Source organism: Pseudochaenichthys georgianus, chromosome 16 (assembly GCF_902827115.2).
Source record: "Pseudochaenichthys georgianus chromosome 16, fPseGeo1.2, whole genome shotgun sequence".
NCBI lineage: Eukaryota > Metazoa > Chordata > Actinopteri > Perciformes > Channichthyidae > Pseudochaenichthys > Pseudochaenichthys georgianus.
Genome location: NC_047518.2, coordinates 31407576 through 31551754, shown reverse-complemented (window position 1 = coordinate 31551754; position 144179 = coordinate 31407576). Strand labels below are relative to the sequence as shown.

Genomic DNA, 144179 nt, shown 5'->3' with positions numbered 1-144179 from the left:
CTGGAACAATTCTTCCCCAGTTGTCTTTCCTGGCAGTGTTTTGCAAAATAAAATATGCTCGTTTATGTCCGACGCATCTTTGTAACGCACGAAGGACAGGAGCTGCGCTTATCCACTCACATCTGTCATTTCATCCAGCTGCAAAGCGAACTGACTGGCTAGTTTTATTTTGTTCACCACTTGTCCAATTATATTAACAGACATATCATTGATCCGACGGGATACGGTGTTATTCGACAGGGGAACTTTCTTGAGTGCTTTGGCTGCTTTTTTGTCTATCATAATTTCGGCCAACGCCGTTGCTGAAGGGAGAATGAGTTCCTCAACAATAGAGTGAGGTTTTTTTTATTTAGCCACAAGCAGGGACGGCGTAAGATGCCTCGAGTGCTTTCATTGACACATTCATGGCTTTCATCATTACTGTCTGGCTCGACTTAAATTCCGACAGCTTTCGTCTGTATAATTCTTCACTTTTATCGACACTTCCCGAGTGTTTGGTTCTCTGGTGTCTCTGTAAATGTGTTGGCTTCATTGCACTTCATTAGCCAGGACTTCACCGCAAAAGAAGCACTGAGGCTGCGGTGGGTCCGCAGAAATGAATCCAAATAATATATATGTTTCACTGTACTGCCTTGGTTTCAGTTTGGCCTCTTTCTTATGTTTCTCTGCGGGATCCTCTGAACCCTGGCCTGAATCCAGAGCAAGCGGACGTTTCAGCCATTTATCCATAGCGCAGACCTACCAGTATATTTCTGGCTGCAGGTAAGCAGCTGTTTTCATTGTGGGATTTTGGCGCGGTTGTGCCACAGACTATTGTCTCCCTAGGGAAACTAATCGCGCACTATCATTTTTGACGGGATTATTTTTTTTTTACTTGTCACCTTGGAATTCCACTTACCCCCTGCAGTTCCCTCGCGTAAACACTGGTCTAATGTACAATGCCTTGTCTTTCGCTGCTGCAGCGTAAACATTTCCCCAATTGGTATCAATAAAGTACTTCTTATTTTATCTTAATCCTCAAATATTAGCACATTTTACTTTAAAAAAAAAAAAATACATTGATGTAACTACATACACATATCGATATGTTGTATACATATTGCAAATCAAAACCTTTATTGACCACTAATTACCAAAAATTGCATTTCTATCCTGTTATTAATGCGTTCAAATCGTGATTCAAATGGCCCGCCACCAACTTCCGGGAACTTTCTGAGTCTCTCTGAACCACGTGACGATCAAGCATTTTGGACTTCCGCTGTCGCAACACTTCTCTCTACATGGCGCTGGACCAGCCAATCAGAATTGACTTCTCGAGTTCTCCGATTGGTTGGTTTTGTGGCACATTCGTAACGCTGTGCTACGCGCACAGGGTGGAGAGGTCGAGCGAGCAAGGGAGAGAGAGCACGTGCAGCGGTCTGCTTGGGCACGGAGCAGGAGTTTTATGAGAGAAAATATATTTATCTGTGCTCAAACATGATCAAGTGCATGCTCAATAGCATTTTCTATGCTCAACATGTTTCATTGCGTGCTCAGGATAGAGGCACAAATATAACGCCATACATACTCTGCCTTTGATTGACTAGTGTGGCGACAAGAACTGACTATACTCTTTCTGTCATGGCTTCCTGAGTCATCGTAGATACAAATATTTTACAATGTTGCAAAACAGGAAGACATTGACAAATCATTGTGACTGAAGCTCATTTTTGTTCCAGGCACTGTCAGATCAGACAATTGTAAGGATTATATCAACTTGTTGTTTGATTGACAGGACCAACGTCAGACAATATTCACTTCTGAAGAAGTATCCAACCTTTCATGATATGACCTCAAATCTAGGCCCATTTTTCAAGTATCAAATGTTTCTTGCTTGTTTGTTTTGCATCCTGCGAAAGTTAAACCAGTTAAATGTGCCTCCAGTTTATTATTATGCTAAGTAATAATCACATAGATTTGATTACCTACTCACCGTCACATTCACACACTCATTGCTTTCCTCTTTGCATCACTTCACCAGTAGCCTACTTACAGTCACTGCAGCTGCTTTCAATGCAATTATTCATTTCTGTTGGTCCACTCAGCGAACGTCCTCTGCATGTAAAGCTGCTCTGGAGGTTTGATGTATAGCGACGTGAGTCCCCAGGCCGCCTGGCCAGCAGCCGGACACTCGATGCCCAGAGTCAACACGCCCCAAGGACAAACCAGCAAGACACATAAAGCCGGGAGCATTAATTATTCAGAGTGGGGACGGTTGTCTGAGACAGATAAATGTGCTTTAACAATTCTACTCTTGCTTTTCACAGCAATTTATGCTGGAGAGAAGGAAAATAGGAGCTCAGTTGTCCATTATCATGCACTTTATCCCCTCAAACCGACAAACCCCCTCCAAAACAATGCAATTTAGTAAATTGAATTGCAACAAATGAAAAGAGGAGCGAGGCCCTTGAAAAGCCGTGTTTGGCGGAAACCTTGATGATTAGAATTGCAATGACAGAAAGGTAACTCAATAATGTCCACGACAGCGAAAAGTATTTTGGAGGACTAAAAAACAGCAACAAAAGGAAAAATATATTTTAAAATTACTTTTATTGTATTTCAAAACTTGTATAAAGAAATATGTGTGCAGCCGATATTGGACGTATTGTTGTTACTGAAGGTTCATCTTCAAACGATGTCTGTCTTACTGTGTACCTTACATATATAAAACTATAACTCATATTATTCAATAAAATAAGTCAATGTAAGAAAATGTTAATCTCTGTGTATATGTTTTTTCATTTAAATGCATTTATATATTGTCTTTTACCAGGCGTTTTGTTGCAATAGGTCTAACTGTGAAGCACATGTCACTGTTTAAATAGAGTTTAATTATGCTTTTACTCAGTCATTTGATCCAACAAACAATGTTCTGTGCAGTGAAAACGTTTTTTTTATGATCAATTCCTACTGTAAACATAACTTTGGAGTAAGATGTAAAAGTTGCGTGCAATCCAAAGAGTAAAGTATGTTTTGACAATCAGTTTAATTCAGGGTAAATATACGATTGATCTGTTCAATGGACAGACTGCTGCACAACACGTTAGCTTGGACTGGAGCTAGAAGCAGCTAGCTTTCAAGTTCATTAAGGTCTCCAAAAAGGTTCATGCTCTGGCCCTGGTGAGGAAACTAAAAACAAAGCAGTTATGTTTCGCCTCCATAAAACATTTTGGGAATACAAGGTTCCCCCTCTGACAGCAGCGATGTGTTTCTTATGCAAGTGTGACGAAGATGCTTTGGTTCCGGTTTGTGTGTGTGAGATCCTTGTGGCTGGTGACTGTGCTCACGTGAACAGCGAGATTGAGGCTGTGTCATGTGCCCGTGAGTAATAAATGCCCACACCGGGTTATATTTGGGACGTTTTGCATTCTCCTTGCTTGGTCGGGCCGCTCAACGGTCAGCTTCACAGCAAGTGTGCAACTGAATATGTATGTGAGCATGTACGTGTGTGTGTGTGTGTGTGTGTGTGTGTGTGTGTGTGTGTGTGTGTGTGTGTGTGTGTGTGTGTGTGTGTGTGTGTGTGTGTGTGTGTGTGTGTGTGTGCGCGTGTGTGTGTGTGTGTGTGTGTGTGTGTGTGTGTGTGTGTGTGTGTGTGTGTGTGTGTGTGTGTGTGTGTGTGTGTGTGTGTGTGTGTGTGTGTGTGTGTGTGTGTGTGTGTGTGTGTGTGTTCACAATCATTGCTGCATCTGCGAGCCACTTCCACTCCTGCGTTGGCGGGAAGATCTCTGCGTTGCTGCACGCTCTGTCACAAAAAGCTCCACGCCTCTACTACTTATCTTCCTCTGGGGATTACAAAGCATTGCAAATACATGCCGCCCGGCACAACAACAGTCACATTATTGTAGCCTGAGTGGCGATAAGGCGCCTTGTGCACCGCAGGGTAGTCTGTAGCCTTTCTGCAGCTATCTGAAAGTGGAGCACATATAGAGAAAAGGAGAATCTTTGCTCTTGACTTTGAAATCTCTGTGATCCGACTGTTACCACTCCTCTCTGAACAAACTCAGCTAAAGCTCCTTTTTGGCAGAATATCACTAGACCTCCTCGTCTTTCAGGAAGAGAACAAACAGGTTTCTCGGCCAGCTGCTCCTCTCATCATCTAGTACAATTCACTCACATCTCCCCTAGTTAATTTTAGCACCACCACCTCGTCACTTTCTCCCAAATCACAGAAGACCCCCACTGTCCATAACAACTACGCCTCCAGCCAGGAGGATGGAGGATATTACAGCACATTTCCTGTGTCATCCAGAAGAAGACAAACCTACGCTCTGATCCTGAGCAGCAGGGAATACATTCACAAAGGATTTTACACAAGGTTGAATCAATGGGCGTGTGCTTAGGTGATGATTAGCATTATTGCACAGCCGAGGGCACTTTATTCTCTCAGTGGGAGGCTTTCCTTTAAGGGGCATCTGAGGTTTTTGCCAAATCTTAGATCTCCTTTTTTGGTCCTGAGTACTTTGAGTCATAAAAGGACTTTATTCGATGGTTTCTACTTCCAAAAAAAGCCCAATAAAAATCCACGTACAACGGGTGACGTGCACTGCTTTCAAAGGATCTTCAACAGCTCTCAGCTTAACAGCTTTTTCCTGCTGTGTTACCTTATTTATCCGCTGCTGTTGCTGTGGAGAGAGGCAAATAACAGCCAGCTGCTCCAGAGGTGGAGCTGGGCCAGCTGAGAATGTGTGCAATTGTATGAATGTGAAGCAGGCCGTCCCTGGAAAACAAACATGCATGCTCAGCAAAAGCCCTGGCTGGGGTAATTGAGGTTTATAAAAATGTACGTCTTCATGAAGAAAACCTTGTTCTGAGCTGAAGGTTTTTACCAATTATATCAGATTTTCTGCCCTTGTATTATGTGCACTCTGAAAAATATGGTCCCAAATGTCGGGAAAGATGCCCCAGAACAGTTATCATTGCATCCAATTTAACTCAATGCCAACGGTAGATGTGATTTTCTTTTTTTAGTTTTGTTTGTTTCTGAACCAATGAACCTGTAAAAAAAAAAAGGGCTGAATGCGTACACAGAGAAAAAGTAGAAAACCTCATTTTATTTGTCATCGCTTTTAACACAAGGGGGAAGTCCGCAATTCCATTGCTTTCCTTTAGTGGGCAAAGTGGGAAAAACACAGCTGGAGTTTGGTGAGAACAGCAGCAGTCAGGGCTTGAGTTGCTCCCCTCAGCACTTCAAGTTTTAAAAAAACGTATTGGAATTGTGCACAACTGTGAAAGAAATATCCCCTTCTTTGATTGAAATAGGTTTTTTCAACACATCCTCACTCCCAGGTCGGCCTATGTTGACGTTATGTCAAGTCCCCTGTGTCGGCTTTTTCCAACGCAAGGGGGGGGGCCTTAGCGTCCATTTTCAACGCAAGGGGGGGGGCCCTTAGCGTCCATTTTCAGCTTTCCGGGATGTCCATATGCTTCTATGGACGCTCATGGAAGCACGCCATTCGTTTGTGTTGACTGCCCTTAAAGGCAATGTGAGCGTCCATTCTCATTGGATAACGGAGAATTGTACACCCGGAAGTAAGTATTCCCCTTACTGTCGGTTGATTTTACAGTGATATCTGCACTACTCATCGACTAAAAAAACACCAGATTATCCTTGTTAATTACACAACATTTATTGGTTTAAATTCTGTGCAATGCTTTTGTATTTTTCCACTTCGATTCGGAGAAACAAATGTTTTTTCGGAGTAAAGGATGGCAGAAGACACTACACTACCCAGAATCCCCAGCTATCATTTGGACTACACCATGTGCTCTGTTTGACAAACCCCGTGATAGTCCTCAAGCTCTGTGATTGGAGAGTGTGCAGAGCGTCGAACAGCACTTGAAATGAGATGGAACCACGGCAGACTGTCCAAAACTGGATTTCAACGGGTCCACCGCGTCCCCCCCTCCCCCACCCCGTCCCCAGAACTACACTTGCTGGCTATTCTGTTTCGCAACATGTTCTCTATCTATGGCACGTCTCTACTGGGAGTTGTAGTTTTAAAAGACGTTTTCTTATTTCCCATAATAAGAAGTTGCCAGTATTAAACTGTGTACATCCCTGGAGGTTTAGGGGATAGGAAACACTCACATTTAAAACATATAATTAATAAATGGGTGAAAATTGCTTGTGCCCATAATGGGCATCATTAATATATACCCACACGACAGCTAAGGTCAGAAGAGCTTTATTTAACAGCTGGTCTTATTTTTGTGACCACTGTTGTTAATTGATAACATTACATTACATTAATTGATAAGCCTGAAACATGCACTTGTCAAGGTTCAGAGGCACATTTTGCAAATATGGCAGTAGCCATCGATCAGCTTAAGATAAGATATACTTTATTGATCCCAAGTTGGAACATTTGCGTTACATCAGCATGTGTAACAGTTAAATATGCAGTGGTGTTTATTTGTAAATCATTTAGTATAATCACATAAATTCTGTGTTTTATATTCAACAATTCTGTGTTCTTTATTTATTGATTGTTTAATACCTGACAAGGCCGGAGATGAAATATCTACATACATCTTATAAGAGTATAATACATTATGTATAATATCAGTTAAAATAAGTGCTTCAACATAGTTAACATTGCTGGAGGTATGCACAAATATTGATAGATGTCTTGTAATGCACTATTGAGGTACCTGCGACCCAAGTTTTTCATTCAATGCAGAACTACACCATAGTTGTGTAGGCCTATATGATATGTCAATAAACCTTAGAAAATCTTGAAAGGGATGTGCAAAATAGTCATTATATACAGTCTTTAATTAACTATTAGTAGAGAATAACGAGTAATGAATATACTATAGGGATCCTATTAATATCTAATAATAAAAATAATGAAATTAAATAACATGCTTTAACCACTAGGTGTCCCTTTATATCAGCTGTGCACCTTTATGGTGTAAATACAGCCTATCTACCAATTGGATCAAATATAAAAGTCAGCCGAATTAGTGTTGATACTGCAAGGAGACGTATTGTGTGAAAAGAAATGTAAGATATTGTTTAATGGCTGATATATTTATGATCCACTTCACGTTTTCAGTTCCTCATGTTTGTCTTCTCATCAGGGCTCTATAAATACAGAACTACGGCAGATATGTAATATGTAATGCAGCCGAACCGTGTATTACAATGCCGTTATGTGATGACTTTCAAAGAGAAAAGCAAGCACACTCGGAATAAAGTATTTTTTAATTTTTTTTTAATGTTTTCGGTCTGTTTCCGGTATTTGTTAATGACGATGTGCTCTGAGATGTGAGACTGGAATTGCACAGGGGGAAATAACGTAGGCTATCTTTAGATGCGGATTTTGTTAAACTAATATGTTTGCGCTGTGGACCAACACTATACATTGACGGGGAAGGGGGTAGCAATAAAGATAACATCATTAAACAGTTACACAACATAACAGAAATAATATCGATAGCAGCGTCCCTAGCAACCACCTTGGTAACAATGAAAACGTAATCTTCGTAATAACTAGCAAACTAAAGATAATGTACACCCACTGCACACATAATCTGAAATAACAACTCATATTTCTCGCATCAAATGACATCAAAACGCATTTTAATGGCCAAACTAACTTTAAAATAGGCCTTTTCCACCGAGAATAAAACGAAGTTCGGCCATGTTTTTTTTTTCTGCAGGGAGAAATTTGAAGATCACGTGATGTCAAACAGAGCACATGGTGTAGTCCAAACGATAGCTGGGGATTCTGGGTAGTGTAGTGTCTTCTGCCATCCTTTACTCCGAAAAAACATTTGTTTCTCCGAATCGAAGGGGAAAAATACAAAAGCATTGCACACAATTTAAACCAATCAATGTTGTGTAATTAACAAGGATAATCTGGTGTTTTTTAGTCGATGAGTAGTGCAGATATCACTGTAAAATCAATCGACAGTAAGGGGAATACTTACTTCCGGGTGTACAATTCTCCGTTATCCAATGAGAATGGACGCTCACATTGCCTTTAAGGGCAGTCGACACAAACGAATGCTGTGCTTCCATGAGCGTCCATAGAAGCATATGGACATCCCGGAAAGCTGAAAATGGACGCTAAGGGCCCCCCCCTTGCGTTGAAAATGGACGCTAAGGTCCCCCCCCTTGCGTTGGAAAAAGCCGACAAAGGGGACTTGACATAACGTCAACATAGGCCGACCTGGGAGTGAGGATGTGTTGGTGTTTTCCATGCTTCATTATTTCCACACAAGTACAGATCTGCTGATACTTTGTTTTCTTGTGACACCGGCCTGACAGAAATGTCTTGAGTTTATGGTCAGAGGCTCACGTCTCCACCGTTCATTACTCCTGTTCTGGCTGCCTTACACTGGCTCCCTATACAAATCACTCACCTTTCAAACTGTATTCTTGTTTATTAATAACAACTTTTTGTTACCGTCATATAGTATTTTATACCTGTTTACTTTATTCTCTATTATTCAACTATAATGATCATATAAAGATGTGCCTTTACCTCACTGGTTGTAGAAAAAGCTTCTTATATTTGTTAGCATAGCTAGCTAACCAGATGCTAATAACAACAAAGTTATTGACTGTATGATCAGTATGACAGATGAACAGATCGCCACTGGGCTTTCAACTAAAGACACAGCCACGCAAAAACTGCGGCATGTGTACGGCTCCTTATCGGTACTGCAATTTTTAGAAGTGCAGGAGTGGAGCGGCGTTCTGGTGCTCTCCGTCAGAACTGCACCCCTGTCAGACGAGACATATACCACGTGATGACACGTTAAGGCTTGTGTTGTGTTCAAGGACCCTGACCTTGGCCAGGAAAAACAGGCACTCGCTTGTTTAATTTTGTTGCGGTCTAGATTTCTTTAATTTTTTTCTTTTTTGCGTGTGTTTATAAATTACCTCGAGGGCCGTACCAAATTGTCTCGCGGGCCGTATACGGCCCGGGGGCTGCAGGTTCCCCACCCCTGTACTAGGGCATTGCGTTCCAAGAATGCAGGGTTGTTGGTTGTTCCTAGAGTCTCTAAAAGTACAATGGGAGCCAGAGCCTTTTCTTATCAAGCTCCACATTTGTGGAATCAGCTTCCAGTTTGTGTTTGGGCGGCAGACACCCATCCATTTTTAAGAGTGCGCTTAAGACCTTCCTTTTTGATAAAGCTTATAGTTAGGGCTGATTAGATTCAGCCCCTAGTTTTGCTGATATGCTTAGTTTGTCAGGGGACATCTTACTTCTTCCTTCTCTCTGTCTATACCTGTGTACTCTCATGTTCCGATTAACCCAGCTTCCCCACATTTCTTTCTTTTTGGTGTCTATATACGCCGGGATCCGGAGTCATGGATGATCCTGTTGCTGCGGTCCTGTGTCCTGGATCGCGAGCCCTGGATCTTGAGTCGTGGCTGTGGTCCTGGATCATAAGTCCTGGATGGATATCCTTGTGGATTCATCTTCCTATTATACACCAGAGGTGTGGACTCGAGTCACATGACTTGGACTCGAATCAGACTCGAGTCACCAATTTGATGACTTGGGACTCGACTTGACAAAATCACAAAACACTTGCGACTCGACTTGGACTTGAACACCAATGACTCGGGACTTGACTTGGACTTGAGCCTTCTGACTTGAGGTGACTTGAATAATTTAATTCAGAGGTCTCTAACACGCCGATCGCGAGATGCCGCTAGAAGAGCAGACTCCCGTTGGGGAGAGCAGAATCTTCAGCCGCTCCTACTCTTGCTGAGAATCCTTGCAGGCAGGGGCGGGACTTTATTTAGCTGGGCCACCATGCGGCCAATCATATGCGAGGACACACTAGGATCATACCATTATGTGAAAGAAGGGTGGGGGCACAGCAGGTGTAGTGGTACAGGCCAGCTGCACAGAGCGACGGGGAGACGGATTTAAATGCAAGTGCGTCGGAAAAAGTCAAGAAATGAGCAAAAACCGAAAAAATAAGCAGCATCTGGCTGCATTTCAATGATATTGGAGAAAGCAAAGCTGAGTGTAGGATTTGTAAAATGAAAATAACCTTTTTTGGTTACCTTTATTTTGGTAACCACTCAGGATTTACTGTCAGAGAATTTCAGATCTTGTACTTGAGTACAAAAATACCAGAGTGTAGGAATACTCGGTTACAATAAAAAGTCCTGCATTCAAAATGTTACAAGTAAAAGTATTAGCATCAAAATATAGTTAAAGTACCACCTGCAGAGGGATCTAGATGCCGGTGTTCTCTTCCCTATAGAGACGCCTGGCTGCACATTATCCCTTGCATAGAGATAGATTGTTGGTCCCTTATAACATGTTGTACACAGTGGAAATAAACATTCTGGTCACCTCAACATCAGGGATTTTATACATTAAACTCCTTCTGAATCAAACCGCCACGGTAGCCTTACCTTATTGTTCCCTCTTAAAATAGAAAAAAACACGTTACTTTACCAGCAGAGAGAAAATTGATTATTAAATTATTAATGTGACTAATAAAGAGCAGTTTGATTATTAAGTATTATTCTGTTGATCAATGTCATTACATTTGGTAAAAAACACATAATGACTTGTTTATGACTCGTTTTGTCAAAGTTTAGGACTTGGACTTGACTTGAACTTGCCCAACCTGACTTGAGACTTGACTTGGACTTGAGCGCAAAGACTTGAGACTTGACTCGGACTTGAGCGCAAAGACTTGAGACTTGACTTGGACTTGCAAAACAATGACTTGGTCCCACCTCTGTTATACACACATGCATTTCCAAACATTTGGACTATGTTGCAAATGTATTATCTTTTCAATTTACACACGGCATCTATTGCACGTCTGTCCGTCCTGGGAGAGGGATCCCTCCTCCTCTGTTGCTCTCCCTGAGGTTTCTCCCATTTTTCCCTTTAAACTGTGGGTTTTCTCCGGAAGTTTTTCCTTGTACGATGTGAGGGTCTAAGGACAGAGGGTGTCGTATTGTCATACTGATATTCTGTACAAACTGTGAAGTCCACTGAGACAAATGTAACATTTGTGATATTGGGCTATATAAATAAACATTGATTGATTGATTGATTGACCATTCCCGGAAATGCATCCACGGAGGAGCCGTGGAGGAACCATCAGTGTATCCTCGATGCTCGATGCTCAGTCCTCGGTCCTCGATGTGCTTTTAGAGAAATGAGATGTCCTTCAACATGGCGCGCTGAAATGCATTTATATATATTCATTTGCATCAGTAAACCAGTTAGGAAAATATGTTTCCTATAACCGTTTTAATACATTTTCCCTCTACAAAATATACCATGAGTTATTAATTAACATTATTCATATCGAAGTAACAATCAGCTGAATATCTTTCGGTTTTAATTACTTTAATGCTTTGCCTCTGCTTACCGGACGTTTTAAAAGTACCGATATGTCTGACTCTCCTGAACGCAGCCTCGGAGTAACGGTCGGCTCGTCTTCAGCTGGAAACACAGTTTTCATTTAAAACCTGAAAAAGTTAGTTTTTATCTTTAAATAAAAACTCAGGTGAATCCAAAACATGTCCGGAAACTCCTGGGATGTGTCTGTGGACATGCAGGAGGCTTCAACTGCCCGCTCAGGTGAGTGTACAGGTGTATTATCAATGAAAACTCCATCACACACACTAGGGTGACCAGATCCCAACAAACCAAATGTGGGACAAGGAGTATGGTTGTGTGGGACAATGTGGGACACCCTCTCAACAGCACCCCCCAACCCCCGGAAAAAAAAAACGTAACAAATATATAACAACAGAGCAGAAAGTGAAGTCAAAATGCAGTTTTTTAATAAAGAAAAGTAAACTAAGGCTAACCAAGGCAGCAGGCATTATTCACTTCAAGTGTTTAGAAACGCATCTTCTTAATTCAACTAGTGTATTACCTGTACAAGTAGGCACAACATAAATTAATAGATAAAATAAAACCAACACTGGCCAGGAGGGAACAGAAACATAATAATACATACAATAAAATAGCTTTCAGTTTTGTCCATCACAGCAACAGAAGGTGGGCCCCCCCACAGAGTGTGTGGGCTATTTTGTCACCTAGAACCACTGGTGTCTTTGACTCTGTCAAACAACTCTCCACAGAGGCAGGGGCAAGCACATCTGTTATTATGGACGCTGCTTTTGTACGACCACATGACATTTTCTTTACTATCTCAGAGTCTGGAAAAATGGTCGGCGCTAGCTTGTTACCAGTCATTTGACCGGTATGAATGGGAGTGTTGCACTGTATGGTAAACACTGGTTATTTCTGCTGCTGTTACCTTGTCTGAGTGGCCATCATTTTTTGGTTTGAGCAGGAATGTCTCCATAGAGTGGGATGTCTCTTTTTGAGCTACACGTTTCTTGTGAGAATCGCATTCTCTGTGTCTTTTGACGACGTATTCACTGCCATGTGAAATTTAAAAATTGCTCTTGCAAAGATTGCAAAACTCTCTGAGAGTCGCCCTGCACTGGCTTCACCCACGGGTAAGTGTCTTCCCAGTCTTTGTTGTATGTGCATCTTCTTTTCTTCTTAGCTGTAGTTTCAGTTTCCTCCATTTTCCATAACCTGCTGCGTCGCCTGCGTTCGTTGTTGTTGTTTGGCGGGGTGGGGGGGGGTGTGTGTGAGTGAGTTACTCTCATTGGTTAACACTTGACCAGCACCCGCCGTGTGTTACAGTTTGATTGACAGCAAACACAGCCCCCTGATGATAGCCTTCCCTGCTTTCTCAACAGCCATTGGATGAATCTGATTTTAAAGAAAAGCGTTTTAGCCAATCAAAATGAAATATGCGGGACATCGTCTCAATTTGCGGGACGCACCAAAAGTCGTGAAAATGCTGTGCAGTCCCGCGCAAAGCGGGACATCTGGTCACCCTAACACACACACACACACACACACACACACACACACACACACACACACACACACACACACACACACACACACACACACACACACACAAACACCAACACGTTCTCACTCCCATCCCGTCATATATTGAGGGCCCCTCCCCGTCGCTATATTACGTACAGGGTACCCCTTGCCCGTCAGGCTTCTACGGGCAGGGCGTCCCATAGACCTTCATTGCGGACAGCGGACCCCTTGACCATCAGGCTTCTACGGGCAGGGCATCCCATAGACCTTCATAATGCCTATTTTAAGGTTCATTTGGCCATTAAAATGCGTTTTGATGTCATTTTATGCGAGTAATGAGTTTTTATTTCTGATTATTTGTGCAGTACATGTACATGATGTTTAGTTTGCTAGTTATGACGAAGATTACTTCATGAATGTGTACACATTCATGGTTGCTAAGGTGGTTGCTATGGACGCTGCAACAGCTCCCAGACCACGTGATCAACAACAATGGCCGACCTTCGTGTTATTCTCGGTGGGAAATGCCTATTTTAAGGTTCATTTGGCCATTAAAATGCGTTTTGATGTCATTTTATGCGAGTAATGAGTTTTTATTTCTGATTATTTGTGCAGTACATGTACATGATGTTTAGTTTGCTAGTTATGACGAAGATTACTTCATGAATGTGTACACATTCATGGTTGCTAAGGTGGTTGCTATGGACGCTGCAACAGCTCCCAGACCACGTGATCAACAACAATGGCCGACCTTCGTGTTATTCTCGGTGGGAAATGCCTATTTTAAGGTTCATTTGGCCATTAAAATGCATTTTGATGTCATTTTATGCGAGTAATGAGTTTTTATTTCTGATTATTTGTGCAGTACATGTACATGATGTTTAGTTTGCTAGTTATGACGAAGATTACTTCATGAATGTGTACACATTCATGGTTGCTAAGGTGGTTGAATGAATGCTAACGTTTTTTTGGTGGAAATGTGTTTTTTCACAGCAAAGTCACCCTCTGTACTTGAACTTATTGGGAGAATCTAAAGGCAAGAACATCCCAAATATTAATTTAGGTCTTTATTGTCGACCTTTAGTGTTGCCGTCTGTGAGGAAAATACATGGGGCTCAGAGCCTCGTATTTTTAAAATCTTTTTTTCCTTCTAATTTGTTATTCTTTTCAAAATAACACACTGTTATTTACTCATCAATAACACACAATTATCCTTGCTTTTATTTATTGGTTTAATTCCATAATCTCGGGCTTTTTTGGCGTTCGTCAGGAACTGAATTTCAAAATAAAAATAACCGGAAACAGACGTAGGCCTATAAGGGACATTTCGAGCATCATTGCGATCGTCAAAATGTTTTAGTTTAGGATGGCCGAAGACACTACACTACCCATAATCCCCAGCTATCGTTTAGGACTACAGTCCCCATGATTACTCTTCAAGGTCCAGTGATGTACCTGAACGCGTTCAATGAACGATCGTTCATGAACGCGTTCATATTTTGGGCGAACGTGAACTGAACGTACTGTATTTCCGCTAGATGAACGTAATTGAGAACGCGTTCATTCTCAGCGCTGTATAACGGCGTTCAAACGTGCGTTCATTCTCAGCACTGTATTATAACGGCGTTCAAAAGTGTGCCAGATTTCATATGCCTTTCAGCCGAAAACCCAGTTAAAACACACCGTAAACAGGCTTCAAAATAATGCGGAAAACCACCCAATCTGGCAACAGCAAGCTGCCTGTGACGCGTACGCGCCTGTCACCCCTGGCTGTCGCACTAAAATATAAATATACTAAATATATCAGACTCCTCACAACAAACAATGTGGAACCGCGGAACCGGCGAGCATTGAATGAATGAATGAATGAATTAATATGGACGAAGCCGAGAGCAGCTGCAGCAGCACTCGCTCAGAGTGAGACTCTACGGCAGGGGTGGGGAACCTCCGGCCTCCGGCCGTATACGGCCCGCGAGACAATTTGGTACGGCCCTCGAGGTAATTTATAAACACACGCAAAAAATAAAAAAATGAAAGAAATCTAGACCGCAAAAAAATTAAACAAGCGAGTACCTGTTTTTCCTGGCCAAGGTCAGGGTCCTTGAACACAACACGAGCCTAACGTGTCATCACGTGGTATATGTCTCGACTGACAGGGGTGCAGTTCTGACGGAGAGCACCAGAACGCCACTCCAGCACTTCAGAAATTGCAGTACCGATAAGTCCGTACACATGCCACAGTTTCTGCGTGTCTGTGTCTTTAGTTGTAAGCCCAGTGGCGATCTGCTCATCTGTCATACTATAATAACTGTGTTGTTGTCATTAGCATCTGGTTAGCTAGCTATGCTAACGAATATAAGAAGCTTTGTCTACAACCAGTGAGGTAAAGGCACATCTTTATATGATCATTATAGTTATAAAAAAAATAAGAGAATAAAGTAAACAGGTATAAAATACTATAAGACAGTTATTAATAAAGAAGAATACAGTTTGAAAGGGTAGTGATTTGTCAAATATCCATAAATTAAAAGAAAATCTGCTTACAGTTGTGTTTGGGTGTTGAGAGATGTGTCCATAGATCTCCTAATGTTGCTCTCAAAGTGCAACACATCTTGCCAGGGGAGCATGCCCCCCGGACCCCCCTAGAGGAGGTTAGGTCCCCCCCACTTAAACCATGTTCACATGGATAGGAAACTAAATACATTTGCACACATCTTGTGTCCATAAATTATCTTTCTGTTTAGGTGGTCACGCCACACCCTGCACGTGCATGCATACGCGAGTCATGGTGAGATATCTGGATTAGGAGGTTGCTTTTTCTTTGCACAGAATGAAATGAATGAGCTGTGATTTTAGTTTTTTTAAGCAGAGGTCAATAACTTGTACGGCCCTCTGAGGATATTGTAAAAATTGAAATGGCCCATTAACATCGTACAGGAGACAAATAATAGCTTGCAGCAACGTATTGAAAAAGAACTATGAACTATAAATTAGTTCATTTTTGAAACCATGAACTTTAGTTCAAAATGTTGAATTATGAACTATGAACTGAACTAGTTCATTTTAAAATATGTGAACTGTGAACTGAACTAGTTCATGTAGAAAGTGAACTTTCCCAACACTGTCAAGGTCTGGGATTGGATGTTGGAGTGGCAGTGCGCCAAGGTTACGCAGAGCGTCAAACAGCTGTTTGAAATGGAACGAAACCACGCCAGACTATGCAAAACTAGAATCGAACGCCCCCCCAGAACTACACACTACACTATTATGTTTCGCAAAATGTTCTATGGGACGTCTCTACTGAACGTTTTCGTTTTTCCCATCAATTAGAAGTTGCCAGTATTAAACACATTGGTGTTATCAAATGTAAAACATATAATTTATAAATGGGTGAAAATCGCTGTACATAATGCGCAGCATCAATATATAGCATTAATATATACCCACATGACAGCTCATTGATACTTTGTAATTCTACTCCACTATAATTCAGAGGTTAACCTGGTATTTTTACTCCACTACACTTATTTGAGTTACTTTGCAGATTCTGATTAATGATGTGAAATATAAACAACCCTTAAATCAGACTTTAGTTACACCTGAGTAAAATTCAGGTAAGGTGATTGTCAAGTGCCAACAATCAGGAGAGATATTTGATAGTTGGTGCTTGAGAAGACTAAACATGTATCTGCAATTGACATTAATGGAAACGAGTAATAACGTATATGAATTACTCGTTATTCTCTACTAATAGTTAATTAAAGACTATATATTATGGCTATTTTGCACATCCCTTTCAAGATTTCAAGATTTTAAAGGTTTATTGACATATCATATACACAACTACGGTGTAGTTATGCAATGAATGAAAAACTTGGGTCACAGGTTCCTCAACAGTGCATTACAAGACTATATTCTGCACATTTCTTATTCTATCTACATACATAAGAGTATAATCCATATGTATAATATTAGTTAAAATAAGTGCTTCAACATAGTTAACATTGCAGGAAAGCAATATATTAGACGTTAAGTACTTTGTCAGGCTTAATATTTATCTGTAGATAGATACCCCCAAAGTTTTTTCTTATTTAAAAGAAGACCTTAATCTGTTATTTAATGTTTAAATAAATGTTAATTCGTTTTTCTGTGTTGTACCTCCTCCTATTAATATCTTTGTACATCCTGCACTAAACTGTTTTATTGTAGAGATCACTTATAGTATCTTCTTGATTTTTTATATTCTATATTTCTATCACAGACCTTCTACTTTCCCCCTATGAAAGTATGTACTCTTCATATTTATATTCAAATAATATTTGATGAAAAAAATATTAAGAGTACATTATTGTTTTTATGTGTTATATTATAACACATAAAAACAATAATTCAATAACATGCTTTAACCATTAGGCGGTGCACACAAGGTACACACAGCCATAATAACTTTGTATTATTAGTGTAGGACACGTTTTATTCATGCTTTCACATAATTTTACAGCATATTGCTATACTATTTCAGACTCAGTATTTACATTCTTACATTCAAAGAAAATCAGTAATATCTTTAAAAACTACAGTCCTTTTATATCAGCTGTGCACCATTATGGTGTAAATATAACATATCTGTGAATTAGATCAAATGTAAAAGTCAGCCGAATTAGTGTTGATACTGCAAGGAGACGTATTGTGTGAAGAGAAATTGAAGATGTTGTTTAATTGTTGAATATATTTATGATCCACGTCAAGTATTCAGTTTCGGCGGCATTTTCTCAGTTTTTCCAAAGGTCTTCTCATCAGGGCTCTCTAAATAAAGAACTACGGCAGATCTGTAATATACAATGCAGCCGAACCGTGTATTAAAATGCCGTTATGTGATGACTTTCAAAGAGAAAAGCAAGAACACTCGGAATTAAGTATTATTTTATTCTTTTAAAATGTTTTCCGGATTTCATATCATATAAATACCAAATCCCAGCATGCATTGCGGCTAAAACATCCAATAAGCGAGCTTAAAACCATAGCTGAGGATCTTGGGTAATCGCTCGAAATGCCTACGTCTGTTTCCGGTTATTTTTATTTTGAAATTCAGTTCCTGACGGACGCCAAAAAAGCCAGAGATTATGGAATTAAACCAATAAATAAAAGCAAGGATAATTGAGTGTTATTGGTGAGTAAATAACAGTGTGTTATTTTGAAAAGAATAACAAATTAGATTGAAAAAAAGATTTAAAAAATACAGATTTCAGTATTCTGAGGCTCTGAGCCCCATTTATTTTCCTCACAGACGGCAACAAAAGTCCGAAATTATACGATTTCAAATAAAAGCAATAACTGTGGCTTGATATTGAGTAAGAACATGTTTTTATGAACCACACAGCTTCCGGTCTTCCTCGACCCGACCGGAGAAAAAGACGTGCTGCAGGCAGTAGAAATACATTGCTTTTAAAATCGTGCTGTGCAACACGAAAAAAAGGGGCAAATCGTGTTGGTGAACACGAATCAATAGATTAAAAATCGTGTTGGTGAACACGAAATGCCGTGAGACTGGGTTGCGTCAGCAGCAGCTGATCTCTCTCTCCCGTCAGATTAGACTTCACTCACGTTTATGTCCATATCGATCAGATCCAGCTAGTTCTAGCAGGGACTACCTGCTTATTATAAGACACCTAAACAATAAGTGTCGCTATGCAACCGGGTGAGGCCACAAAGTATCGCGCAGCATTATGCATTTGTTTACATGCCCACCGGAACCCCGAGGCATTACCAACAGATCAACGCACAATCAACCCATACAGGACATCTCTCTCTCCACATTAAGTGTTACATTAGAATTGACTATGCTTGTCTGTCACATACTCTTCTTGTCTGTCACATAAGTGGCGTAACTTAAGCGTTATTGTGATAAAGGGAAATTATTTTGACCGGACATTTTGACCGAAGAGATTTAGATTTGCTGGCTAACGGGAACTCTGACGTGTGCTTCGCGGATGCGCTCGGCTCCTCTCGACTGCTGCTCGGGTCTGCTCGGTCAGCTTCCGGATGAGGAGGCATTCGTTCGACCAACTTACTGTAGATAACATTACAAACATTTTTAACAGGGGCCATAATAGTGTAAATAATGTTTGTTTTGGCAGTTATAACTGAATGTAATGTTTTCTACTTTTTTACATCTGGGAAGGCATTTGCCTTCATCAGATGGAAAGTGTCTTGACCAACAACTTAAGTATTTCTTATAGCTATGCAGGGCATGCAAGCGAGCAAACACAAACAAGAACAAACAAACAAGTGAAATGAAGAATAAAATTGAAATTGTATTGTGGTGGTTCATCTTATAATTCAGTCTAGAGAATGCACCAGACAGCATCTAAGACCTGCAAAAATCTAAATGTTCTATGGGGAGGCCCCCCAAACCCTGCGTGCGTCATTTCGTCCGCGCGCATTTTTCAGGGCAATCTCTATTGGGCTCAGGGCCATCTGTAAATTAGCTTAGATGGCCCACAAAAATAATAATTTAATTATTATTAAACTGTGAATAATGTATTATTACCTCAGGAGGGGGAAGCAGGGGACCATCCAAGCTGTGTACAGTAAGGATGGGACGTTGTTGACCTCAACTGATGGAGTGTTGGGGCGTTGGAAGGAACACTTTGAGGAACTCCTGAACCCGACAACTCCGACCTCTATGTTAGAGGCAGAGCTGGAGTATGACGGGGGATCAACACCAATCTCCCGGGGGGAGGTCACTGAGGTCGTCAAACAACTCCACAGTGGCAAAGCCCCGGGGGTGGATGAGATCCGCCCGGAAATGCTGAAGGCTCTGGGTGTTGAGGGACTGTCATGGTTGACCCGTCTCATCAACGTTGCGTGGAAGTCGGAAACAGTACTGAAGGAGTGGCAGACCGGGGTGGTGGTTCCCCTTTTTAAAAAGGGGGATCAGAGGGTGTGTGCCAATTACAGAGGCATCACACTACTCAGCCTCCCCGGGAAAGTTTACTCCAAGGTACTCGAAAGGAGGGTCAGGCCGATTGTCGAACCTCAGATTGAGGAGGAACAATGCGGATTCCGTCCTGGTCGTGGAACGACGGATCAGCTTTTTACTCTCGCAAGGATCCTGGAGGGGGCCTGGGAGTACGCTTATCCGGTCTACATGTGTTTTGTAGACTTGGAGAAGGCGTATGACCGGGTTCCCAGGGAGTTACTGTGGGAGGTGCTGCGGGAGTATGGGGTGAGGGGGTCTCTACTCAGGGCCATCCAATCTCTGTACTCCCAAAGCGAGAGCTGTGTCCGGGTCCTCGGCAGTAAGTCGGACCCATTTCCGGTGAGGGTTGGCCTCCGCCAGGGCTGCGCTTTGTCACCAATCCTGTTTGTAATATACATGGATCGGATTTCGAGGCGTAGTCGTGGGGGAGGGGGTCTGCATTTCGGTGGACTAAGGATTGCACCACTGCTTTTTGCAGATGATGTGGTTCTAATGGCTTCATCGGTCTGCGACCTTCAGCACTCACTGGATCGGTTCGCAACCGAGCGTGAAGCGGCTGGGATGAGGATCAGCACCTCCACATCTGAGGCCATGGTTCTCAGCAGGAAACCGATGGACTGTCCACTCCAAGTAGGGAATGAGTCCTTACCCCAAGTGAAGGAGTTCAAGTATCTCGGGGTCTTGTTCTCGAGTGAGGGAACAATGGAGCGTGAGATGGGCCGGAGAATCGGAGCAGCGGGAGCGGTACTGCAGTCGCTTTACCGCACCGTTGTGACGAAAAGGGAGCTGAGCCAGAAGGCAAAGCTCTCTGTCTACCGGGCCATGTTCGTTCCTACCCTCACCTATGGTCATGAAGGATGGATCATGACCGAAAGAACGAGATCGTGGATACAAGCGGCCGAGATGGGTTTCCTCCGCCGGGTGGATGGTGTCTCCCTTAGAGATAAGGTGAGAAGTTCGGTCATCAGGGAGGGACTCTGAGTTGAGCCGCTCCTCCTTCGCGTCGAAAGAAGCCAGTTGAGGTGGTTCGGGCACCTAGTTAGGATGCCACCTGGGCGCCTCCCTAGGGAGGTGTTCCAGGCACGTCCAGCTGGGAAGAGACCAAGGGGTAGACCTAGGACCAGGTGGAGGGATTATATCTCTTCGCTGGCCCGGGAGCGCCTTGGGATCCCCCAGTCAGAGCTGGTTGATGTCGCCAGGGAAAAGAAAGTTTGGGGCTCTCTGCTGGAACTGCTACCCCCGCGACCCGACCACGGATAAGCGGGAGAAGATGGATGGATGGATGGATGGAATAATGTATTCACTCGAATAAATACAAAATATAATAAAATAAACATTAAGGTGCAGCATTTCGATGAACTGAAATCATCTGTATTTGAACTTTACTGCACTAGTACCTCAGCAGCCAGTTTGACATTATGACTTGCTTGTCATTGTATTTTCATGTTTTATTTAAGAAAAATTAACTTGTCCACATTGCTTGCCGAAAGGGCAGATCTGCTGGCACTAACAATGTCTCCTGCTGTGGAGAACACCCTCTCGCTAGGGACAGAGGTAGCAGATACAGCCAGGTAGCACTTTGCTAACATGGCAACATAAGGATATTTGGCGTTTGTAATAGCTTTGGCTCGGTCTGAACTTTTTGCGAGTGGTGGAGGCTTAAATGCTAGTGGGAGTTGAGTTGTGACAGTCTGAAATAATGAATCCTTAAAAGAGCTGATCAAAGATCTGTTCATATGGATGGAAGTTAACTTAAACTGGAATGTCTGACATTCAAGATAACATGATAAAAATCTCCTTTTGTGTGTGTGTGTTTGAAACATTATGCGACTACTGTCACTTGCAGGGCAACATCAGCACTGCACACCATCCTCACTACTGTGTCCTGATTAGTTTTTTCCGCCCAGAAAAGTCAACATCATTAAAAATAGATGTGGCTGAAATAGAGTAAACAGCTTCTCCTCTGTTATAAATTATGTTTGCATGGATTTCCTACCACAAATAATGATGAGTTTGTTAATGACAACTCAGAACAGAATCTAAGCAAAGCCTGCTCCAGGAAACAAATTACAGTTTCAGTGAGAAATAAGAAGTTTTCAGGCGCAATTGAGACAGTGGAGGGAATAAACAGATTGTGATGAGAATTTATCAATATGATGAGAAAATGAATACAAATAGAGTCCAGATGCAGTAGAAGGGTTTGTTTTACTGAGCAGCTCCAACATCTAAATATCTGTAAGTGACTGGATCCAATCAGACGGCTGCTTCTAATGCTGACTGTGATGGGGATGAAAGACATAGAACAAGGATTATTACACTTGTCACATGTCTTTGTTGATTGTAAACATCTTACTTTAGCTGCATAAGAATTAACATTAGCAATGAAATTATACTCTGAAAGTCACATCAGTGTTGACGTGAACAGCTTTGAATTTCTTAAGATTGTCAGACAGAAGGCACAGAGAGAGATATCATTACTAAAGATGTCTAAAACTTAGTTAAACAATTGGAAAACCTTTCTTAAAGCCAGTTTTTAATGTAACAAGAGCTGAGTGTGCAACATGTTTCCAACAGCTAAAAAAACTCATTAGTTGAATCCACCGCTCTGACAGAAATACACATTCTTGACATTAAACTTAAAACCCCAAATTGTATGCAGATACTACTTCTATAACTTTATAAGAATACAAACTGAGTAGCACTCATATAACCCGATTGTATCACAAAAATGTATCCAAACTTTTTCTCAAAACAAGCAATGACTGTTTTTTTGCTTGAAGATACAGCAGATTATGAAAGAAAATGTTCATGTTATTTAGACCTTTGCCTCCAATTAAATCATGTTTTGATGATGGAATCATTATTTCCTTTGATAGATTTTAGATCGCAGGAATTAAACCTTTTACTTTTTCAAACACATTTATTCAGTGGCCCGCTGTTTCATTACACAGATAATCCGAATAATTAATATGCAGCAACACCAAGACCTGTTTTTCAGTCTTTTTTCATTCATTGACTGATACCAATTATGTATGAGTTCAAAAGGGGATTATGATTATGTTGTCGGACTTCAAAGGCTGACGTCAATCTGTTCTCAAGGGATTAATGTGCGAACCCGACAGCTTTCATGATGAATAAACAAACATATTCCACATTTTCTCCTGCCAAACATCTTGCTTAGCCAAACAGCTCCTATCAGGCCCGTAACAAGTCAATGCAGGCCCTGAGCACACTGAAAGAAACGAAACATTGACTTTAATTAAATGTATTATGTCATCAAATTTCACATTACTGTATAAGGTTAGTTGAAATATATAATATTAAGTTGAACCCTAATATTCTTATTTAAACTTAATATAATTGCTTTCAACTAACCTAATACAGTAATGGGAAATATGTTGACATAATACATTTAATTAAAGACAACGTTTCCGTTTTTCCAGTGCATCAGGTGAACATAAACACACAATATTTGAATTACATTTCCAGAGTTCGGCTATAACAATTAAGAATAGTTTCCGGCACATATACTACATCTCTTAATCTGCCATACCATCCTTAACATGTTTAGTTCACCTCAATTTATTAGAACCAAAAGTCTCATTATTTGGTAAAACGTGCCAACAATGTGTTATCGTTAATATTTTGCAGTACCCCTCAGATCCGAGGTTATATATAGTACCCAGAATATGTTCTCATCCAACATTTGTTAGAGCACCTTGCTCCCACTGTCTTCAAATGCAGAACACCACTTCCTGTCTAAAGGCTCCTTAGTGCCCAATAAACGTTTTGTTTTTCAAAACATTTGACTGTGCCCATAAAATCTCCAAGCTTTACTATTGTAAAACTCATTCAGCATGGTATCCATCAAATCAGTCAGTTGTTATAATTTCATGGATTTCATAATATCTTCATCATGTCTACCAAACATTTTGGGATTTGCTAGAGAGAAAAGTAAAACATGTGGGTCCTTTCGCACCGCACAAATAGAGCTGAATAATCACAACATGAATTGAATTGTCTGATTGTTGGGTTTAGTAGATGTCGTCACCAATCTTATGTTAGAAATGTGTAAGATGTGTGTGTTTCTGACGCTATTTGACCATCCGATAAAATGAATATAATTACCTAAAGTCTTATAGGACGGATAGGCTTTCATTCTTTGGGTGCTCCTGTCTGCTGTCTTAATTTAAAAGAAAACCTTTTTTGGGACCAAAGTAGGGTAGGTAGCTTAGTACTATATAGAATTAATATTATTTTAAACGTAAACTATCCGTTCAAGCTTTCCTTTTGTCTTGATAGGCCTCTCTCACCTACTACAACATCACCATTTGTTTATGAGTCTCTACTACTGTCCATAGGTCAGAAGCTAAACACACAGAAAGACAAACAAACAGTAACCTGAACATTAACTATAGAATATCTCACCTGTTAACAGTAAATTCCTCTTACACTGTTTCCTATCCGTGCAGTACTCCCCCAGGATGAGTTTCCCCCCTTCCGGCCACATTTATCTTCCTTTATGTCCTGTATGTAGTGTGCTGCTTTGGACAGCACAACGATGAACATCACACAGGGAATGCAAACAAACCATTAATCTCCCCCTGCTGAGAGGAAAAACAACCCACGCTGCATGCGAGCATTTCCTAAATACTTTATCCTGCTTATTGAGACTATGTTCTTAAATCTGCAAGGATGATGCAAACTGCAAGGCTACAGTGTATTTTTTTTTTTTTTAAAGAACTGCAAACCAAACAGTTTATTAATATTTTATTTGAGGACGTCTAGAATCATCGTCTGGATATTAACAGAGTCCCTGTGTGTTTGTGAGTATGAATAAATAACTAGAAATATCAGCAGCACTTCCACTCTCCTGCGCTCAATAACAGCCAAAGTTGCAGCTTTTAATATTGGCTTTTAAAATCATCTAGGCTGCCAAAGAGTAAAGAGGGGGGAATAAATAAAGGATAAAGAGAAATAATACAGTATGTAAAAAAACTGGGGGAAAAAACAATCAGATGTCAAAAAGAAATGTAATATGGCACAATGTGTTTTACTTACCAGATCTCACATTGAGTCAATCAGGCTCGTGAATACAGCGACCTTCTGGAAACTGACCAACACACACATGATGAGCAATCAGATGAGATTGTTTTGGTAATTGGAGAGAAGTTTTGTGTTGTTCCATCGTACAACATGGTTGATTGTGTTTGAATAGATGCTGATTGAAGCCTCGTTCAGCCAAACTGGGCCCAACATGTGTCCCTTAAGAAATATCAAAATTGGTTTCCCAGAAATAAAGAGTTACACACTTCTAGACATGACACACTCAAAAGCTCTTAAGGCACTCATTTTAGCCCGACTGCTGGGCTGAAATTACTCTTTTGTAGAGAGGGAATACATTCAAGGGCGAATTTCATGATGGAAAATGAACAAGCAAAGCACCATGCTGTGTCAGAAATAACACAGTAGATCTCACAGTCTAAACTAAGTTATTTGAGGGGCTTTTCATACAAGTAAAGTCATCGTGTGGACTTTATTTTAATTCTATTCAGCTCATTCATCCCACATACTTTTTATAAACTTCCTGAAACATTTCTGTTTTATATAATATCCCATTCTAACTCTCTTCATATTAATTCCAAAAATTCAGGGTGGACATTTCTAATAGAGAAAAAATACTTTTTGGTTTTCGACAGCAACAAAGTATATAACATGCGCACAAATGCATGTTCATACAGATTTCTATGTATGGATATGTAAATATAAGGACACCTGTTTAATGTAAAGTGTTAATTGACTTTACAATATTAAGTGTTTTGTGTGTATTGAACCAAGCTCACAAGTGATGCGTTTCAGACTCCTGTCGTTTTGTTAACGTTATGATAGTGAGTGAGTGGCTGTAAAGGGCACAACAGCGTAGCAGTGCACACACAAAGGAAGTGACAAAGGATAGCAAAACTAGCAAAGATTGATGTCAACAAACCATAATTTAAAGACATTTAAATTGCAAGGGAAAAAAAAGGAAGGACATTCATTCCATTTGTCTTCAGGACAGATATTCAGAATGTGTTGTGATGAGTTACATTAAATGTTTAGTAGGAAGCAGGGGTTTGTTGGTTTGTCGTAGTACATTATTACTAGAAGTTGTGTTGACGATGCCACCATGACGTGAGAGAAGTGAATCCATAATAGATATCAAATGCACAAAATTATGTCACAATGATCCTTTATACGTAATCTGCTACATTTGTTTACAATCAATCACAGACTTTACACTGAATATTAAATGGAATAAAAAACACTAATGCAGATGTTTGGTAAAGTAAGTGTCAGGATTATTTTGTCATGTCACGTTTCTATGTCGAGGTGTGGGTGTTTTTCCGTTCTCCTTGTCATGTTTTCCTCTCTGTATATTGTCTTGTACTTTTTTCCCTGTGTTTTCATGTCTGTCGTTAGTTTCCCTGGTGTGTCTAATTTCCTGATTGTTTTCACCTATCACTCCTTAGAGGCTTCTCAATACTCAAATTTCCCCTCCTCGACTCCCCTCCTCGACTCCCCTCCTCGATACTTAGACCCGCCCACAGGAGATGCGAGCGGAGGACCGAGGAGGGGAACCGAGGAGAGAGGAGGGGAAGCAGCAGACGTTTAAAGAAATGAGAACTCCTCTCCTCTGAGCGGTCATATTAAAGCGACGTCCGTTCATTATTACGTGACAACAGCTGCATCAGCTGTCCAGTGTTTTGTCATATGTTATAATCTCTGCTGGATCAGCTGAACATTGTTCCCCCACATATTTACTTTGAGTTCATTGAGAGTGCGGTATAATGAGGCAATACCAGGCTACAGATGCACACACAGACACACATATATTTATATAAATATAAGCAATTTAAAGTATGAGAGCACTCTCATAATAACGTAACACAATCAGAGACTGGATATACCCCCCCCCCCCCCCCCCCCTCTCTCTGGTCGCTGAAATGGGGAATTGAAATTACGGGCCAAAAGTTGTATTTGCAAGTATTAAAAGTAAGGACATCAAACCAACTGAGACCCGTCTGTCCGCCGCATCTGCGCACTGTACAACACACACCTACACACTGTACAACACGCACCTACACACTGTACCACACGCACCTACACACTGTACCACACGCACCGACACTATAGGCCTACCACACACATGCTTGGAACAATCTTCAGCAAGAATTGAAACTGAGCAATCTCATTCCTCTGCATGTTTTAAAGCTAGGCTAAATGAAATGCTTGCTGATACAATGGGCACTTGTAAATGTCTATAACTATGTATCCTGTAAATATAATGTATAATGTCCTTATTGTTTCATGTTTCATGTGGGACCTATATGCTGCAGGTCTCCCTTGAAAAAGAGATCTATGATCTCAATGGGACCAATCTGGTTAAATAAAGGTTTGAAATGAAATGAAAACACCTACAGCTCCTAAAGCATAATCAGGCAACAGCCGTTGTGTATTTTATTGTGAAGCACTAAATGTTCTTAGAAAAATATGGACTCTTTGTAGATATCTACTAAACTAAAGCAAATAAAGAGAGTAGGCCTGTTATACTGAGTGATATATATTTTACACACTGCTCTGCTTTCTGCACGGGCCTCACAGCTGTTCTCTCTGTAAACATCGCGTTGCGATGAGAGCAGTTTCTAAAATAATATCCAGGGGATGCATGCAGAGCTGTCATTGGCTGAGATAAGTCCGGCCGTGCGTCACGCCGCCACCGTTCCCGGAAATGCATCCGCGGAGGACCCGTGGAGGAACCATCAGTGTATCCTCGGTTATAGCTCCTCCAGAGAGCCTCCTCGACGCTCGATCCTCGGTCCTCGGTGTGCATTTAGAGAAATGAGACGTCCTTCAAAATGGCACGCTGAAATTCATTTCCGGGTCACTACCGGAGGACCGAGGAGTCGAGGAGTTGAGGAGGGGAAATTTGAGTATTGAGAAGCCTCTCTAGTGTGTCTCCTGTGCTCATCAGTGTCAGCCCCGCCCCTGATTGTTCCCACCTGTGTCTAGTACCCTGTGTTTAAATTCCCTTGTCTCCCAGTGTTCAGTGTCAGTTTGTATTGTCTCTTGCCATGGTCAGGTCTATGCTCTTTTATGCTCAAGAATAGTTTTGTTCCTCACTACGTGAGCGATTTCCCTTTTGTTCTCATTTTTGTCATCTCATCCTGAGATTAGTTAGTGACCTTTTTTTTTGTTCATCGTGTTTTGTTTTGGAAAAATAAAGTATCTTTCCAATACTTTACCTCTGTCTCCCTATCTGCAATTGGGTCCAACATCCTAAGTGCCTGAGATCGTAACAGTAAGAGGAGACTTCTTTCCCTCTTGCTGTTGATAGAGCTGCATGAATGTGACCTGGAGGATTCCTAAGGAGCTGACTGGACATACCTATGAGTTGAGTCACATTTTGGGACTGACTGTTAAGAGAACAGGTTTCAGAGAAGCAGAGTGTGTCAAGGAAGCAGTGAAATGACAGCTGAAAGCAGTAAAGAGCAGTTTGACAGTGACAGTAATGGTTGAATCAGATGAGTTAGAGTAGGGGGAATACCAAAAGCCAACCTGGGATGAGAGCACAGGAAATGTGCATAACTATTTTAAGAGCATGCATATGAAAAGTATTTTTTGGATGAACTTGTGCTGAGCACTAAACTACTTGTTTGAAGTCCTTTTAGACAATTATGAGACTAAATTCTAGTTACGTGAGACGGCAGATGTTTTTGCTGGACGGGGACATGGAGGACAGAGTTGCTGGTTTCAATCCAACACACAGCTGCTCCAGCAGAGATACTGGCCACCAGTGTTGGGGAACTCCAAGCTATGGTTATGCATTTTCGCAAATGAAATAAAAATCTGGTTGCTGATGAAAAATGTTATACTCATAAACCTTTTCCCTGGATGCATAAAGGTGAAGAAACACAGAAAAACGCATCATTTACTTTGCTTGCAGAGTTACAGCAAAAAGAAGAATGTGTCTAAGTTTCAATAATGGCAACACAAAGCCCTTAATTCCAATAAAGAAGCTTTTTTTTGTTATCATTTTGCACTGCAGCAAAGTCTTTAGCTGTGACTCAGAGCCAGTTGGAAAGTATCCAGCTCGACTTGAAAAGTGAGATTCACATGATCAACCCTGAAATAGAACAAGACATCCATAAAGTGCACTGCTGCACCCTCGGATGAGGTTAGAAAAGCCTCAAGTCTCCAGGTTTGACGATTTGATTTTAAAGTGACCAATCCACATTTATGTCCATTCTGGGACCAGAAATGTCAGAGCTGGGGATGAAAAGTGGAGTTGCTTGTGAAAGTCAGAATAGACTTTACGTTTGGCCATTACCTGAGAAGTGTAACCTGTCTTCTCTCCCAGCCAAAATCCACTTTCATACCCATGTGTAACCGAGTTTAAGGACTCACCGCTATCAAAGAAAAGCTATAAATGTCTCTCGAGACCAAATGCCTTTTCTTTGACATTTCAGGAGGGAGATTACACCTGGTAAAACAATTGAAAGCCTTAAAGGATCATTGAGCATCAAACGATTCTGGGCCGAGAGTTCATTTTTCCATGCTTTAGGCAGTTCAGGGTCTATGAGAGAATCCTTTAAACTGCCCGTCGGTCCCATGATGCATTGTGTCCTACTTTGAATAGAGAGATGATAAGTGTGAGTGACCTTGGCATGCTGGGGTTTGTCTCGTCACAGAGAGGCAGACCCAGGAATACACAAGCACAAACACACACACCATCTCCTATGTCTGTAATACCTTCTTCACTCCGATTATGTGGCATTAAGATGAAAGCAGGACCATCATTACCCACAGAAGTAAACTTGTCAAAGGAAACATGAGAAAAGAATGTCTGCTGATTAGCACAGGTCTCACAGCCCCATCTTGTGTTCAAAGACAGGAAGTGACGCACACGCTTCGCACACACACACACACACACACACACACACACACACACACACACACAGTCCGAGAACCTGAGCACAGCAACAACACAGATTTGTTTTTTACGAGGCATTAATGTAGACTCACTCACATAAACAAAAACACACACTTGCTCACATGCACACAGATACACAGTCAGGAGCAGATGCCTCTGATTAAGTATTATGCAATTTGGCTTTTGGGTTAAAATGTGTCATCATTCATAGCTTTGCACAATATTGAACTGAAAGCTAGGAGGTGTAACTAATTAGCATGCCTTATTGTTACTCCGACTCACAATTGCGCCTGTCATTCAACAAACACTTATAGCTTTTGGATGAATGGCATTGGTTGGAGAGCCACTAGTTCAGTCTAATACAATAACAATTATTGAATGGATTTTAAATAAAGTACAGGCATTGATGTTCAACAGAGGACAAATCCTACTATGGACTCTCTTATATAATAAGGATACAAAATATGCAGTTGCAGTCCTCAGCTCCATCCAACACTGAACACAGTGACATCACTTGAGGCAATTTATAGACTGCAAAGCTTCCTCTGGAGCCACAAAAGGCCTTACACTTCTTTTTTTCACACATGCAGTTTTACTCTTCAAGTGGAAAAAGACTCTGATGTATAAAATTGATGGATTTTGTCCTGAAGGATTATCATTGTGATCATTTGAGCATGCTGAGGTTAGCATTTACCACCCAGCAGATCCTATCCTCAGTTTGTGTATGTGCCACTAAACAATAAACAGTTAGGCTTACAGATCACTGCCTGAAAATCTGATTGCATGCTGCCGTGCGGGACAAAAGATGAGCTTATGGTGAATCAGCAGGACAGCAGAAGAGATGAATTGTGCTCTTGGCATGAAGCGCATTATAGCCAGCTGACATGGAACATATTTACTGCTTTATGAATAGTGAGTATGTTTTGAATGTGTACAGAGCTATATTTAGTGTCTGCACTGATTTTACTCTGCCTGCCTGTATAAAACAAGTTGAGCTCAGAGGAGATTTGGGAATTGCTGTATTTATTTGTTCCCCTCCCAGGGGAACTTAAGACTGGGTGGTCCTAAGTTGTTTTAAACTTTCTTTGTATGTACAACCGTGGAACAGTAAAAGCCTGATTTGAGCCTGTTTTTAAGTTGTACGCCTAAGTGAGTAATCCTGGCACCAATAATATTTCCTCTTATCTTGAATTACATGCTTGTTTCTTCTTATTCTTGGCTTGATCTCAGCCCAAAAGTCAATTGCACATGAATTGATCATTCATGCACGTTATTACAGATGGATTTAATTATCTTTGCTTCTCCCTTCCACCCCCTCTGTCTCATTGCCTGCAACATCTGTGTCAAATCTAAGGAATACAATGTCACCCCTCTCTAGCATACTTAACGCTTATCCATCCAATCTGCAGACAGGATCATAACAAGGATCTGCCACGGGACTCACAGCCCTATTGCTTCTGAATTGGAGCAGGGGTGACCGGGGAGGGGGCTTTGCGAACATGGAGGACCAGGTTTTGGATTGTTCTAGGGGTTAAACTTTATCCACAGGATTTCCATCACAAAAGCCTCCTCAGCAGCGAGCAGACGTGACCTTGGGGCCTGCCAGGGACAAACTGAGGAAGTGAATTCACTGAAGCGTCCCCCATTCACGTGTAGGCCTTAAAGGTCGCTGTCTATCACACCGAGTACCGACCCTCGCCCCACCTCCCCCTCCTCTCACACTGGCCAGAGTCCCTTTATTATGCTGATCTAATGACTGTGGAGGGTAATCCAAAAGACCTTCATTAGAATGAGGGTGGCGTGTTACACACTCAGCCAGATCTGAACTGACACTGGGTGCTATACCTGCCAGCTTGGGTGAGATTCAAAGGCAGCAGTGGTAGCATAACCGTTTCTTCTTTTTATAATTTATCAATTGATTTATTTTAAAGCCACATTTGTAAATTCCCTCTTCCATGAATCACCTCCAGATGTACAAAGAGCAGTTAATACAATGCCAACACAGACAGAGAGCAGCAGTGAAACAGGAAATACGCACCAATCAGAGATAACATGTTGCTACTTTGCAGAAGATTACTCATTCTGATAAGTATGTAAATAGTTGTGTGATAATGGAGAGAAGATATCTCAGTTCTGGGTTTGAATAAATATGTGATTAAGAATAAGATAGCACATGAATATGTCAAAAAGATTGTATTTATCGATGCTCTGCTAACTGACTGAGAGTGTGACAGAAGTAATTTTCACGAATGAAAAAGAGAGTTTGATAGAGACGTTTAAATGCGTTCACGGGACTGGCCAGTCATTGCTTGAAGTGTCTAGGTTATTGGATTGTAGATATTGGAATAATATTACACATTGTCTGAAGGGTGTAGGGAAGGGGGGTTTCCAGACGCTGTTTGATCATCTAACAAGCACTTTGTTTGAAGTACACTGATCCCCTTCACGCAATGATTGAACAATGCAACAGTGATAGAGACTGTTTCCGCACTACAAAGACATGCAGAGGACACAGGGTTATTTAAGAGAGCGGTGCAGCCTGTAGTAAGCTCTGGTGACAATTTGGACTATGGGTATAAACACAGATTACATCTTGCACAATTTAGATTGAATTACATTTTGGTCAATCAGTCCACCCCTTTGGTATGGACTGAAACACATGATTACATAAATAATACGCCAACTGTTGGATGGATTGCAATTAAATTGTTTGCAGTCTTTCATGTTCCCATCAGGATAAACCATATATTTTTGGTGCTCCTCTAACATTTTCTCTAGCACTGCTAACATATTAACTTTCTCTGTAACATCTACTGGATGGATTGGCACAGAATGGTTTAGAGGCTTTCTTGTTCCCTAGATGATGCACCCTAATAACTTTGGTGATCCCTTGACCTTTCCCGATGTGCCAACATGAGGTTGATATTTTTGCTTTTTATTAAAACCACAACAAGTGGATGGATTGCCTTAGCATTTTGTTCAGGCATATATGTTCCCCAGAGGATGAACTGTAAGAACTTGATATTTCATGGAAAGCCAGGTCAAAATATTCTGTCTATACAATACTTTGGTTCAGATTTGTAATATTTTTGAGCATTAAAATAAAGCCCGTCAGAGCTGGTAGCATGGCTGTAGTCTCCTCAACTTGTCTAATTAAAAGTGAAAGCATTGCACTTCATAACTTCTGTTTGCATTTATTTCAAACTCATGTTGTGCTGAAAATGATTTCTAAAACTCTAAGCATTAATTCTAGTCTAGAGCCCAATGTTTCCCCAGAATACCAAATCAGTAAGTCTGAATTACAGGGAAATATGCGTATAATAATGCAGTAGACATTTAAAAGATTCAATGTAATGCAATGCTGCAGGCCTAAAAATAACAGTGTAACACAGCATCATTAAAGGGTAAGAAAACATAAATACAGAGTGTGCATAATATTAAATGTGATGTTTTCTTACAGGAGATCATTGGTTGCAACCCAGTCTCATAAAAAAACGTGTAATAACTACGTTGGTCCACAACGTAGGACGTAGTATTTCTACAAAAACGCCTCTGAAATTGTAAGATCCCTACGTTTTTTTTCACCATTCATTCCAATGGCTGGCGTCTATGTTTAAAGTTAGTTTGGCCATTAAAATGCATTTTGATGTCATTTGATGCGAGAAATATGAGTTGTTATTTCAGATTATGTGTGCAGTGGATGCACATGATCTTTAGTTTGCTAGTTATTACGAAGATTACTTCAGGAAATTGTGTCGATACAACGTATGCGTAATACTACCCATTATGGGCACAAGCAATTTTCACCCATTTATTAATTATATGTTTTACATTTGAGTGTTTCCTATCCCCTAAACCTCCAGGGATGTACACCATTTAATACTGGCCACTTCTTATTATGGGAAATACGAAAACGTATTTTAAAACTACAACTCCCAGTAGAGACGTGCCATAGAACATGTTGCGAAACACAATAGCCAGCATGTGTAGTTCTGGGGACGGGGTGGGGGAGGGGGGGACGGGGTGGACCCGTTCAAATCCAGTTTTGGACAGTCTGCCGTGGTTCCATCCCATTTCAAGTGCTGTTCGAGAATCGGCACACTCTCCAATCACAGAGCTTGAGGACTATCACGGGGTTTGTCAAGCGAAGCGGAGAGAATACTTACTTCCGGGTGTAATATTCTGTAAAGCAAATGAGCTGCTCCGACCCTCGGTCCTGACGGACTCCAACTTGTGTTTATTAATCAAACAAATAAATAAACACAAGGATAATTAATTGATGTGTTATTGTTGAGTAAATGGAGAATTGCACAGGGGAAAATAACGTATCTATGCCACAATTTTAGATGCGGATTTTGTTAAACTAATACGTTTGCGCTGTGGACCAACACTATACGTTGACGGGGAAGGGGGTAGCAATAAAGATAACACCATTAAACAGTTACACAACATAACAGAAATAATATTGATAGCAGCATACCTAGCAACCACCTTGGTGACAATGAAAACGTTGTATAGACACAATTTCCAATTTCCAAGTAATCTTCGTAATAACTAGCAAACTAAAGATCATGTACATCCACTGCACACATAATCTGAAATAACAACTCATATTTCTCGCATCAAATGACATCAAAACGCATTTTAATGGCCAAACTAACTTTAAAATAGGCATTTTACACCGAGAATAAAACGAAGTTCGGCCATGTTTTTTTTTTTTGCAGGGAGAAATTTGAAGATCACGTGACATAGACGCCAGCCATTGGAAATGAATGGTGAAAAAAAACGTAGGGATCTTACAATTTCAGAGGCGTTTTTGTAGAAATACTACGTCCTACGTTGTGGACCAATACGGAGACCCCTAGGGGACATGGAGAAGAAAAGAAAAAAAATTGAACAAAAAAAAAAAAAATGTTTTGCGACATATCGCAAAACCTTTGCGAGATCTCACAATACTTTTGCGAGATCTCGCAAACCCCCTTTGCGAGATCTCGCAATACTTTTCATTTAGTACTTCCTGGTCAGTTCGGCTGCTACGGCAACACAGTAACCACAACAATGGAGTGGTTCATCGATTTTACTTTGAGCTTGGCCTTAAATATAAAGATATAACATCAGTGCTTGGCAATAGGCACGGGTTTCACACATAGACTGTATATATAAAAGGGTTTCACATAAGTGAAGACACCTCAAGAAAACACTTGAGGGGACATGCACGTTCCTCTGAGCTGAGTTATTGACAGATTCGAATTTCGCGGATCAATAACTCATGAACATAACGTTGTAAAAATACAAACAACATGACTTTACAATCATAGCAAGGTAGACAACGAGCTACAGAGTCGTTTTTATCAGAACAGTCTCGCAAAGGTTATCTCGCAAAGGTTTTGCGATATCTCGCAAAACATTTGATTTTTTTTTTTTTCTTCTCCATGTCCCCTAGGGGGCTCCGTAGACCAACGTAGTTATTACACGTTTTTTTATGAGACTGGGTTGGATCATTTTATATAAATGTTCATTCTATTTGTACAAACATTCATGGGAAAATAATTTGTTCAGGCATTTCTCAGCCTTTGACAAATGTCTTTGTAATGTTCAATTAGCAAAATGTAGGAATAAAATATGCTATCGCTACGCTGGATTATCAGTGAAGTGAATAACTGGCTCCAGACCCCAAAGGCCCCAAATTCATTGTGTGCCACTTAATTTTGATAAATTGCCAATTTGTTTGGAAATATGTTCCACTAAATTGTTGTTTCAAGTCAAATAGGTCTGAAAGCAGATTCTGCATTACTGCCTTTTTACCTATTCCGAAATATTCATGTTTTATATTCCTAGTAGTATTTGTGTTTAACCAAATTACCACATTGGGGGGAGGGGGCACAGCCAATGTTTCCCTCTGGGTTTCCCTTGTGAACCATGGGTCAAACTAAATGAGTCAAACCCGTGATCCAGGGAGAGGTCAGAGTTGAGCATAATGAAATGCAGATATTTTTTTTTCTTACCATTTCTAAAGAAAAACATGTAATCTCTCCACATGGTGTTCTTCATGGTACCTTGCCACCTCCACAATCAACACTCGTTTGAATGTAACTGTGCTTGATTAAGAGCTCTGTAATGACACACAGCCGAGCGTCAAGAAGTGTTTTGGACCTGGTGAGCATCTACTCCAACTCCTTCAAACGTGTAAAGGACACTCAAGACTCTTCAAGAAACCATTTATTACTTTTCAAACTCTTTTGAACCACTTTCATTTTCTCTGCTGGCACCTGAAATGTTTCATGTCTAAAAATCAGCTTGACTTTTATGGACATATAAAAGCGCTTTTTTATTAATATGGGGTTGTGCATGGGCGTTTCTGCAATCAGTTTTTTGGCTACTTTTCTCTATTTTACTTAACTATTTTGCTCAAATTCACATTCAAATTCTCATTCACTTAATATCATGTTGAATTTGACCTCAAATGTAATATTCAACCTTCTGTTAAATGCATAAATGATACCTTGTTTAGTCATTATGAATACAAACATACCCTTTACAGCCTCTAAGTTCACCCTTGTAAAAACAAGACACTCTGTCAGACCTTGTGGCAAATGTTCAGTTATAATAAACGTCTTCTGCCCAATAAAACTATGTAAACAAAATGGCACGCTTTTATCACACTCTGAGCCTGTGTGTGTTTTATTGATCCTCGAACACACAAGGAGGTGAGACTGTGAACCATATAAGATTATGGTTATTTATATGTAAAGGAGGGGGAGGGGTAATAATTTAAGGAGAGGGAAAGGGTTCTTTTAAATCAGGTGGAGAGCAAAACTGGGTAATCAAGGAACCAACTACTAAGTTTAAAACACTATAATTTATTCAGTAGAACATAACATTTTTACTAAGAAAACTATAATCAGAGCTGTCTAAAATATAATCTCAGTAAAGAGATAGTCTAAAACTATGTTAAAATACAATTAAACGTAGTTAAAACAATACAAAGAATTCAAATGTTAAAAGGGTTAAAAGTCTTTTCTCAAAACCAGTCTTTCCAGGGCTGTAAAGGTGCTCCGTCGACCCTCTCTCGGACTGCCGTGTCTTTTAATCCCTTTGTTGCGTGTGCCTCTGCTCCTGGTGCGTTCTGCTTCTGCTGTCTCCTTCAGTCTCGGCCCCAGTTTCCGTCTCTGCTCCTGGTGCTCTCTGCTCCTGGTGCGCTCTGCTCCTGGTGCGCTCTGCTCCTGGTGCGCTCTGCTCCTGCTGTTCCCTTCAGCCTCTCTCAGTTTCCGTCTCCCCTCCTGGTGCGCTCTCCTTCCCTTTATAGGCGTGTAAATTGGCTCCAGGTGTGGTCACTCATTGTCAATCAACATGGCAAGGCCAATCCAAACATTTCAAAATAAAAGCATGCAGCAGGAAGTTAAAACCAGTTAAAAAGGCAAACACATTTCAGAGTAAAATCACACAATAAAAAGGTATAAAACACACTACACTTAAAGCCATGCAATAATGAATAATTAAAATACATTGCCATGTGACATCCTCCCACTCTTTAATGTTGCCAGTCCCTGCAACCATTAGTCTCTGTAACGCACCGGTGGTTGACCAAGATTAGTCCGTGTGGAGCGTCGTGGGTCATTTGCTTGTTCTACTTCTGGAGGGAGTACAGCTACTGCAGCAGGTAGGAACCCATAGAACATCGGTTCTGGCAGTCTCTGAGACTCTGTGGCAGGTTCTTTGACAGGAGAGTGAACATCTGCTGGGGGAGCTGTACACACTTTTAGAGCATTTCTATGCAAGGTTTGTTCACGGCCCCCAGTCTCTGGCTGAACCCTATACACCACCCCAGTGTTTCCCACCTGTTCCAAAATCACATAAGGTTTAGAATCCCACCATGTACACAATTTACCTCTTCCCTTTCTGTTCCTGTCACGCACCCACACTCTCTCCCCAGGTAACAGTGGTAAGGCTCGAGCTCTCTTGTCATACTGTTGTTTGTGTTGGGAGGCTGCATTACCCATCTTTTGTTTAGCCCAGCTATATGCTAGTGAGAGCCTCTGTTGATGGTCCTTCACCCACCCATTAAGGTCATGCCGAGGCTGTTGATAGGCCACCCCTAATCCTACAGGTAGTCTCAGGTGTCTGCCAAACATCAGGAAAGATGGGGCATAACTGGTTGCACTATGTGTTGTGTTATTATATGCATGCACCAACTCAGGCAAGTACTCATGCCAGCGGCTTTGCTTCTCAGTCTCAAGGGTGCGAAGCATGTTCAGCAAGGTCTGGTTAAACCGCTCTGCACTACCATTCCCTGCAGGGTGATAAGCTGTGGTGCGACTTTTGGCAATACCATAGGTCTCGCACAGCTGTTTCATTAGTGCCGACTCGAAATTTGGTCCACGATCTGAATGAAATCTGGCTGGACAACCAAATGGCTGAATTACATGCGTCCACAAAGCTTTAACAGTTGTGTGTGCGGTCTGGTCATGTGTGGGTATGGCCCAAGAGAACTTAGTGAAAAGGTCAGTTGCAACAAGGATGTTTTGGTATGCGTCTGTGGGTCGACTAAGGGTCAAAAAATCTAAACCTATGACCTCTAGGGGGTAGGATACAGCAATAGGTTTTAGTGGGGCCTTTGGTTCTACCCTTACCTTTTGCAGACTGCAGGTGACACAACCCTGATGGAACCGACGTACTTCCCCCTCCATGTTGGGCCAGTAGAAGTGCTGACGCATCCTGGCGAGGGTCCTGTCCACACCAGCATGGGCAGCAGCTTCGTGAAATTTCTCCCAGACTTCCTGGTACCTGGACACACAATCTGGTAGTATACTTCATGGGTGTGCTGGTCAATCACCTTACGACACAGTTTATTTTCCTTTACTTGCAATTTCTTCCATTGTTGCAATATTTTCTGTGTTTTGCAGGACAAGGCTTGGCGTTCAGGTCCTTTGGGTGCCAGCCGGTTTTCCACATACCTCCTAACTGTCTGGATGTCGGGGTCATTACTTTGTGCCTCCTCCCAGTCACTGCTGGCGAACTCATCCTGTCCTCCAGGTGTTAACTCAATGGCTGCTGTGGTTGCAGCTGGTCCTATAACACCCTCTTCGTCTGGAGCCCTAGAAGACAAGGAGGCAACTGGGCATCTTGATAATGCGTCTGCATTAGCGTTGCTCTTACCCGAGCGAAACTTTATCTCGTAGTTGAAAGAGGCAAGTTGTGAAACCCAGCGCTGTTCTACGGCACCCAGACGAGCCGTCTGTAGATGAGCAACAGGGTTATTGTCAGTAAAAACAGTGATTTGCGCCCCAGTTAGGTAGTCCTTGAATTTCTCTGTCACTGCCCACTTCAGGGCCAACAGTTCAAGCTTGAATGAGCTGTAGTTGGCATCGTTCCGTTCAGTAGGGTGTAGGCTGCGGCTGGCATAGGCTATCACTCGCTCTTGCCCCTCTTGCACTTGGGACAGAACTGCTCCTAAGCCTTGGTTGCTGGCATCTGTGTAGACTATAAATGGCAAGGAATAGTCTGCATATGCCAAAAGAGGTGCTTGCGTCAGTGCAGTCTTTAATGCATCAAATGCTGTTTGACACTCAGAGGACCACTGTACTTTACGTGTCTGTGATTTCTTATCAGCTGGGATGCCTGTCAGTAGAGTGTTCAAGGGGCGGGCAATTTTAGCAAAACCAGCAATAAAGCGTCTGTAATAACCAGCAAGTCCTAAAAAGGCTCTTACTTGCCTTACGGTGGAGGGTGCTGGCCAGTCGAGTACAGCTGTTACTTTGTCAGGGACAGGTCTTACCCCATCCTTGTCCACCAAATGGCCCAAAAACGTCACCTCGTGTTGGAGGAGCTTACATTTGTCCAGCCGTAGTTTCAATCCATACTGCCACAGCCTTTGGAAAGCCTCATCCAAATGCTGCAGGTGAGAGGAGAAATCAGGTGAGTAAATGATAATGTCATCCAAGTACACTAAAAGGGACTGTGCCAATGGACCATTTAAACACTGTTGCATCAACCGTTGGAATGTTGCAGGCGCATTACAAAGTCCAAAGGGCATTCGCTCAAACTCAAACAGGCCAAGTGGGGTGGAAAAAGCAGTTTTCTCCCGGTCTTGGGGGTCCATCTCAACCTGCCAGTAGCCGCTGGCCAGGTCAAGAGTTGTGAACCACTCCGCTCGGGTCAGGTTAGTGAGAGTCTCTTCAATCCTGGGCAGAGGGAAGGCATCTTTATGGGTTACAGCATTCAATTTTCTGTAATCAACACAAAATCTCCAACTACCATCTTTTTTCTTTACCAACACTATAGGTGCTGCCCAGGGACTACAGCTCTCCTTAATCACTCCTTTTTCTAGCATTCCGGCAAGTAGAGTCTTCATTTCCTTGTACATCATAGGAGGAAGGGGTCGGTACCTCTCTCTGACAGGTGCTGCACTGCCAGTATGGATACGGTGCTGTACCAGGTCCGTCCGCCCAAAATCCTCCCCATGTGTGGCGAAAACTCTCTCCCATTTGCGCAGCAGGGTGCTTAGCTCTTCCTGTTGCGGTTCGGACAGATCAGGTCTGTTGGCTAAGTCTCTCACCTCCTTTGGTAATGCCTGTTTTCCATCTGTAGTTGCGGCATCCACCAAGGTCACTTCCACGACAGTCGTCATCAAGGGACAGGTTCAGGTCACGGGGTCCATGGACATCAGCCTCGTCTACATGGTACAGCTTTCCAAGCTTCTGGTACCGACCTATAGACAAGCTGTAGGGGTGTAAACACGTACAGGGACTCGGCAGCTCTCAATTTAAAAACTACAGGGGTCTTCCCAAGCTTAGCCTGGTTGAAATGCTTCTCAAACAAACTCTGTTGCATTAATGTTACTTGAGACCCCGTATCTAGTAGTCCTTGTAGCTTTACCTCTTCAATGGATACAACAATTGTTGGACATTGCCCAATAAATGTGTCAGTGGCACTTGATTCTTCTGGTGGATTAGCAAGCCCTGCCCCTCGGACCTCAGCAGCAGGGAATGCTAGTTTAAAACTGACTGGGGGGCAGCTGGCATCCTACAAAACCTTGCAATGTGCCCGGACTGTTTGCATTGACGGCAGATAGGCCTACCTTGCTCATCCCAGTTGTTAGATTGTGATGTTGGTTGTCGTCGCTCTCGCCAAGGCTGAGTTGGTGGTGGGGGTACAGCAGTGACTGGTTGAAGAAGTGGTTTGATTTCCTTCATCAGCTCCTGTGCGAGTCCTTGCATCTGGGATTTCACATCATCCATGATCTCTCTCTCTTCAGTGTCTCTTTCCAGCCTTCAGCCTGCGGTTGGTTAGGGGGGACTTGTGAGCCACTAACCAAATGGCATGTTCCCTCTGGTTGAGATCTGCCATATTCAGCCTCGAGCAGTAGCGCTTCCTGGCGTATTGCAGCAAAGCCCTCATCAGGGTTTCGCCGGGCGTATACCTTCAGGGCCTGGGCTAGAGGGCCTTCACACAGCCCGAGCAAGAGCTGGTCCCGCAGGGCGTCATCGGAGGGGGCGTCACGTGGGTTATGCCGCCGCAGCCTGCAACATAGTTCTCTCAACCTTAGAATAAAGGATGGCACTGTCTCATTTGGTTTCTGTGAAGAGCTAAAGAATTGTGACCTCAACACTGGGGTAGGGGTTCTATCGCCATAAAGGGAATCTAAATAACAAAATATCTGGCGGACCTCATTCTTCTCATTGTCCTCAAGGACACTCACCTGGCGTTTAGCTTCCCCAGCAAGCGCTCCCAACACAATACCAACTTTATTAGCTTCAGCTAATTCTTGTGAGCCCAACAAACCTTGCATTTGTGCCTTCCAATCTTGGTATTTTAAGTCATCACCTGACCCATTGAATTTAGGGAGCCAAGGGGCACCGGGATACACAGGCATCATCATGGTTAAAAACTCAAATGTGCTTAAAAGCTATGCTAAAAATGGTGCTAAAACTATGATACAAGCTAGGCTCCTGATTACCACAGCTGCTCTCAAACCCAATCCTGCCGACAACACCACTTTATGTAAAGGAGGGGGGAGGGGTAATAATTTAAGGAGAGGGAAAGGGTTCTTTTAAATCAGGTGGAGAGCAAAACTGGGTAATCAAGGAGCCAACTACTAAGTTTAAAACACTATAATTTATTCAGTAGAACATAACATTTTTACTAAGAAAACTATAATCAGCGCTGTCTAAAATATAATCTCAGTAAAGAGATAGTCTAAAACTATGTTAAAATACAATTAAACGTAGTTAAAACAATACAAAGAATTCAAATGTTAAAAGGGTTAAAAGTCTTTTCTCAAAACCAGTCTTTCCAGGGCTGTAAAGGTGCTCCGTCGACCCTCTCTCGGACTGCCGTGTCTTTTAATCCCTTTGTTGCGTGTGCCTCTGCTCCTGGTGCGTTCTGCTTCTGCTGTCTCCTTCAGTCTCGGCCCCAGTTTCCGTCTCTGCTCCTGGTGCGCTCTGCTCCTGGTGCGCTCTGCTCCTGTTCCATTCAGCCTCTGCTGTTCCCTTCAGCCTCTCTCAGTTTCCGTCTCCCCTCCTGGTGCGCTCTCCTTCCCTTTATAGGCGTGTAAATTGGCTCCAGGTGTGGTCACTCATTGTCAATCAACATGGCAAGGCCAATCCAAACATTTCAAAATAAAAGCATGCAGCAGGAAGTTAAAACCAGTTAAAAAGGCAAACACATTTCAGAGTAAAATCACACAATAAAAAGGTATAAAACACACTACACTTAAAGCCATGCAATAATGAATAATTAAAATACATTGCCATGTGACATATACATGTTTCCTTATTTGAGGAATACTGCCTTAGATATTCACAACTGTAATGAACTGACATTTCACACAGGAGGGGTAAGTTTTACATTGAGTGCTGTTTTGGAACCATTTATTGAACAATTTATGCCTCGTAGTTTACGACTGAGCTTCCCCTCAGGCGTTCCTACAGATCTCAGAGGATTGACTCTTGAGCAGGCAGAAGAAAAGAACAGAGCTTCCAGTAAGCCATTACCTCTGACTGCAGGGTTATTAATCCAGACAATAAAGGCTTTAGCTCTCAGCAATCCATGTTTTACATTTACAGTGGGCTTTTAGAGAGAGTCACAAATGGCATGAAAATGCTTTGTAGTGGGACAATTTGAGTCGGGTAACTTTATATCTTGTTAACCAGTAATGGTGGAAGTATTCTGAATCCATATTTAGGTAACAAGAACAAGATAAGAATAAACAAATACACTGAATGAAAGTATTATTTAGTTAACGTACTGAAGGTAGTCCTTATTCAGAAATAATGTCTCCATTTACAGTGTTATACTATCGTATCATATTAGTTTAATCATTGTATATATTGAATTACTATTATTGAACAATTGTACATTGTATTCTATAAACCCTAATATTTTGTATGTAAATACTACAAATATATAGAGTAACTAACTTAAGCTTTAAAATAACTCGTGGAGTGAATAGTACACATATTGAAAAGCACACCCTCTGAATTGGATTGAGGTAGGAGTTTGAAATGGAAATATACAGAAGTACCTCAAAATGTGAAAAGTTTCTTTAACGCTCCAATTCATATCGTAATCATCTCGTAGTCTCCCTAAGAATTGTTATCAATTTAGATTGTTTTTATTTCACTTTGATTTTCCGTCATCATTTCTCATGAACTTTGTCAAAAATGGCACAAAATATAATACACATTTTCTGAACTCTTCTCTGTGTCAGCACAGATCAGGCCCTTATAAGGAAGATATACTCAGAGGAGGAAGTCATATGGTTGCACTTATCTTGTTTTAGCTGTTTTGTATTAAATCTCTGAGGGCCAGTAAAAGGCTATGCTTTTAGACCCTCCACTGAGGACTTCTCATGTGAAACAATAACAGTTATATGTAAATCAGGCCAGCAGGAATTTAAAAGTTTAAACAAATGAGTTGTATGAGATCAAATGAAACGAGAACGATTCCCTGGTCATTTCAAGAGCTAGCATCAAAGATGAATACAACACAAGTAAACACCATACGAGTTCAAGCTCAGGGTGCTATATTAAATAAATAGATGAAGATAGTAGATGTGCATAACATGAAACTAACTAATATTACTTATTGCAATCATTTTACACGTGTACGCTATGCAGCATTGTGTTTCTAAACATCTCTGCTGTTTAGATTTTTCATTTTATTTGTGAGTGTGCTTCAACCTGCATTGTAACCCATTCACAGAGTCAGATAAGATCATCATTTACATGCTGTCCTGAATATTCAGGGTCATATGCCTGAACTTATGTTATGATGGGACAAGTGTTTTAGTGCTCTGTGGGTGCTTAGAGTTTGCACAGTTTTAAAGCGAGTGAAAATAAATTAAATAAGCCATGAAAGTGCTGCGCCAGCTCTGTGCTGTTTGAACTAAGATAATTGTTGAACAGTTGCTGGAAGTACTTAATTCATGCATTGACTTTTCCAATAAAGTAAAATAACTATTTTTAGGTGTGTGCACGTTAATCTTACTAGCTTCTCAAAATATATTTAATTTGAGTGCTGCAGGCATTTTGGGATAGCGTGGATTGGAGTGCAGTAAAAATATCACAAAACTCTGTAAATGTCAGCCAATACTGGTTTTCCAACTATATAATTAAAATGTGTACATAATGTTTAATTGAAGACTTTCAGTTCCTCTTTTTAAGGAAATACACTCTCCTTTGCAAGTTGAGGGAGGTTTGAAAATACGAAGATCTCAACCATTCTGTGTTGTGCCAGCCTAGCTAAGAATTAACACGAAAAAACTATTTTCATAATACCATGGTAAAAAGGAGTTGTTACAAAAAAGTCTCAACTTAAAGCTGACTAACACCTTTGTTTTTTTTAGAGCCTACATTACCTGCCGCCAACAGCATATGTCTCTCTTCAAAACCTAAACTGAACGTTGCTGAATTACTCCATTGAACGTGACTAAGTGGACTGTGGACTTTGGATCATATTGTCAGACTCAAACGACAGCTGTGAAGCCTTACTGGTCAGACATTGTCTACTCCAGCTGACACGTCTTCACCTAAATTGGCACTTTGAATGGCACAATGTTTTTGTTTGTTTGCATGCATCCTCAAAGCTTATAATTTGCACCTCATGTACAGCCTGAAAGCACATTAAGGGCTCTGTGTAGAAATTGCGGCCTACTTCCAAAACCCTACAGACTTCATTTATTTCACCTGTGTAATTGTCAATGCACAGTTAGCCTTGTGCACTCCTAACTCTGAAATGTTATAACAATGTTGTTGAGTCATCCAATGAACATCCACAATTAATCTTTCCCATCTCCATCCGATTTGAAGTGAATGCAGCAGATGTCCTGTACTCTAAGCTGGAGTATTTAATTGCTTGCTCCCTGTTTATAAGCTAAATAGACAGTTTTAAGTTACCCTGAAACTATCATTAGGTTAGGAATGTGTGGTTATATGAATCAGAATTTATTTTGCCAATTCCTGTTTATAAATTTGAACTCTTACACTGATCATGGTTCTCATGACACAACACTCTGCTTTGTGGGTAATTCCCTTAAGACTAAATGGAAAGTGTGTATTAGAAGCTCAAAAAGTTAAGCAAAGCACTCAAAAATGTGCCCCATTCACAGTGCAGTAGCCCTGGGCAATCGTAGTCTGTGAGTGTTTAACAGCGGTAATTGGAAGTTGGCCCAAGGCTGCAGATTTCACCCAAGCTGTCAATACCTCATTGGGATTGGCTGTCTCACATTTCAAGAATTAGACTCTGGGTTTGCATATTGGAGGCCATTGGATGTATGTTGTGTGCTTTATAAGCGTGTCCATGATGAAGGAAATTCAAGGGGGCAACATTTACGGCACAAGCGGGGCATAAAGTAGATCTACTCAAGTACTGTACTTTATTTTGAGGGACTTGTACTTTTCTTGAATGTTTAATTTTTGTTGCTACTTTGTACTTCTACTTTACTACAATTGAGAGGTAAATCGTGTACTTTTACTCCACTAAACTTTGCCGATTTGTATTAATGATGTGAAATATAATCAAAACTGAAATAAGACTTCAGTTACACCCGGAGTAAAATTCTTAAACTACCCTGCTGTATACAAAGTAATTCAAACTGGCTGCACCTATAGGCCTACCAGCTTTGATTACACTAAATGCATCTATGACTATAATCAAAACCATATGATATTATTCTGAAATAGGCCCTATCTGCACAATGAGTGATTCTACTTTTGGTACTTTAAGTATATTGTGATGCCAATACTTTTTTTACTTTTACTTCAGTCTTCAGTTTTGATTGCAGGACTTTTACTTGCAAGAGAGTATTCAAACACCCTGTTACTTCTTTTACGTAAGTACAAGATTTGAGTACTTTTCCCACCTCTGCACGTGGGTCCCATAGTTTCTGTCTACAGCCGTGAACAGAGGAGAAGTAAATCAATCTTAAATAACAAACTCAATGTCAGTTTACATGTAACAGTACTTACCAACATCTTTGTCTGTATTTGTAAGTAATGAATCAGTCTTAACACCATGGTGTCGCGAGGGCTACTTCTCTCAATGCAGTGCACGTGCACGAGCATTGCGCGCAAACCGGGAGCGCGCATGGAGGCGGTCCGGGGCTGCCTCAGTTTTTCAGTAATCGCTTTTCTGCTGCTGCTACCTCCAGTTAAATAGCTAGGACACCGGAGCGAGCAGACGGCCGTGTGAGGATATACTTTTTCGGTACCTTGGGATTACCACGCGGAATTGCAGCATCGACGGCCAGCCGCCAGGTAATATCGACACACACATTAAGCCGCCTCTAGTAACGTTAGATACGCTAAAAGTAAGTAAATGTCCCGTGAAAAGTGTCGTTTTTTCAGTGAAGAAGAAGGAGGAGGTGTTGGTGGAAAAGAGGGGGGGGGAGGTGGTGGATGCGTGGGACGAGTCTCCCTTTGTGCAGAGGCAGGGTCACTGCTCTCCAACGCACAATGTGGACACTCCAGAAACGGCGAAGATCCGCACATTTGGCCCTCCCGCGGACCGTCCTCCATCAGCCCCGCCGTCGGCTGTTTCGGACGAGTCTGGCAGAAACGCCTTCTTCTATGCGTCTTTTCATTGACTTTAAAACACCGTGGCCTGTTAAGCTGTTTTTAAAGAAAAATACCCCCTCAGCGCTAATGTAACGCACCCTACTTTCCGCCTCCTCCCCCCGGCCTTGTAATGTCAGCCAGCTCCCAATAATGTTTATGATCGCTTTGTAGGACGGCTCGGTTTCACACCCCCGGTCGACCCCTATTGTGTTTTTCCACCCCAGAAATGTTGATTTACCCGGTTTGACCGAACTATTTAAGTGTCTGGCGATAACACACACACATTTTAACTTGGATATTTGTGTGGAGTATCATGTCTCCGCATCGACCCCGGCTATTGCACCGGGTACATGTTAGCGTTGATGTCCCTATCATTACCGTGAACGCCCCCCGGGGAAGGCTAGCTGTCCTCTACTTCATTGCCTCGTTTTGATTCACTTAATATCACATGGCTTATATCTGTCTGTTGTTATATTACATTTCGACTATCGATACGTATCTATTTTAGCCGCTTCTTTGTCGCTTGTAAAGGAGTGATGAAGTAATCCGGGCAATTTTCCTCTTCACGGATGGTCTCTTCATTTTTCTCTTCTGATCTGTCAGCGATGAAATGTGGTGACTTAATCATATTAAGAGCCATTTTATCCATCTATTTGGTCATAAAACTGACCCAAAACCACAACAATTTCCACAATTAGTTTAAAAGGAAATGGGGGGCAATCATGACACAAAGGTTTGTTTTATAAATCTAGACCACTCACATAAAGCCTTCCAAACAATTAGCCTGTAATATATAATCCCCAATAGATCATTAGGTGAAAGTCTTATTATATTCTTTTTTTTACAAGGGATCCATACAGCTGTAATTCACCGCCCTGTAAGCTTTGACAAATGTCTTTTCATAAGCTCACGCTATCCCTGCTTGGCTCATCCAGCTGTACATTGATTAAATTAAACCCATCCTACTATAGCTTCCCCTCAAATCTGCACTGTTTGCTGAGAAACTGACAAACAATTTGCCCGTATCTCCTTTATAGTGGACATTTGCTTTGCCATTCTCACAGGTTGTGGTTTGACATTACTTTCCAGGGCCCACGATGTCCAGCGAAGTACAGAGACCGGACGACAGCCCCAGCACCAGCGGGGGAAGCTCAGATATTGAACAAAGGGAATCGGTACCACCTGAACAGGAGCGACAGCAAGAACTGCCCAAAAAGAAGGAGACCAAGATCTCAAGCAAAACCGCTGCTAAACTTTCAACTAGTGCCAAGCGGTAAGAAAAAAAACTGGCTCTGGAGAGCAGCATTTACACAGGGGTTGTTTGTTAAACTAAAGGCCTCTCCCCCTTGTACCCTGAGGGTGTGAAGTTATATAAAAATACTATAGTCCCACAGGCATTGTCATTTCAAACATCCATGCTATTCAGTGTGACACTAAACCCACAGAAAGGAGGTAACTCACACAGCTCGGCACTGGAGTGTCATCCGAAAGAGATATTCCAGTCTGTTTGAATGGGTTTTGCTTCATGCTCTGCAGCACTCTGCTCTTTCCTACACTGCCAACACCACCACCAACACTTTCCTTCACCAGTCTTAGCACTAATGCCCAAAAAAAAACAAGGCAAATGATTATGTAACCAGTTGAGCAAAGTGTTGGCTGAGGCCACTGAGTCTTTTTATTACAGCGACCAATGTTGAGAACATCTCCCTTTTGTAAATCTATGCTTCACTTAAAAGTATATTCTGTGAGGGCCTTCAGCCCGACAAGGGGCTTCATGATAGAGAGGCTTCTCTGTTGTTTGAAGTACCGTGCTTATATTAATGTGAGCTTAGCAGCGTTTGCACTGGGCTGCTCTTCACAGTCTGAATAATAATTTTGCACGGTTATCTGAAATTTCAAAGCAGTCGTGTTCATCCCCATGTTTGATGTTTCTTTTAATGTTGTGTATGCATCACATACTTATGACTTCAATGAGACAGACAACAACAAATAAAAACTCGATCTTATTTATGCTGGAATGATTGCTTTTCCTAATTGATGCTCTTCATATGGACAGCCTATTTAGTAGTTTACAACCAGCATTAATGATGTGCTCTGTAATCTGTATAGCATATTTGAGTGAAAGGTGAGATTTACCTCTTCAGAAGTTTAAGCACTGACTCCATGCTCTATACAGAATTGTCCATTCATTCAGCTTATATTCTCCTCTGGAGATTTGCCTTCTAAATATAGATTTTAACAATAACATTTTCTCTTCCAGGATTCAGAAAGAGCTTGCAGAAATAACACTAGACCCACCTCCAAACTGCAGGTAAGAAGATGTTATCTTTTCAAAGATTTTCTCTAATGACTCCTAAGCCTGTTTATACAAATGTTCAAGCTGTAATGGATGTAGACGGCAGAAATGTGCTTCTCTCTAGGCTTCCTGTCTCTTGAAAAGGAAAGGCCACGCTGCAATGCACTCGCTTTTGTCTCCATTCCCATAATGCTGTTGTTTGTGTTTTGTTTGAGATGGTAATCTAAGGTGAATTGGAGAGACTGTAGCCTATTCTGGCTTTGTTCTTGCTGCATAATGCACGCTGCAACCTCTGTTGAAAGCGCATCCTTTTTAGGTCGCAGTATTATGGTTGCAAATGAAATGTTTGAAAATGAGCATCAGTGTTACTTTAAAAGCTGTTTCGATTCTTGTGTGGTTCCCCCCTCGCTCTGCTGGGATTTACCGCAGACAATGGTTATTGTGTGCCTCTGCCGCTGCTCTCAGCCCTTTGAGGAAGATATATGGTTGCGAGCGAGTGGCACACCACATGTGCATCAGTCTCTCCTGACTTGACAAAGGGCATGCCTCTGGGATGTCGTGCTCAATCCTTTTTTTTATTAACTTAAAGAAGTGACACATTTATTGTCTGTGATGCTGTTTATAACGGCACAGTAATTACTCGACACCACACTGCAAATTAAGAAAGAAAATGGAGGCCGGTCAGTGTAAGGCTGAGGGACACTTGTGGGAGAAGCGGATGTTTTCCGGTGGATTGGCTGCATTCGTTCATAGGCACCTGCTTCAAATGATTAAGGAAAATAGATTCATATGACTCATCTGGCGATGTGGAATTACTTCACCCCAGACGGCCTTGTTTATTGCATGAATTAATCGCCCCTGCTGGGTCTCATCAGAGCCCCACCATCATTAACGATAAATATTGAGCTAACCTTTTCATTCTCGCTCACAGCCCAGTTTTGTTATTGTACTAGAGGCTAAACGAGATGTTGTTTTCCTCGAGGACTCTAATCTATTTCATCCACCTCCCCCCCCAAAAAAACTAGGTTGTCTCACATGGAGGATTTAGCTGGAGGACACGACGAGCAAGTCATTTGAAAGTATAATAATCACTAGCGAAAATTTCACAGCCATCGTCTTAGTGGGGTACTAGTTGCCTGGGAAACAATTAAGCTTCTTCAAGATAATCCTTTTCTGAGTGTGTGTGGGTGGGTGTTCCCTTTCTGTACACTACAAAATGATACTGAAATCTAATAATGTGTTTTCTCTGATGCAACCAAATAGATTATCCCTCTGTTAACAATGACAGGCAGAAGGGAGGTGGGGGGGGGGGTCAGCTGCCTCCAACATATGATTTCTCATGCAGACGATCACAGCACCATTTACATTCTCGCATGAATGAGTGCGCGCGGTGGAGCCAGTGTCGTCATTTGTATGCCACACGCTTCCCGCTCCCGGCCAGGTTAGCCTGAAAGGTTCTTCATTTCTCTCCCTGCGACAAAATGAAGTCACAGACTGTTGGTCCCCTTCAGGGGGCAGACGGAGAGTTGTGTTAAAGAGATTCACTTTGGCACATTCAACAAACGCTGCGCTGGAGGCCCAGGCGATGTATGTCCTCTCATCTGTTTCTCGGCTGAGGAGCCCCTCTCGCTCCCTTCGCCACTTTGTCTCGGTCAGAGAGAATATGCCGTCCTCATCACGTTAGTTAAAATCTCCTTCGTATCATGTACAATCTCTTCAGTATCGCCTTCAGGGCCGTGTGTGCGCGTTTCTCTCAGCAAAATGGAGAGCCCGGCTTCATGCCTTTCAGTGTGCTGAGAGCCAGAATGTAACTCCTTGGAAGTGTTGAGGATCTAATTTAAGGAAACATCTGTGGCAAGAGGTGCCTGTTTGATAAGTCTAATAAAACGCCCACGTCTTTTCTTCTGGCATCTATCTAAGGTTACCGTGTTAACCCTCAGCTGTGTTTTAATATCACCAACTGTTGTTACAATAACCTATCTGTGTTGATAAACCACACACTAGCTGATGTGTCCCGTCTTTCTGTGGCCAGCTAATATTAATGATGTTTAAGAAATCCCTTTCCATACAGTGTGACTGAAAACTGTCCTACGTTTAATGCTTTGTCACTTCTTGGGAATCACGAGCAAGTATTGACATTTGTCTCCAAGCTTTATCTCACTCAAAGCGTTGTGATAGCTCGCTCGTCACCTTGGCAGTTGTCATGCATCAAACGAACAGGAACACGTTGAAGCCCAAGAGGATTTGACATGGCAATTATTCTTACTGTCAAACACTTCAAGTATATTGTACAGGCAGCTTGTGCCTTCACATATATTGATATCAATTAAGCTGGATCTGAATGAACTGTGTTTTCCTGCCCTGTTGGTTGCACTAATATTGTAATAATCTTACTTGGAATAACAAGTGGATCAGACATGCTAAAAGCGGAAAATGACATGTTCATGATTTCCACTGTAATCATAATTTGTTTTCATGCTGTCACAAAGACACACAATCGTCTTTTTACTTGACAGGTGTAAAACTGTTAATACCTGAAAAATGAACCAAATGGCTTCTTGCATTTTTTTTATATCCTTCTTCATCCTAAATAGATTTGTTTTTAAGTTGACTGCCAGACATTAGGGCCGTAGCTAACATACATTTTGTAAGTGACGTCCCCAAAAATGCTTGTTTTGTCAAACTGCCAAAAACCCAAAGCTGTTTACTATGATCCCATAAATCTAAGAAACCTCACAATTTGAGAAGCTGGAACCAATGACTGTTGAGAATGGATTAAATGACGTAGAACAATTCATGAAAATAGTGGAGTTTGAGCTTAAGATGTACCGGTTACAATATTATGTCTGTCAAAGGCCACAGGAACAATGGAAGTGATTCTTGAACTAAAAGAAACATTGCTTCATTTCAAATTCCCGTCTGATCACATTGCATCTCCAATGTCCGATATGCTCCTGTCATAAAAATACTCCGGTCTACTTCTCAGTTCATATTTCTCCCGCATTTGCATTCCCATGCTGTAACACAAGAATTGTTATACCTTCCTTTGTGAGTGCGGTGCTGCGACTGTTGTGACCAACATTTCAAGCTGAAATCCAAACAAAGAAATGTTGACGTTGTTGAATTATCCGTCAGTGGTGTTGTACCTTACAGCTCCGGACCACTTTGCTGTTTGATGTGTTTATCTCCTCCTCTCAGATGGCCAAACGGATACTTTCATTACATAACAATGGAGTGATGGCAGAACAATATTCAGCTGCCTAAAACATAATGGTACATGTCAGGTTTTGGTTTCAAGCCATCAGGATTCAAAGCTGCTATTGTTCAGTGACGTTCAGCGTTCACAGCCGAATAATCCATTGCAGAAGTGGCAGGGATACCAATTTCTCATCTGAGGCAGGCAGCTGTAATACATTAAATGCAACGCAGCCACAACCCATGGTGCGCTTTGAGTAACAAGTTCACCCCCCTCCTCTGTCAAGTTGTCATAAATCATTCTGGGAAATATAAGAAATGAAAGTTGATAAGGTTGAAAGAGAGTAGACACAGCGTGGAAGTAATTTACAAAACCTAATCGCCGAAAAACTCCTGTAGTGCTTTGGACTTAACACACAGAGAAGGGTTTAACAGTTCAGGCCTATACCGTAAATTAAAGATCCCCAAATAGATGCAGAGTCCTTTTTACTCGGCAGGTTTGGTTACACATACCTTTTGACTAATAAACACACCTTTCTCTGTTTAGTTTTCACCCCTTATCTCTTTCATCACACCAAAGTGTTGTCACAGACAGGAACGTGTGTTTATAAGTGTGCCATAAAGCAAGTGTTCTTAACCGTCTCGACAGCGAGAGATGCTCATGTTCAAGATACATTCAGGGGCATCATTGTTTTTGCAATGTTGACACCACCTTCCAGGCTCTTTACATTTGGAGCATTATTTCAGTAAGTGTCGAAATCTTAAGCGTAACAGACCTATTTATTTAAGCTATAATTGGACCATCACTAGTTAAGGGAGGGGTTAAGCAAACTGTCAATGTGTTTGTATTGTTTGTCTCTTGCATCAGCTAACCTCAAATGCCATTCCTTCTTTAGTGCAGCTGTAATTTACGGCTCGTCTTTGGAACAAAAAGCCTTGAAAGTCCCTATATTTTCCTTGCGTGATGTAAGGCTCCCATGACGCCCACAACAGAGCTGTCACTCCCTGATGACATCATGCATACTGCAGGGAACAGCCTTTTTTTAACGAAACGTGCACACACACAGCTGGTTACTGCGTCCTACGTTTGCTGGCTTAGAGCCTTGACATGATGCATCTCCATCATCATCAAGTCTCAGCAAGAAATGAGGCGCTCTTCATCGCAGGTTCTGACCTCTAATTCTCTCCTCGCTGATGGGATCATCTTCATGTCTGTGATGGCTGCATATTAGTTTGTGCCCTGGGGGATTATGTGCCAGTGACACACCCAGCATCATTTTTCACAGCGTTACCATTAAGCACAGCAGGGAAGGTTATCAATATTCATGAGGGGGCGGAGGCATGAGGACCGGGGGGGGGTCTGCGATGAGCTGCAGGAAACCTCCTGGGTATCCAAGCCGATCACTGTCTTCTGCATGAATTACTTTGGGAAAGATCTTTTAAAATGTAATTTCAAGATAAACAAGCCATTGCTTAAGATGAGACACAATTCTTCTTGGATAAATCGGCCCTAATCTATGTCTTGTTCCATAATCACAGCTTTATAAATATGGTTGACTTCTAGGCACCCATCTGTGTCTGAAGCTGGCATGTTCCTGAGCTTTCTAGGAATGTCTTGTCCACTGACTGCAAAAGCTAAAAACCTTCGTGAAGGCATCGCGTCAGAATCGCTTTGTTCACAAGCAGAATAAATTAAAAGGGGGCTTCTTTGAGGCGTTTGTGTTAGAGCATATTAAACAGGAAGGTTCAGAGGGTAATCGGGTCATTTGAAAAATACATATAGGATAGGATATATATATGGCCTCAAATAAGGTCCAAGAGGGTTTTCAAAGCAAGTAATTAAAAAATGTAATACTTGAAATGTATAGTCAATATGATCTAGAGCAGAGGTGCCCAGTACGTCGACCGCGGTCGACGTACGGGGCAATGCTGGTAGATCGCGAGTCATTCATAAAAAAAATCCAGCTCCGTTTAAAAAAAAAAAAAACATCTCCGTTAAAATAGACAAAACAGGTTTTGATCCCTCCTCCCTTGGCCTCCGTGCCACTTAATTCAGGAGTTTACTTGATTGACAGAAAAAGCGACCTATCGCTTTCCAGTCTGTTAACCCAGAATGCAAAGCGATACAAAATCAGTCAAGTGCCGGGAAAACTCAAATTAAGTTAAAGAGATAAACAAGAGACAAACAACAAAATGAGTGCGGGACAGAGCAAAAAGCTAAAGACATACCACTTCCACCCAGAATGGGAGGAAGAATATTTTTTTGTGATGTCACATTCAAAGGTTATTATGTGTAAAGCAAGCGTCGCTCTGCCAAAGAAAGGTAACGTGGAGAGGCGTTATCGGAGTGTTCACAAGGCATATGACGGCGACGTCCCTCCGAGTAGCGAGTTGAGAAAGAGAAAGGTCATGTATTATTGCTACACAAACATTATCTCGCAGTCTTAGTGTCGCCAACTCGTTTCTAACATGCAAAAAGACAAACAAATGCGTCTATGGTCGGTGTATTTTCGACCTTTCCAATCCAGACGAGATCTCTCTCTCCCCCGTCTTTGTGCGAGGGGGCGGGGCAGTTACACACACGGCTGCTACATGCAGCAACACACGGCGGGGATGGCGGAGAGAAGCGCTCCAAGGTGTGGTTAAATGTTACTCGTCTTGAGGTGGACAATGCTCGTTGCCAAGAGTGTTTAGCATGTGAGGGCGGTAACACGAGCAATTTCTCTAAACATTTAGCAAAAGTGCACCACATTCAGAAGGAGGAATGCACCGGGTTCGACTGTCTTTCTAGCAGCCCTGTAGCCCCCCCATCCACGAAGAACGTTTCCACGTCAGGTCCTATTATGTATGCTAGCAGCAACACGAGTTAACTCAACTATACAAACATGGGTTAATGATTAGAGGTAACTGAGTTACTCTTTATTTTGTTAAAGTGTCAGCTATTCTGTTTACAGTTCTGTCATCAGATTATTTAATACGATTTGTTAAAACATTGTTGTTTCTTTTGATGTGAAATATTATTTATTTAATTTAAATAAAAAGCAATGTTTATTTTGTTCACAACTTGTTAATTTAATAATATATGTATTTTTGAATCAAGTATTCATCTTTACTGTCTTCATTGTTAGTTACCACATGCGTAAAACAACCTCAAGCTAAATCTAAAAGTTGATGGCTAAATAAGAGCGCTTGAGAAATCGTGCAAGGCATAATAGTCCGAATAGTCGATTAATCGATTATCAAATGAGTCGTTGGTTGCAGCCCTATTATCCCATGTATAAATAAAACGTGTTATTCAGCAACCCTTGCAATTTGGGATTTTATTTTTGGTTGGTAGACCTCGGTGAGCTGGTCATTTCAAAAGTAGCTCACCAGCCAAAAAAGTGTGGGCACCCCTGATCTAGAGCATTACAATATATCACCTTTAAACAGGACTGCAGCTAAATCTCCATTATGGTTTTATCAAATAGTTGCTTCGTTGACGAAATGTCAAAATAGGGTCACATTTCTATTCAGAATTCTGAGTGACGTTTTCAAAAGTTTTGTTTGTCTGACCAGCAATCCAAACCCAGAGTTATTTAGAAAAGATCTTGTGAATATTTCTTTGCTTAGATAAAACAAGGAGTAAAAGATGGGTTGGTTAAAGAGAAAAGGGGACCCTCTTTTGCAATGTAAAAAGCAGCAGTACACCGCTTGAAGTACTAAGGTTTTATGTAGTAATTCACTGTAAATATATGATCTCTTAGATAAATATAAGTGCCCTCAAAAGGACAGTAAGACTGGATTATTTTGATTTGTTACGGCACCTTTGACACGTCTGCTGAAAATAATTTCCTACCTGAGCAAACTGAGTCTGCCCTCATCGTTTTTTCTCCTCACACAAAGTTGAGTGTAGAAGAAATAAATGTGCTCCTATGGAACGACGGTAACATACGCTCTCCCTCTGACACCAGAGTTGAATGTATCCTTAATGTTTTGCACCGCGGCAGTTGTTTGACAGCAAACGCGGCCTGCCTTGATTCATGTCTGTCATTGAATTCTCAATGTCCTCATCTGTGAGGTAGTTTTCTGGCAAACATTTGGTTTGCAGGGAAGCCGAGCATGAAGCAAGTGGAGATTTTGCGGCGTAGTGTTGCTATTACACTGCCAGTTTCAGAGAAGCAGTTCAAGTCGTTCAGAAAGACTAAATGGTAATCTGACACGAAAGCAAACAGAAGACTCTTTTGGCAACGGAGGAAATACAGTAACTCGCAAGTAAACAGTTTGGATGAGATCATATCAATCCTCCTGAGAGATCTCCAAACCTGATAGGTTTCCCCCTGAAGTCACAAATCATAGCTCCTGCCAGGACGCTACAAAGTGTCTTGATGACATATATGCAGTCTGGAGGATGAAATGTTAACACTCTTGTTGTAAATGATGAAATGAATATAAAGCGATGAATTACATCCTAAGGAAATGCCCTTTTCCCCTGTGCTGATTTGTTTAACCTGCAGCTAAAAAGTCTTGTTCCATTCGTCTACCTGCAGACCTGAGGGCTAATATGGTGTCAGGGGAAAAGACCAGCGGAGGATCGGCTGCACAGCAGATCTGGCAGCTCCTTCTGATCACTGACCTTTTGGTAATAAGTCCATTCCCTCGGCCGAGAGCCAAATGTCTGCCAGAGGACTTTAGTGGAAGCAGGATGAATAGAGTCTCTAATTATGGCTGAATAGACTTTGGTGCAGGACTGTACAATTAAACATATTAACATCATACTCTGGACTCATTTAGTTTATGATCTGCAACAGGCTGCAGTTTAGTCTTGAAGGCAAAACAGTCTTTTAGGCCGTTTCCTTTCCTGAAGCCGTGTTCCTGTGAATCCCTGGACTGCGCTCCAATTTGCATGTCAGCACAAAATCTAGCCTGTTTTATTCAAGCGAGCAAATGTTGATTATTACCCTTCAACAAGACACACATACCCACTTTATTCTTTTAAATTCTTGCTGAAAGGATTTTTGAAAATGCTGCTTTGGTTTAAGGGTCACGAGTCTCTCATTATACCCAGCTTTTTGAGCCTCTTTTATTATTAGTTGTGTATTTTGGCCTGGCCTGCAATGCTTTGTTGGCTAAGTGATGTTTTTATGACTCATGATGTTGTGCTGTTTTTTTTTTTATGCAAAGCCTGTGTGTTGTGGAAATGCTATATGCTCTGCATTATTCATCTTCAGCCACAGGCAAACATTTGCACAGCATCAGACGCTGGCTGCCTGTAACAGCTCAGATGTGGAGAAGAAAATGCTTACCGCACCAAAAACCGTGTTGTTCCTCAAGCATCTTGCTGAATTATAAAAGGAAGGCAAAGAAAAATAAACCAATCCCCAGCTTTTATTTAGGGTTTGTTTGTGTGACATTAAACCTCAATGAGGACAAACTTCCTGAGTGAAAGGCCATACTTCCTTATTTCAATACTGACTGCGGTTTAGATTGATTCAGCCCAGCATGCGAGGTTGCCCTCCTGTGAGAATAAAATGGTGCTATTCCCTTCAAATCTAAAAAACATGCAACCACCTACTCAACCATTTCCCCAATTGCTGGATAAACCATCCGGTCAGCGATTGCAGTACTCATTGTACACATGAACAATAAAAGGCTTGATTAAAAAACAAACCATGTCATTTGAGACGATAAAGAGAAAAGAACGGAGGAAGGAGGTGTCACCTCGGCCGTTGAGCTGCACAGTAATTGGTCTTGGGGCTCTTCCACGGTCGGGGGGGAAAGAAGATTGCTTCATTAAAGTTCCTCTTCTGATAACCGCAGCAGCCCCACTGACCGAAAAGAAGATCTTAACTGAATGACGGTGCCATTAGGATAAAAAGGGCCCGTGGGGAACCAACTGGAATGGCGAATAATGCAGATAATGGCTTTATTTGTGCATGATGGTATTCACAAGCTCCCAAACATACTGATTCACATTCAATTACTGGTTTACTCTCCTCTTTTATTTATCAGCCCCATGGTGCACTTATTGGCTCAGGCAGCTATTTACCTGCTCCCGTCAACAGCTCGCTGGGTGACAGGTTGCTTTGGGAACACACTGGAGGGTTTCTCTCACCTTTTGATTTTGTGATGTTATAAGTGATATTTTATCTATGTATTCAGTGTAACCTTGTCTTATAGTATCTAACTCTTTGGTCTTGAAAGCTTGCTGCAATATGTTTGCAGTTTCTTGGATTCATGAGGGTTACATTGGATTCCAACAGGGACCAGTTGTTGTTCTTTTCATACCACTCTTGCCGCATGTGTCCATCTGTATGCTCGGTATGTTCCAACCACTCATATTTTAACAACATTATTACCAAGCATTGGCATTGCTTTGTCATTTGTATTCTTCTTTTATCTTATACTCTGCTGAAAAAGTGCTTAACAATTTGTATTTCACAAAGCACGATGACAATTAAGATTAGACCTGTGCATCTGTCCGAGCAGCCTTTGGAGATTATTGTCATAGAAATGTCTTCCTGTTAAGAAATCAATACCAGCATCAGCTGCAAAAGGTGGCATACTGTATTTGATGTATTTGACCGGGTGTGAATGCTTCTTTAGATAAAAGGTTTTACTTGTTTTTTATGAGGAAATCCATTTCACAAATGGCCCAACATCAGATCTTTTTAAAAGCCTGTGAGTTACAGAGCTAGTTTATTATAACTGGACAATAAGAAGAAAAAAAACCTCCTGCATTTTCTTGCGTTCTTCAGCCTACTGTGACTGCTGCCTCTGCGTTCAGTCTGGCTCTAACAAGACTCCTCTTTGAAGTCTTTCCAGTGAGCTCTACGGAGCGGTTTCTTTGACAGCGGACAGGCCACTGTAAATTGTTTGTCTAAATGAAGGTTTCCCTGAGACTCTTATTACTACCACATGCACTCATTTTAGGTAAACAAGAGTGTTTGTTCATGCTGTTTACCTACAACTGGGCTTTTGACTCCCGCCTGTTTTTATACCGGTTGCTCTCAGTGTTGTCTTTGATGTAGGAACTTGAGTTTATTCTGCTTTGTCATTGCAATCTGCTCATCATTGAGTGGATGTTAAATTCCCCAATTGAAATAAGAAATCCATGTTTGCCTATTTATGAATCCCTGTAAATATGCTCAGAGTAGACCAATTTATCTTATTAATGTAATGATGAGCGTCACAGACCTGTCCCATGACTACATGGCTTTATCAACTTAACCCCAGTCCCGATGCCTTTGGAAATTGGCTCTAGGTGACGAGATAGGTTAGAGAATTTGCGAAGATTAGTGCAGCTCTCATGCCGCTAGATAAAGGTTATCTTTTGCATTGGCACCAATCTGCAGATTACCCTGCCTATGAAATAAAGCAATGTGGATGATTAAATGGGCACCCCGGTCCCAAACACTGCACAGTATCACGGGGAAGAAAGGTCATTCAATATATATGGAAATTATTACTGTTGTCTGTGAATATGGCTACAGCTTGGATAGGTTTCAGGAATTGAGAACGAAAGGTAACTATTACAAAGTAGGTCTGTGGTAAAGTGTCCCTTTTTATATATTTAAAAAAGGTTTCCTTATTCCACCTCTTCTGCAAACTGTCTCAATGCAGTCTCGGGTTTCAAGGTGTTCAATCTTACTCAGCCTTGTGTGCGATGATGAGTCTTGAGGTGAATCACTGAGCAAGGTCAGTATGGGATGCAATTACTCTCTTCCTCACAGGTTCTACAAACACAAGTCTATGACTGAATCACGGTGATACTACTTGCTGGGGTTGACTACGTTTAGTGAAGGACCTGCGCTGTTGTTTCTATTTAAAGGACCCCTATTATACTGTTTTTCATCAATATATTATAGGTCTCAGATATATACAAAACATGTCTCTGAAGTGTTTGGCTCCAAACACCAAACAGATCATTGTAGCATTACCCATAATCCCCTCTGTTTCAGCCCTGTTTCAAAAGTGTTGATTACTTTAGATGAAAATAAGGAGCCCCTCCCCACACCCCTCTGTGATATGTGGTTAAAAAGAACACAATGTGCTCTAGGAGGAGATTCAGGTGATAAGGTGTGGCGGGGGGGTTACCTTGGTTGGTGATTGGCTAATGGTTACACAAGCCAAACAATTGTTATGACATCATAAAGTGGCCAAAATCTGATCAGGTTTTTATATAAATGGATCGGGACAAAAAGTGAGCGAATCTTTTTTCCTGAACATTTCAGAATCTCTTTCCACAGAGTTGATGTATAAAAGACATGAAAAAGGGGATTTTGCATAATAGGTGACCTTTTTAAAATAGGACTAAGAGGAACTGTAAGGCAAAAACCTCACAGAAAGAGAGCGGTGTAAATCTGTGGTTGGACTCTATTTTGGTGCCCCGTTGAAAAGGAAGCAGCCCAGCTGTCGGAGTGGATTCCTACATGAGCGTAATCTCTGAGGACAGGGCAGTGGCAAGGCTCTCACAGACACCCGCACACTAATGTATCCCAGACTCTTGAAACAAATGACCTAAATACTCACAGAATCAAGGCATTTGGCTGACAGAGCACTGCAGATGTATGTTACTTACACAGAGGTTAGTATTATTACAGCCTCCAACAAAGCCCATAAGCAGCACTGTTACACCAGTTAACGTCATGTATTTGTGCTGAGCACATCTGTCTGCTCGAAGAGAAGATTGTTTTTCCGTAGAGAGAGGGGGGAAAAGACGGGAGTGACACAGAATATTTATCTGACTCGCTCTCAATTTCAGGGCTTTGTGTTAGATTGTTTTTCTTAACGACTTCCCATTGATTCAGTGCTCCAATATTTCAAAGCCAAATGAGGTCTTTGCAGCAGACAGTTGCTCTTGTGGAATTAAAATGCATATAATGCTTTAATTAGCCAATGATTACTGTGAATTGAATATGTCAGTTGTAGTGCGTAATACTCTGCATAGCTATTAACCAGGGTCAAGGGATCATCAGCTATTTAGCTCCTGTCATTAAGCATGCATTAATTAAAGACTGGCGAACGCTTCCCATGCAAACACTCACTGATACTGCAACGCTGCGCTTTGACTCGAGCTTCTCTCGCACCACTCACCTCTGCTAAAACTAATGGCCAAGCAAGAGACTGTCAGATCCTGAATGAGCTGGCCCTCAACCAGATGCAACAAAGCACCACAGGAACGCCCAAGCCCGCGGGGGGAGGAGGTCTCCAAGCAACAGCCAGCGGTGGCATGCACATTCAGCTATTGACTTAGCCTTTATCCACAGCCCTTGTGTGGTTGTCAGATCCCCTACAGCAATCTCTCTGCTGAGCGAGGGCCTCTGCCATGCCCGCTCAGCTCTATCCTTCCATCATGTCTAAGTTATTATCACGGCTACAAACTCATCAGCCTCACAAGGGAGCGAGCACCTGCTTCTGTGAGAGATGTATGGAAATGCAATAGCCAGCCGTCTCTGACCGTTTTGTCAGGGAAGCGTTGGAATAGTGTAGCGGTAATGGAAGTGTTAGCTTGAGGTGTGTGTGTGTGTGTGTGGGTGTGTGTGGCACAGAAGTGTATACACTAGGGGAGATTGCTTCAGCGTGAAGAGAATAAGCTGCGTATGTGATTTTGTCAACACAGGAAATGTTGAAAGTAATGTGTTGAGGGTTGACGAAGGATCACAACAAGTTCAGCAGATATTTGTCAATTAGTCAGGGGCACACTGCCTAATTACAAGCCAAACAAGACTTGCTTGAAATGATTATATTTGTACAATATGTCGTCCGACCACATCTGAAGTGTTTTATAGCTGTTCTAAGCGGCCACAATCAAAGACCGGGTGAAAAGGCGGTAGTCAAAGACAGCAATGAGACGTGATACTCATTCAAATATAGGGTTAAGGTGTGGACTTTAAGGCAATCTTTCCTTCATACTCTCTTATATATTCAACAACTGCCATAAGTGATTTTGTGAAGAATTAAAATATAGACCATGGGAGAGAAGTTTAATCTTTGCGTCCACGCATCACATCTGCACGCCTGGCCGTTTGTAAAATTGAATTATAATTATGCTTTAAGGCTGCCTGTTCTCAGTGGGCATTCAGAGAGTAAACGTTAGGTGGTGTTTCAGATGCATCGCAAACCCAGAGACTGTATTTTACAATTGTTGTAAAGGTACCCAAGGGTAATCTCTTGAATCTTCCGTCAAGGCAATCACAAACGTATTTGTCTTTCAGATTTGGGTAATGGTAATTATATTAAAAGTAGTCGCATCAATTGCTCCTTGGCTCTAAGTAAAATATTAATTAATCTGAAAAGGGCTTATAAATATTAATAATAACAATAATAATGCAGTTGGACGATTTCATTAGTTTGTCAGGGAACTCCTCTGACTATTTGAACTAACATTTCCTCAGTCAACAACAGCCTTTCTAGTAGGTCATTTATTGAACACAAATGTATTTTGGCAACCCGACATCTTCTGTCAAATCTCCAATCCCAGCAAAGGCTTGATGGAAATATTGAATCTCTCTGCTTTAATGTAACTTCTATTAAATAACACAACAGAGGAATGTAGGAACAGCTGAATATGACCACCAGTTGTACTGCGGTTCCCCTCACTTTATATTGTTATGACAGGCTTTCCAAGCACAAGTAACTGCTGGCTATCACATGTCCACATCAAAATGCAACACAGTTTGTTTGGAAGAGAAACAAAACCAGGTCATGTAAGAGTAGCATTGTTTGTTCCTGCCTAACGAATATTGTTATAATGTTTAATGCACACATATTCTTTTACACTCCATTTGACAGCTAATACAGCAAACACCCTCCATGCGTTTGGTGGAAGTGATCAATTACTGCAGTACCAGTTTAAATATTAGGTGTACAAAGTAGGGGTGTAACGGTTCACAAACATTTCGGTTCGGTACGTACCTCGGTTTTTAGGTCTCGTTTCGGTACAGCAGAAAAAAATTATCACAAAACATAAAATATATATATATTTTTATTATTATTAAACTGTGAATAATGTATTCACTCAAATAAATACAAAATAAAATAAACATTAAGTTGCAGCATTTCGATGAACTGAAATCATCTGTATTTGAACTGTACTGTACTAGTACCTAAGCAGCCAGCTTGACATTGGGCTTGTCATTGCATTTTCATGTTTCTTTTAAGAAAAATGTACTTGTCCACGTTGCTTGCCGAAAGGGCAGATCTGCTGGCACTAGCAATGTCTCCTGCTGTGGAGAACACCCTCTCTAGGGACAGAGGTAGCAGATACAGCCAGGTCTGAACTTTTTGCGAGTGGTGGAGGCTTAAATGCTAGTGGGAGTTGGGTTTGCACTTCAGTGATTTTTCTTTTGGTACCGGCGATATTCACGTTCGGGTGATGCCTTTTCAAATGAGTGTGCAAGTTTGATGTATTGCCAGCCGCGTAACCAATTTTAGTTGAAATATGCCGACAAACAGCTTTGGTTCGGTCCACCTGTCTTTGTCCGTCATCCTTGTACGTAACTGCGAAACCAAAATGTTCCCAAACCGGAGACTTCAATGATGCTGGAGGATTTTCGAGCTCAACTTTATCTGCGTTCGCCATTTCGACAGTTCCTCAAATTACTGACTAAATTTGAACGTATCCCTGTGACCAGCTCTCTAGTATGCCTCTCGTCCAATGAAATGACTTGCTCGCTCTATGACGCGTTGAACCCAATGTGAGCAAATTGCTCTGAATGCTGCGACGCAGCACCTGAGATTACTTCCAAAAATGTGTTCACGTTCTCAATTTTTTACGGTTAACGTTAGATTTGTTCGGTACACACGTGTTCCGAACCGAAGGGCCCGTACCGAATAATTTCGGTACGTGTACCGTTATACCCCTAGTACAATGTACTCCATATGCACAAACAATACCCTGTGTGGTCCCTTTACATTCTTTGCTTTTGTTATTCTATTTTACTCTTACAAAAAAGATTCTCTTTGTGCCTGGAACAACAAGTCTAGATTGGCGACGTCCTTATCGCCAGTGTATTTTTGAAGTAATTCCCCAGAGAAGAAGTAATCATAATTGGCTAATTAAAGAAGGCTTAAGAGAGGGGCAGTGTGGAAGAGTGGCAAAGTAGATTAGTGGAAATTTGCATGTGCTGATACTGAAGGAGGAAGGAAATGTCTAAAGTCTGTCTTCTATTTATGGAGGATGATCTGTATTTCCGAGGGTATGCTTGGAGCCAGATGCTGCTTTTAACAGTTTGCTGTTTGAGGTTATTTCACAGGAGATCTCCGTCTGAGATTATTGGTCTGAATAAAAATAAATACAACCGCCTTTAGTGAAAGCAAACCCTGTGTGTGGGGAAGTTAGCTTACACACATTTGTAAGCACATCTGCCAGTAAGCTAAAGGTTGGCGATAAACACCATCCCTGGTAATTACATGAAATCATAGCGATTGTTCATTGTCCCGGGCTTTGTGATCTGGACATTGTCCCGGTCTCTTCATGGCTCTGTGCCAGCTCAGGGTCTTACCACAAACAACAATGGGGGAGGGAGCCCTTAATATGGAAATGGAATTAATTACTGGGCCTATACAACAGATGTGACCTTCAGCATAAATACTCATCTCATTATTAGAAAAACTCTTGAATATCAAATCATGGTTGCTCTTGTTGGCCTGTAAATATATTATTTTGTTCAAGACTTTCTTTCGATCCTTATTGAATTCCCAGTTATACGTTTTTAACTGGTTCACCGGTGTGCTTCAGTCACTCCAAACAGCAAGTAATGTATTCTCCTTATCAACATTTTTTTAAAGATAATCTTAATCCTACTAAAATAGCCTTGAACTGAAAACCCTCAAACCTCCACGGCTTTAGCATTCCCTAAATCTCCATCATTAACTTGTCAGAAGCCGGCATTTACCGCCTGAGCTGCTCCTTCCCCCAAATCTCTGTCAGCCCTCTGGCAGTTGGAACACCAGGCGGTGGAGTACAATGCTCTGTGCTGATGAACATATTAACGCAGCTTTTGTTTCAATTTTCTAGCGCTGGCCCCAAAGGAGACAACATCTATGAGTGGAGGTCGACCATCCTGGGACCGCCGGGCTCCGTGTACGAGGGAGGCGTCTTCTTCCTGGACATCGCCTTCACACCTGACTACCCCTTCAAACCCCCCAAGGTCAGCATCAGCCAGTAGACATAACTGTGAAGATGTTTGGATGTTTGAGTAGCTGGCCAAGTATCAACATCCTGCACAGGGCCGAGAAACGCAATTTAATGATCTGAAAAATCTATGAAATTAAATTGTATTTACATTGCCCATTATCACAAATTACACATTTGTTTCAGGGGGCTTTCCAGTGTCTACAGCATAAGACACCCTCTGTCTTTCCCAGCAGACAAAACAACTCTCACAAAAAGAGAACCCACAATTCATCGGGAAAAAATGGAAGAAGCCTAAATGAGAGCAACAGAGCAGGGATCCCTATTCTAGGACCAACAGATGTACAATAGATGTTGGGTGTATAGATACAAAAAGATACAACATAGATAACCCAAATAATAATGGAATAGTATCAATGTAGATGTCACAAAAACTTAAAAGTGCCTACACATATACAACACATTTTCTTTCATCACAGACACATATTAGACTTAGACATACTTTATTGTCATTTCAACAAGACACAGTGTACTATTAAAACGAAATGTCGTTGTACTGGCTTACAGGAACAGGACAATATAAAAACTTGTTAAATTGTACATATAAATAAATAATAGTGACGTGGTGCTGATAAAGATAAAGTGTGCGTTTAAAATATAAAGACTTACTATACATATAAATAAAATAGACATACTATATAGAAAATATGTGCCTTTGCACAGCGTAATGTAAACCTAACCATATTCACTTTATATCCGTTGTTTCTTGTGCAGCTCCATATGATCATGTGGATTGTTATTACCAGCAGATACCGAGCAACATTAGCATTCATCTGGAGTCACGTCCCTGGCCACCTGATGAATTGTTCCAATATTCACCATGCTTTCATCTCCTGAGAAGAAAGGTTTAGCTTTTTAGTTTCAAAATGTGACACGATGTTTACCACCACCTTTGTGTGTCTGCCGTGTGATGCTGGGCAGGTAGCAAACATTTGCAACACTGATGCATTTATCAGTGTTCTCGCTGTGACGGCTGCCGGCTGGGGATGAAAACCGAACTGATGAGAGCAGTGAGAGCGAGCCGGCACACTGAGCTAGAAAATGCTGAAATTCAGGAGTGATCTCTTAGTCACGGTAGTCATGTGATCCATTTATGATTAAAAAATATATAGATTTTGAGGGTTTTCACTTAGATTTTAGTAAATAATTGTAATGAGGAAGGGCTACTGAAACCACAAAACATCACACATTCTTCTGATGTGCAGGCCGTCTCCTTTCCCATGAATTTTAGGCTTATCAGAACAGACTCATTATCTGTCATTATATAGGTCATGTTTTTCTTCAAGTAGCCCTGTGACAGACTGGAAACCTGTCCAGAGTCTACCCTTCGTCATGCCCTGTGTTTAATGGATTAGGCTACAGCACAGACTTTTTAGAATGTACAATATCAGGTAACAGTTTGCAAATGTAAAGTTATAAGATAGGATCCTACTTTTTTTTTTTTACTGGTTTACATAATCATGTAGGTCCAGACATCTCTCTTCCATTCAAACGAGTCTTGATATGAGTTAGAAAACAGCAGTGAGAGACAGACACGATTTTGTATTTATTTGTGTTTTCTAAATGAAAGATAGTGTCCTCGAAGAGATGATATGCACTGCTGAAACCCAGAGGGTGGTGATGACTTGTTAGCTCACATACTGATGGCATACTTCAGTTTAAAATCAGTATTGTATGTTGGGGTTGTGACAGGGAGTGACGAGAATTCCACAGCGCAGACAGATTGCCCCAAGCTCAAGGTAATCCCACAAAAAAGCCTATAAGAGCCTGTAAAGTTGTGTAATTATGAGTCAGCTTTTTTCTTGCCAAATCATATAGTTTCCTCAGAGCCTGGAAGCAAATGTTTGATGGCCGAGTACAAGTCAACTCGAAGGCACATAAATGGGATCCTTGGCTTTACAGGATAAGCAGGTACAGGAGATGAATGAGTGGAAGGCCTGATGTAGGCTGACTTTTATGAGCGACAGCAGTATAAAGGTGAAAGTAAGTTAGGAGAGCACATTACATCACACTGGTGAGGTGTTCAGGATCAGCACTGCAGCTTTTTGACACTCTACTGCTTAATTTGCATTTTTTTTTACCCTTTCTTTAACTATTGTCCTGATTTGAGCTCAAATCCTGTTCAATGCTCAGCGTCTATTTGTTTTATGTGGTGAGAACTTAAGGGATGTCTCAACACAACGCAGACTGTCAGCACCAATCTCCCTTTGGTTTGCGGTGCACCCCATTACCCTTTTACTTGGCCTTCATTTTCTCCTCTGTTACGGACACCCCTCCCCATGTTCCCTTGCCCTCCTCTCTGCCTCTCTCTCGCTCTTTGTGCTGTGTAACCACCAGCTCTGTGTTTGACAGCAGACTCAAACAAATCCACAGGCTCCGGACCAGCTTTTTTGTTGCCAGAGGGACTCGAGTGTTTCCGCCCCCTCCAATACCTCCTAACCCTCCGACACACTGTGATCTGCAGCCAAACCCCTCCACACACACACACACACACACACACACACACACACACACACACACACACACACACACACACACACACACACACACACACACACACACACACACACACACACAATACCTTCGGCCAGTAGCTTCCATACACTCCCTCTGTATAGAAACGCTCCACTGAACCGCAGTTACTGAATGCAGTCAGACCTCAGGCTTTGAATATCAAGACTCTAAAATACAAACAAAAGATGACAAGTTTGCCAGGTGGATGTGTTTCTGTTTCTGAACGCAGGCCAGGAGAGGAGCTCTGTGCTCTGTTAGGCGCTGGGGGTGGGGGTGCAGTGTTGGTTATTTATAACGTCCTGCCCCTGTGTGATTTTTGGGAATGCCAAAGCTCATTAGAGGTTTCCTCCGAAGGGTCAGCGAGGCCAGATGTTGGTGATTGGAGCAGCGGAGGCAGACAGTGGTGTCAAGTGTGAGAAACCAAACGGATGTCAAGCTCAAATCTGAGCCGAGACAGACGGCAGACGCAGCAGTGGGCTGGTTTGTGAGGGTGTTTGAGGTGATCAAGGTTTCCAATAAATCACTATTTGTTATGGGTCACTGTTTGAAACTGTGTGGTGTACTGTGACCAGTGAAGGATTTAATGTACACTTGGGTGTAACAATGGTGTCAACAGAACTGTTGTTGTGTTTTGATTGTACACCATGCTGCCCTCTGTTGGTCAGATGTATTCAAATATCCTGAGAATCAAAGGTGCTTGATATGAAAGGCGTCAATGCTGTTTTCATACCCAGAAAAGGAAAATCCAAATAATACAGGTTTCACTTTTATAGTCCTTTTATACATGTGTGGCTACATACACATGAACTAATATTGTTAAATGGCCATCAGTGGAGCTATCAAGAAGGTACATTACTCCGTTTGAATATAAGAGAAAAATAAGGTGATCATCCCCTATAGCTTATAGGTTGAATTCAAACAAAATATAGTAGTGTTTTTCACAACAAAATGTGAAAGCCAATTGTTTGAATTCAAAGCTCTCCTGTTTCCTAAAAATCCACCTTTCTCTCAGTGACACTCGGAAAAACAATAAATCACTCAAATTAAATTAAACCACTTTGATTAGCAAACGTTTAAGCTTCTCAAATGTTCTTAGTTTTCTATAAATTCAGAATTATTTTCTTCTTAGTTCCAGTAAAGAGTAAACAACTATTATTATAGATATACATCCTTTCATCTATGCACCACAAGTGCCACCGTTGTGGCAGTCCTATTTTCTTGTATTTGGCTAAATTGAGAACATTCTGTTTTCAAATCTCTAAACTGTAGTATGTTTGTTTTTGCAGGTAACTTTCCGTACGAGGATCTATCACTGCAACATCAACAGTCAGGGGGTGATCTGTCTGGACATCCTGAAGGACAACTGGAGCCCCGCCCTCACCATCTCCAAGGTGCTGCTGTCGATCTGCTCCCTGCTCACAGACTGTAACCCAGGTGAGATCTCCAGCTCTCTGCACGACCATTTTATGTTTATATTATGATAATTTAGTGACGTTATTTTGTCTCTTTATCCACCTCCTTTTAAAGTTGTAATGTGTATTGTTGCTGAAGGCGGCGTTTAATGCAGTCAAGAATAATGTTTCCAGACTGTTAAAAGTGTAGTAAGTACCGTAAGCCATGACCAATTGAAACCCTCATGGTTTCTCAATGCCGTCTAACACTGACAGATCTTTGGCACAGTCTCTGGGCTGAAGCTGTAAATAATAAAACCACATTTTCATAGCCGAGAAAAGCAAAGGAGCTGCTGATAGAGCAGCTCCACAATGAAAAACTAATGTCATCCTGTCATATACCCTAAATATAAGAAAACTGATGATCTGTTTAGGCGTTTTTTGGCTTAAGAACAACATATCGTGCAGGCTGGAGAATTAAATTACATTACATTGCATTTAGCTGACGCTTTTATCCAAAGCGACTTACAATAAGTACATTCGACCAGGAAGACACAACCTTGAAGAAAACAGAATCATATAAGTACATCAGGTTTCATAGAATGTGTGTGAAAGAAAGTCAGCTCGGGACTTTGTGAAGGGATAATTGGGTCAGTGGTCCACCTTGTAAAGATGTAAGATGGCCATATATGTGAGCATAATGGGAGTACAGAGAATTAACCTGCAAGATGGTGGTTTTATTGTAATTTTACTGCCTTCCCTTCTCCCTAGAGTCTTTGCTGCTCCTGTAGGGGATTGTCTCAGCCTTTAATATGATTAAATGGCTATTGATACAGCTGAATGTGAGACAGTGTAATCAAGTCTACTTGAAGGTCTCCAGACCATAATAAAATGAACGCTGCGTCTCTCCCCCAGGCAAAAGTCTTTACAGTTTAGAAACTACATGAATCTGCTATATGATCTTGGATTAAATCAAATGGCATTTATATCTATCATGGTTAATAATAATGAGGAGGAACTTAAAGAGCCTGTGACACCATCCCAACAACTGTTGTGCAATGAAATATTGGGCTACTAGTAATCTCGAACCGTCAGTTTAAAAAAGAAAAAGCGATACCGTTTCGTTAAATATCAATAATTTCGAACATCGCGGGGAAATTCCTTCACTCATTTTGAAGTTTTGGGGGAAGCCGGAAGTGACGTCAATGCGGGAACGCTTCGAGAGCCAAACACGGACAAAGTGTGTCGTCATGCGTAGAAATGGTGAATTACTGAGTTTAGGCACGTTAATAACGTTTTAATGAAGTTGACTACAGTATATTCATATTTGTCAGTGCTTTCATGTCAATTCGGCGACATAAACATAAATGATCGTGGTGAAGATGATGATTACATTAGGATTAAAAATCGGGAGTGAGAGCTGCTGAATTTCCTCCCGTCGGATGTGATATAAAAACAAATCGATTATTTTTGTGGTTATAAACTCAAGTGGATGAAACTACATTTATTAGTGCTTTCATGTCAATTCGGCGAACATATGATACATTAAATGATCGTGAGGATGATGATTAAAAATCGTTTGTTTGAGCCGGTCTGCATTTACTGATGAGAAAACAAACCGATGCTTTTTGTAGTTGTAGTACACCAACGTGGATTAAACGTGTGTTTTTTTACCACAATGTTGGGGAAATTAATGGATAAAATGCACGGATTATTATTATTATTCCCACTCCGATCGGGACACTAGGTCCACCGTTTCCCCGCAGCGAGGCTCCCCCCGTTGACAGTTTACGTGGGCTGGGTGCAGTGGCGGACTGGCCATCGGGACGAATCCCGATGGGCCGGTACCGAAGTGGGCCGGTCGGATAAGTAACTAGCACATCCCCCATAGGCGGCGCGTGAGGCTCAGGTTTGAGAAGGCTAAATAACTTCTTTTACCTGACGCTGCCCGCCTCCGGCGTCTATAGAAAAGAGATCAACTCAGTGTGCGGAGTTTAAATCTCTCAAGTCATATTACAGGATAAAGGAAATACAGTTTAAACTGCCGTATGCAGAGGAGACGCCGACGTGTCGCACTTATCATTCATATTACATCATCAATCAGATCATCGATCATATAATATCATAATATATCATATATTTCCTTATCTGAGTCAGCTTCTCCAGCCTCATCTGGCCGTGCAACACTCACAGTGTCACAGACTGGATGCAGAAGTATTATTTAACACATTATGTTGACGAAACACTCGAGACAAATGTAATTAAAGTCAGATCCACTCGTGTTTTAGACGTGAACGCGCTCTCAGCTGGAGAGAGAAACCCTGGCTTGATTTACCGAGTTGATAACCAGCGTCGTAGGACCGCTTAGCGAGATCTCGTTTGTTAGTTTGTTGTTGTTAGTTAGTTTGTTACTCAAACATATCCAGGGTCTGTTCAACTGGCTTCGTAGTACAGGGCACAGGTGGCTAGCAGCGCTAATGTCAAAGACACAGACATTATACATTATATTTGTATTTTACATCCCCCACTCCCCCCGTTGACAGCTTACTAGCGGTACCGAAGTGGGCCGTTCGAGAGTCCCGGGATGATTTTTAGTCCCATTCCACCACTGGCTACATGACCGTATGATCGCCCATATTGACGCACCTCATTCCTAAACTTAGAAGATACAACATAAACCGATCCTTCAGCCTCATATGAGCTCTCAGACACGTTCAACATTAACCTGTCATCGCTGTCTGAGCTTGCTGCTGTGTGCGCCGTCGTGCGTTTACATCTGACTGTATATATATAAAGGTTTACATGCAGATGCTGGGATCCTGGACGGTGCAGCTGGAGCGCTGTGCCCGCAATGACGTCACCCATCATTTGGCGGGACTTGAAGAATCCGCGAGAAGATCCAGAAAATTGACAACATTGAAGGCAGATTAATGGTTATCAAAGTACAAATATCCAAAATCAGTTCAGTAACGGTTTTCAAGGGGACGATATGTACTCAAAGTGATGGGTTTGGATGATGGGGGAAAACCGTGTCACAGGCTCTTTAAAGGAATCAATTTTGACCATAGTTCTAATGCTCTTTATAAATAGTCAAATTTGCAAATTGTACAATTAAAGGAATCTCAAAAAAAGAGGATGGCAAAAATGGTCCTGACATTTTCAAGGATGTAATATGCGCTACAATAGTTATAGCTTGTTGATGAATGTTTATCATGTACAAAATGTGTTGGCAGATTTATTATATTTGTGTATTTATAACCAATACAGTCCTTGTTGGCAAGTTTCAAGAGCCAATAGAAAATGTTGTTATATAACTCATCTTCTCCCTTGCACTAACGTTTACTTAATCTGAGCCTGAGAAGATAAAAATGTTTGGGAGAGTTGTTTTTGTTAACAGTAGCTCCACTATTTGTGACTCCTGCTTAGTGATTGATGATCCTTAATGATTTTAATAATTTCTCTGTTTATTTACCTTTCAGCTGACCCTCTGGTGGGGAGCATCGCCACACAGTACCTGACCAACAGAACAGAGCATGACAGAATAGCCAAACAATGGACGAAGAGATACGCCACATAGACTACCAACCACCCCCCCCTTTACCTCCCTCCCCCCTCACTGTACCTCTCTCTACCTCTCTCTCTCTCACCCTTAGTCTGTCAAAGCACACTCACTAAGTGCAACGGTAAACCTGCCCTCCTTTCACCTGTCTCCTCTTCCTCCTCAACCCCAACATTTTATCTACCTTTTCTGTGTTCAAAAAAATAATCAAATAAGACAAAAAAAATGTTCCTTTGTTCCTTGTTGACTTGAAAGCTTCTTTTTTTATACAAAGAGTAGATTGGGATTTTTATTTTTCCAATATCTGAATGTTGGAAGTATTGTATTGGAGAAAAAAAAAAAAACATATTATAAATATCATACGCATTGTCCTTCAGCTATACAGTATGTATTCTCATTTTCTTAGTGGCACCTGGAACAAACATGCAGAATATATGCTTTTACTTTGTTTTCCTTGTTTTGTATTTGTCATCAATATGTTTTCTGCATGGAACAGGAAGGTTTAAGTCAATGGATCCTTCATGCGTTTTAACTTCCTCTGATTTTGTTTGTACTGTATGTATTTTTTCAAAGGCTTTTGAGGCAGACCACAAAAGTATAGGTCTGCCTGTGAAAGAGGCAGGACTTGTATATTTACTGGCTACCCGCCACCTCTGCAATTGCAGAGTGGTTTGTTGTGCACTTGTATTACTGAAGCACCCAATAAAACACACTGTGGTCGGCTTGTGAGAAAACGCTCGGCTCTGTCTGGGATTTGTGTTTGACTACAGCCTCAAATATTTACACCTCTTCACTGATCTTCTAACACAGCTCAGGACAGCTTAAAGTCTCACACGCCGGATTGTAAAACTTTACAATCTGAAACATCAGCTCAAATATAATAAAGTTCTTATCAGATGCCTGCTTTGGTAGCTCATTATGACTCCTGCCTTATACTGTAGCTTTTATTACCTCTATCTAGGAGGTGTGATGTTTTCATTTGGTTCTCCATGATAGTCTGTGATTGTGTTTAAACTATAATCCAGGTCTGCGATGTCTCTTGTTAGTTCCTGAATAATATATATTTCAAAATAGTTTTTCAAATACAAGGCCTTTGCGTTTAAAAAAAGCTGCACAACTAATGATATTCCCACCAGGCTTTGCTGTAATTTGTATTTAGTGTTTGTCACAGAATGTTAGCGTTTTAACACACTAGACTAAACTGGAGTTGTAAACACTAAGCTTGCTCAACATCAGCATTTAAGCATCGTAATCGTGAGCATGTTCGCAGGTCGAGGATAGTATTTAACTCAAAAGCACAGCTGTGCCAAAATCGCTAAAAGTTGCTAGAATACCTGTTGACTTCAGAGTTGTGGTCCATCAAAAATATCTACAAAATGGACAACTGATGCTTTATAAGGTAAGATTTCAAGAAGCATAACTTAACCCAACATTAAGAGGAATAGCCATTGGCAAATAATACAAAAATGTATAATGCAGTCATTTGCTGTTGCATGTTGATGCTCACCTGTTTCCTTTAAATAAAATGCAGCACTTACATTGTAAGCTTCTAGAATTAGAAACCAGGATATTTAGAATGAACATGTATTGTCATAAATCTGCTTAAAACGCCACCCCTTTTTATTGATGGGTCACTCCTTGTAAAAAGACAAATTAGATACACTCACCAAAACACTTCAGAAGACATTTAAATGAGACGGATAACGTTTTAACAGATCCAAGTCACTTGACCCGACCAGCATGAGCTCAACTTTTTCAAAAGGTTATAGCCTAACCCCCACAAACATGTCAAAGCAGAGAACCCTAATAACACACAACCTTTTCAACAGAAAAAAATACGCAAGTGTAGATGCCATGTATAGAAATTCAGGTCATTTGTTCATGTGCGACATGTTGCGCATCTTTTCGAAGTCTGTTGTTGCCTCCAGCCTTATTAATGGCTGCTAAAAGTACAACAGGAGATATATACAAATATTTGCCAACGATTAAAGAAAAGGATTAGATTCATTTGTTACAGTAATTACACTTGTCTGATTTAATTGGCATTAGCATGATCTTAAAACAATGACATGTTTTTTCAATGGCTCTTTCTTGTCTTTGTGCTGGTGAATATTGGAGCATAAATCCTCAAGTTTCACTCCACTGTGAATCATGCATCCTGGGTTTTACTCAGGGTATTATACAGTCTCAATAAAGTGTTGAAGCAGACAGATGAGGTGTAAAAAGGTTTATTCGTTCTGTAACTTAAGAGAGTACAAATGGGAAATATTATTCAGGACTTTAAAAGGGTTAAATATGAGCACATACTGTCAAAATATTTACCCAGCGGTGTACGGAATTAGAGATTAACCTTTTAAACACACACATCCACCGGCAGGTAATAGTACATAATGTTCTGGACGACTCGTTAAACTGCTTTAGAGCACCTGTTCCAGCTTACAAATCTCTTAATATGTAATTTATCAATAATTGCACCATGATGCAGTTCAAATAAAATGGGTTTGAAAGGTTGGTTGCACATGAAGGATGCAGAAAGTGCAGAGAATTGATGCCCTTCATTACAAAACTACAAACTAGACATATCATCCACATTTAAAGTGGGCTCCTCGGGCTGCAGCCTTCCAGCAATGAATATTTTCAATTCACTGGCCCTATAATAATACCTTCTTAGACATGAGTCAGACCCGCTCAGTTTAAGTGGTTTTTCAGTTTCTGTGGCAAGTGATGCAGCAATTTAGTCTGAAGGTCTAGATTAGCTCCCTGACTATAGTAAACAACAGATCATCCTTTCCAGATCATCTCATTGAAATGGCATTGAATTAGTGACTATAATTATCATCACCTAATACATTGTGAGTTTTGTTTTTTTGTAATCAAATATATAAGAAAAAAGAATGAAACAATTATGTATTTAGCATGTGTTGATTAAGACTCGTATTTAGACTTGAATCAGGCCACCATCTGCTCAAATATTGAAGTTAATGTAACTCAAAGATCGACTTACTTTTGCAAACAAATGTGCCCGAGCAAAAATGCTGTTTAGATAACAATAAATCAGTTACATTGAATGAACACATTAGTTAATCTGTATTAAAGTCGTCATAATGTAAACAGTCTTGTTTCCAGAGTAGGACCGGGGCCGTACAGCCCACTGCAGCCGCGGTAGGCTACTTCCGTTCCGCAGAGGGCGACAGGCACCAGCCAGCCTAGACTGTGGCGGAGGTCCAGACACAATAGACTGGGTAAGTTTAATTAGCGAGAAAAAATAGATGATCTAGGGACGACATTTTACCGAATGGTCAAAGTTAGCGGTTCGGTCTGCTGCCAGTGTGTGTTTCCAAGTGAAGTCGAAGGTCAGTTTGTTGGGTGAAAAGAAACAACACGGTCGTGGTTAGTTGGTTGCACGGAAAAGGGGCTCCGACTATGTGCTGGAACGGAGTTGTTCCTGGCTGCTGTCTGACGCGTTTAATGTCTCGTTGTCATTTCTAGCCTAGGGATGTATTTTTTAACGGTCTGTTTTGATGTACATCGCTGTAACGTTATGTTTAACTCTTAAGGCAATCCATGTGAACGTTTATGTTACGGTTACCCGGTTGTCCGATCACTTGTGAAGGATGCTTAGCAAGCAGCTTTCCCCACGCTGGTCCAAGAAGTAGTCTTATCCCTTAAGTCGTAGGGCCTGGGTGTTCGTTGAGTTAAAGGGGGAGGGGGCAACCGTTTTGCAGGTAGCTGTGTTTATGCCAGGGTCACCAAGAGATTACTAAACCTCTACATGTATTTGGATATAATAACTATGGTCTTGAGTTTACAGGTGTGAAGTGGTTAACTTGGATGTGTGAACTGTGCACTTCGCTAGCTTGTTGGCTAACGGCATTTCGTTCCCCGTCACGGAAACGTTAGCAAACGATAAATATGTGGGAATTAAAGCGCAGAAGCTACCTGCTGTGTGTGACGCCCCCTCTCTCACACACACACACACACACACACACACACACACACACACACACACACACACACACACACACACACACACACACACACACACACACACACACACACACACACACACACACACACACACTATAAACACTGCATAACTGGCCTACAATTCCCCTGGTTTCAGAGGTTTAAGAAGTACTCAGAGGTGTACTTGAATAACACTAGAACTACCAGAATGCAGGCATACTCTGTTACAAGTAATTGTCATGCATTCAAAATGTTACTTCACTTAAAGTACAACACTATTGCCATATAAATATACCTAAAGTAACAACAATAACTGTGCACATCATGCACATTGGCTAATTTATGTTTTGGTTATAATTATTGATGCTTTAATGTTTTTATCAAAGCTGGTAAATGTGCGGCAAATGTGAATTACTTTGCATAAGTCAGGGTAGCTTGTGAATGTTACTCCAGATGTAATGAAAGTCTTATTCAATTGCTGTTTATATTTCACATCATTAATCCAAACCGGCAAAGTAACTAAAGGTATTAACGTAAATGTAGTTTAATTACATTACATTTAGCTGACGCTTTTATCCAAAGCGACTTACAAGAAGTGCGTTCGACCAACAAGATACAAACTTGAAGAAAACAGAATCATATAAGTACATCAGGTTTCATAGAGCTAAAACATTTCAAGTGCTACTCAACTGGCTTTAGATAAGCCAGTCCTTTGTTAGTATATAATTCTACTCTACGAGCAGTTGCTCATGAAAATATGCAAATGAATGTTTATGTATAGTGAAAGTAGCTTGTGTATTATGAAACATATCAGCTATTGTGGCCTCACTGAGGGAATATTAGCATTTGTTTTGGTTTTGAAGTCATTATGAAACTACTCCACCTTCTTGCAGCTGTGGTGTTTTACTGAGTGTATTTTGCTTTTCTTGTTTTTCTCCATCAGGTCCCGGCTCTTCTCCAATCCAAACCGGTATGTCGGATGAGGATTCTCGTGCCAGCACCAGCTCTTCTTCATCACCGCCTTCTTCCAGCCAAACCAGACAGAGGGACACGTTTTGCAAAAAGAAACGGGAGAGCAAAGCCAGTATGAGCAAGACCTCCAAACTGCTTTCCACCAGCGCCAAAAGGTAAAAATAAATCCACAGATTGTTTGTTAATGAATCATTTTCTATATTCTGACAGCCAAAATCAGTCTGCTTTCTTTCTGGGAGTATTTTAGGATTTCCTTTTTGGAAGAAAAACACCAAACATTTTAAACAAACTGGTCGTTTCTAGCTAATATTTTGCATGAATACATGAGTAGTCATTGTGATACTTCCCAAGCATCTGCAATACAGTTTGATAGAAGACAAATGCAGAAACATCAACTGTCAATTTAAGAGGAACGAGCAATGTTTCCTAACACTTCTACCACCATCTGTCACGGAGGAAGTAATCCATCATAAAAGAGGAAAGAAGACTAGGAAAACTAGTTCCACTAATTCTTACTAGAAATTAGCTTCACCTGGCCATAATGTACACACAAGATCTGAATGAGTGGCTCAGAACTTCCTTTTTCTCCCCTGGGAAAATATTGAAACAAAACCTCTCACACTCTTGTTTTTAGTATATCTTTCTTTCACAATCAATGTTGCTCTGCATTTACACAAGAAACCTGTCATCCAAAATGTAAATCGAAGATCAGATATCAATGATACATCTATCTATTTACATTTTCACCGTGGCCAAAGGCCATCACATATCATCATGTTTTTCTATGTTGAGGAATGATGTTGGGCCAGTGACTGATTTTTGTTTCATTGTGTGCAGGATTCAGAAAGAGCTGGCTGATATTACACTGGACCCTCCGCCGAACTGCAGGTGGGCTTCACTCTTTGATTTAAAGTCTGTTGTCTGTCCATTAGTGTACTCATTAGGAGAACACTGATCCCACTAGTTCTCTGCCTTTACTCATTGTAGTAATACCCTAACTGAGACACTAAGCACTCATCCGTATCCCACTATTCTATCTTATTAATTGTGATCATTCCTCACTGTGCAAGTTAACATGCTGCTATTAACTACACATTATATCTTAATTATAAGGGAAGATGCTCTTAGACCAAATCTATTCTTACGCTTGCCGGAATTTTAATTATGCAATCCTCAAAGATATATAACACTCTGTTACATTTTTTTAATGACAGGCACTAAGAAACAATTATAAATATGGATTGCTTTCATTACTTAGTGTCGTCGCTGGTGGCATTTAAAAAAAAAAAAAAAGTCCATTCGGAACTGATGAAATGTCATGGTATCTATAGCCTATACAATGAATCAGTTAGTCGATGATACAAAACTAACCTGCAACCTTTTGACTATCAAATCATCATTGGTGGGCACAGCTCCTCAACTGTTGAAATGTACTGCTTCTCTTCGTTTTACTATATGGTAATAATCTGAATATTTTTGGCTTTGCAATACAATACATATATATCGATAGGTTATTAAGCATGATGACTTGGCTGGGACTGCAGCTTTCTTTAATTTGGAGATTTGAAAGATTATTATTATTAAAAGCAGACCGTCTGGGTTGAAGCTCCCCTCGCAGCAGGTAAATCACTGAAGCCCTCCCTGCTCCAGGCTGCTGTTCTGCAGCAGAGCCTGACCTCTGACCTTCCTGTGAAAGGAGAAATGATAAACAGAGCAATCTTTCTCCTCATAGTTCAGGAGATCAAACAAGCCACCTCAGGCCACAGACCATCCCAAAAATGTCCACCGTCTGGATATTTGTTGCTGACTTGAAGAAAACAGCTTTGTTGTCACAGTCGCATAATTTAGAAGACAATTCTTTCTGTTTAGATTTTTCTGTTGTTTCTTTAGACTTTCTATCATGTTGAACAAATCTGCTTCACAGGCTGAGCAGGAAAATATTGCAGTTCTATTCTCTCGCAACCTTACAGACAACCAGCCTTCATTTGGACGTAGTCTGTTTATAAAACGGAGCACTTACCTCATTCACACCAACGCAACTCCGGTTCAAGCTCCGTGCTAGAGCTTTTCAGGTTCAGAACCGGTTCTTCGGTTTAGCTCTGGCTCTTTTCACACCGCCCAGAGTCCGACTGGTGCTGCGTCATCGTTTGCGTCATGACGTAACCGTTTGTGCTGTGCCTGCTTCATGAAGCCAAACCGGCGGAAACCCCTCACAGCTGACACCGACAACAACAACAATGGTCGATTGTGCTCCAGCTTCCTCTGTACCTCTTCGGAAGACCAGATTCCCAGTAGGTAGCTGGTCTCTTCAGTGGACCACTGCTGCTTGTTAAGTTTCTCCATCGTTGTGTACAAACTGGATAAAACGCTGGCTTTTTGTTGTTGTTCAGGAGTTGATCCCGCCCCCGCCTCTATGTAAGCGTGACGTATGCGGTGCTTTTGCTCTAGCCGGAAACATTTTTGGTGCTTGAAACGAACCGGATTCCAGAGCTAAGAGGCTGCTCCGCGGCGGTGTGAACAGGAAAACCCGGTGCTTTTCAAGCTCCAGCTCCGAACCGGCCCTGAAACTCCGTTGGTGTGAATGAGGTATTAGTTTGCTGCTGGGAAGAACATGGCATGAGCAAATGTTTGACTTAAAGGTGGGGTAGGTAAGTTTCAGAAACCGGCTCGAGTGCACTAAAATTTGAAAGTACACAGCCGAAAAGAATCCGCCCCTTTCTTCAGACTTCCTTACAGAGCACCTCCTCCAACACACATGAACGCCCAATGAGGGCACGAGAGACATTTGTGCGTGCACAAGATGGAAGGCTGACAGACAGGGCGGCAATTGGTCGTGCTTTTTACAGTACTACGGCTTCCACAGATGAAATTTTTTTATGGATTTTTTGTCAAAGCACTTAAGATATTCATTGCTATCGGGATGTTAAGAGCATTCCATGGAATATAACAAAAAGTGTATCTCGAGCCGGTTTCTCAAACTTACCTACCCCACCTTTAACAACATAGCACAAATATTATTTTGTTTAAATTGGAGATATTTATTAGGAAAAACTCCTTGAGATGAACCCTCCCGCTCACCAGAGGGTGTGAGTGTGTGCTTACAGCTGTTTAAAATGTTAAAAAGTTATATGAATTGATAAATTGACGCGCACTCACAACATTTGCTTTTACGATTCAGTGATTTTTTTATATATATATATGAATGCCTAGTAAACCCTTTTACAAGCTTTCCTTCTTAAGAGCTGAACATTTCAATTGAAGCTTTGAGTGACACTCGGACAGGGATTTGTTTCTGTGCGGATCATGACTGCAGCATGATGGAGTTCTTGGTTAAGTTAATGACTTAAATAGTGGATTAATGACGGATGACTGCAGCTGAAGGACGACAGCACTTTCAGCAACAGGCTTCTGTCATTTAGGCAAATTCATAATGGAATACCTAATTACAACAATGAAGTGTGACAGCTTAACACAATACCTGCCCCGGCACATGATGGATTAAAAGCCATGTTAAATTGACCTCGTATTATATGACATGTGGTTCAAACGTGTTAATTGTACAGCTTTAAATCAACAGATGGTTGATGACAGCAGTTGTTCAGTCCCAAAAAACACTGTCAATATTGCCAAATATATTGTGTGGATTATTAATGTATTGGTTGATTTATAAAGGCTGCCTGCAACCAATAATTATTGTTATCCTAATCATCAGATATTTTTCTTATTCAGCTTATGAGGAAATATAAAAAAATATAATTTTTCTGATCAGAAGAGCATTTAATTTAGCAATAATAGAAAACTCTAAAAAACTGAAAATGATCACATCGGAGAAGCTGCAGTCTCTAGATTTTGTTACATACATGTTCTGTCCATCTATTAAAGAATAGTTATTTCAGCTGTATATAAAAATCCATCTCATTAAATAAAAACACTGGCTGTGAGTTTCTATCTGAAGTTGTACAGTAATGAGTTCTGCAGCTGCATCTCCAGAAGTTCAAGCTGTTCCGCTCAAAGTCTCCATCTTGAACACATTGTCGTAGTGCAGCCATGAAAGATAGCCAGCTGTACTGAAACTATACACGTGACTTAGTGCTTTGATTTATGGAAAAGGCTTCTTTGCACCACTGTCATAACTATATGAAGCTCAATGAATGGATCCTCTATCAGTATATTGCATCCCTAAATGCAGGGGTGTCAAACTCAAATACACAGCGGGCTAACATTTAAAAATTGGTACTAGTCGAGGGCCGGACTGGTTCAATGTCTATTGCAAAACGTATTGAAATGAACTTATTGCACATATTAAACCTGGAACTAACAAAGCTTAAATTATTGCCTATAAAAACAACAATAAACATTAAATAATCAGTTGTCGTAAGAGAAAAAGTGCAGAAGGAAACATCCAATTAAAATCAGTTTGCTGCTCTGTGATGTTAGTTCAAGCCAGATACTTGGCATCTCATCTTGGGTGCAAGTTCATCAATGTTTGGGGTCAGGCTCTGAGCTGAGGAAACCCTCAGGATGGAGTGAAGGTGTGCGTGCAATATACCGGCGGGTCAGATCTAATAGTAATTAAAAATGATCCTGCGGGCCGAAATTAAATCCACCACGGGCCTGATTTGGCCCCCGGGCCTTGAGTTTGACACATGTGCCTTAATGGATTATCATGACTGCTGATAAGAGTGAAATGGTGTTTAAGGCTGAGAGGGAATGTGTCACAGCATTAAAATCATCCATTTGAAGTCAAAGTTTTTAATATGATGGACATTTTTCATGCGTCACATTTCCAGTAATATCTTTTAAGACCAAGTTAATTAGTCCAAACTGCACTTTCTGGATCGACTTGCTCTAGTGTAGCTGAAACTGCCAAACGTGTTAACGTTGATCAAAAAGCACAGCAGTGCACAAAATCCCCCCCCCCCCCCCGACAGTTTGGATCAATATTACTCACGTGCTCACGACCCCAGGGGGTTCAAGACCACATGTTCTGCATGTAAGAGGGATAAAGGCCAGGCTGCTTTGAGGAGAAATCAATACAGATAACAGATCATGACGCATAGACACATCGCTGGGGATTTGCTTTGAACTGAGGCATCTTCTGAATGATGCACGAGGGAAATGAATCTTTCATCACTCCACATTTAAGAAGAAAAATTCCATTTTTATGACCAATAATCTGTGAAATGTACTTGTGTGAGTGCATTTCATTTTACAATTGTAATTTCACGCATAACATGTTAGATTTGCATTCATCCTTCAAAGGCAGTGCAGTTAAAAGATTTCCAATGAGGTTTTCGCCCTTGATCATTTTGAGCTTTAGAAGTGATGCACATGTTTACAGTGAACTTGCTTTATTTTGGTGCAATTTCCCTTTAATCCTACATTGGGCAGATCTTGAATGGAAAGGGGCAGTTGCTTTTGGTTCAATGCCTTTTTGAAGATGTCAAAAACAACGCCCACATCCTCCAGTGAGCTGCCAGTGAGCTTTAGTTGTGAGCGATTCTTCATGTGATACACGGTACCTGAATGAATGTGTGACTTTCATACTGTAGCACTCTCTCCGTTGATGTAGATCCAGTTTCCTCCTTTTGAAGCAACAGAGTCCTATAATCTAATCATAAATATTGACTGCCTTCCTTGGAGTGTGGGTGTCGTTTTTTCCTCTAACTTTGTTTATTATGCTGCATTTAGTATGAGATTAACTTTGTTATGGTCCGCTTGTTTTCCCTGATGTTGTTTTTCTGCCTCTGCATAACAGATAAGACAGTGTAATAAAGAATAGTTAGCACTGTTGACCATGAAAGATGAGAAAAACATTGATGCTCAAAGTTTTCAAATATGTATCATTGTGCGTTGTAGCAGATGTATATTGACATTTCAGATGAGTGTATGCTTTCAGTCAGAGAATTATTGTGTTAGAAGTTGCATTACGGATAGTAAAGTTGTTTTTGCTGCTTTAAGTGATAATCTGTATCTGTGCCTGCAGTGCTGGCCCCAAAGGAGACAACATCTATGAGTGGAGGTCGACCATCCTGGGACCGCCGGGCTCCGTGTACGAGGGAGGGGTCTTCTTCCTGGACATCGCCTTCACACCTGACTACCCCTTCAAACCCCCCAAGGTATTGTTATATTACTACATGTCGGCTAGCACCACACATTCAGACTGTGATCACAACACAAGTATAGTCCTGATACCAACTGTCTTGTTGCTGTTCTGAAATGAAACAACATGCTAACAATTTGGATTCCTGTAATATAAACTTCATAGCTTCAGTTCACACAACAAAGCCAGAGATTCAGAAGAAAATGCACTTCCATTAGACAGAAATCCTTTGACCTGTAATCAGTTTACAAGGTAGACTGATATCACAACTCATTTTATGAAAGTTGAGATCTGACATGACACCACAGGGGGTCCGCGGGGTCTTAAAAAGTATTAAAAGTTGATCAATCAATTTAGCGAAAATTAAGGCTATTAAAAAGTATTCAACGGCATTTTCCAAGGTATTACATTTTGTAGCTTGTTTTCAATAAGTATATAAATTGTCCAAAGAGGTTGTGTTCTACAGTCTGCCTGAATGTAATCATTGCGTAGGTGTGTAGTGTGATTCTGTGTAGTTTATTCATGGCATCCCGTTGGGTTTGACGTCATCTGAACTGGGCATCGTACGCTCACTGCTTGATAGCGCGCCAAGGTCCGTTTACGCCGGTTGTTAAACAACATCGTTATGGGAAATGCAAGTTTGCGTCCAAATGGTTGGAGGATAAGGAGGAAGGACAATCAATACTGTATATAGTCGATGTGAGGTCAAGTGTGTCACCAAGGTAACCGGTTAAAACTCAAAGTGGCGATGAGGTCTTAAAATGTATGGAAAGGGTCTTAAAGAAGGTCTTAAAAGGGATTACATTTGACTTCAGGATTCCTGCTTATACCCTGCATTAGACCAGGGATCGGCAACCCCTGGCACGTGTGCCACCGAAATCAGTGGCACACCAGGAATAAGTGGAATAAGTGTGCAAAATATTTAAATGTTATTTTCGAAACCTGAACGAGACCGCCGCCAGAGTTCCTCCCCGTTACCTGCAGAAGGAAGCCATGCACGCAACGCAGCCCCGCTCTCTTTAACTCCAGGTGACTTTCTGCCGCTTTCCTCCGTGGTGCCGTGCTGACCGTTTCACCACGGAGGAAAGCACTTCACAAAATGCAGTACCCATAAGGAGCTGTACAAATGCCGCAGTTTTTGCATGGCTGTGTCTTTAGTTGAAAGCCCAGTGGCGATCTGCTCACCTCTCATCGAAATAACATGCTACACAGGGGCGGACTGGCCGTCTGTGTGTTCTGGAGAATCACAGAACGGGCGATCGTCCTTATTATTATGCCGTTTTTTTTTTAATGGCACTTCATGTCAAAAAGGTTGCCGACCCCTGCATTAGACAGACCTTAGTTTTAAATGTGTTATTTGCTCCAAATAGGGATGAAAGTGATGTAAATGCCTACATGTGTTTTGGAAAGAGTAACATGCCCCATATTGTCAGTCATTGAGGTGACTAATGGAGATGATTCATTCTTACCGAGTTGTAACAGAGTTGTTTTCAGTTGTGGCTGAACTACATCGCTGAGCAACACAGATCTGAACAATAAAGAATATTAAGGGACGGGACACAAAGTTGGTTTCATTCAAATATAACCTCTGTCAGAAAAATCTCTCACTTTACTATTAGCGTAAGATCATGCTTTTATCTGGCACACAGGAGCATAACTCAAAGTCTTACTGTCTTCTTAAACATGATACATTTTCTTGAAATCTGCTCTCTAGTTCTGTTGCCCAAAGTCATTTAAAACATTTGAAGGATCTCTTCTCTTTTGAGCACTTGTTTTAACTGGAGGTGTGTAGAATGGGCCATAAAGTCATTCATTGCTGTGTTTAATTTATTTTAAAGTAGGCCTGTGTATTATTTTTAATTCTCCTTATAAAAGTTCTTTGTTTCTTATTAGAGGTTAACAGTTTTATATCATGTAATAAATAGTCTAATAAATGCAAAAAAACCTGTAGTTTTTGTCTGATATAACAATAAAAAACTATGAAATATGTTTTGCGGCTCCAGACAAAACATTTTTTGGGAAAAAGGAGCGAAATGGCTCTTTTGGTCAAAAAGGTTGCAGACCCCTGGCCTAACATATAGTAGGGTAAAAAAAATAATAACATGTTATGGATAGATTTGTGTTTCTGTCTGTGTGAATAGAAAGTTTGGTTCACTGTGTAAACATCAGCAGGAAATAGCCTAGTTAAGTTAGAGGCAAAGGTGAACCATGATTTAAAAAGACCCACACAAGCCACTGAGAATCAGAGCGGCGTGTGAAAAACGGTCTTTATGAAAGCATTATTTGACTCCACATGTTCTGCAGATCGACACTGATATTTCCACAGCTCACTTTTCAATTTTTCATCAGAACATTAACGGTTAAAAACTCCGATCTTTCTCAGAAGGTCAATGTACACCTTTTTATTGAATAGTTATTTGTCATGTTTGTGTAAAAGCAGAGGTATTTTGCTGTCTAGTTAGTGTTTCCTGCCATTCAGAAGTACCTCTATTCATCCACCAGAGGGCTTTCGTGTCCTTGCATATAGACTGTGTGTGTAAGGTAGAGATGTTCAGTGTAGCAGCGACTGCAGGTTTCATACTGAAAGTGTTTCTGTATGATTTACCTAGTGACCTTTTATAACTCATGTCTTAATATAACATCTATAAACAATATATTATAACAATTTAATATTACATTTATCAAAAATGTTTAGCTGACATGTGACTACTTAAATCAAAGCTTTTACGATAGTGTTGGAGAATTAATAGATAAAGTTGCAAGGCAAGGCAGACTTTTGTTCTAGGATCATTAACTGCTTTTAGCGTCTTTGTCGTGGTCAAATATGTCGATGAACAATATAAGAAAACAATTTTTGTCCCCTGACTGTGAATGCCACCGTTTGTTTTTGCAGGTAACTTTCCGTACGAGGATCTATCACTGCAACATCAACAGTCAGGGGGTGATCTGTCTGGACATCCTGAAGGACAACTGGAGCCCCGCCCTCACCATCTCCAAGGTGCTGCTGTCCATCTGCTCCCTGCTCACAGACTGTAACCCAGGTGAGGCTGAACTGTCCATCAACGCTCAGTATTTAGAGCAACTCCACAGTGAAGCGGAGGTGTTGGGAAACAATTGTTCAGTGTCCGAGGTCAACAAGTTCAAAGTTAGATTTATGAGTTGAGCAAGCTGCAACAAGCATCTATCATACCATTTTGGTAGTGGTAGAAAGTTATACTCAAGGGAAGCTTTTTTTCATTTTTTTCATCTGGCTTTCTTCAAATCTTCTCTATTTACGCTCTACTTCTTGCTCCGTGTCACATCACGTATATTTTATAAAGAGAGACAGGAGAATAAGGAAAATAAATCCTACTTTGAGCTAAAGTGCCTTCAGAATGTCATCTGAATCACTTTCGAGCTCACTTTAATAGCATTTCCAGGGTTTTAGAAGAGTAATCTGAAACTCTGGCTGGTAAAATGTTATGTTGTCAGTGCTGCCACCTTGACAGGAAACCCTGCGTCATCTGGACATCCTATCGTACTCTTTAAGTGCCGTTTGCTCGTAAGAGTGAAAGCAAGTTTGCATGTTACCTGCCAACCAGGGGCCACAGACAAAAGTTCATTTAGTTTTGCAGAAAACATTCGATGTCTAGTTAGTGCTGCTTTATTAAAACGTTGTGACAGGACGGGACTTGTCTGATAATGCTTTGGTGCAAAAGATATACTCCAAAATGTTATTAAAGAAGTTCCTGTCAGAGGTTTTCTAAACGGGTAAGTTGAGGTAGTGACACCAGTATTAATATTCCTAACATGCCACCCAAAGCCTTCACTTGATTTTGCTTTGCACCTAACATTAATTCTTGTTAATGAGTAAATAAAAGTTCAACAAAACAAAATGGTAATGGGAGACTTATTTTTAAACCCTTTAGTGTATTTTTCTCCGTCTGTTGTCTTATTTCTACTTAACTTAATGTGAAACCTATTTTCCCGTCCAGCCGACCCCCTGGTGGGAAGCATCGCCACCCAGTACACGACTAACAGAGTGGAGCATGACCGAACAGCCAAACAGTGGACGAAGAGATACGCCACATAAACCCACAGAAGACGACGAAGGGTGAAGAAGAGGAGGAGGGAGGGGGGGCTGCGGGTTGTTGTGTTAGGGGGTTATTTCTATCTCAGATTTGTAGTACTTTATTGTCTGGTATATTTTTTGCTTCCTGATTAAGTTATCTCCACAAATATGGTAATAAAGGAACACAATGGAAAGGAAGTCTCGTCTCTTTTTTGTTTACATTGTCATTAAAGGGCGGATTCCACATGCAAACCTGCTGGACACATGAACAGTAATCACTTACAGTCATGCTGAAAACACTTCCATTATTATACCAAGTTGCACTTAACTATTGTAATTAATGTTGTGGTGTGAGTAGATTTTGGCTCATTAAATTATAGGTATCATAAACACTTAAAGAGCCTGTGACACGGTTTTCCCCCATCATCCAAACCCATCAATTTGAGTACATATTGTCCCCTTGAAAACCGTTACTGAACTGATTTGGATATTTGTACTTTGATAACCATTAATCTGCCTTCAATGTTGACAATTTTCTGGATCTTCTCGCGGATTCTTCAAGTCCCGCCAAATGATGGGTGACGTCATTGCCGGCACAGCGCTCCAGCTGCACCGTCCAGGATCCCAGCATCTGCATGTAAACCTTTATATATATACAGTCAGATGTAAACGCACGACGGCGCACACAGCAGCAAGCTCAGACAGCGATGACAGGTTAATGTTGAACGTGTCTGAGAGCTCATATGAGGCTGAAGGATCGGTTTATGTTGTATCTGTTAGAAGTTTAGGAATGAGGTGCGTCAATATGGGCGATCATACGGTCATGTAGCCAGTGGTGGAATGGGACTACAAATCATCCCGGGACTCTCGACCGGCCCACTTCGGTACCGCTAGTAAATTGTCAACGGGGGGAGCGGGGGATGTAAAATACAAATATAATGTATAATGTCTGTGTCTTTGACATTAGCGCTGCTAGCCACCTGTGCCCTGTACTACGAAGCCAGTTCAACAGACCCTGGATATGTTTGAGTAACAAACACACTAACAACAAACGAGATCTCGCTATGCGGTCCTACGACGCTGGTTATCAACTCGGTAAATCAAGCCAGGGTTTCTCTCTCCAGCTGAGAGCGCGTTCACGTCTAAGACACGAGTGGATCTGACTTTAATTACATTTGTCTCGAGTGTTTCGTCAACATAATGTGTTAAATAATACTTCTGCATACAGTCTGTGACACTGTGAGTGTTGCACGGCCAGATGAGGCTGGAGAAGCTGACTCAGATAAGGAAATATATGATATATTATGATATTAAATGATCGATGATCTGATTGATGATGTAATATGAATGATAAGTGCGACACGTCGGCGTCTTCTCTGCATACGGCAGTTTAAACTGTATTTCCTTTATCCTGTAATATGACTTGAGAGATTTAAACTCCGCACACTGAGTGGATCTCTTTTCTATAGACGCCGGAGGCGGGCAGCGTCAGGTAAAATAAGTTATTTAGCCTTCTCAAACCTGAGCCTCACGCGCCGCCTATAGGGGATGTGCTAGTTACTTATCCGACCGGCCCATCGGGATTCGTCCCGATGGCCAGTCCGCCACTGCACCCAGCCCACGTAAACTGTCAACGGGGGGAGCCTCGCTGCGGGGAAACGGTGGACCTAGTGTCCCGATCGGAGTGGGAATAATAATAATAATCCGTGCATTTTATCCATTAATTTCCCCAACATTGTGGTAAAAAAACCACACGTTTAATCCACGTTGGTGTACTACAACTACAAAAAGCATCGGTTTGTTTTCTCATCAGTAAATGCAGACCGGCTCAAACAAACGATTTTTAATCATCATCCTCACTCATCATTTAATGTATCATATGTTCGCCGAATTGACATGAAAGCACTAATAAATGTAGTTTCATCCACTTGAGTTTACAACCACAAAAATAATCGATTTGTTTTTATATCACATCCGACGGGAGGAAATTCAGCAGCTCTCACTCCCGATTTTTAATCCTAATGTAATCATCATCTTCACCACGATCATTTATGTTTATGTCGCCGAATTGACATGAAAGCACTGACAAATATGAATATAATGTAGTCAACTTCATTAAAACGTTATTAACGTGCCTAAACTCAGTAATTCACCATTTCTACGCATGACACAACACACTTTGTCCGTGTTTGGCTCTCGAAGCGTTCCCGCATTGACGTCACTTCCGGCTTCCCCCAAAACTTCAAAATGAGTGAAGGAATTTCCCCGCGATGTTCGAAATTATTGATATTTAACGAAACGGTATCGCTTTTTCTTTTTTAAACTGACGGTTCGAGATTACTAGTAGCCCAATATTTTATTGCACAACAGTTGTTGGGATGGTGTCACAGGCTCTTTAATTAATGGATTATAGCACACTAATAATAGACAGATATAATTTGTCTAAACCTGCTGTATAATACCTTCTGTTGACTGCCAGAATTGCTTGGTTTGTAATATTGCCATGATGACGAGAGAGGAAAACAGTTGTAGTAATATAAAAGGTGTTCATAAGAGATGTAACAGAAGTTACATAAAGTACATAATAAATTATAAAGTTGTTAGGTGATAAAAAATGTTCATTGTTAAAATCTTTCCTTATCTTCCTACAACCACAGTTTGTAACACACTATATAGATATGTTTATATCATGGTGTAAATGTTAAATAGGGGTGTTAAAGTACACCTGTACAGTTTGTGTTCTGGCTGCAGCTGCCACATTCCTCGACTGCTCGACTGTTTCAAGAATTTCCCGAGCATCAAATAAACAGTTAGATTCAATGGCTGGCCGTCAAATATCTACCATATAAAAAGAATGCCTCCTTTACCTTTGAATGTTTGCCTCAAATCATATCAAAGCACCATTGGTAATGCCAACACACCTGTGCCTTTTGCAGGAAGAGCTGTAACCCGTGGCAGATAGGCTAAAGACATGTTCCCCTATGTATATCACAGTTTAGCAAATAATCACAGAATTGTTGTTTCAACTGTTTCTCCCACACATTAGAGCTGCCATATACTAGTATGTTGTTTATTACATTTTAATTTGTCATTAAATAAGACAAAGGATTCATCACTTAATGGTCATCACAATACAATTGCTGTGAAAACGGGTTAATCGGATGATATCATTGCAGTTTTGACTTTGTTTCTAATTCTTGGTGAAGATAAATTGCCACTGTTTGGGTCTTTTTTGCATAGCAGGATCACTACATTAGCTACATAACCACACTGGTATCTAGGAAAGAACCAGCACCAACTCTCTACTTCAGACTTTGTTCCACGTTAAAGCACACACGACCATAATTCTTCTACAGTATGTCACCCTTTTCACTCGGTGTTAGGGTAGTTGGCATTTTCCTCAAAGTGAAGTTACCTTTCCAACCTCGTCCAGGGCAGCCAAGGTCAAGAAAAATCTGTCAATCTGTTTGCAAATAACCACCTTTTTCTTTCTCACTCTTCACTTCAGGTTTTAAATGTGACTTTTCACAATGCTCTACATTCAAAATGTATAGGTTTCTCTGTTTACAACACGCATGCCAGTCACAGCCAGTCACCATTTTGTGTGGACTGTAAGGTCATAAAAACTCCAGTTATTAATAAAGTATGCATTTCAGAGAGGTGGGGAACACGCTGTCATGTCCTCAGGTGTCAACACAGGAAAAGCGATATGTTATATTATCAATTCAGTCCAGGAGGTGATACAAATGATCAGTGCCTCATAAAACAATTATAAGTTGACTATTTAAGATAGTCACTTCATTGATAATACCGTTTTTAATGTTAACTCAGTACAGCAGAGTCATGACAAGCTGCTTAATGTAAGCCTTGAGAATAGGTTCATATCCCCACTGAAAAGAAAGCAGCAACATAATCAAGTTGTTTTTGATCAATTGGAAAAGCAATAAAGTGTAACATGAGCATTAAGAGAAACAAACAAAGTCCTAAGAGTTACCTTTATTTTCAGATATGCTGGGGATAAAGTGTCATTCAAATCAAGTCACATGTACAACTTTCCAAAACAAAAGACATGTTCCATCCGGCATATGGCGTGTTCAGGCTTCTTGATCTGGTGAACCACAGAAGCCTAAACTGGCCTGACAGGTTAATCTGGTAGATAATAATACACCTAACTCTGTACATGTATAAACATGTGTTTTAAACGTACAAAGTGTTGCTCTCTATTCCTTAAATAATCTTATGTAACAGTTGAAACAAACCCAATTGCTTATATGTACCATCACAGAAAGTGTCCAAAGGTAATGGTTTACTATTTTCCAAACACAGCTGATGTTGTACACGTGCAATAACAACTCTCAAACGTGAAATTCCTCTGGTCAGCAAGTGTAAAAGTTAATCATTTACTTTTGTGTCAGTAATTCAGCAGTATACATGTTAGCCTGTGAGAGTAAAGTCACTGGTGATACAGTAGCCATAAAGAAGTAATATGATGGAGTAAACGGACGATAAGTACATAGTGTTCTAACAACAGCTGCCAAGAATATTAAAGAATGTCAGCTCGAGAGCAATTCCTGTGGTTAACCTTGTTTAGATGAAACACTTGCAGTGCATAGTGGTTGCTTTGGTTATCAAATTCACAGATGTTTTGTTCACGTTTTAGACATCTAGGTCAAACATTAAGTGTTCCAGTGACTGGATTCCAGAGTATAATTCAGATCCCAGTGATCCTGCATGTCTTTATTGTTCCTTTGGAATATGTCAGATATGTTAAAAGAGTTTTTAACAGTTAGATATTTTAGGGAAACTCTGAAATACATATAAATGTATCTATCAGAATCACAATAACAATGCTACAGCATGTGCATGTTTTCCATGTTCACCATCTGAGTTGGAACATGAATGCCAGTGGCAATTTTTATGGTAATCCATCCAATCAGAGTGGAGACATTTCTCTTCAAACCACAAATGCCAAGGGTGCACGTGAGCGCCACTTGTTGATGGTAGCAATTAGCAATGTTATATCACAGCAGTAGGTGTGTGTTTGGATTTTGGTTGGCAAATATGTGTTTTACATTTCATAACAATCTGGTTAAGATCTAATTTATTCATTACTCCCTTGTCCTCTTGCTTCTGATTAGACAACATGGGGAGGTGTGGGTGGAGGCCAACAGTCGGTATCCTTTTACTAAGAAGGGTTTAGTAAAATCCTTTAACTACACCACATCGGCTATCCTTTAAAATACTCTCTAACTGCAGTTTCACATGAAGTGCTTTTTACTTGATCTATAATTTTCCAATTACGTCCTTCGAAATGCAACCATCGAATCTTTGATTTCTTGGGGAGTCTGGGGACTTCCAGGGGATTTGACAAAGTTCAAAATAAAACAATTTCACTTTCAATTCTTAGAAACGGGTGTATAAATAGGATTGTTTTTGTACTGATCAGTGTCTTCAATATAAGTCCTGTAACTGTGCGTAGGTGTCATAGACTCTCAATAGTCTAATAAAAGGGATTTATCATTTAACAGTGAGATGATTTACTCCAACCCTAAACTGAGAAGTAAAACACAGTAACATAACACAACATTATTTGAATCTGCATAGCAAGAGCGTTGCTTGGGGGTTAATGTAAAAAAGGTCTGGAAAATATTTGACTGATTGATGTTGGATTTAATAGGAAAAGCTAGGACCTACTTTTCCAAGTAGTCAATGTAAGGTGAAGGTACATTTCAGACACAAAGGCAATTGAAATAACTTTACACAAGCACTTACATACAAACAAATGAACTTCATAAAAAAGAGATATTTAAAATCACATAACGTCTGGATATGAATGACTTATGATAGTTTAGTAATGCATTAGCTACTGTCATCACTGATGTTAATTTAGTTAAAGCTAAACCTAATTTGCAAAATACATCTTATTATTTAATAGATAATGTTGTCTGTATTTTAATTGTGTCTACATAATTGCTTCCATGTACTGTACCACAAATTGCATTTGAAAGACAAAGTAGTTTCTTAGAATGTAACTTCAAAAATAATTCAATAGACAAAAAATATGACAAGATTGTCCATGAACTGCATAACCGTGCTCTGTTGTTCCGGCTTCTCTCTTCTTCACGTTGTGCTCTGCAACGTGAGCGCTGTGTTACATTCCTCGTTACGTCCACGAGGCGCTTGGCTCCGCCCCCCTGGTGTACTGAAAGTGTGTCACTGGGTTAAAGTGGCTCGATCGTCTGGGTTTAGGGGCGCGGCCGACAAAATGGGTCACATGGGCGAGCCCACTATCGAGAACATTTAGTTCTCCTGAATAACCCGCAGTCACACACAACAAGGGGGAGCTCCTCCGACTCAGACGCTAGTTCTCTCTCACCGACTCGGACCTGCAGAGTATTTCCACAAATAGACTACTGAAATTAGATTTATCTTTAAACTGCTCACGCACAAACAATTGTAATATCTTCGTGGGTGTTTTGGGGAAAGTGGCAACAGTCGTGACAGATATTTTGCATTATATCTGTTTTCCTATTCCTCGAAACGAAATGCCTGAGGACATGGGGACAGCCAAGCCTGGTAAGAAACCAATATTTTACAACGATTGTCGCAGTGAAATGCAAAGACTGAGTTTTTCATTGCATGCACTATGCAAACTTTATTGCAGGGATAGTGTCAACATTGACGTAAATGAAGTGTTATGTATAATTTATTATAAAACTGATTTAAAGTAGGCTACAACAAGTTGTTTTATGTATGTATTGCCGGTATTGACACTACAGTGGCTTTTGGCATGGAATTATGAAAATACTATACATATATATATATATACTTATGAGTTGAATTGACCGAATGCATCATAATGAGTATGTTATAATCCGTCCAGGAATTAAGAAAGTATTTATTGGAGGGCAAAGCACTAATGAATGGCGTCCTGCCATTGAAACTGTTTTCTATGTTGCTGTAGTGCAGCATCGTCAGGAAATGTTGGCACACTTGTTAAACATATTTTTTATATGTCATGTTTTGTAATAAAACGGCTGTTGTGTCCACAAATCGCGTTTTATAAAACGGGGTTAGGAGTGCCATTGCGGGGCTGAGTCGCTGCTACATTTGATTTGACACAACAGTGTTTATCTTCCCTCGCTCACATGGACAGCGTAGCCTAGCCATGTGCCCGTGTGTAGACGCGCTCATGGAACACTGCTCTGATTGGTCGAGGGGCGTTCCTCTTTGCGGGCATGCTCTCAGTTAGAACTCTTCTCTGATTGGCTGGAGCGGAGCCCATGACGCAGAACATTGTATAATCCACGCTGTATCACAGCCATCCCCGCGAGAGGCTGCACTGCAAGATACACGTGAGAACGTGTAGAAAGCAGCCAGTGACCTAGATCTGCTTCATCCCTTCCTCGCGCTTCGCTTTCACAGAAATTCATGACAGGTCCACGTGTGGGTGGGCACACAGACATTTAAATTGTTTTCGAGTTGATGAGGAAAAAAACACTCGTCTTTTACACAAATATTCCACTCAAGACGTGCATTTAAACTTTAAATGGAAAATAACTAGAATGTTTGGAATTGTTCCCTGTTTCAAGTCTCTCACTTTAACTGGAACAGTTAATTTCAAGTATTTTTGACCAAGGGCAGTGGCATAAAACAATTTAAACAATGTTTGAAAAAAAAGATACAGTAATTTCAAATAATAAAGCGGCAACTATTATCAAGATAAATATAACTGCCAGCTATTTTTGATATTAGCAATTATTAAAAAAAAATTCGGCAGATTGGAAAATCCCAAATCATGTTTGAAGTTTTCTAAAACAGCTTTACAGACACACAGCTGACAGCCACCTGATGTTCATCCTCTAAAACTTTAAATGCCATGTTCTTATTACTAAGCAGCTGAGCTGTTTTCTGGCCAAACATTACATAACCCCATCACTTACCCTCTGCATTCGTTTCTTGCCTGTTATGTTGCTCCAGTGCTTCACTGACCTTGTCTGAAGCACACTCCCATAGCACAGAAACCAATGTATGTTATGTAATGGTGTTATTCAACTAGTAAGCGCTGGAGGTGAGAAAGCGGGTCAATCTTAGCAAGATATCATCCAGCCAGAGATCACAGATTTTGGACTGCATCTCTGTCCGGGCGTCTCAGACATCATGTACTTTCTGTACTGCCAAGAGTTTGTTTATTTGGCTGATATAATTTTTTTTATAAACTCCTGCTATCCTCTCTGGTTCACAGTGACTTTGGCAAGCTTGATAGGTTGCGGAGCTGCAAAAACATTCAATATCCTGATATGGTTGTTAATAGTGGTGTGTGTATTTCTGTTGCTCAGAAATAGATTGTCAGAAGCCCAAAGATATCCCATTTTGCATTGTGTGTTTGCTAAAGGTTTCATATTAGAACACTATAGCTATAGCAGGGGTTCCCACACATAGACTATACTTTGGCGGGCCGCCCAGGTATATTAACGGCCGCCCAAGTATATTTCGCGACCCATCTTTTTATAATTAAAAAAAAAAAATATATATATATATATATATATATTTTTTTTTTTTTATTCGTCCGTGACCACGACGCCATCTGCGATCGATTAACTTGTGGACAATGATCCCTCGCTCCCTTGCACTGATCTCGCCTCCTTCTGGCCTGTTAAGTGGCCTGCCTCACACAGGGTGACTGGCTGTCCACATGATGTGGCCTGCCGACATGGCCACTGTCATACAGATCATAAATCAAAGCCCTTGATTGGTCTCTGTGTGTCATTCAAGCTCGGGATAAGCTCAGCTCAGGTGAGGTAAAGGACTCTCTGAGTGTTTAGATAGTTAACTTAGTCTAAGTTCTCAGTCTTAAGGTGAAAAAAGGCAAGATACACTTTTAAAAGTTGTTGAGAGAAAACTAGTCTTTGCTGCTGCCTCAAAGAGGAGCAGGGGGGAGAGGAGGGAGACAGGAGAGGCTGATTCAGGAGCACAGACACACTCACAACTATAAATGAACCAAAAATAAATTAATAAACAAGTTTCAGTGTTTTTTTCATATTGGAAATGGTATGTATGTTATTGGTTATGGCCATGATTTTATGATTATTGAAATGTATACAGTTCTGTTTAATATAGGTGTTTCCATAGATCTAGTCTCTTTATTTTCCCCTCAAAATGCACCAGATTGATGCATTTAACTCCAAAATAAAATCTTACCGGGGGGGCATGCCCCTGGACCCCATAGAGGATTTGAGGTCGACCCCCACTAAAAATCACATGGATAGGTTCCTAAATACATTTATAAATACATACATTTTTAAATAGTAACCCATTTCCATATGTTCATGTGTGGGTAGTAGATTTAAACTATAGGGCTATCATTATGGGCCCTGCCTGTACCTGTTCGCTCTGCCATCGCGTGAAGGGTCTGCTAACAAGCGACCAACAGAAAGGTTAATGTTGTTGCACGTCACCTTACACCACTACCGCTATTTCAGATATGTGGGAAACAGACCTGTGGGAAACACTGGCAGTTAATGGACCAGCACCAGAGGTGTTCCCAGACACACAGGCGTTGGAGCTGTTCTTCATGAAATCCCAGAAGGATGAAGTGCTCTGACAAACAGTGCCATATTTGCACAAAAAAGAATATACAGGAATGAAAAGTCAATAAATAAACATGTTGTTAAAACTTTTTTTTTTCGGGCACCCCCCGCTGCCACCACCCGCCCAAGTATATTTCAGATCTGTGGGAAACACTAATAGGATAGTCTAAAGTGCTTGAATGGCAAACCACTGGTAACAATGCATAAGAACATGGATACTGCCATACTGGATATAGTAAATCATTCCATTAACAGCCTTGAGATATGGGGAAGTGATTAACCTGCTATAACATGTCATGTCTCTCCCTCTCCACAGGAGGAGTCATAGCCTATATTTCCTCTGGCTCTGCCTCCAGTCCAGAGTCCTGTATGAGCCCCAGCAGAAGCTATTTGACCACATCCCAGGCCGTGTCCCGCCCCTCCCTCCCCAGCAGGGCAGTGGGCATGGTGGTGGATATCTCTCCGCCTACTAAAAATGGCCACCAACGTAGCCATGGCATTGAGAAGGCTGGGCGCTCCTCCACATCTACCAAGAGCAACATTACCAGTAAGCATATCAAAATGTTATCATACAAAATATTATGCTAATGAGAAAAAAATGGCATATCTGATCACTGCTCGTCTTTGCAGAAATTAACGGCATGGTGCTGTTGTGCAAGGTGTGTGGTGATGTGGCATCCGGCTTCCACTACGGCGTCCATGCATGCGAGGGCTGCAAGGTGAGACTAGTTCCTGGAACAGAACTTGTCCTCTAAAAATGTTATCCTCTTTCCACCATGACTAACGCTTTTCATCTTGTGGTTCCTTAGGGTTTCTTCAGAAGAAGCATCCAGCAAAACATCCAGTACAAGAAGTGTCTTAAGATGGAGAACTGCACCATCATGAGAATCAACCGGAACCGCTGCCAGCAGTGCCGCTTCAAGAAGTGTCTGTCTGTCGGCATGTCCAGAGATGGTGAGCAGCATATTAAGTTTCAGTGAGCTGGTGTGATTCATTTACTCTTGACACATTCTAATGGCTGTCACTTTGCTACTCCCAGCTGTCCGATTTGGCCGCATCCCAAAGAGGGAAAAGCAAAGGATGCTGCTGGAGATGCAGAATGCCATGAACAACATGATGAGCAACAACAGCCAGCTGCACAGCATGCTGCACGGCCACCAGAGCGTGTCTCCCATGGAGGCCATGACCAGCGACGCCGGCTCCTCGACCTCTTCCTCCTCTGCTTCCGATTCCCTGTCAAGCTCAAACCCCTCATCCCCGCTCTGCCCCCAGGACTCAGAGTCTGTGGTTTCAATGGACACCAACTCCAGCTCTGGCTCCTCCTGCGCGTCAGACAGCGGAGAGGATGAGTCCCTCATTGCTTTAAACAGGCAGCACCAAGAGGCCTTTGCATTCGGCCAGCAGAGGGCGCAGCGAGAGGGCCAGGCGTCGCCCACGTTGAGCAGCACCGCCCTGGAGGTGGGGGGTGACGGCCGGGCGGAGGAGCAGCAGCAGCAGCAGCAGCAGCAGCAGCAGGAGAACTGGAGCTGCTGGAACAACAATGCAGTTGTGGGGGGGTACCAGCAAGGTTCTTACAGTAAAGTCCAGCACGTCAGCAACACTGCTTACAGCGAGGAGAAGGTTTACCAGCAGCAGCCTCAGCAGCTCAACAGCACCCTGAAGTGTGAGCCCTCAGATGACAGCAACACACAACATGGGTTTAACACAAAACCGGCCTCAAGTGGTTACAATGGACCAACCAGCTGCGTGAATAATAGAGCATACTTGGTGAGTTATCTATCTATTCATCTATAAAAACATATTTCTATTCTGCTTTTACCACTGAAGTTAAAGCTTTGATGAGCCTCTCTGATTGACCTTCTGTCTGAATGTTTCTTCAGGTCTGTCCAATGAACGCTTCACCCTACGTGGACCCCCACAAGCCGAGCCAGGAGATCTGGGAGGAGTTCTCCATGAGTTTCACCCCCGCCGTGCGGGATGTGGTCGACTTTGCCAAGAGGATTTCGGGCTTCTGCGACCTCCCGGAGCACGACCAGGTCGGCCTGTTGAAAGCTGGAACTTTTGAGGTAAGAGGGCAAACAAGCAACATTTTGAAGTGAAACACTGCAGGCTCTTTAAACACTAGGAGCCAATGTGGCTTTCCCAAACAGAGCTGTGAAAGCTGTGAAAGTTTCAACAGAAATAAAAGAGACTTCACAACTTTTTCTTTTTGCGCAACTGAGATTAAATACGTTTTTCATCATATAACTACCATCAGATTTATTATACAGACAGATTAAATTGCTTACCTGCACAAACCACACCATAAACTAAAGAAACCCTTCCCTTTTCTGACTCCCAGGTGCTGATGGTCAGATTTGCCTCCCTGTTCAACGCCGTTGAGCGGACGGTGACCTTCCTGAGTGGAAAGCGTTACAGCCTTGACACGCTGCGGGCGCTGGGCGCCGGAGAGCTGCTCAACTCCATGTGCGAGTTCAGCGAGAAGCTGGCTGCGCTGAGGCTGGACTCTGAGGAAATGAACCTCTTCACAGCCGTGGTGCTCGTCTCAGCCGGTAAGAGCACACTTTGAATATTTTCATGTGTGAGAGCACATTGGAATGGACAAGTTATTCACTATTGCTGTTAGAAGGCTCTTTATGAACCTTGCAGTGAGAATATATGATCTATTTGAATTTAATCAACATATAGACATATACACAGTATTAAAACAACTATTGATGTATTTAAGGGCAACCACACTGCACTACACATTCAATTTGTTAGATCAGTCCCTCTGATGTGATTTAAAACATTATTAAAACCCTGCTCTGTCTGACATTGACCTTTTCTCCCCTCTTGTCCCGGCACAGATCGTTCAGGGATCCAGGACCTGAACTCGGTCGAGGCCCTGCAGGACAAACTGATCCGGGGTCTGAGGAACTTGGTGATGCAGAACCACGGCGAAGAGTCGGCCACCACCTTCACCAAGCTGCTGCTCAAGCTTCCCGAGCTGCGTTCACTCAACAACATGCACTCGGAGGAACTGCTGTCCTTCAAAGTGCACCCTTGAAATCTTCCTGAGGGGTCACACCTCCACCTAATCCACACACCTCCACCACCACCTCCACCAGGACCTGCCTCTATCTTCCCCCTCACCCTCCCTGTTCGACCAATCCAGTTGTTTGTTTCTAGAATGTATTGAAAGTTATTTTTTATTCTATTTTTGTTAAGTCGACCATCTGGGGTCTGAAGAGAGAAAAATATAAAACATGTACTGTATTTATAGAAGAGATAGCTCGTTGCACACAAACACACGCAAGTGCATGTGTGTCAGAGGTTCTTAGTTTTGCAAACTTGGAGGCGCTTTTCAATTCTCCAGAGAACAAAGAGTACTTTGTGAAAAGATATGAGTAGAAACCAATTAGTCGATTCCAAAGGGTGTTCTCTGATGAGCGGGTGAATGTGAGAGACAATATGAACCTTACATACTGCATGTTTGTTTGGTCCAATATTTGACTGATACATGTCGCAAGGAAGGCAAGCTATCAGAAAATGTATTGAAGAATGTGTGACGACCGCTGCTAATGCATGGCTGTACTTAATGCATGGCTGTATTTAATGCAAACTATTATTACTTGGATCTTCTACCCTTGCCTCAGAAAGCATCAGTTCAAAGTTTCAGCATTTATAGTGTTTTTATTTAATTTTTTACTTGTGTTTGTCAACTGCCTGTACACTGCCTGGTGATTTCTGGAAGGGTCAATGATGCCATTTTCAGCAACACTACATTTGCCCATGTTCTGGAGCAGAAAAACCAAGTAACATGTAAAGGCTACATGAAAACGTATTTGCTGTTTACCCCACTTTCTGTTTTTTGTGTGTTTTTAATCAAAGTTTTTGTGCATTCAGCATAGCACTGAATTTGATGTGGTTGTCATATATTTTGTTGAAATATCTGTTTCTTCAACTGGCAACCATGCCATATGTAAATATCTATATAAATATATAAATATCTGATGAATAGAGTATAAATACAAGTGGAGAATACTCTTTGTGTTTTTATTGATATCCAAGTATTTTTGCACATATCAATCTTCAGAGTAGTAGCGACTGTTATCCACTGGGTGGAGCTATTTTTACACCTTGATTTCAACTCACTTGTGAAACCCTGTTAGTTTGTCTTTGCAAGTTGTTCATAATATGAATGATTTTATTGTCCAATACTCAATAAGTAGCTTCTCTTCAGAGAGATTTTCTTATTTACGTGAATTTCAAATCAGCTGCACAATTATTTTTTTTAAAGAAGACACTCGTCTCAAATCCTTCTCTCATAGGTATTTCATTTAAAGGTCCCATGTCATGGCCATTTCTACTGATCATAATTCCATTGTATGGCTTGTTGGAGCTCCTGCCCCCCCCTCCCTCCCAGTGGCCGTCTGCGAGACACAGCGAAACCCAGCCCGAAACATTCACACACACCCGCAGCCTGGCTGGGAGTTTGTGTGTGTGCTCAGGCCGAGTTCCGCGATGTCTCGCCGACCCCACACCAGTGAGCCAGCTCACAATGTCCCGCTCCTCGCAGCAGCGAGCCTCGCAACGTCCCGCCGAGTGTGTGTGTGTGTGAGGAAGTCCGCGTATTGGTCCAAACGTAACGGCTCCGCAGATTGGGCCAAATGGACCAATCCGCGGAGCAGTTACGTTACATCCCTATACCATAGCCCTATACCCAAGAAATAAACAATGGAAAAAGAGAAATCTCCAACGAGGCCTTCTGGGGCAGCAGACAGGTCTTTTTGTACTCGCTACAGGGTGTACTTTAAGGGTTTCTGACTGCAGACCGTTTACATGCATAAAAACCTACATAACACATAAGGGGATGGGTAATAACCAGAAAAGCATGACATGGGACCTTTAAATGCGGGATAAAGCGCTCAGATTGTATGATCATTGTATTAAAAGATATGTTTCAGAATAACATTTATACTTATGAGTATTCATAGTACACTAAACATACAACAAGGTGACATTTTACGATTGATTAAAACCACCTCGTTGCAGAGCAGGTCCACAGATTTGAAGCCAAAATTGCAGACCCAAAACTTCTAAATCTCTAAAATCTGGCTGCAGAATTCCACATACATTAAATACAGTAGTTGTACCGTTGTATGGTAAAAGCAGGAGCTATATATCAGTGAAAAAGAGGTATAAAACAAATCACATAAAACAGCTGAGGATACTTTTCTCAGATATTTAACAGTAGGCTAATTTATTTTCAAGTCGGTGTTTTAAGAGTGGAGATTGTGTTTGTATTCAGAGCTCTTATAATGTAAATTGTCAGCAACTATTTACGAGTTTAAAGTCCAACGATCCATGAGCAGGCTGCACAATAGTCACTTACTCGTAGCAATTCATCATGCACAAAGTGAAAACACCTGTGGAGGATCATCATGTGCAGGTTTTTTCCATGTCATCAAATAATTACACTATATAGAAATAACTGTGTTTAGTGTAGACAATTCAAATATGTTATTATAATTCAAAAGAAAAGTCATTAATGATAGGTTGGTGTTTTTGGTTCAGTATAGAATTGTCTGCACAAACATTTTATCCTCTTTGTATCCAAATTCTGTTGTTGTTTTATTCAAATGTGAGTGACCACACGACATCAGCATCCACTCTGATCTCATGAAGAAGAAAATGAGTCAGGTAAAGAGGAAACTACTTAAGTAAATTCTGATGTTTTATGTCAGAAATATGAGAGAAACTAAACTGTGATTGAGTGTTAATGTTCAAACATTTGTATTACAATTAAATCGCACCCTGTTTAAACAGATCAGAATATAAATGTTGAATGTGTCACAAAAGGCAAATATCACATGTGTAAATGACAGGAAACAATAGAACACATGTGTCTGATCTAGGATCCAACTTTCTGTCCTACAACCAATGTTACTCACCGAAACAAGCCATGGGAATGCTCAACATTTTCCTATGAAACCCTGGTTGCAAAACTCCACAAGGCATCTTTTATTGTTTCTGATTTGTTTGATTGCTTCGGGTACATTTTCTTGAACCTGATCACTAAAACCACAAACGAGTAGCAAGCTTCAGAACATTTGCAATTCAAGGCTTTCTAGATGGTTAATTCAAATCTGAGAATAGACTGAACGTCAACATACACTCAGTGCTGATGATGATGTAAATGTAGCAAAACATAAATCTCTGATATTATCTGTCAAAAATAAAGTTGGAATCAACTAAAACATTTCCACTTAGTATTAAAACATCAGAGTGTTCAAATAGTTCAGATAAGCTCTGATGCAAAGTCAGCCGCAGCAGTTAGTTGGACATTTTCAAATTCTGGCGTCTTTGAAAAGAGACAATTAATATTCAGTATAATCCTTTTTTGTCTTTTTAAACCCCTGGGGATAAAGAGACGTTTGAGTGTTTTAGGCTCCTAAAATAGGATCAAAAACTGGGATGTTATCAACATTAAGTTGTATATAACATATCAATAAAGGCTGGTGCATTTTGAGGAAAAGCAAGTGCCTTTAACTCTCTCCTCTATAATTATATGACTACTGTTGTCTGGTTTTCAGGACTTTCGTTTTATCTGTAATTAACTAAAACCTTTGTCTTAAATTAAGGTTTTGGAGATCTCACTGACATCATTTAAAAAAAAATCTTATATATGCACATATACAGATAAAGCTTTTATTGTGTATATATATCTATCTATATATATATATATATATATAGATAGATAGATATATATATATACACAATATATATATATATATATATATAAATTATCTCTACTTATGGTGCGCTGCACATCAAATGTTTACGTTTATAAACAGCAGAAATGTGTCTTCAGACTTTGATAGAGGAAACACTTTTCATCAAAGCTGTGTCACAGTTTTTCTCATCCAATCGGTGTCTTTTAAAGTTCATCAAGTAGCTAGAGATGAGCTGTACGGATTTGCCTCAAACACACAGTTGTAGTAGTAAAACACCAAACAAGCAACTGAAGAAATCTATATTTGGTAAGTGGATATCTAAGCTATATATCTATAGCTTCATTAAGTGTGATTGTTTCTGTAACTATCTTCAATTTCTTTATTTTGCTTGTGACATGAAACAGGAAAGATTAGTGAGGAGAGACAGCATACACATTTTAATTGTATGTATCTTGTCTTAATTGTATTTTATTTTTATCAACTTCAGAATTCCTTATTTTTTAGGTGTTTTTTCTGAGAAGAACATGAATATTACAATTTTAATTTGTCAAAGGAGTGTGTAGTTGTCACCCACAAGCCATCTGGCAATATATAGATACTCATTAATGAATCAATATGTAATCTTATATATCAATCGGAAATGGGCCATTCTGCATGACTCTTGTGGTTTGTTCTTAAATTATATATTGATGCTTGTACTTTTAGTACTTAAGTATATGAGTGCAAATTGAGCATGCTGGATCTTTAAAGTTAAAGTCAGCATGGACGAGACTCTGATGGTGATTCTCCTGCTCTCAGGTGAGATCATGTGAAGCATGATAGATTATGAGATTATGGGAACAAACCATCAAATAATCCTATTTGTCAGCTGTGAGATGTTTTTGATATTTGGTCTGTATATGGTTGAACATCATATTTTTCAAAAAACATCACATTTTGTCCAATTATTTTTGAGTAAAACAACGTTTTAATTTCTGTTTGACTTTCCAAATATCACGTTTCCACAAATCTACCTTGCTCCTCAGGCTTCTGCACCCCCTGCACCCCTTTTCGAAACAGCTACCTCTTCATCAATAAGAACATGACCTGGGATGAAGCATATCAGTACTGCCTCATGGAGCAAAATGAACTGGCCCAAATACAAAGCTTGGAAAACAACACCTCAATGATGAACATTCAGACTGCGGGGTACACAGACAAGGCCTGGATCGGACTGTTTGAGAACGCTTCAGATTGGACCTGGGTGGATGGAGAAACAGCCACATATTTTGAATGGGGAAATGTTCAGCCAGATAACATTGACACTGACGAGTACTGTGTGACCATTGACAATGATGGACGCTGGGGCTTTGCCAACTGCTCACTTAAGAAACCCTTTGTTTGTCAAGATGGTAATTAGCATCGTTTTGATATTTCAGTGCTCTCCTTTCTGGTTCAACTCAACTAGAATGATCTGACATCTCGTCTTACTTAGCAGAATATCTTACATTTCACAACTGCAACAACATGATGTTTCCAGCGCTTATTTTCCACAATCTACACATTTTGGAGGTCCTTGTTCCATACTTTTTCGTTGTTTAGCTTGCATTTTTATGCATTACCATGATGTGGAGTGTAAGGAAATATTTGTATGTATTCATGCAAACTGTGAAGAAGCTTGAAAATGATTTGAGTAAGAAAACTGTGAACTGTTTTCGGGGCCTGTGAACATTTGGTTTTGTGAGGACAGAGGAAGAGGGGGAAGGTATGGAGTTGACATACAGTCATCTCAGATCCCTGTGATAAGGAAGCTGAGCCACTGGGATTGGGGACTTAAGATGTGAGCTGTTGATACTAATTTGGGCAGCCAATCACTGGTCTGGAAGGGAGGCGCAGATAACTCCTCCTTGGGTCAGCGAGGGATATAGACAGAAACCCCGCTGTGTTCGGCCTCTTTCTCCTCTGGCTGGCTGGCTGGCTGGCTGGCTGGCTGGCTGGCTGGCTGGCTGGCTCACGTGAGTATCAGGTAAATGTGGGATCCCACAGAACTGTATGTAATTTGTACTGTATTGATTGTACTTGATTGTATTGCATTGTATATTACCATTAAAGTGGATTATTGTTTAACGGTTACTTGTATGATCTGGATTCCCTTCCTGTAAGATAATGGCTTGTGTAGGGACGCGAGGAGATTTGGAAATGCGGCCTAATTAACATTCATATCTCCTAACAAATGGTGACTCGACGCTGAATAAACATGAGCTGTGGAAGGATTCAGAGGACCACACTGGGTCGGGAACAAGCACTTTTAGACGCCTCGGACAATAGCAGGGCCCTGTGGGATTGTCTGTAGGCGTTTCAGAGTGTTTTTGAAGTTTGAATGGAGTATACAATACATATTTTTACCATGTTAGGAAAGTTATATATAACACGTGAACGTTGATCGCCAGGTATAGAGAGTCCTGCGTAACGAGAAATTAGAGCAGTTTAGCGTGGATCTTCAGGTAGTTTAGTCCTGAAGTGGCGTAGGAGCGGTGCAGTTCGTGGGATGTGAGTGTGAGTCTCACACGGCGGAAAATGGATGATCGATATTTCAGATCGATCCGCCGTTTATAACTGGGGGTAAAATAGCAGTCTGAGACCGAATAAGCGAAAGTGTCAGTGGACTGTTATCTGTTAAATCCTTGGGAGAGAGCGCTAACGTCACCTACATTGTGACGAGACCGGCTCCCGTTTCCCTTGTCTGTAAAAATTAATTTGAAAGGCTGACGTAAACATAACGTTGATCGCAAGGTAGGCAGAGAGTCCTGCGTGACGACATATGTAGCACGTTATCAAGCCGGACAAAATGTACGGGGAATAAATCTGTGTGATTTTTACCTGAATAATCTGTGTGACCGATTGTCTGTGATAATCACACATTCGCTCAGAAGAGTGAAGCTCATTTGTGCTCTGCTGCTGCCATCTAGTGGCTGAAAGGGGGGGAAGCACGTTAATTAAGTCAGATAAATAAAAGCGAAGTCAATATATTGCGTATATTTAACTAAATGAGCTGTCTGTAGGTTGTCATTGTTGATTAGTACAGACCTTGTTTTATGTTGGTAAATGTAATGATACAAAAGCAAGCTATTCATCACAATTGTATTTTTAGGTTATGAATAGCATAAGGGATAAGCAGAAAGGTTTTTTAACGCTTGTCAGTTATGGCAGAGGTGCTTATGCCCGCTTCGGTTTTCAATGTTCGCCATCACGTTAAAACAGGATTGGTGGCATTTTCAGTTCATTGCTTGCTTCCACACGCCTTCCCCCTCCTTGTCTTTTTCACGACTATAGTTAATGCATTAGAACGATTGTCAACTTGCCGTGTTTCTAGAAACACGGCTGTTCCGGAACGGCCTTTCAAAATAAAAGCCAAAGGCCGCTGTTCGCCAGAGATGCCTTCACAATAAAACAGCAATTTGCTTAACAATATATTTAACTTATATTACGTCCTTAAATATTGATTTTAATTCATTACAGATCTAACCTGCTTGTAACACAACTTTGATCAAAATAATAGGATAAGCAAGTGGTTAAAGGGGGTTTCCTGTCTGGCTCATTTGATTTAGAACTGAAGTAAGGGAGAATAGTGTTTTATGAGTCATTCCTCATGGTTTATAAAGATAAATCATCAGTTTGTCTGGACTTTGATATAGAGATAGGATCATGATGGAGAAGGAAGACCTTTTTTTGGTTTCAAATTAAAGAAGAGTTTAAGGATGAAGTAAGCAGGACTTCAACTGGCCAAAAGACATTTTAAAGTTTAATATTCTTGGTTAGCAAACAAGACATCTGATTATTATGTCACACATGATAATCTTGCTATAGAAACTAGCTTAAAATATTGGAGAAAATATGTGGATGTTCTTTCGTAGTGTGTGGAATATGTGATGCTGGAAACATGTACGTTTTTCAATGTATAGGAGAAAATGGTTTCCTGAAAGAGTTATGTTGGGTAAATATGTAGCAATGGATGAAACAATTTTTAGAGTGAGTTTTTTGTAATATCATTTGTAGACATCAATTAGGTTGTTTAGATGGCATTTAACAATTAAGACAGATAGTATGATTACAAAGAGTCAGAGTGGAAAGGGTTGGATTTATTTAACCTCAGTGTGCTAGATTTTTTATAGGTAATGCGTCCCGAGACCTGGACTCCCCCTCTGAGTTAGAAAAGGCTATGATCCCGACCCTCCAAGCAGACAAAAGACCTAACCCAACAGGAAACTCCTCCTTCTCCATCGAACAGACAGAGAACCAGAGCTGAAACGACAACAACAAGACTGCAGCCAGAACTATCTCCACCTGTGGCATCCAGAACCAAACAGCATGCTGACGGGCAGAGATCTACGCTCATCAGTCCCTCAGACAGGACCATGAAGTTCCAAGCTGAGCACAAGAGCAAAGTGTGGGAGATGAGAGCAGAATCTGCCCTCCATAAAAACAGCAGAGAGACTGTAAAGGAGGGGATAAAATGTAAAGCAGTGCAAGAACATTGGCATGAGGGCGCATGCAGATGTAACTGGGCCAATGGCTGACAGCGGATGAAGTTACAGCTGATGGACTGAAGAGAACACAGAATCAGAGGAGTTGGCATGGTCGATTAGAAGTGAGGAGGCCGGGGTCACGGCTTGAGAAAACCAGAGGAGGAGAAAAGGAAAACGGGAATGAGTGAGTTTGCACATAAACACACTTATTCACAAAACGCACATTTAAAGCATAAATACGTAAAGGCAGAAAGATTTATTAAATTAAAAATAGCAGTAAACTATTAGAGTAAAATGAGAACACACTGAGGGTTCAGAATACAACCATATTCTTCAATCTTTTCATCAGGTTAACAAAATATTCTTTGACATTTTTATTCACGTGTGAATAAAGTAGTGGGATAGTTTTAGGAACCACTCTATAAGACAAATCTTTATCTGTATGGATAATGTTAAAGGGAGAGCTGGTGCCAAGCCAGATATAGTATTCCAATCTAAATAATTGATTTCACCATTGTAGCATAGTTATTACCATAGGAAATATGAAATGACTTCCGTTTTTAAATCCTTGATAAAGGAGGGAGGAATGGTTGCATGTTCGGACATCCAGGGTTCCACACACTGCTAAAGAGTTTAACATTGGTTTTTGGGTGGACCAGAATGGATGACATGTGGTTGTTATACCATTGTTATCATGAACAAAACATAGATAAGGACATAGTATCTGCTTGAAGATGAATGGATTTCATATCCTAGAGGGGATTAGTTATTGTGAAGACTCCACAAGGTATCTACTAATGTATTGTAAAGAACTTGAATTGACTTGATAAATAAGTGAAGATAAGAAGATGTATGGACCATAAATTAGTCAAGTGGTAAATAAAAATAGCGGAAAAGAGGGGAACTATTAAAGGGAAGTGGAAAATCAGTCTAATACACACTGATAAAAAAAGGGGGGGGGCATGAAGGAAGTATGCACTGGATTTTTTATTCGTGTGTGAATTTGGTAGTGTTTTAATTTGTTCAAAGGGAGAGTTTTAGTAACAGCTCTATAAGATCAGATAAATATTTATTTATATAGGTCATGTTGAAGGGAAAGCTGGTTCTAAACAAAATATAGTATTTCAATTTGAGGTACGGGTTTCATGTTCAGACACCCAGAGTTCCACGCACTGTGAAAGAGGGTAACATTGTTCTTTAAGTGCACCAGAATTGAAGATAAATTGATAGAATGAGTTATGGAATACATAGCAGATCTTTACAGATCCTAGTAATGTTTTGACACAAGATAGTGATGTAACACATGTTTCTGAAATAGATCTATTAGTCATTTTAATACTAATTAGGTGTAAATGAATTGCAGTAATAGTAATAGTACAATAAGGAAGTGACATTTTTTTGGCTAGACACTTTTCAGGGAATGTGGGAAACAGCAAGGAGGGGTTGGAGATATCTTGAACATTATAGTTGTAATTGTGAATTAATAAATGATGGCGCTCCATATATACAGATTTGTATAGACGGAGGATGCTGGCCTGTGCTGGAACATCAAAGTCTCTGCAGAGCACAACACATGGCCAAAAAGACTGAGACCAACTGACCGACAGGGTAACTTGGGAAGGCACTGTCAATGACTGACTCTGCGGTGAACCTGACCAAACCTGACTTTACAACCTGACAGTGTGAGTGTGAGTGTGTGTATGTCTGCACCTGATCAGTGCAACTGCATGATTTAAAACGATGACTAATCAAGCATGTTTTGGACTAACACATTATTTTTGTGTGATAATAATGTGTGAAATGAGGGGTTTCCTAACATTGCACAAAAGGGGAAACCGTATCTAATCTGCTTCATGATGTTTCACTCCCACAGGAGGTGGCGGTTTGAAGAATGTGAAACTCAAACTATGAAATTTGGAATTCTGTTTCTTTTAGGACTGAATGATGGAGAGAAACACTCTCAAGTGTTTACTGGGAAAAATGTTTGGTATTGTCTTATAATCCATTATGACCTGAAGGTTTTCTTCCCATACAGGTTTTTGTTTACACATGAGAGAATGTGTAAAAAAGGGGGAGTGTAAACTTTACAATGTACATTTAGGGACTGAAAGGAACCTGCTGCCCAACTCCATTGTTCAATCTGACCATTGATTGACAGTTTTAGAATTGACCTGCTCCATATTTGGGGATAAGAGGCTGTTTGGTGAATGTTGACATGTCTATAGTATTGATTGAGTTATAGCAGGTAACACAGGTAGAGAATCAGTGGCCAAGGGGCTGCCAGAGAGATGTAAGTCCAGAATGGAATACTGGAGAGACTGACCGGTGAGTAATGTGTCAACTAATGTTTCAACAGGTATTAAAGTAACTGAGGTTTGAAATGTAGAAAGAACATATTTACAGTTAAGCTAAAACATAGTAATGTAATGAGACACAATGTAATTTGGACAACATCATGTAACTAGTCTGGTAAAGAAGTAAAAGCCATAGACTTTATTGTTTAGGTCATTATGGGGATATACATTTCATCTACATTTAGAAAGACATTTGATGACAGTTGGTGGGAATTCTGTATTCATTTTTTCAGCGGGATAATATCTAAGCACTGACGGGTAGAAGCAGTATCACCAGGAAGCCATTCACTTTGTTAGTATTGTGATTTTGGTTGTTTTTGAATCCATAACATTAGTGTGTTTCTTTACCAGAAACATTAGCAGTTCAAATCATATTTAGATTTTTAATGGGATCTCAGGGATTTCATTTGAAGATAAACAGAAATTCAGAGCTATTGAAATATGTTATTTAGTTCACCTAAAGATGTTGGGGTTCTTATTTAGTGGGCACAGTCCAAGTATTAAGATTCTGAAGCAGCACAATTAATTTAGAAAACCTGTGCACACACGTCTGTTGTTTTAAGACACCCCACCAACAGGCTCCAAGTGGCCACGCACTGGTGGGTTAAACAGCCGAGGGCCCCAGAGCCCGGAGCGTAGGCTTGAGGGATTTGTATCAGATTTCTCCACACAGGTTGTGGATGCCAAAAGGGGGACCCGAGACGCAGGAGGCTGACTGTCAACCCCAGGCTCTCCGGCCCCGACCGAGTGACCCAGAGGACATCCCATGCCGTCCGCCTACAAGGAAAGGGGGACAACTGGTACCACGGGAGCCAGTGTGCGGCGGGGAAAACACCTGCGAGGACCCTAGACGACATCAGGACAGATCTGGCTCTCGTCATGGAGGTCGACTCGGATGCTGTCATCAGCGGATTGGAGGAGAAGGACCTCGAGGACATCCATCATCCATCCAGCAGTCGTCCCGGGAGGCATCATCATCGGACCGGAGAAGGAAGATCGGGAGGACATCTATTCAGCATCGACTCGGAAGCCGCCGTCAGCGGATCAGAGGGGACAAAGACACGGCAATCCAGGATGGCACAGGGGACTCCACTCTCCGCAGAGACAGGAGTGTGGGTTAAGTGCAACAAGACGGTGTATGGAGCCAGCCAGGCCTGCCAAGCTATGGGCAGCCTCTACCATGACAGCTGCTTCACCTGCAGCGCCTGTAGTCGAAGGCTGAGAGGGAAGGCGTTCTACTATGACGCAGGAAGGGTTTTCTGTGAAGAGGACTTTCTGTACTCTGGGTTCCAGCAGTCTGCAGACAAGTGCAACGCAGGTGGACATCTAATCATGGACATGCAGGCCCTGGGGAAGTCTTACCGCCCCGGTTGCTTCCGCTGCGTCATCTGCAACGAGAGCCTGGACGGAGTGCCCTTCACTGTGGACACTGAGAATAAAAAGTATGGAGACTCAGCAGACAAGGATGCAGTTTTTTGCAAGTGCCTTGTGTAAATTGCACTCTCTTTTTTAAGAGTGCAAAAGAGGGAATTGTAAGGAAATATTTGTATGTATTCATGCAAACTGTGAAGAAGCTTGAAAATTATTTGAGTAAGAAAACTGTGAACTGTTTTCGGGTTTGTGGTTTTGTGAGGACAGAGGAAGAGGGGGAAGGTGTGGAGTTGACATACAGTCATCTCAGATCCCTGTGATAATGAAGCTGAGCCACTGGGATTGGGGACTTAAGATGTGAGCTGTTGATACTAATTTGGGCAGCCAATCACTGGTCTGGAAGGGAGGCGCAGATAACTCCTCCTTGGGTCAGCGAGGGATATAGACAGAAACCCCGCTGTGTTCGGCCTCTTTCTCCTCTGGCTGGCTGGCTGGCTGGCTGGCTGGCTGGCTCACGTGAGTATCAGGTAAATGTGGGATCCCACAGAACTGTATGTAATTTGTACTGTATTGATTGTACTTGATTGTATATTATATTACCATTAAAGTGGATTATTGTTTAACGGTTACTTGTATGATCTGGATTCCCTTCCTGTAAGATAATGGCTTGTGTAGGGACGCGAGGAGATTTGGAAATGCGGCCTAATTAACATTCATATCTCCTAACAGGAGTCAAAGTTACATTTATGGCCAAATTGTACACCAAACTTTTGTACTTGAATTATTTTGGACAATTTTCATCAAATCTATACACATTGTATACTTTGCTTTGGATGCTCACATACTTTTTTTCTCTGACAATCGTTTAGTTTTGCTACTATAATATAATACTTATTTATTTTTGTATCGCCACAGATGTATATTTAGAGAAGTTACATGAAGGTGAAGGAGAGATGACTTGGAATGACGCCAAAACCAGTTGTACAGAAAGTGGTTGGCTTCTGGCCACAATCCCTGATTCAAAGGTGAATTCTGACGTACAGTCAAAGGGGAACCAAACAGAAATATGGATTGGCCTCAGCAGGCCTAAACTCTGGCATTGGTCAGAAGCTGGAGAAAACAACTTCACAAACTGGCAAGACGGGCAACCTGACAACTCAAACGGAGAAGACAGTTGTGCAGCCCTAGTGTTGAAAGATGGAACCTGGACGGATGAGCCCTGCAACGCAACGTACCCCTTCTTCTGCTATGGAGGTATGACTCAAATATTTCCCCTGTTTTCAAGCAGATAGAAGCGGTGCAGAATTGTCTCATTACGCAAAGCATGGAAGGTGTATTAATCATATTTAAAGTTCAGTTAGTATCAGCAGGGGCGTCGTAGTGGGGGGACAAGTGGGACTGACTACCCAGGGCCCAGGTGGGGTGAGGCAGTGGTGGGAAGTAGTGGAGTACAACTACTTTGTTACTGTACTTAAGTGCATTTATCTGGTATCAGTACTTTACTCCATTACTTATTTTTCTGACGACTATTTACTTCTTACATTTTTAACACAAATACCTGTACTTTCTACTTCTTAGCTACATTTTCAAAACAGTTTTGTTACTTTAGTTTTAATCTGTGTTTGGTGGCCTGATCATTATTATTTAGAGTCATTGCGTGCCTATTGATTTTAACACGAAAGAAGAGGGACCAATGAAAACGGTCATTTTGCGGTTGTTCAGCATCGAAAAATTAATTAGCTAACAATGACTTTATTGTTCTATTAAAGTTCACCTATTATGCAAAATCCACTTTTTCACATCTTTTATACATCAACACGTGTCCCCTCTGTGTAAAGAGATTATGGAAGTTTCAGGAAAAAAGATTCACTCACTTTTTGTCCTGATCCATTTCTATAAAAACCTGTCTGAAAATGAGCTGATCAGATTTTGGCCACTTTGTGATGTCATAACGATTTTTGGCTTGTGTAACCATTAGCCAATCACCAACCAAGGTAAACCCCCCCCCCCCCCCCCCTTATCACCTGAATCTCCTTCTAGAGCACCATTGTGTTCTTTTTAACCAAATCTCTCTCAGACGGGCATGGGGAGAGGCTCCTTATTTCCATCTAAAGTAACAGACAGAGAATCAGCACTTTTGAAACAGGGCTGAAACAGAGGGAATTATGGGATGTAACAATGATCTGTTTGGTATTTGGAGCCAAACACTTCAGAGACATGTTTTGTATATATCTGAGACCTATAATATATGGATGAAAATATAGGGGACCTTTAATACAAAGTGAGGTCAGTTGCTCTTTCAAAAAGTTGGTAGTTATGGGTACTTTTTACTTAAGTAGGCCTACATTTCGAAGCCCATACTGATTTACTTTTACTTGAGTAAAGAAGTTTAGGCAGGACTTCTACTTTTACCAGAGTAAACTTCTACTTTTACCCCTGACTATGATATAAACTGAAGTAGTTATCTGGTTTCTGCTGTTTTTGCAGATGTCACTCATTGCAGGAAGTGTAGTGTCCCGTCAATTATGTTAAGTTGTGTCATGTTTGTGATCGTCATGTTCATGTTAGTTTAGTTTATGTTCCACTTCCTGTTTTATTTTGTACTCACCTTGTCTCATTCCAGGTCCCTTTACTTCCTGCTCTGGTTCCTTTTCCCCCCATCATCAGTGTCTGCCCCGCCCCTGATTGTTTCCACCTGTGCCCACTTACCTCATGTATATATTGTCCTGTCTCCTCTTGTTAGTTGTCGGTTCGTCTTGTTCATTGTCCCAAGAAGCCAGATCCAAGCCATTGCTTAAAGAGATGCAGTGTTTTGCCTTTTTCCCCTCCATGTGAGAGCTTTACTTTTGTCATTTTTGTTATTTCCTCTTAAAGAGTGATTTTGTTTTTGCAAGTAAAGATTATTTTTCTTCAAACCTTTTTTGTCTCTGGGTTGTGCATTTGAGTCCTCCAAACTATTGACTCAAGGTTCTTAACCGGAAGCCCTGTGTGAAGTGGAGAAAATCAGGTAATAGAGTTGGAAACATTTCTTGGGGATTAAAATGCATGTGGATTGTTTAGGCTGTATTTACCATGTTTTATGCAAAAAGAATACATTTTGTATAAGGAATGTTAAAAAGTAAACAATTTAGTTGATTTGTTAGATTAAATGCATTCACAACACTATATTAAACTTAATTTAATACAAATTAAGTATTTCAGATGCTGAGGTGCTGCTGGAGCAAAAGACTATCAAAATGAATTAAAAAAACATCTTCACACTCAAATCTGTACACATCTTTTTAAAAAGCAAGTTTTAGTCACAGACCTTTTTCAAGCAACAAAGCACGGAAAACCGTGGTGAGAATGAGTATCAAGTCCAGCGCAAACATGGAGGATCCAGCCTGCAGTGCAGAACTGCAGCGGCAGGTGTGTGTGTGTGACTTTTGTTGTTGTGACTCAAGTTATTTTTGTTGAAAAAATACACTTACTATGTTCAATCTGTATTTACTTTAAAATATTAAAATTCTATATTGATTCTGACTCACCTTGTCTCATTCCAGGTCCATCCAACTCACAGGTTTATCATTTATTTGAGAAAAAAGATTATTAATTTAACCCTTTTAGAAGGGAAGATACAGTTGAAAGAAAAAGTATGTGAACCCTTTGGAATGACCTGGATTTCTGCATAAATTGGTCATAAAACGTGTTCTGATCTTCATCTAAGTCACAACACAGTCTGCTTAAACTAATACCACACAAACAATATGTGTTCATGTTTTTATTGAACACACCATGTAAACATTCACAGTGCAGGGTGGAAAAAGTATGTGAACCCCTAGGCTAAAGACTTCTTCAAGAGCTAATTGGAGTCAGGAGTCAGCCAACCTGGAGTCCAATCAATGAGACGAGATTGGAGGTGTTGGTTAAAGCTGCTGTAGCGGCCAAAATCATATAGAACTAAAACAGCCGCTGAGGCACTAGTTAGCGGATATTACGCAGGGCAATGATCCAGGTCCAGACAAGATTCTCCGTTGTGCATTTATTATGATCCAATATCATTGACAATGAACAGGTTTCCTATGGTTGGTTCCTTTAAGCCTTTCCTATGGCTTTCCTATCTTGTGGTTGGAAAAACCCTGGTAAAAAACCGTTTGCCTACTAGTGCTCTGCCCCCACCTCCACCTGTCTCCAATATATACAATTACACCAGGTGCTCTAATCACCCAGTGCCCAAAACATGCCTTCAAAATAAAAGCATAGAAACTACTTTAACTTATGACGCTAATTAAGAATACATATAAATGATAATAAACACTATAAACAGCAAGAAAATAAATGTTTAAACTATTAAATAATATAAAGATATATAGCTCCAACATTCCGGCCCCTAATTGTGGCCAGTGTAAACACGCAATTACTTAAATATATATAAATGGAGCTATACTCTATCTTTATCCTATCCATACAAATAATCTGCATAGCTTTCAGGCAACAGCTTCCTGGAAAAGAAATGGAGAGAAAGAAAAATAATCTAAAGAAACAAAGAATAAATGTTCATGATGCTACGCTGCTGCATCCAGGAGCAGGCGGATCTTCAAACCGGTCTCTCCATGACACTGGTCTTCATTTGGGGCTCACAGAGCTGACCAATCCTTTTCCGTCCTTCCCTTCATCCAGGGTCCACTTGTATTTGCAATGAAGAACATATCTCCCGTTGGAAATTATTTTCTGAGCCTTTTCCACTCTCTCCGTCATCCAAATCCTCTTCATAAGGAGGCTCCTCTGTGTCTCCATCACTGTTCACACAATCTATCTGGAGGTTGGAAAGCATTTCTTCAACCTGTGTTTCGGTCTGATGTGTATGACTTTGTTGACTCTCTGATGTCTTGGAGCTGGTCTTCTCTTTGTGGTTTCTTCCCTGCTCCTCACTCTGTTGAGCAGGAAAGCAGTGCTTTTCCCATTGCACTGCTGATGTTTTTTCTTTTGAATCATGATGAATGTGAAGTTTGATGAGCATCTTCTCTGTTGATCCACTGCAAGCTGGGAGGGTACTACAACAGGGCAGCTAGAGCTGAATCCATTGTCCTCTCCAGGTCCACCGGCCCCAGTATGAACACTTGTCTCTGACTGTCCAGATGAAACATGTGCTTTGTTGAAGGATGTGCCTGTATCCTCATCTTCAATGTGAATGGCTGACCGTTGCTTCTGGTGACACACACTGCACTTCAAATATCTCCAATAGTCTTTGATTATGTGACCAGCAGGGCAAACAAAACTAGATCCATCCACCTTTATGGAATTCGTTTCCTCATTTTCTATTTTCATATTGAAGCTTGAACATGTATCCTGTGAGTGGTGGTTGTGTTGCAGATGTCCATATTCTACTTCATGTTCTCTGTGCGAAAACTGTGACTCAGACTGGTCACCTGTAGGCCTGTTTGTGTCAGGCACAAATGTTTTTGCTCCAGCACTGAGTGTGGCTTCCTTTCGTCCCCTTTCCAAATAAGAATGCATGCCATTGGGACTCACAGATGAGTTACTTGCAGCACGAGACCTTCCAGAGCGTCTTAGCACATTCATTTTAGCCCTTGATGCGGCTATTTCCACTTCCATTTCCAATTGCTCCCTCTGTTTCCTGAGCTCTTCCTCCTTTTTCCTGAGCTCTTCCTCTTGTGCATCCAATGCATGCTTGTCTTTTAATAACATTTGTCGTGCCATGAGAGCGGCCATGTCAGCCTCAGCCTTGATTAATGCAGATGATCTGTATGATAATTTGACTACTTTCTGTGATCTGGAATTATTGTCCTTTAAACACAACATGTGTGGTGCAATGTCCTTAGGATTTACCTCGTCAGAAGATCCACTTGTGATGTGGCGTCTTGCATCGTTTTTCTTTGATTGGCGTTATTTAAATATCCAAATTTGTTATTTTAATCCACAGGAGAAAACGCTGATGCATGCGCATGCCTGCGCGTCAGAGTGCGTAATCACTGTGTGCACCTGTTCCCACGGTCCGACTATTCTTTAAACGTGTTCCACTGTTCATTCATATGCGGCGAAACAATGACTCCAGCACTCCAATAGTGAGGCCGTTTTCCTATACAGCCACTGGAGAAAATGTTCACATACCGCCCATGTTCCTGTGCCGTTGTTGAAGTCCGTCCAGGGCCCGGTGTGTCTTTTAAAGTGAAATCCAATACTCCACTTCAAACGCGGGCAATCCAAAAATCCACAAAAAATAACTTCAAAAAACAAGTCCGCTTTCACGGCACGGTTTTTTACTTTGTAGCGGCCAAAATCATATAGAACTAAAACAGCCGCTGAGGCACTAGTTAGCGGATATTACGCAGGGCAATGATCCAGGTCCAGACAAGATTCTCCGTTGTGCATTTATTATGATCCAATATCATTGACAATGAACAGGTTTCCTATGGTTGGTTCCTTTAAGCCTTTCCTATGGCTTTCCTATGGCTTTCCTATCTTGTGGTTGGAAAAACCCTGGTAAAAAACCGTTTGCCTACTAGTGCTCTGCCCCCACCTCCACCTGTCTCCAATATATACAATTACACCAGGTGCTCTAATCACCCAGTGCCCAAAACATGCCTTCAAAATAAAAGCATAGAAACTACTTTAACTTATGACGCTAATTAAGAAGACATATAAATGATAATAAACACTATAAACAGCAAGAAAATAAATGTTTAAACTATTAAATAATATAAAGATATATAGCTCCAACAGCTGCCCTGCCCGATAAAAAATACACACCAGTTTTGAATTAGCTATTCTTAAGAAGCATTGCCAGATGTGAACCATGCCTCTCACAGAAGAGCTCTCAGAAGACCTACGTTTAAGAATTGTTGACTTGCATAAAGCTGGAAAGGGTTACAAAAGGATCTCTGAAAGCCTTGATGTTCATCAGTCCACGGTAAGACAAAGTGTCTATACATGGAGAAAGTTCAGCACTGTTGCTACTCTCCCTAGGAGTGGCCGTCCTGTAAAGATGACTGCAAGAGCACAGCGCAGAATGCTCAATGAGGTGAAGAAGAATCCTAGAGTGTCAGCTAGAGACTTAAAGAAATCTCTGGCACATGCTGACATCTCTGACGAATCTACGATACGTAAAACACTGAACAAGAATGGAGTTCATGGGAGGACACCACGGAGGAAGCCACTGCTGTCCAGAAAAAACATTGCTGCACTTTTGAAGTTTGCAAAAGAGCACCTGGATGTTCCACAGCACTACTGGCAAAACATTCTGTGGACAGATGAAACCAAAGTTGAGTTGTTTGGAAGGAACACACAACACTATGTGTGGAGAATCCAAAGGGTTCACATTTTTCTTGCAACTGTATAGTCATTTGTTCTGGGCATGTCATTTTCGAGCCTGAGGCCTGAAAAACAGGCTCAGGGCTTAACATTGTTTTAAAGGGATGGAAACAGGATTGTGTGTGAATATGTGTGTGTGTGTGTGTGTGTGTGTGTGTGTGTGTGTGTGTGTGTGTCTGTAACACTGACATTGTGGGGACATAATTACATTACATGTCACTTGTTGGACGCTTTTATCCAAAGCGACTTACATACTCAGTACTGTGGACAATCCCCACAGGAGCAATTTGGGGTAAAGTGTGTTGCCCAGGGACACAACCACATGCTCACTGCAGCGGGGTTTGAACCTGTGCACCCCTGATCCGAACACCAACGCACAACCCACTGCACCACACGCCTCCCTATTCTAGGGAGTTTACACACTCACTCTGTGGGGACATGCATTATTTTCTGGGAACAACAATATTTTAATCAATGTTATATCTCTAAAGTGATGGAAACAAGACTGCGGGAACAAAATGATCACCTGTCTCCTTCAGTTGCAGGCAGCGCTTGCTAAAAAGGGAGTGACAGACATCAAACTGACCTGGAAGAAACTGCCAGTGAAGCGCACTTGACAGAGCAATGACAGGATTAAAAGGTACACACACACACACACACACACACACACACACACACACACACACACACGCTCACTGGAATTTCTCTAAACACTAAACATGCTTTTTCCTTTCTGTTTAGATTCTAGTTGATGCTGTGAGAGTAACTCCCAGAAAAATGCACCACAACATGGAGTATACACAGCATGCCAACTATAAGGATTACTATCTGTATTTCATTAAGTTACTATGGAAATATGTTGTTGTTTTTCCCCTTTTGTAATTATGACTGAACTCAGAAAAGCTCAGTCTCACTTGTACATGTTTCAGTTTTAAATTAATTTACATTAAACTGTTGTGTTTTTCACTTCATGTGTGATTTAGAGATTATTATGATTTATATAGTGACTTATAAATACTGTATAAGCTCAGAAATATTCTTCATATCCATTTATTTTCTCACATAATACTTAATGTTTTCATTAATGATTTTTTTTGGTAACTTGCACCAAAGGTTGGTGGTTCAATCCTTGGTCTGATATCAAATGCGAAGGGTCTTTGGAAAAGTTACTCAACCCCAACTTGCTAGTTGGTAGCATTTCGATTGTTTAGCCTCTGCCACCAGTATATTTAACCACCTTCATAAATCAATATAAGTGCCCATCACCACTTCAGCTTGCCTGCTGTCAGGCCTTTCTGATGAAGCAATGTCTAGGCTCCATTGAAAAAAAAACAGTAATTCAGTGCATTTGCTTTGCATCCAAAAAAAAAAGAATTGCTAATGTTTTATGTTTAATACAACAAAATGACAAGTTTAGCAAACACCCAGAGGGTCCTATGAGTAATACTTAAAGGTATATTTATGTATTGTATTTATCCCCGTTTTAATTGTGTACTTCAATATAAATGAATACAATGTTTTATTTGCATCTAAGCTCCTCCAATTAGAACATGTAGAATATATGCTTGTTAAAAATGTACTATTAACATGTTAAACTAGTAACTGTTTTCGTGGTGAATGATTGTCCTTGGTCCTTGTTCTTTTATTAAGAAGTACAATAATCATGAACAGCTGCTTATTGTATAATTTGAATAATTTAAATATTCATTTAATTACCTAATAAGTGACATCAACGAATTGGTAATTGTAATATTTGGAAGAAGGGCACAATAAATCAGTTTGGATCATCATATCTAAAGTGTTAGAACAGGGTACAAAAATACTGGACTCAAATGCGACGGCTCAGATTTTAATGAAAAAATAAAACTAAGTTTTAACAAAAAAATCACTCAAGCGAGGACAAAACAAAACTTCTCGATTTCAAACAAACAAAACTCTTCTCTCTGGTTTTAACGCTGGGTCTCTGGACATGGAAGCACACTGAAACAAGACGAACTGGCACAAGACAAAGGGAGACAAGGACTATTTATACATGAGGGAATAGGGACCAGGGGGGAACAATCAGGGGCGGGGCAGACACTGACGAGGACGGAAAATCACCCAAAGTGAGGAATTAAAAGGACCTGAAAGGAAAGACAAGAGGTAAGTACAAAATAAAACAGGAAATGGGAAAACGAGACATGACATGAAAAAGACAGACAAGACATGAAGTAACAAGAAAAGGTGACTCTACATAGAAACCTTACTAGACTTGGAATTACATACCTGACTAAACATGAAGTGACAGACATAAAACAAACACGACTAACACAATTGACGAGACACCACATAAAGTGCGTCACACAAAATTCAAAAGCTGACACACCACACAAAAACACGCACACACACGCACGCACACTCACGCACACTCACACAAATGTTTTGCATAATGAAAATATTGTTCAATGTGTTAAAGCAAATTATTTCGTCCTCTGTATCTTTGAAGGCTAACTGCAAAGAGCTTCGATATCAAGCTTATTCGACAGCTGGATTTTAAACTTGTGAATATACTTTTTCATTTCCATTTGCAAGTTATTTCTAAAAAAATCTACTTAAGATGATTTTTAACGGCGAGCATACAACTTTGAAATTGCTTGTTGTATTTCGACAATCATTGTTCAAAGTATTTGCAGGTAAAAAAAGAGACAGGCTGATAACTTCTTTTTACACCAGTTAATGTTTTTTTACATGAAATTATTTAACATAACTTAAATTACTTTCTAACAATGGTAAGCAGGTCCTCATTACACAAATAAAGTGGCGCCCCATTGTGGTCATGTAGAGGTTCTCTATTATTTACTTTTTTATTTATTATTTTCTTTCTTGTTTGCAGTATACATTTGAAATTGATTTCAAAGGTAAAGTCAAGGTCAAGACTATGACTCATTTCAAGGATGTGTTTTACATTCGAGTTGATTCACAGAGCACCACAGTATTGGATAGAGATGTATGCGCTTATAAAAGATAAGGATCGAGATTTCTTTTTTATCCACTGTATGTTTTCAGAAAGTCCTGGATCATATCATCATTTGTAAAGTATATAAAAGAGGAACTATAGTCACTCAAAGTGTCAAGTAAATAAAAAGGGGGAAAGGTGCAATATTTCCCTCTCAAAGATAGTGAAGTAGAAGTAAAAAGTAAAATAAAAATGAAAACTCTGCCTCAAAATTGTGATAAAGTTTAAGTTTATTAAAACAGATAAACAGTTGTCAGACTTCAGACAAGACGCATGAGCCGTTTGAAGTAATGCTTTGGTATTTTAATGAAATCCTAATAATATTATTTCAATTTTTTTAAAGTTAAGTTTTTAATTTATTAAAATATTTTCCTCACATTACCTTTCAGGAATTAGCCTCAGCTCCTGCTCTCACTTCCCAACACGTACGCACTACTATGTTGACTTGAAAATGAATTGGACCGATGCTCAGGATTACTGCAGAGAGAAATACACTGACCTGGCGACCTTTGCAAGCATGGTTGATATAAGCATGCTTCAACCGCATTTTCTGTATTCATAGGCATGGATCGGACTCATAGATGACCGAAAATCGTGGAACAAAATCATGGGCAATGAACCTAACTCCTAGTGAAACCAGAAAAACTGGTTTCCAAAACTGGGCTGCAAACGAACCCGATGGACATGAATACTATGTGATGATGAGCAATGATGGAACATGGTACAATGGACGCTGTGACTCTATCCACACTTTTATTTTGCAATGGTAAGAAAGAGATGGATTTGACTTACATTTGTTCTCTTAATAATCTAGTGTTATTTTCAAAGTTGCTTTTAGTTTGAAAATTACCTCTTTATGCACGTGTTAAACATGGTATTTAAAGATTAGATTTCTGTTTATTATAGTAACAAAGGGAAATAATGAAGATGGTAAAACATATCTGTTCATCTCAACTGAGAAAACCTGGACTGCTGCCCGCGACTATTGCAGAGAACACCACACAGACATGCCTATGATTGAGAACGAAGAAGAAAATAATGAGATATTTTCTGTCAAAGCACCCAATGTTGTTTCTTGGATTGGAATGTACCGAGTGCCGCGGCTATGTCCCGACAAAACCTAAAGCCCCTTCACAAAAGGAAAAAGTGGCAGCCCAAATCACATTCTGGGTATACAGGACTGTACGGCTGAGAACAATCTGCATGAATGGGATGACGAGGTGTCTTCGAACAAATACCCTTTCATCTGCCATGAAGGTGATTTTTCAACACCACAAATAATTTCTTCCTGGGGTTTTTAACGATCAAATTTGAGTGTATGTTTCTCAATGTTTTGAACTGTGTAGCTGCAAAATTGAAGACCATAGTAAAGATGAAGTTCGAGACTGACGCTGACATAACAGATCCATCTACTAACACCCAGATCCTTCAGCAGGTACAACTATTTTTCTTTTTCTGTTTTGGTTTTAGTTTACTGTGGCAGAAAAAACATATAATGTTAGTATATTTCTTTCATTCTTCTTCAGCTTGGTGCACTGGTAACAAGTCAGGGAAGGACTTTGAGCTGCAACGGAAGATTCAACCAAAGAAAGTGGAGGCAGAGAAACTCAATGAACCTCACTGCATTTTACCTACTTAATATATGACAGCAAACCTACTATGTTATAATGATTTTGTATTGTAAATCAAGTAATGCGTGTTCACTTTAGCTAAAATAAACATAACAAAACAGTAATTTACAAAAGAGATGCTTTTTGTTGTGTGTTGTACATTAACTTGGTGATTTAGTTAACACAATAGGAATGTAGAGCTCAAATGACAAGTCACCTCTCGGGTTCAGAGCAGGGAGGCCCTTCATGACTCTCCAAATGTCTCTATCATTGCCAACATGTGCGTGTTGAAGTCTACTAGCAAGACCATGAAGTCCCTTTCATGTTCCCCACAAGTTTGTGTTCAGGGTCTTCAAGAAGGCTGAATACGCCTAGTTTCTGTTTAGTGTATGATACAGACAACAGTCAGTTACATTAATTGTATTATTTTCTGTTATAATACTTTTTATTGTGTTGTCACTGTACACAAATGTATTGTATATACAATTAACTGTCTTGACTTTAGCCAGCTTTGTTTGAAATCACTAACAGACATATTTTAAGATATATAAAAAATATGAACTGCCTGAATAATAATTATTGTGTGAGCTCATTAGAAATCAATAAACTTCAAGCATTATAAACGTTGAACTCGGTCTGTGGCACAGGTGAGCTGCCATATAGTAAGGAGGCAAAGTGCTGCCTCTCCATTCGAGGACTTAGAACAGTGACCCTCTGTTGCCAAGCCAAATCCTTACGGTCTGAGCCACTGACCCCTCAAATATCTCAAAGGAAATATAAATATCAGTATGAATCTGAGTTGCTTTTAGTTGTTTTAGAGTATATTAAAATATCTTCTAATAGAATTTGAAGGTAATCCCGTAAATGTGAAAATGTTCCCTAAATATAAAAACTGATACTGTATACTCTCTATATACTCTCTATAGACTATAGAACCTAAATGTACAGTAAAGTACATTTTACTTCAAAATATTAAACAGTACACAAAGATTATAGGTCATCTTGTGAGATATAAAATGTGGGTCATCATAATGGTGGTATTTGACATCATAGCAACAATACCATGATGTTGACCAAATGATAAAGAAAAGAAAATAGGCCCAGACAGCATGTGTTATGATTTAAGAACTAATAGTCGTAAATGTTAGGTCTGTGTTTTTACTTCAGTATAGATTTATTTTCCATAGACATTTTGCCATGACTAGATTGTTTCTGTATCCAAATCTCTTTAAATGTATCATTCAAATTCACAAAACCAACATCCAGGAGTAAAATGTGGCAGTCTGATGGTTTCTTATATCAGGGAAATGTTAACGAGCACCTTGTTTTAATAGGTCTGCTTTAAATATTTGGCACAAAGGTAAATATTAATATTTAGCATCTGCCATTATGTTTAAAAGGCAGATAACAATATATCCATGTGTCTGTTCTATTATACGACTTGGTTGTACCAGTCCTATGCAACACTACTGGCCAAAAACTCCACAAGGAACTTTGAATTGTTTCTGGTTTGTTTGATTGTTTGAAGGTAAATGTTCTTGAACCGCATCACTAAAAACACAAACTATTTGCAAGCTTCAGAACATTTGCAATTTAAGGCTTTCCAGATGGTTCATTGAAATGTAGGAATATATATTGTTATGTTTTGCATGGGGCTTTTGTTGTTTTTGTGTTTTACTTGTTGTGTGCTCCTTTTACCCCTCACTACTCTGTCTTTCACGACGCTGAAGTTGGCTTCCGATTCAGAGCATCCGATTCGGCAGTTAAGGGGAAAGTTAAGGGACATTTAATTTACAGTGCTGAGCGAACAATCCTCCGTGTTTGAACCTCTTAAATCGCTGCATAGCCGATTTATTTGGACTGGATTATCCCAGAGAGTCTAAAGATTCTTTATAACCCAGTTTCAGATTTGTGAAACCTTTATTCTATTTGTGAAAATACAAACAAGGGAGATTTTGCTGCTTTTTTTAATCTAGACCACATTAGACCAGGTCCTGATCTAAAACCACTTTTCCTAGACTCATCAAATCTGGACTGGATTATCTCAGAGAGTCTAAAGATTCTTTATAACACAGTTTGAGATTTGTGAAACCTTAATTCTATTTGTGAAAATACAAACAAGGGAGATTTTGCTGCTTTTTTTTTAAATCTAGACCACATTAGACCAGGTCCTGATCTGAAACTACTAGACCTACACTCATCAAATCTGGACTGGATTATCCCAGAGGGTCTAAAGATTCTTTATAACACAGTTTGAGATTTGTGAAACCTTAATTCTATTTGTGAAAATACAAAAAGTGAGATTTCAGTGCTTTTTTTACATGTAGACCACATTAGACCAGGTCCCCTGCTGAGAGGAATTACGACGTTGGTAATCGGGAGTTGCTGGCAGTGGTTCTGGCCCTTCAAGAATTTAGGCACTGGCTGGAGGGAGCCAACCATCCTTTTATAGTATTGACGGACCATAAGAATTTGTCTTACCTTCGCTCTGCACGCAGGCTCAACTCACGCCAGGCTCGGTGGGCTCTCTTCCTGGGACGGTTCAACTTCACCTTGACCTACCGGCCTGGCTCCAGGAATGTGAAGGCCGACGCCTTGTCCCGGCAGTTTGCTTCCCCAGTGGAGGACTCAAGAGATGCAACCATTCTGCCATCTTCCTGTGTCGTGGGAGCAGCTAGATGGGAGATTGAAAGGGTGGTCCAGGAGGCCCAGGAGGACCATCCAGCAGCTCAGGATTGTCCACCAGACCGGCTGTTCGTTTCCCCCGATGTTAGATCTCCAGTGCTCCAGTGGGGACAAACGTCCAAAGTTGCCTGCCATGCAGATTTTCATCGGACCCTGGCCCTAATTCGACAACGCTTCTGGTGGCCCACTATGTCCGCAGACACGAAGGAGTATGTCTCAGCTTTTTCCGTCTGTGCCCGCAGCAAGGCCTCACATCAGGCCCCCGCTGGCCTTCTTCACCCACTTCCCATTCCCCACCGGCCCTGGTCGCACATTGCGGTGGATTTTGTGACTGGTCTCCCACCATCAGACGGGAACGACACTATTCTGACCATCGTTGACCGTTTCTCTAAGGCTGTGCACTTTGTCCCCCTGCCTAAACTACCTTCTGCCCTTGAGACTGCCACTCTTCTCACCCAGCATGTTTTTAGGCTGCATGGTATCCCTCAGGATATTGTTTCAGACAGGGGTCCGCAGTTTTCCTCCCAAGTTTGGAAGGCCTTTTGTCGGGCATTGGGGGCGTCGGCCAGTTTGTCCTCTGGGTACCATCCCCAGACCAATGGCCAGACGGAGCGGGAAAATCAGGACCTGGGAACGGCTCTTCGTTGTGTTGCCTCTCGAAACCCAGCCTCATGGTCTCTTCATCTGCCATGGGTTGAGTACGCCCACAACTCCCTGGTGTGCTCTGCCACAGGTATGTCACCCTTTATGGCTTCCAACGGCTTCCAACCTCCGCTTTTCCCGGTTCAAGAGAGAGAGGTGGCAGTTCCCTCGGTACAGGGGCATCTTCGGCGAGCCCGCAGAGTCTGGCGTGAAGCCCGGGCAGCTCTTAACCACACCTCCGCCCGGAACCAGAGGATGGCGGATCGTCATCGACGACCAGCTCCGGATTACCAACCGGGCCAGAAGGTTTGGCTTTCCTCCCGTGACATCCCTCTTCAAACGGATTCTCGGAAACTCACTCCCAGGTACATTGGACCTTATGAGATAGAACGTGTCATCAATCCTAGTGTGGTTAGGCTTAAGTTGCCTCTTGCCTTGAAGGTGCACCCCACTTTTCATGTGTCACTCCTTAAGAGAGTTTCCTGCAGCCCTCTTTGCAGGAAACTCAGCCTGGAGTCTGTTGCAGTTGTTTAAGGAGTTCTTTTTGAGTTTTGGTCGGGAACATTTTCCCGCAGCTTTGTTTTGGATTACTACGGCCAGCCAAGCTCCCTGTCGTCAGTACCTGCCTTGGATTACCTTGTTAATTAAACTCTTTGAAACTTTATTTTTTGTCAGTCTCTGCTTTGGGGTCCCAGTAGTATCTAAAGGTCACAGATATAATGTCAACATACACTTAGTGCTAATGATGATGTAAATGAGGCTAAGCACTCAGAAACCTAAATCTCCCATCCGATGTTTTCTGTCAGAAATATAATTGGAATTAACATTTCTACTTTGTATTAAAACATCTGTTTTTTAAAAACGATTCAATCAAGCTCTGATGCAAAGTCATTTTTAGATTCAGGCGTCTTTGCTTTCTTGCTGAGACAAGGAAAAAGAGCCAATACATATTCAGTAAATCCCTTTTTGCCTTGAGGAAAAAGAGATGATTGAGTCTATTTGATTTTAATTTACGATCCAAAAACAAGATAAAAAGCAACGTTTAGTTATAACAAAAAGCTGTTGAATATTAAGGAAAAGTATTTGCCTTTCACTTTCTCATAATAAATATATACTGTGTTCTGGTTCTCAGGATTTTCATGGTATTTGAAATTAACTCAAACCTTTGTCAGAAAGTTAAGGTTTTGGAGATCGACAGATATCATTTAACATCACTTTTTTTTATGGATATATATAAATTATCTCTACTTATGGTGTGCTACTCTTCAAATGTTTATGTTTATAAACAGCATAAATGTGTCTTCAGACTTTGATAGAGGAAACACTTTTCATCAAAGCTGTGTCACAGATTTCTCATCCAATCGGTGTCTTTTAAAGTTCATCAAACAGCTGAGATGAGCTGTATGGATTTGCATTATTGTATAAAAGCAGCCACAAAACACACAGTTGTAGTAAAACACCAAAGAAGCAACTGAAGAAAAATACAATTTGGTAAGTGGATTTCTTAGTAATAATGTTTGCTTTAAAAAATGTCATTGTTTCTGTTACTATTATTGTTTATTTTATTTGAGCAAAGTAATATAAAATAAAATATAATTCATAATTAGGGTTGGGCACAGAGAACCGGTTCCGGTTCGGAACCGGTTCCAACATTTCGATTCCAACGGCATCATTTAGAAATGTGAATTTCGGTTCCGCTTTTCGATTCCTGAGGAAATGTTTCTCGCCGCTCTCCGTAGCCTACTGCATGACTGCAGCGGGGCGGGAAATGTAGCGTTGTATCTACATTTCCTACAGTGTAATTCTGCGTGTGCACCAGATTGAAGCATTTTACTTCAAAATGTTCAAACATTTCTTCCCGGTATGCCTGAGAAGGCAGATATGCTTGTTTTTCTCAACAAGAACTGTTTTTAAAAGTTGGACTGTTGTAGCTTCAGTGGTTCTCAGGTTAAAGTTACATAGCAGTGAATATAAACAGACTGATTAATGTGAATATTACTGTAAACTAACCTGTCTAAAAGTTTCTCGAATAAATGTAATTTTTTTGGTGGAAGAAGCATGTATCATTTTTTTTACCCTGCCCCTCAAAGAATCGGAATCGAGAACCGTTAAGAACCGGAATCGAAAAGTAGAATTGGAATCGGAATCGTGGAAATTCAAACGATACCCAACCCTATTCATAATATCTTGTTTTTACTTGGTTCTGCTGTGAAGAACATAAATATTAAAATTGTAATTTGTCACAGAAACTGGCAAAGAGGTAAAAAGTCTGAAATGGGCAATTCTGCAGAATTAGTGATCTTACTTTTTGTACTTAAATTATATTTTGATGCTAATACTTTTGTACCTAAGTCAATATTTTTTAATGCATGAGTTTTACTTGCAATAAAGTGTGGTATTGCCACTTTTACTTGATTTGTATAACAGCAGTCCAACAGACTCTGAAAAGTGGAGGATCTCATTAAAAGGTTTTTTTAAATGTTTGAGTGCAAATTCAGCCTGTTGGACATTTATTTTGTCTACAGTTAAAGTCAGCATGGACAAGACTCTGTTGGTGATACTTCTGCTCTCAGGTAAGGAATGATAGATGATTAGTTAATGGAAACAAACCATCAGGTAGTCCTATGTTTCAGCTGTGTAATGTGTTAGTTATTAGTACATGTGTGCACATCGCATTGTGTCCAAACAAAGGAACATAGATATTTTTGAGTAAAACAACATTATTGTTTAAGTTTGACTTTTCAAATTTCACATTTCAAAAAATTCTCTTCCCTCCTTAGGTATCTGCGTCCCCTCCACCTCCTTTGAAAAGGTCTACTACTTTATCAATACGAACATGACTTGGGATGAAGCATCTCAGTACTGCATCAGAGAGCACACAGCACTGGCCCACATACAAAACATGGAGAACGCCTCTGCAATGATGAACACTCAGACTGCGGGGTACACAGACAAGGCTTGGATCGGACTGTTGAACTCTTCAGTGAGGACCTGGGTGGATGGAAAACCAGCCACCTTTTTCAATTGGGGATATTATCGGCCAGATAACGATGACCTTGACGATGACCTTGATACCGTTGATGAGGCCTGTGTGACCATCGACACATTTGGAAGTTGGAGCTTTGACAGCTGCTCACGAAAGAAACATTTTGTTTGTCAAGATGGTAATTAGTGCAGTTTTGATATACCTGAGTTGTAACCTCACTCCATTAGATTTATTTGCCAACTCAACTTACTTTGCAGAAGTTTTTTTTTAATTCTAAAACTGCAATGACATAGTAACTTCTATTGCTCTTTTTTCAAAAGATGATGAAGAGGTCTTTATTCAAAACATTTCAGATGTTAAGCTTAAATTGCTACATACATACATACATACATACATGTATGTACACATTATTATACATTTAAATATCATCCGTGGTCAAAGAAGTCCAAATAATCTTAACTAAAAGTACAAAAGTATAAGCAAGTTAATATACTTTAATTACCAAAACATTTAGTTTGTTTAGTTTTGACAAGTTAATACTAACTATCCTTATGGTCCCTTTCTCATGGTACATTGAAAGAAGATGTTGAACTTTTACTTCCACTTTTTTTATCTCCACAGGTGAGAATCTGTTTCGTAGTGAGAAAGACAATACTTGGAATGATGCCAAAACCACATGTGAAGAAAAGAATAGGGTTCTAGCCAGAGTCGATAACAAACATGATCGATAGAGTATCGTCATATGTGGAACAAAAAGCCATATGGATTGGCCTCACTAGTTCTAAAATCTGGCATTGGTCAGAACTCAGTCAAAACGACCACTTCACAAACTGGCAAGAAGGACAACCTGACATCACAAACGGAGAAGACAGTTGTGCAGCCGCAGTGTTGAAAGATGGAACCTGGACGGATGAGCCATGCAACGCAATGTACCCTTTTTTCTGCTATGGAGGTATGAATCACTCAAAAATGGCCCGTTTTCGAGCTTCAGATAGAAGACACAAGTGGCATGTGCGGAATGGTTTTATTACACAGAGAATGGAAAGGTATCAACATGGGGGAGTTGTTTGGTTGCTGTTGTTTTCGCAGATTTGCAGGCCGTCGGCCACTTCATATGCAGATAGAATTATCAATCAGTGGTTTTGTTAAAAAAAATCTGAATCGCTGCCTGCTGTTTGTGACCGTGTGCAGTTCCCAAAGCCCGGAAAACCGTGGTGAGAATGAGTATCAAGTCCAGCGCAAACATGGAGGATCCAGCCTGCAGTGCAGAACTGCACCGGCAGGTATACAGCTGTGTGTGTGTGTGTGTGTGTGTGTGTGTGTGTGTGTGTGTGTGTGTGTGTGTGTGTGTGTGTGTGTGTGTGTGTGTGTGTGTGTGTGTGTGTGTGTGTGTATTTGTATTGTTTTTAGTGAGAAATAATATAAAATACAAGATTAAAGGTTAAATACTTTGTTCAAGGTTAGACTGAAAGGTGGCTAATAGAGATGTGGACAAGTATCCAAATAAATGTAAATCAATATTATCCTCTGGAGTATGTGTGTCTGTATTACTGACGTTGTGGGGACATACATCTGTTTACACACTCACTCTGTGGGGACTTGCCTTCTTTTCTGGGAGCAAAACTATATTAATCAATGTGTGTGTATATATATATATATATATATATATATGTGTGTGTGTGTGTGTGTGTGTGTGTTTGTTTTAGCAAGAAAGACAATTATCATCTGTGTCCTTCAGTTGCAGGCAGCACTTGCTAAAAAGGGAGTGACAGACTTCAAACTGACCTAGAAGAAACTGCCAGTGAAGCGCACATGACAGAGCAGTGACAGGATTAAAAGACACACACAGGAATTTCTCTAACCACTAAAACGTGTTTTTGTCTTTCCGTTTAGGTGCTAGTTGACGCTGTGAGAGTAACTACCACAAAGATGCACGTACCTTTGGAAATACATTATTGACTTTGCTTTTCGGCGGTTAAGACTGATATCAGAAAAGCTCTGTCTCACTTGTAAATGTTTCAAATTGTAATCGATTTGTGTTTTTTACTTGTGTGAATTAGAAATTAATATGACTCATATAGCGACTGAGAAATAATAGATATTGTCAGAAATATGTAATGATGTGGGGTTGGTAAAATGATGGATAAAGATGTATATCTAAGTTTTTTATCAACCCCTTGTTAAGTAAACAAACAATTAAAATTGTAAACCGGTCTACTGCTTTGGTCGTGAATGATTGACATTGTTCTTGATGCTCTTGATGGTTTATATGATTATAAAAAGGTGAATTACACTTGTTGTAAGAGCAGCACGCAGGTGAGAAAAGTGATATTTTTCATTATTTTGTCGATTTTCACGAGGTTAGTATTATATTCTGAACAAACAGCAGCTTCACAATCGCACACACACACGCGCGTGCACACACACACACACACTTTGCATATATATTCAAATATAACTCGTGAAGGGTGTTAAAGCCGATGATTTGTTCCTCTGTATTTTTGGAGGATAAACAGAAAGGAGTTCAGATTTCGAGCTCACATTCGACTGCTGGATTTTTCAACAGAAAGTTGCTCATGTTTTTTCTGACATTAATATAAAATGGTTGATACTTTAGAATCACTAGCATTGCTCTGACGATTTGCATGTTTGAAAAAAACATTACTCTGCTTGTTTGAGACCCCTTTTTTTTAAAGTGGACCTATTATGCTATATTGGAAAAATATATTGTAGGGAGGGCCATACCTATAGGACAGGAAGCAGAGTTAGTATTCTGTCTTTCTTCCTCTGGTGCAACCTTCATATTTTAAGATAGCTGAGCAAGCTACCCACCAGCAGTCACGACAGCCCCCTTACTGTAAACATGTACAATGCAGTAGGTTTGCACATTGTGTAACTAATTATATTGTCAAGGTTGCTTTTAGTTTGAAAATAAACACATGTAATTAAATAAATTGTAACCTGTGAAAAGGTGGGGGGGGGGAGGGTTACCTTGGTTGGTGATTGGCTAATGGTTACACAAGCAACAAAATCGTTATGACTTCATAAAGTGGCCAAAATCTGATCAGCTCAATTTCAGACAGCTTTTTATATGGATCAGGGCAAAAAGTGAGCGAATAATTTTTCCTGAACATTTCAGAATCTCTTTACACAGAGGGAACACATGTTTATGTATAAAAGACATGAACAAGTGGATTTTGCATAATAGGTGACCTTTAAGCACTTTAACCAAGAGACATATCATTTACTAAGGGAAAAATACCCACCTCTTTTTATATTCGTAAAGTGAGTAGGTCAGCCCTCAGTCAAGTCAATTATGAAATGAATCAGTAGTTGCAGCAAGATCGTTGACCTTTCCCTTGCCCTTGGTCAAACTATAGTGAGCTAACCTAAGGTTGTGCTTTTCATATATGAAAATAGTGACAAGAGCATAAACCTTGCAGTATTAGTAAAGGGGATTAGCAGACGACTGCATATTTGGAGGATCTATTGCAAGGAGGTCCAATCTCAGCAATCATTGTGAGTGAGTATGCCTTTATTCTTCAAATAAATAAATAATGTTATACAGTACCACTGCACATTTACAATACTGTCAGCAAGGCAAAACAATAGATTTTAATAAAGATTTAAGTTTTCTTTTTTTACGTTAAGAATTGCAAAAAAGCTGCTATGAATTAAATTCAAGTCTTGTTTCTTTGATAGATATTCTTATTCGTAATTGCTTATAGGAGCTTTCAAGTATTATTAAGTCTGTTTCCAAATGTATTCATTTAAAAAAGTTATATTTAATCTATGATTTGAGCCTTTTTTAAAACATATCTGTGCCGTTTTCTCTAAATGCGACATGTTAAGTGGTTACACTTTATTACCTTTTTGAGCTCAATTCAGTAAAGAAAGTGGTATTCTTCCCTCATCTAGAATAGATTTCTGCCTCGACTGATTTATAGGCAGACAAATGCAAAACATAACCAAAGATATAAAGTGGACATTTGCAAGTCAGGGCACCATAAAACTAGGGCCACCAGGGTGGGTGGAGGGGGTCAGGAGGACGGGTTTGGGCTGACAACCCAGGAGCACTGCGGAGGACCCGGAAGGGATCTCGGGCGGACAGGAGAAAGGGTTGGCAGGACCCCCGGCAGGGGAGCAGACGGCGGGACCTCCAACGAGACCGGACCTAGGGTTGGCAGGACCCCCGGCAGGGGAGTGGACGGCGGGACCTCCAACGAGACCGGACCTAGGGTTGGCAGGACCCCCAGCAGGGGAGTAGACGGCGGGACCTCCAACGAGACAGGAGAAAGGGTTGGCAGGACCCCCGGCAGGGGAGTAGACGGCGGGACCTCCAACGAGACAGGAGAAAGGGTTGGCAGGACCCTCGGCAGGAGAGTATTCTGAAAACAGGACACAGTAGATCGGATTGCGGTGGAGACGCTGAGTAGTGATTTATTCTTCACAATGGCAGCTCTTCTGACACCCCTTTCGTGGAGTGAATACAAACATTAGCCCATTAGCTACATGCTAACCAATACAATAACCAAATGAACAGACCAAACATAAACATCTCACTCCCAAACATACACAAACAGGTAAATAAACATTTAAACTAACCCATTCATTAAATAAATGGAATGTTTGAACGTTTTTAACGTAATAATGTGTACAATTATTTGCCGCCATTAACACTGCTCACCTTTCGTGGAGTGAATACAAACATTAGCGCCAAGATGGCGGCCGTACTCAGAACAACAGGAGAAATACGGTGTCCCACAAAAACAACAATTTGCTGTGCAACAGCAACACCTAGTGGCCTGTCAAGGCTGCTACCTTACATCTACCCCTTCTTTAATTGATGGCGTCCCAGCCATCAGGCCAAACAAAATACAACAAAGGCCATGTAGCACAAACAAACTAAACAGTTAAAGAGAAACAAATAACCTTTCTGGATGTATGACTGTCTTATAAAATGTGTGCGTGTTATACATTTTAACAGTCAGAATGTTGTGGCTTGATTGTGTCACCCCTGTCCTGCTTCTCTATTTGCTTTGGCCCTTTGCCACAACTTCCATCCCCTTTCTCTCCTCCTCTGGTCCTCTTCCGAACTCAGGACTTGTGACTCACATGACTGTCTCTTCGGGGCACACCGATTTTTTGGTGGATTTCTCCTAGGAGCCTTGTCAGGTGATTTGGTGTCACTCACAGTCGTACTTTCCTCATCTCCTTCATCCATTTGTCCTTCATCCACATCCACTTCCTCCATTTGTTTGGGCTCATCGTGTACCACTGGTGTCCCAGGTCCCACATTCTCCTCGACTTCCTCTGTATGATCGATCTCACAGTCCTCTGCTGCATCCGATTCAACCTCTTCTCCTATCACTTCACTGGCTCGTTCAACTGGAAGGAACATACACTGTGTGAGGAGGTTGCGGTGTTCGTTCTCTCTCTCTCTCTCTCTCTCTCTCTCTCTCTCTCTCTCTCTCTCTCTCTCTCTCTCTCTCTCTCTCTCTCTCTCTCTCTCTCTCTCTCTCTCTCTCTCTCTCTCTCTCTCTCTCTCTCTCTCTCTCTCTCTCTCTCTCTCTCTCTCTCTCTCTCTCTCTCTCTCATCGTATCACATACAGGTGTGTTGAGTTGTTTCTTCACCACAATGTATGGACGTGCCTCCCATCTGTCTCCCAGTTTCTGCCGTCCCTCCACATGACATACTTTGACAAGGACTCTATCCCCCGGTATGAAGACTTGACCCTTTGCTTTTCTGTCATAGTGCTTTTTCTGTTGAGCCTTAGCATGCCGAGAGGTTTGATTAGCCTGTGCATATGCCTGTGACAGACTGACGTACAGAATTTGGACATAATCACTGTATCCACGTGGCTCACTTGCGGTGGAAAGCCCAAAAATCAGGTCCACTGGGAGCCTAGGATGTCTCACAAACATCAGGTAGTATGGTGTGTGTAACCCGTTGAATCGTGCTGTGTGCAGTTATAGGCATGTGTCATTGCGTCAAGATGCTCATGCCAGCGGGGTTTCAAGTGTGGCTCCAAGGTCCCCAGCATGTTCATGAGGGTCCGGTTGAACCTTTCGGTGGTCCCGTTGCCTTGGGGGTGGTAAGGGGTCTTTGTGATGCCAGTGCACTTACACAGCTCCTTCACAACTGTACTTTCAAAGTTGCGCCCTTGGTCCGCATGCAGCTTCGCAGGGAACCCAAACTGGCAGAAGAAGTTTTTCCACAGTGTTTTAGCCACTGTCGAGGCCTTTTGGTCTTTTGTCGGGTAGGCCTGGGCGTAGCGGGAAAAGTGGTCTGTAACCACAAGCACATTTTCTATGCCACCTTTGGACTTCTCCAGAGTCAGAAAGTCCACACACACCAGCTCCATGGGGGCACTGCTGTGGATATTGACCAGGGGAGCCCTGGAGCCTGCAGTAGGGGTCTTCCGGAGACAGCATCTTTCACACTGCTCACACCAAGCCTTGATTTCTTGAAACATTCTTGGCCAGTAGAATCTCTCCCTTATCATTTGCAACGTCCTCTTGAATCCTAAATGCCCTGAATCATCATGGAGAGCAGTCTTTACTGCTGTATGCAGTTTCTCTGGCAATACTAGCTGCTCCACGACTCCCCTTTGGCCGTCCTGGATGTGGCGGTACATGATACCATCCCTCACCATTAACCTCCTCCACTCTTTTAAAAGAAGGCACACCTGCCCACCACCACTGACCCTCTCGCTGCGGCTTGGTTTCCGGTTCAAACTTTTTTAGTGCAAGTGCCAATGACAGAGTCCTCCTTCTGCCCCACACGGATCTCCTGTTTTGTCATGGCAGGCAGGGATTCCATCCCCACCTCCCTGTAGGGCTCACTTGACATGCCCGGCCCAAGGTCTTGTGAGTCAGGGTTTTCTACGGCAGTGTTCTCATCAGGGGGCCCTCCTGGTTCTAGTGTGGGCTGTGTCTCCCCATGCACTCTCACATTGATCCCCACCCGCTGAGGACTGGTTTGTAGGACCTGTGTGACCTCCTGGTTTGACATAAGGGAGAGGGCATCTGCATTTGCGTTACATTGTCCCCTCCGATACTGGATGTCAAAGTGGAATGTAGACAGCTGAGACACCCATCGCTGACCGGTAGCATCCAGCTTTGCAGAGGACATCACATATTTGAGGGGGTTGTTATCCGTCTGGACAGAGAATGGACGCCCATAGAGATGGTCGTAAAACTTGTCTGTCATTGCCCACTTCAGAGCAAGGAACTCCAGTTTGTGTGCAGGATACCTCGACTCGGCCGGGCTTAAGCCTCTGCTCGCATAGGCTATGACTCTCTCAGCTCCATCCTGGACTTGAACCAAGACAGCACCAAGCCCCTGTCCCGACGCATCGGTCTGAAGCACAAAAGGTAGGCTGTAATCCGGGTAAGCCAGTACTGGAGCAGTCGTCAACTTTTGCTTCAGGGACTGAAAGACTTCTTCAAACTTGTCTTCCTCCCTCTTATTTTCTTCCTGGGGTCACCAGTTGTCAGGCGGTATAAAGGAGCAGCGATGCTCGAGTAGCCACCAACGTACTGCCTGTAATATCCAGCAAACCCTAAGAACTGCAAGACTTCCTTCCTGTTTGTGGGCCTCACCCAGTCCCTGACCTTGCTGATCTTCTCTGGGTCTGTCCTGATCCCCGCCACCGATACCAAGTGACCCAAGTACTGCACTTCCTTTCTCACAAGCTGGCACTTAGAAGGCAAGGCAAGTTTATTTATATAGCACTTTTCAACACAAGGCAATTCAAAGTGCTTTACAAAAAACGAAAGACATTAAGAAAATGGCATTTAAAATCAGTCATTACAAATAAAAGCTAATAAAATAAACATAAAAAGAAAAAATACATGGATAAAAGTTAAAGTGCAGTCTAAGATATGAATAGTTCAATTAAAAGCAGCGACGAAAAAAGAAAAGTCTTTAGCCTGGATTTAAAAGTAGTCAGAGTTGCAGCGGACCTGCAGGTTTCTGGGAGTTTGTTCCAGATATTTGGAGCATAATAACTGAATGCTGCTTTACCATGTTTAGTTCTGACTCTGGGGACAGAAAGCTGACCAGTCCCTGAAGACCTGAGAGATCTGGATGGTTCATAATTTAGCAGGAGGTCAGAAATGTATTTTAGGCCTAAACCATTCAGTGCTTTATAAACCAGCAGCAGTATTTTGAAATCTATTCTTTGACACACAGGAAGCCAGTGTAAAGACTAAAGAACAGGAGTGATGTGATCCACTTTCTTAGTGTTAGTGAGGACTCGAGCAGAAGCGTTCTGAATCAGCTGCAGCTTTCTAATAGATTTTTTAGTGAGACCTTGTCAAGGAGAGACTCTGAGGCATGAACTCAATTGCACGACTCAGATAGTGTTTTCAAAAATAAAGACTTTACTGGAATTTAGCACAGTAATCAAAACAAGGAAAACAAATATACTCTTTCGAGGAAAACCAGCAAGTGATCAATGAGGTAGATCCGTGGGAAGTCCGTGAGGTAATCAGGAACGTGGGTCATAGTAAGACAACGAACTGACAATGAACAGGAGGAAGCTACCACAATATATACACAGGTAAAGGGGACACAGGTGGAAACAATCAGGGCGGGGAAAACAATCAAGGACGCAGGAGACAGAATGGGGCGGGGAGCGTGGAGGCCTGAAATGAGAGGGATGATTAATTAAGGGAATAAACAAAGCACAGGGCAAAGGGACATGACAAAACTAACATAAAGAATAAACTTTCACTATTAGTTTCCTAGACATGACAGTACCCCCCCTTCTAGGGACGGCTCCTGACGGCCCAGGCTCCTCTGAGTTGAGGCGGTCAAAATCCTCAATGAGGCTTTTATCTATGACGAAGCGGGAAGGAATCCATATCCGCTCCTCAGGACCATAACCCTTCCAGTCAACCAGTAGCTGTCGCCCTCTACCCCTTTTCCGACTAGCCAATATCTTCTTGACGGTGTAAACCGGACCTCCATCAATCATCCGGGGGGGCGGGGGGGGTTTGGCGGTGGGAACCATAGCGCTCTCCTTCAAGGGTTTTAGTTTCCCTACATGGAAGGTGGGATGTACCTTCATGGACCTGGGAAGCCGTAGTCTCACTGAAACCGGGTTGATGACCTTGGTGACGGGAAAAGGACCCACAAACCGGGGAGCCAATTTACGGGAGAGTACGTGGAGGGGAAGGTCTCGTGTAGAAAGCCAGACTTTTTGGCCTGGCTGGTATACAGGAGCTGGTCGGCGTTTTCGGTCTGCTGCTCTTTTCACCAGTTGTGAATTCCTGCAGAGGATCTTCCTAGCCGCAGCCCACACGCGCCGACAACGCCTGACCAGCGCGTGGGCAGACGGGACCGTGACCTCCCTCTCCGTGGCTGGGAACAGTGGCGGCTGGTAGCCATAAACACAGTGAAATGGGGACAGGCCCGTGGCAGAAGTAGGGAGGATGTTGTGCGCATACTCAACCCAGGTGAGGTGCTCGCTCCAGGAGGATGGATTCTGGGACACCAAGCAGCGCAAACAGGTCTCCAGTTCTTGATTTAGGCGCTCTGTCTGGCCGTTAGACTCCGGATGGTATCCTGACGAGAGACTGACCGTGGCACCGATGAGGCAGCAGAACTCCTTCCAGAAGCGTGACACAAACTGGGGGCCCCGGTCGGAGACAATATCCTTTGGGAAACCATGAAGCCGAAACACATTATGCATCATGACCTCAGCCGTTTCCTTCGCTGAGGGCATCTTGGGCAGAGCAATGAAATGTGTCATTTTCGAAAAACGGTCCACTACCGTAAGAACTGTGGTTTTACCTCTAGAGAGGGGCAGGCCAGTGACGAAGTCCATGGAGATCTCTGACCAGGGTCTGTTGGGAATAGGGAGTGGTTGTAATAGTCCTATTCGCGCCCTGGAAGAGGTCTTGTTTCGAGCGCAGACAGGGCACGCCTCCACATACTCCTTCACCTCCTTCTCCATGGATGTCCACCAGAAACGTTGTTTTATGATGAACATAGTTCTCTTGACTCCAGGGTGACAGGTGAGCAGCGAAGTGTGAGCCCAGTGGATCACCTGTGGTCGCTCGGCCTCCTGAACGAAAAGCCGGTTAGGCGGGCAACCCCTTGGTGCAGGAGCTCCAGCATTGGCTCGTATTACCTCCTTCTCTACTGACCAAGTCAGCGCTCCTACCACCCGGTTTAATTGGATGATGGGTTCCGGCTCCTTGACTGCAGGCACAGGGTCAAACAGACGGGACAGAGCGTCAGGCTTGACATTCTGAGACCCCGGCCTGAAGGAAAGAACAAAGTCAAAACGGTTGAAAAACAAGGTCCACCTAGCCTGGCGGGAGTTCAGTCTTTTGGCCTTTCTTATATACTCCAAGTTTTTGTGATCGGTCCAAACCACGAAAGGATGCTCGGCTCCCTCCAACCAATGCCTCCACTCTTCCAGTGCCAGCTTCACGGCCAGCAACTCACGGTTTCCCACGTCGTAATTTCTCTCTGCTGGGGAGAGCTTCCTGGACAGGAAAGCGCAGGGGTGAAGTTTGTTGTCCTTCTGTAGTCGCTGGGAGAGGACCGCTCCCACCCCTTCGTTGGAGGCATCCACTTCTACCACAAACTGACGAGTGGTGTCCGGCAAGGTGAGTATGGGAGCAGAGGTGAACATTCCTTTAAGCCGAGAAAAAGCCTCCTCAGCCTGAGGAGACCACAAAAAAGGCACTTGAGGGGACGTGAGGACATGAAGAGGGGCTGCAATAGCACTGAACCTCCGCACAAAACGTCTGTAAAAATTTGCAAAGCCTAAAAACTGCTGCACTTTCTTACGAGAGTCAGGGGTAGGCCAACAAGCTACTGCGCTAACCTTCTCTGGGTCCATCCTAACCTGACCTGGCGAAATGATGAAGCCCAAGAAAGTGACTGTCTCTGCATGGAATTCGCATTTTTCTGCTTTGACAAACAACCTATTCTTGAGCAGCTCTTGTAGAACCTGGCGGACATGTTGTTTATGGGTGTCAAGGTCAGGGGAGTAGATCAGAATGTCGTCAAGATATACAAAAACGAAACGGTTCAGAAACTCCCTCAACACGTCGTTGATCATAGCCTGGAACACAGCAGGAGCATTTGATAATCCAAATGGCATTACACGGTATTCATAGTGGCCTGAAGGGGTGTTGAAACCCGTCTTCCATTCATCGCCCTCCCTGATCCTGACTAAATGATAAGCGTTACGCAGGTCTAACTTGGTGAAAACCTTGGCTCCCTGAAGCTGCTCGAAGGCTGACGAGATGAGAGGAAGGGGGTACCGGTTTTTAACCGTAATGTCATTGAGAGGTGAGTAGTCAATACAGGGCCTAAGAGACCCATCCTTTTTCCCAACAAAAAAAAACCCCGCTCCTGCTGGTGATGAGGAAGGGCGAATAAGGCCTGTTTTGAGGGAGGCATCAATATAGTCCTTCATGGCCTCTTTCTCAGGTCCTGAAATAGCATATAGTCGACCCTTAGGAATTGTAGACCCAGCAATCAGGTCGATAGCACAGTCATAGGGGCGGTGAGGCGGAAGAGTCAGAGCCTTGGATTTACTGAATACTTCACTTAAATCGTGGTAGCAGGAAGGGACTGAAAGAACATCAGGAAAATATATTTCTGGGATAGTTCCCTGCCTAACCCTCCCAGTGTTACCTCTTCTGTCAATCTCCGCTACCTGCTTAACACAGTGATCTCTGCAATTCTTTCCCCACCCCTCCACCCTCCCAGATTGCCAATCAATGTGAGGGTTATGAAGTTTCAACCAGGGAAACCCCAAAATGAGTGGATGTTGGGCTGAATTAAACAAGTGAAATGACATTGTCTCGTGATGGTTATCATCACATCTTATTTCTAAAGGCTCTGTTTGGTGAGTCACTTTAAACAACAGCCGCCCATCGAGAGCACTCGCTTCAAGAGGCTGGGGTAGAGGTTTAGTTTTTATGTCCAATCTTTTAACTAAACCCCAATCCATCAGACTTTCGTCTGCCCCTGAGTCAATGAGTGCACCATGAGTAACCACATTGTCTCTGATTTTTACCTGGATGCGGGTCAGGGTGCGAGGAGGAAAGTCAGAGGAAGAGATCCGGCTCACCAACGTACTCCTCTTTATTGGTGAGCCTCCTCTTTTACCGGACAAGCCGCTTGTGGATGTCCGCGCTGCCCGCAGTAGAAGCACAGACCCTCCTTTAATCGACGCTGACGTTCTGCCATCGAAAGCTTGGCGCGGCCCAACTGCATTGGCTCCTCCACGGAGCCAGGGGGCGCTGTTGTCCGGAACGCAGGTGAGGGGTGACGGGGCCTCCAAGAAGAAGTAGTATCCAGCGGCGAGCGTCTCCTCTGGGGAGGCGGATCAACCGCATCCTTGGATTTATTCCTTCTCCTCTCCGTCAAACGATTGTCTATCCGTATTGCCATGGATATGACAGAGTCCAAGTCAGCGGGCAGATCGAGAGGCGCCAGCTGGTCTTGTAGGGAATCCGAGAGACCGCTGACAAAAGCGTCAAACAATGCAGCGGAGTTCCAGCCGCTATCGGCTGCCATAGTCCGGAACTCGATGGCGTAGTCAGCCACACTCCGCTGATGTTGTTTCAGCTTAATCAGAGCCCGAGCTGCTTCCCTGCCCGGCGTGGTTTGATTGAAGATCTTTCTCATAGTGTCTATGAAGTCTTTCAAAGACCCGCAGATGGGGGAGCCTCGGGACCACTCTGCCGTAGCCCACGCTGCTGCTCGGCCGGAGAGATGGGAGATCATGAAAGCCACTTTGGAATTGTCCGTGGGAAAAGCAGCCGGTTGGTGGTGATAGTGTAACTCACACTGCACAATGAACGTCCGGCAGCCCTCCGAGTCTCCGGAGTATTTTTCGGGTGGAGCCAGACGCATGGAAGTACTGTGCGGCTCAGTAGACCGGTTGGGATCGGAACCGGTCGCCGCCGGAACCGGGGGAGTCGTGGGAGGAGAAGCAGCCTGCAGGTGAGTGAGCACACGCTGGACCTCAGCTGCCAGCAGATTCACCTGGGTTGTCACCGATGATTGTAGTTCCCCGTGGCTGTTGGATAGGTGCTGCACTCCGTGCTGTATGGCGGCCATCTGCTCTTCTTGTTGCCCAAGACGTTGGCCCTGAGAGCGGATGGCGTTCTTTAGCTGGTCTGAGTCGGCTGAGTTCATTTTAATGGTCAGTTCGTACTGTCAAGGAGAGACTCTGAGGCATGAACTCAATTGCACGACTCAGATAGTGTTTTCAAAAATAAAGACTTTACTGGAATTTAG

General features: G+C 41.4%; 3 protein-coding genes across 4 annotated transcripts; all 3 read left to right on the top strand.

Moving 5' to 3' along the window:
• The first annotated feature begins 46440 nt into the window (after positions 1–46440).
• Positions 46441–73798, top strand: LOC117461453 (ubiquitin-conjugating enzyme E2 E2). 2 transcript variants are annotated; one of them, XM_034103320.2, is made up of 6 exons: positions 46441–46608; positions 47973–48181; positions 49169–49219; positions 65400–65532; positions 69377–69524; positions 72961–73798. In XM_034103320.2, the coding sequence occupies exons 2-6, from the start codon at positions 48006–48008 to the stop codon at positions 73056–73058; spliced, it is 606 nt and encodes a 201-aa protein (XP_033959211.1). In that variant the 5' UTR covers positions 46441–46608; positions 47973–48005; the 3' UTR covers positions 73059–73798. The 2 variants fall into 2 exon arrangements, with proteins under 2 accessions (XP_033959211.1, XP_033959210.1); XM_034103319.2 differs by having other exon boundaries at positions 46443–46608; positions 47998–48181.
• A 2375-nt stretch (positions 73799–76173) lies between these two features.
• LOC117461310 (ubiquitin-conjugating enzyme E2 E1) lies at positions 76174–88326 on the top strand. Its single transcript, XM_034103130.2, has 6 exons — positions 76174–76282; positions 77950–78133; positions 78816–78866; positions 83965–84097; positions 86975–87122; positions 88056–88326. The coding sequence occupies exons 2-6, from the start codon at positions 77979–77981 to the stop codon at positions 88151–88153; spliced, it is 585 nt and encodes a 194-aa protein (XP_033959021.1). The 5' UTR covers positions 76174–76282; positions 77950–77978; the 3' UTR covers positions 88154–88326.
• Positions 88327–94430: 6104 nt separating this feature from the next.
• Positions 94431–101748, top strand: nr1d2a (nuclear receptor subfamily 1, group D, member 2a). Its single transcript, XM_034102674.1, has 8 exons — positions 94431–94708; positions 98039–98269; positions 98353–98441; positions 98532–98676; positions 98762–99489; positions 99603–99788; positions 100064–100274; positions 100572–101748. The coding sequence occupies exons 1-8, from the start codon at positions 94678–94680 to the stop codon at positions 100769–100771; spliced, it is 1821 nt and encodes a 606-aa protein (XP_033958565.1). The 5' UTR covers positions 94431–94677; the 3' UTR covers positions 100772–101748.
• The last annotated feature ends 42431 nt before the right edge of the window (positions 101749–144179 follow it).

Bases quoted from the DNA above. Each gene is read 5' to 3' on its own strand.
- LOC117461453 (XM_034103320.2), top strand. From the start codon at position 48,006: ATGTCCAGCGAAGTACAGAGACCGGACGACAGCCCCAGCACCAGCGGG. The intron at 65,533-69,376 runs GTCAGCATCAGC...TTGTTTTTGCAG, and splicing joins ACCCCTTCAAACCCCCCAAG to GTAACTTTCCGTACGAGGAT. The intron at 69,525-72,960 runs GTGAGATCTCCA...TTTACCTTTCAG, and splicing joins GCTCACAGACTGTAACCCAG to CTGACCCTCTGGTGGGGAGC.
- LOC117461310 (XM_034103130.2), top strand. From the start codon at position 77,979: ATGTCGGATGAGGATTCTCGTGCCAGCACCAGCTCTTCTTCATCACCG. The intron at 78,134-78,815 runs GTAAAAATAAAT...CATTGTGTGCAG, and splicing joins CTTTCCACCAGCGCCAAAAG to GATTCAGAAAGAGCTGGCTG. The intron at 84,098-86,974 runs GTATTGTTATAT...TTGTTTTTGCAG, and splicing joins ACCCCTTCAAACCCCCCAAG to GTAACTTTCCGTACGAGGAT.
- nr1d2a (XM_034102674.1), top strand. From the start codon at position 94,678: ATGCCTGAGGACATGGGGACAGCCAAGCCTG. The intron at 94,709-98,038 runs GTAAGAAACCAA...CCCTCTCCACAG, and splicing joins CATGGGGACAGCCAAGCCTG to GAGGAGTCATAGCCTATATT. The intron at 98,677-98,761 runs GTGAGCAGCATA...TGCTACTCCCAG, and splicing joins TGTCGGCATGTCCAGAGATG to CTGTCCGATTTGGCCGCATC.